Below are 111023 nucleotides of genomic sequence, written 5' to 3'. Positions count from 1 at the left end.
CTCTGCCCCAGTGAATCCATAGCCCCCTTGAGCTGTCAAAGCAACGTGTATTCCCAGCCTTCAGCTTGCCAGGGTTAGCTCTGTCTGGAGCTGCTCTAATGCACTCCTGGCCTGTGCTGCCCCAGCTGCATTGAATGTCACTTCAAAATCAAACTGACCCCATGACTACCCCTGAGCACATTTGCTGTCGCTGAGGGATAACATTTTGCTCATGTGCATGTTGTAAAGAGGTGTGAGCCTAGCTGGGGACAATCACAGCTGATTTCTCCACTCACACCTGGGTTTAGGGTCCTGTTCAAGCCCCAGCCTCTGTCTTGCTTTACCAGCTAGTTATGCAGAGGCTGCCCATGAAAATTTAACCCTAACCTCAACTATCCCCTGCACAAGCATCATCCAGCACCAGGTCCAGCACCGCAGGTGACCTGCAGGCCATTGCTGGGGTGGTTCCTGCAGTCAAGCAAGTGTCTGCAGCATGGTGTGGTTTCATTGCAGGAGGTGTGTTGGAGGGGAGGAAACATCCTTCTGGGAGCATTGGCTTTGCATTTCCTTGTTTTCTAGGTTAGGGCTTTTAGCAGCAGCTGTTTGCATGTGGCACCGTGGATTTATGTGTTGAGTTCTCTTACAGACAGCAGCAAAGTGACAATTTCTTTTGTAAGTCTGTGCAATGAGGGGCTCAGCCACAGAGCCTGGTCCCTGCTGGGTCCTCTAAGAAGGGAGGAAAAACCCACGCTTTTTAATTTAAAAACTAATCTACTGATGTACAGTGATGTCCTGCAGCATGTTTTTTTGGGAGACCTTTCACACCCAACCCTGCCGAACCACAGGGAGAGCCCCCCCCCAACCCACCCATGGAGCTCGGCACAACAGAACTTGAGCAAAGAAAGGGCTATCTCCGGTCTTCGGTGGTGCTGTGCTTCACCATAACCCCATCCCAGTGTAAGGCTGCGTAGGAATAACTCCCAGGAGTAGCACTGCCTGTATGCTGAGAAGACTTGAAGCGAGCCTGCCCTGACGAAGACCAGGAATATTTGCTTCCTGACCTAAGCCAAAACCAGCGTAACCTCGCAGAGCTTTCTCACTGGTTGGGATTGTTTTCTTTTACTTTCTACACAGTTTAAGTCACGAGATGCGGAGCCTGCAGCAAGCGGAGGGAGACACAGTGGGTGGAAGCCAGAAGCAGCAGAGGGATTTTGTCAGACCCCCAAGGAGGAAACTGCGGCGTCTTCCAGAGCAGCAAAAACAGCCGCTGCAAGTGGGAGAGCTGCTGCCTCCATCACACTGGGGCAAGAACGGTGGGCCCATCACATCGCTGCCAGACTGATGGTCCATAACCTGTGGTTTATTCTGTAGGCAAGATCATGGTGTCACTGTTGGGCAAGAGAGAAGCATCCTCCTTGCATCACTACTCCTCAGAGCTGCATCTGGTGGCAGCATCCTTACCTCCCAGCATCTTGTGGCTCCTAAGTCCCTTTAAGATCCTCATAAACATCACACCCAGGCAGCCTCTCCCCTCCCAGAGCACTGCAGAGAAGCAGCATGGAGCCCCGATGGTATTTTCTGCCTCCAGGAGCTTGCAAGGATGGACAAAAAGTGGGACAAATAAAGCACTTGTTGCTGCCAGCTCATTCAGGTGAGCCAGCCCACCACCAAACAGTGATGGCTCTGCAGTGGTTTTGGCTGAGGATTTCTTCTTTGGGTGATTCTCCACTTCCATGTGGAGATGCTCAGCTTTAACTGTGCGACCTGAGACTGCAGCAGCTGAAGTGGTGCAGGACCAGGGTCACACTCTGGTTTGGACCATGCCTATCCAAGTCTTACGGCAATGTATTTTTGCACCAGCACTCATGACCCTCAGGCATCTACCTCTGCAGTCCAACCAAGGTCTGCATCAGAGACCCTGTCCTTGCCATACCATATGCACTGAGATGCCCTAGTTAGAAGAGCAGAGGTGATGCTGTGACTATCCAGCCTGCACCCACCAGCCTTTCCCACACTGGTTCCCATTTGGGGTGAAAAACCTGACAACAAGGTCAAATCCACATTGATGAAAAGCACCTGAAAGAGACTAAAAAGTTATTCTTATGCCTAAGACTCCATCATCTCCTGTGGTCATTTGAACATGCACTTCACTTGCAGTGTTGTGACCTACATAGTTTGCATGGGGTAACTCAGCAGCAGTGCCCACCTAAAACCAACTGCACTGCCACCAGCATGCGGTAGGGCTCAGAAAGCAGCTTGCAAGGGAGGCCTCCAAGCCAGGAGCCCCAGCCAGGTCAGCTGGAAAACAGCATCTTCACCTCTAGAGCAGCTTCCAGATCTCCTCCGTGCTACTTCACACACAGGGACAAGCAGCATGCACAGGACTATAACTGTCCCCAGCCACCTTGCAACAATGCCCTATGCAAACAGCTCTAATAGTGCTGTAAATGATGGAAACTGCAGTGCCTTGCCAAGAGAAAGGAGTAAAAGCAATGAGGTGCTCACAACCATCAAGCAATGCCTAGCTAAGGGGTTACTTAAGTACTTGAGATAGAAACAGGTTGTAATCAGCTGAGAGACCAAGGTGGGACTTGAAATAACAATCACCTGCACACAGACATGTGTTTTCACACAGTTTCTTAGCTTGACGTTATCCAAGGGCTCTTTCTCACTCTTGAGCAAGCAGGTTACCAGCTCAGGAGGCCAGAGAGCCAGGATCAGGCTCCAGCTGCTCAGATGCTATTACAGGAGGTAACGAGGGATGTCCCTCTGCAGCTGGGCTCCTACATCCTGCATCTGCTGCCTATCTGTTTTGTGATCCCAGGACTCATTCACACACCTGTAGAGAGGTGAGGAATTCCATTTTGGGGATCATGGTGGTTGTTGCATGGTGGGTCTCTGCTGCCCTCAAGCCCATTGCAGGCTGGGCCAGCTTTGCATGAGGTGCTGGATTGTTTTGCTCTTTCTTGCTGTTTATCTGGGACAATAACTGAGCCTTGGCGCTTGTCCCAGGGCAGAGCGGACTCTCCCATGCCACTTCCAACATACCTGAGGTATGGGGAGGGAGAATTTTCTCTGCTCACCACTAGCTCCAACTCCCCCTCCTATCTTTGCCTGGGAGGCCCCATGTCTCTGGACTATGCCAGCTGCTCTCCTCCATCCTGCTCCAGAGATCCCCCTGTGTACTTCTCAACTGCTCCTGCCTCATGCCCTTAGCATTTCTGATTAATTACTCCAGGCTGGGATTTGTAACATCAGCTGGAAAGAGGCCACTAAGCCATGGGATGTGGAGAAACCCTGATTTCCAAGCAAGCAGCACAGACCACCTAACCCTGACACAGTGGCTGGCACTGCCACAGGAAGTGTTGGCCATGGGCAAGCTGGGTGCTGGTGTCAGAAAAGACTCTTTGCAGGACCTTAAATGAGTTCTCAGAGACCTTTCTGGCCACAGGCAGGAGAAGGCTTTAGGGAGGAGATGCTGCTTTTGGTATAGAGTGCCATCTAAACATCTGAAGACTTGTTACAGCATCACACAGCAATGGTGGGAAGAGACCTCTGGAGTCTCCCATCCAACAGCCTGCAGGACTGTCACCAGCACTGGATCAGGTTGGTCCTGCCTGGAAAACCCCCAAGGATGGAGCAACCCCACCTCTCCAAGTGTCCATCCTAAGGCTGCACCATCCTGCAGGGAGAAGTCGTCCCTAACATTCAACCCTCCTGAGCCACCATATTTGATGGTTGTCCCACATTATATCATCTGCAACTGTCAAGGAAAATGTAGCACCACCATCTTTGTAACTACCCCTCTAGGAGCTGTAAGCTGCTAGTAGACCCCCTTTCAACCTCCCTTTGGCCAAACTAACCCAGCCCAGCTCCTTGCCAAGCCCTCACTGAGTCCTTCTGTGGTTCCCCTACCTCCCAGTCTCCATCTCTGCCCGATGCAGAGCCTATATGGCCATTCCTCCTGGCCCCACAACCTTCTGTGGCCCATCTGTCCCTAGACAGCAGGCACGGCACTTGGCCAAGGCCAGGCTGAAGAGCAGCTCCCAATCCCTCCCATGCTTTGGACCAAATGCCATGTGGCTACATTGATCCTAAGCACCACAGAGGTTCAGGTGGTGAAGAGCTGCTCACATCAAACCATTCAGATTCCTGCTGGTCTCAGTCCTTTTGCTGTATTTAACTGTGGTAGCTGCAGGACACATCGCTCCTGCTGGGAGAAGGGAATGGGCAGCCTTGGAGCATGTGCACACAAAGTGCAGTTACAGGCAATGTTGTCATAAGAGACATGAAAACTCCAAAGCAATAGGAGAACGTTTGAAGGTTGGAGAGCAGTGGATCACCCCATGTAATGCCCAGAGCAACCCCTGATGCATCTACTCTGTACCCCAAGCTGATTAGTGAGGCATGACCAGCCCCTTCCGCTCTGAACCTGTGACATCCCCAGGAGGGATTTAACTAGCAGGGAGACAATGAAAATAGTGGCAGGAAAATCAGTGCTGGGGACTGCTGTTACCTGGGTACCAAATGACAGGATGCAAATAGCCCCATCCTGGGGGCTGTGCAGGAGTTTGGCTGATCTGGTGGGTGCTGGGCAGAAATGAAGAGTGGGGGAATGGCTCATCCAACATCACATGCCTGGAATAGCTGCTTTGAGGATGGCGGTGAGTGCTTTCAAACTTTAATTCCTTTCCATACGTCATCACTCGTCTTCTCCAGCTCTGCCTTCCCTCAAGAGGACAAGCTGAAGCTAACTGAGAGAGACAAGGGCTCGGAGGTGTGCGCAGTGTTTGCTCAGACGCATCACACAGCTGAAGAGCGGCTTTTATGGGCATCTCAGAGCAGCTCCTGGCAGCACCGCTGAGCCGAGCGCTGAGGACGCTCCCTGCGTCCTGTGATGTGAACCCACCGAGCGGGCTTCACACCAAAAAGGGGCGAGGAGAGCACGTGTTTGACAAGTTCAAATGAAAAGATGCCACCAAACAGAAGAGCCTGCTCGGAGCCTGGAGCAGAACAATGAACCCAAATGCTTCCCCCTGATGGGTTGCAGATGCAGCATGCCAGGAATCTCCTGGTGGGGAAAGCACTGCTGCACAGAGGGCTTTTGCTGTTTGTTCACCTAGGAAATAGAGACAGGCCTTTAGCCTGCCCCAAAACTTTTCGTTTTTTTTTGCCTTGAAGGTGAAATATGGAGAAAAAAAAAACCAAAACCCAAAAGGCAGAACTTCTCCTTGCTTGTGCAGTGCTTAAACAATGTGCTGTTATCTCTTCACTTCTATAATTAATGTGTCATTTCCATTTTGCAGGCATGCTAATTATGGGGAAAGAAAGCAATGGGAATCCCTTATACAGGCTTTTGTTAGAGGCCCCAGAGCCAACCCAAGCCCATGCACTGGGTGTTTGCAAGCCTGGCTCCAGCACTCATCCTCCACTGAACTGCTGCCCAAGAGGTATTGGTAGCTGGAGGCAGAAACCTGGCTTTGCCGAATGTAGGACAAGGGCTGTCTCAGTGCCGGAGCCGTGCAACGGGGCAGACCTTGCAGCACCATTTGAGCACCAGGGCTTTCCCTCCATGTCCCTCCCCTGTAGCTCAGAGTGATGAGCTCATCCACAGAGGAGCTGGTTGCTACCCAGGTTGCTGTAGTCCCATGCCGACCATAGCAGAGGGACTTCTGCAGATGGCTCTGTCACAGAATCATAGAATCCTAGCTTGGTTTGGGTTGAAGGGACCTTAAAGCTCCTCCAGCTCCAACCCCTGCCATGGGCAGGGACACCTTCCACTAGAGCACCTTGCTCCAAGCCCCTGTGTCCAACCTGGCCTTGAACACTCCCAGGGATGGGGCAGCCACAGCTTCTCTGGGCACCCTGTGCCAGCGCCTCAGCACCCTCCCAGGGAAGAGCTTCTGCCTTATAGCTAACCTGAACTTCCCCTATTTCAGTTTGAACCCATCACCCCTTGTCCTATTGCTACAGTCCCTGACGAAGAGTCCCTCTCCAGCATCCTTGTAGCCCCCTTCAGACATTTACTCCTCACTTGAGCATCACTGGAGCTGTCCCACAGGAAGAGGGACAGGCTCTCAGCTCCACAGGGAAAGGCTCCCCCATCCCCACTATCATAGCTCTGCTCAGCGCCTGGCACTTGGCACCAACAAGGTGGCACCAATGGTCTCCAGGTCTGTCCCAGGGCACGGAAAATGCATGGCACTTGTGGCGAGGTGGCACCAGGCCAGATCCTGCCTCTCCCACCCTCTGCAGTTGGCTGGCTGAGGTTCTGACAGGGTGCACAGTGAGACCACTGGCTTCAGTACCCATGTGGGTGGCTGGAGCAGCAGGGACAGAACGTGGCTTGACCCAGGCCATTGAGAGAGGATCAGTGTCATTGGCGTCCTGAGCCCTTGTGTGTTGGCCTGGGCCGGGCACCTCTGGGTATCAGGAAACCCAGGTTGCTCAAGCTAGGATCCCTCAGCCAAGTGCTATGAAGTGGAAGAGCCATCCCGCTCAGCAGACCCACCTCTGACCATCAACATGGCCTCTCCAGACCAGGATCTCTTTATCCTCTGCTAAATTATCTTCATACCAAATTAACAGTCATTATGGATCACATGGAGGGCAGAAATGGTCCCAGACAAACATTGCCATTAAGCATCTAGACAATCAAAAAGGGCCACCTTGAGGGAGGAGGTGTGCAGCTTCAAACTCTGCTGCATGATACATTCGGTGGTCATCATGGCAAGTGTTACCCAAACTCCCCCAAGAGAAAAGGTGTCCCGTTTTCACGCATGTTGTTCATGTCCAGCCCTTCTACGCACTGGAGACCTTGTCAAATAAAACAAAAGGACTTGTGGAGGAATCCTTGGCAACATGACCAACATACACATGACCTTCCGACTTGGAAAACAGATGGCCAAAACCCCAAGTGAGCAATACCAGCGCACGCAGCATGGCTCAGCTCCCCTGCTGCCAGTGACAGGCCGTGCTGCACTGCACTTCCCAAAGCCTGGCGCAGCAAGCCAGCGAGTGCAGGGTCAGCGTCACTCCAGCCTGGATGTGGCACAATCTCTGGCAGCCACTAGCCTGGAAAAGCCCTTTGTCTGCTCATGGATCATGTCCTTCCAGAGGACACCCCCTGCTCCTATAGGTTCCCCTTGGGCAGCCCACTCTGCACCTCCACCCTGGGGTGACGTGTCTCTGGGTGCCTTCAAGGGTAGGCAGTAAGTCTCCATGCAACCTTCCTCCTCCTCCCTGCTGTTCTGCAGGTGCCTATAAAGCCAAAGGAGGGCAGCCTGGGCCACCTCCATTGTCACACCCTGAGTGTACTGCTCAGCATGGGGAAGGTCGCAGCCTACCAAGCATGGCATGAAGGTGAGCTCCTGCTTGGTCCAGCCTCCCATCTCCCCTAGTCAAGGAGAACTCATGCCCTCCTCCTGGTGATAATGCTTGCTGGCCAAGGGTGCAGCCTGCTCTGTAAAAGCTGTGCTGATGGCACTTTGAGGGCTGCTCCTTGGTCATGTGAATAATGAGAGGGATTAGCAAGTCAAGGGAGAATGAGAGTTAAATGAAGCATTGCCTTGCAAGACACTGCTCCGTCCATCCTGCTTTGGGCAGAGAAGGGAAGCAGAGAGCAGCACAGGCCTCCTGCTCTCCTGGAGCTGGGTGTATGAAAGCCAGTGCACCACAGCAGCACCCTTTCTGGTGCCATCCCCACACAGGGGATGCTCACAGCAGCTCAGCCAGGCAAAGCCAAGGAATCTGCATGACCTGCAGGGTTTTTGAGGGCTCCTTGGTTTGGTCAGAGCCCACGGTATGCCAACAGGCACAGTTAGTGACCTGTCCCCATCCCCAGGGCACCCCAAGTCTCACCCTTTAGAGTTTCAAGAGTTGGCAGCAAACTAAAGCAATATATCTTCCCAATTCTCAGTCCCAGAAATGCCAGACTTGTTTAAACTGGACTGTTTAGATGAATTTGTGTATGTTGGTATGTTGGACACCCAGCAGGAAAGACTACAGCTCATGACTGAAGTTTGACAAAGACGTAAAACCACAGAAAACAAAGAGTTTTATCATGGGAAGCACTGGTCCCTGGGACGAGCTATAATTACTTCTATTCTGCTTCGACCACAGCTCATAAACCCCAAAGACCAACAGCCACAAAGGCCAGCTTTCAGGAGCTGGCCTGTTTTCCGTGGCTTCAGTTGACGGGATGGGAGGGGAGATGCTGTGGTGTAAAGCGCCCATGTCCCCACGACTGACACACTGGGCTCACACCTGCAGTCCAGGCATTTCCCCCCGATCACAAATTCCTGCGAAGTACCCATTGCATCACTGACCATCGCCAGAGCAAGCTTCCAAGGAAAATTTCCTTTTCAGGCAGGGAATACGGCCTGGAGAGCTGCAGCCTCAGTGAGGAATGACAAGCAAGGGGCTGTGATAGAAACTGTTTTGCAACCTGAAGGATCTTACCCCAAACAGCCCAGGCAGTGCCTCCCACCCCATAATCTCATTAGTCTCCTTGGGAACACCCGCCCCACAAGAGCCCCTCTTTGCCCTCTTATCGCTCCCTATGCACCCCAATCCCCTCCAGGCACTGAGACAAGCTCCCTGTGAGGCTCAGGGGTCTGGCGAGCCCCCGTGTGCGCACGCTGCCAGGCCCGTCCTGGGAATGCCTGATTTATAGCCCTGTGCCTCGTTCTGTTTACGCCAGGCGAGTTATTTAAAAGGAGCAGAGCGAGAGGAGCCCGGGTTTTGTTTAAAAGTCCAGCGAGGAGATTTGCCTTAAATAGGCAAGAGCTGAGATTGGAGGGAGGCCGCCTGCAGCCCGGACCTCCGGGGCGGGAGCGGAGCTGGCACCAGCGCAGGAGCTGGATGCAGGAGAGGTGGCTCCTGCTTAACCCAGGGAGCTGAATCACTCTGCAGCATCGCTCCAGCCCTGGCTTTGCGTGGCCCGTGGCACCAGAGACACGCTTCACCTCCATGACATGAAACACATGAAACGGCAGTCGCGGGAGGAACGGCACTGGCCCTCCCAAGCTCGCCCTGAACACTAATGGTGGTGCTCCAAAAAGCCGTTCCATGGCCAGCATTGGTGCCGCCACCCAAAAGGAAGCCGTCTGCAGACTGGCACAGCCCCAGCTATGAGCCCTCTGAGCATCCCCCCTCCACTCCTCGAGGCCTCTTTCTTAGGGGCAAGGCTAAACGTGAGGCTGCTGGAACAGCCTCCCACGGGGGGACAGCCCCAACTTGGTTTGCTTGGTGCTGAGCACAGATCTGATTGCTCTCTATAAATACATCCGGGGTCAACAGCAGGGACAAGGAAGAGCTATTTAAACTCAAGGGGGATGCTGGCAAAAACAAAAGGCTATATATAAACTTTCCATGAGCAACGCCAGGCTGGAGGGAAGGTTTCAACTCCTGGAGCAGGGAGGTGGAGAAAGAACCCCCCAAGGAGTGGGATGAAGCAGTGGAATGGGGATTTCTCTGCATCTCTGGGGTGGGAAACCCCAAATTCCATCCATCCCCCATGCCCAAGACCAGCAAAGTCAGCAGAGGAGCCAGCAACCAGCCTTGGAACCACAGCAGGAGCTCCCCAGCCCTCTTCAGGCAGGACAGCAAGGGGCAAGAAGCTCTTCAGATATTTTTCCACTTTCGTGACTTATTTGGTCAAAATTGCTGATGAATTAATCAGAATAATGAGTAACTCGGGTGCCTCAAAGCACCCGGCAGCAGCGGTCAAACGCTGAAACAGCAGAGCTGTTGTGCAAAACCTGGCACCCTCTGCTAATCCCTGCATCGCTGCTAATGCCTGTGCCCAGTAATCCCTGTTCCTCCTGCTCATCCCTGCACCCCTGCTCTAAATGCTGCATCATTAGCACATGCATTACCTGCTAATCCCTAATCCCTGCAACCTCACTGATCCCTGTGACTTCCGTGTGTTCATCCCTGCACCCTGCCTCTCCACTAAGAACTCTAGGGAGCCCTGATGTCTGCAGAGCTGCTCCCACCCGTTCCCAGTGTCTCCATTGGGTCCATCTGATCCTTGAATGCCAACAGTCGCTTGTGGGAATGGCATAGGCAAGATATACCGTGTCTGGGAGGTGTTACAGAGACAGCGAGGAGAAAAGGAGGAAAAGGGGCTGCATGTGGGGCAGGCTGGTGTCACAGTGCCACTGAGCAAGCAGGCTTGTGGGACACCAACCTGCCTTTTTTTGCAGCTTATCTCTGAGACATCTGAGCCCAGGGACATCGCCAGCTCCAGCAGAACAGAAGCACGATTCATGGGGTGGGGGATGAAATATTCAGAGAGGTTTAGAGCAGTTCAGGGTCTCGCACAGAGCATTCTGATGAGTATTTCAGGGGATAGGCACCCACAGAAGGGCTGGGAGACACTGGTGGTGGAGCACCAAACAGGCACCCTGCAACCACAGCAGCCACAGGTGGGCTGGCAGGGAGTGACTGGGATCAACTGAGAGCTTCAGGACACACCAGCAGGTATGCTTGGCACAGCCAAGCTCTGGGACAGCTTGCAAACAGCCAGCTGAGGCAGTGAGCAAGGACACCTCTCCTTGAGGTGTCTGCTGCCTTCCCACTTCACTCCCAGTGATGGGACAGCAGTGAGGGCTTGTTCCCATACACGTGTCCACCCATCCATTAGCTGTTCAACACCAACAAACACTGAGACAGACCCCATCTTACCAGCTCCTCCCAGCTCATCCCCTCCAAGCAGCATGGTCACTGTGTTCCTACACTGTCACCCCACGTTTTGGGCTCACTGCAGGGGGAAGGTGACAGTATTCAGTACAGAGGATGTGCATGCCCATCATGGGAGCCCCCTCTCTCCTGGCACACCCCACAGCGATCTGGTCCCTTCTAGGCTGTAAGAGGAGGAAGCCAACCAGAGAGGCAGTGAGGTATGGGCTCCAGCACGAGGCCCTGTAAATCACAGTAAATTAAAACAGAGCTGCCCACGTCTACCAGACTCCCAAATCCCCTAAGACACAGCCCTGATAGCAGCCCCACCGGCGCTGGGGTTGCAACAGCCATGGGAGTGCGTGGAGTCACGTCCTGGGTGAAAAGTTCAGGTCTGAGCTGGGGGAGCCTCTGGGGCAGAGTAAAGGCTGCGGCGTATGTGATGCAACATGCAGGATGTGCTGGCACCCCGCTGGCCCCAGTCATGGAGCTGCAAGCCACCAATAGACAAGTGCCCTCTTTGCTCCCAGCAAAGCCAGCACAGGGCAGGACCTGCAGTGTGCTGGGACAGGGCTTTAACTCCTGCTACATGTCCCAGCTGTGGCAGTGGCAGGTCGGGAGCTGGTGGAGCAGGGACGTGGGCAGCTGATGGGGAGGTTTGGGGTAGCAGGAGGGAGGCAGCACGGTGCCGACGGTGCCACTGCGACAGAGCCGCACTGGGGCCGCATTCCCCAGGGACAGATAAAAGCTACCGTAAAAGGGGAGACCTGTCACCAGGGCTGGCCTGGCTTGTCTCAGCACCGCGGGGAGGGCGGCGGAGCACTCAGCGAGCGGGTGCCACCACAGCTCCTGTGGCTCAGAGCCACCTTATCGCAGCGTGCCACGGCTCCTGTCACTCACTGAGCCATGCCGGGAAGGCACTGACCCACCGGGCACCCCCGAGCTGCTGCGGCCCCAGCCCCTCTGTGATGGCAGCCTGCAGCCACACGCCTGGGTGAACCGTCATACCCCATCGGGCTCCACCGGCTACTGAGCCCTGACTCCGCAGTTCCCTTTGGAGGGAAGCTGGGATGGCTCGTGGGGGAACCCAGAGGTTCCAGGGGTACAGCCCATGCCTGGCTCCTTCCTTCACCCTTGTGCACCCAAGGGAGCAGGGATCTGATGCAAAGGGAAGGCAGGAGAGAGCAGCACCCTCCAAAAGAGCCTGGAAGGCGATGCTGGGCACTGTCAGCACAGAGCAGGGGCCCAGCAGGAGCTGCAGGGGGGCCACCGACTGCAACAGCTTCTGCTTACGATGGGCAAAACGCTCGAGATCTATAAGCAGGAAGAGGCTCTTCTGGAGGGAATGGCAAAATAATGTCTTTGCACAGCTCGACTCCCCCACCATGCCTTCTCCTGACGGTCTCACAGCTTTCACAGGGGGAAGGTTCCCTTCCTCCTCACCCCTCCACAAGCAGCAACGCTCCTCCCACAGCCAATTAGTGAGCCGGGGTCGGGGGCCAAGGGGCTTCCTGAGTTCACAGCACTCATCATGGAACCACTGCCAAGCGGAGCCAGCATTGAGCAGCACACACGGGTCAGCCCCCCATGGCCATCCTGGGGACAACCGAGTCGTGTCCCGCCCCAAGGTCTCTGACTTTCCCCTCCATCACCAATTGCCACGCTCCCCCCTCGCTGCCCGGCTCCCTGCTTCATCCCTGCCTCACCCTGACAGCCTCCAGCTGCCACCGGGCCCCACGCATCCCTGCGCTGAGGCTTCACCCCGCCACGGCCAGGTTTGCAGGGCTGAAGGAGGAGCACGAATCTGCCCGCAGCCACACCAGCCGGGGCAGCCCCACTTGGTGCCAGCCCCACAGCAGCCACCTCTTCCCCGCAAGCACGGTGGCCGCTATCAAATATTCATGGCGCTGCTGGGTAAATAAGCATTATGAATTTATGACCTGCTGAATTAAACAGGCTCCATCTCAGGCCGCGGCCGTTCAGCGAGGTGGAAGGAACACAGCGTTGCTGGCACATGCAGCAGCAAAAGTGCCGGCATTGCCCCAGAGGCCGACTGCATTCAAACCCAAACCATGTCCAGGCTTTGGGAAAACCCTGAGCACAGAGGAGCTGGCCTCAGGGCTCCTTCACCTCTTGCAGATCCTTCGCTGCCCTCTTCATTTCAGCTCTGCCCAGGGCAGCTGGCAGCGCAGGCTTCCTCCTCTGCGGAGCTGCAGTACCTTGGAGCAGAAAGGAGTGAGTGAATTCAGGCTCGGGTTCACCGCTTTAAGCAATCTTTAGTCCAGCGCTGCAGCTCTGTGACTGACCAGGTTCATGAACGACACAGAAAGTGTTTGCCCGCACAGGCAAGAGGCACAAAATGATCCCGTTTGGCACAGAGAGGCCATCAGAAAGTCACCCGCGAAAGCCCTGGGCAGCAATGCAGAAGGATGCACGGAATGAGCAATGCCCAGCTCTGTTGGAAGAGGCTGGTTTTCCATAGCCAATCCAACACGCTGGGTGCAAGCAGAGGGCAGCATGGCTTGACATCCAAACCCAGCCTCCTCCTGAGGAGATGACCAAGTGTCCTTGTGAACATCTTTGCAGGAAGGGAGATGTAGGGATGGGATGGTGAGGAAAAGAGATGGGATAAGCACTGCAGCAGCAGGTGAGCCATCACCTGACCTGGGCCAGTGGTGTAAATGCTGAAGGAAAAGCCAGGAGATGATGGAGTTTCCAGGATCATCACGACAGGGAGTGCAGGGAAATATATAAAGAGCAGCCTGAAAGGCTCCCTGAGCATCATTCAGGGCTGCTCCTGTGTAAGGATGTAGTCAAGAGGGGGAAACATGCTCAGCAGATGGAACCCCCACCCCGTCATTAATGCAGCACATGTTCTCCTCATTGCTCCCTCACAGTACCAGGCTGGGGCATATCCTCCAAGGAGCAGCACTGCCAGGCCCTGGCCCAACACCATCAAGCCACCATCCTGAAATTGCAAAGCATCTTGTGTTTGGGCGATCTGCTTCCCAAATCAGCCTCAACACGTCTGCTCTGAGCTCCTTTTCCTCGAATGACAACTGAGCCACCAAGGAGCATCACCGATGGGGTCTGGCTAGCTGGGGCTGTGTGAGTCAGTTCTACCCTTCCCACCCTATCTTCTTGCCCCTGTTGGGTGTTCACGGCTTTGCCACTGAACAACTGGAGCCACCCATGCTCCTGGCATGCTTGGCTCATCACACAGCAGCCAGAGCCAGCCACGCTCTTCCGCTGCCACTAAATTCACCCCTGAAGCCATATTCCTCAGTGTGGCCCGTTCCCATCACTAGGGATGCTTCACTCCCACCCCTGCCACTGTCCCCCCATGTCCTCTGCCAGGACAGGTTGCTCCCACATGGTTGCAGGTTCCGGGAGAGGCCACATTCACACTCATGGCAGCATGGCCATACCCTAAGGATGCTCCAGGCTGGTCACCCCCAGCCTCTCAGCACTGGGGAAGAGCCTGCAGGCTTTAGCCTGGCCCCAGCGGGGACCTTGCTGTAGCCACCATGAGCCGAAGCCATGCACCGCAGCAGCAGCAGCTCCTCTGCCCAGCTGGGCTGGGTGCTGCAGGGCACGTAACAAGAGGCTGACAATGGGTTTGGGGGGGCTGCACCCTGCTCGCTCCAAGAAGGTGATTTGGGGACTGCCTGGGTGGGAGAAGCAGCTGAGATGGGCAGAGGTGAGGGAAGGGATGGAGGGCAAGCTGGGGGGAAATCCCCATCTCTGCAGCCAGTGAACACCAGCCAGGGCAGACCCATGACCTTGGTTTTTGCTGCTTTCCAATTCTATTTTCCACAGGCCCTTTCTGGAGAGATTGTAAGTGTGGCAGGAGGGGAAACCAAACATGGGATAAGCCCTCCCCACAGTTTGCCCTGCAGGGTCCTGGCATCACCCCACACTCCCCTTGTCTTGGGACTGCAGCGGTTTTGAGGTGCCAAGGAGGAGGCTGCAGTGACCATGACAAACCTCACGGCATGAGTCTATGTGCCAGACATAGGTGTGATGCTGTGGGCTTAATCCACATCACTCCCTCCCCACCAATGACAGATGCGAGCAGCCAGATGATGAGCAGATCCCAGCTCCATTGCTGGATCCAGACCCACAAAAGCCCAGGGAGCTTGAACACTTAATTTACTGTGCTTCTGAGGCCACATAAAATGCTTATTCCTGTGTGGCTGTGCTATTTAAAACCAAGATCTTGCTGACCCTGTGTTCATCCAGAGGACGTAGTCCCGAGAGTGTGAAATCCCAACCAGCACAGCGTTAACAGGATGCAGTGCTCTGAGTTCCTCCTCTTGGAAAGCACAACTCGCGCTCAGGAGGAAATCGCTTGTTGTGAAAGAGTGACCCCAACCGTCGCGCTGGAAGGAAACCTCTGCTGCAGCTCAGCCAGCGTAAAACCACTGCGGGGAGGCACGGGAGAGGAGCATAAGTTACGGGGTGCTGCAGGTGACATGGCTCCATGTTCCTCTCCAGCAAGAGCTGGCTGTTAAAACATTTAACAGCATATTCAAGACCCAAAATGTCACGTGTTAGCTGATGGGATTTAAATGCATCCCTCTCTCCACTGCCAGCAGCACTGAGACAGACCACTGCTCCTGGTGTCACCTTCCTGGGAGCAGGAGCCCTCCTGGTCCCACCTATGATCATGGGAAGATCATGCTATATGGTGTGAAGCCCATAAAATGGAGCAAAATGCTGGTGGGAATGTAGGGGACAGAGGACCAAGGGAGGCACAAAAGACCAGGTAATGTATGGGGTGACAAGCGACAGTGATGGGAGCTGCCTGAAGCTGGAGCACAAAGGGAGCAGAGTGGCTTTAGGCTGATGATGAGGGTTTGGTCCCGGGGACCCCCCCACCCAGCACCATTCCCCTCCAGCAGGGGGTTAGCCCCCTCAGCATCAATCTCGCTCCAGCACAGCCCAATTTGGACATCCTCAGTGACCAACACGAGCTAGGGCAACACAAGGCAGACTGGGAGTGCTGCAGGATAACAAACCTGGGAATCCACCCCACGCCTGCTGGGCACAATCCCATATGCAGGACACCCAGCTCATGTTGGAGCTGGCCAGGGCCTAGACGTGATAGAGCTGGATGGTGCAGGAGCACACCCCTGTCCTGTGGCTGCGCCTGCCCATGGCTTCTGGCCACAACCACTGTTTTTTCACTGACACCAGTAGAAACTCCTACAGAAAAACTCCTGGTCTGTATTCTGCCTTTGCTGCTCCCTTCAGCTTCTAAGCAATCCCACACTCCAGTCCTGAGTGAACCACCTTCCCTGCACGCATCCAGCTCCACAGCAGGACAAGTGTGAGCTGGAAACGCATTGAGAAAACAGCCACGAAATGTTGGCTGAGCTGAATATCCGCTAAAAACAACCCCACAGGGCCATGGGGTGAAGTGGGCCCAACAAGGCTATGCCTGGGGACAAGGATGGGGCTCTTCTGTGCCCATGTTCCCAGGGCTCTTTCAGTAGGATATGGCCCCAGCAAGTCCTGGAAGAGATTTGGGGTATGAGGCCAGGTTGGACAAAGCCTTGGGTGAGATGGTTTAGTGTGAGGTGTCCCTGCCCATGGCGGGGGGGGTGGAATTAGATGATCTTAAGGTCCTTTCCAACCCTAACTATTCTATGAGGAACTCCAGAACACATCATTTTTCGATCAACTGAAAGCAGAACTTTGCAAATAGTTTTAAAAATGCTTAGAAAAAAAAACAAATGCTGCCAGAGCCAAAAGTGGCACTTTGATATTTGCCAAGCACTCAGGTTTTAATGTTCAGAAGAGGCTCCTCACTTAACAAAAAGGAGGAAAATATTAAAAGGCACATGAGACATTTCAGCTGGTCCACAACCTGCCTCTATGCTTCATGCAGCAGCCAGACACGGGTACAGCTAGTGGGAGTGACACTGAGAAGGAAACAGGGTGAAGAGGAGCGCTGGGGACCCCACTTTAGAGAGGGACACACGGGGTGTGACCATGGGAACTCATGCACAGGATGCATCCGCGCACAGTGCCAGCCCCATGCATCCCATGTCATTCCATGCTCCCTCGCCCATTGCAGTGCATGCAGCGCGCTGGGGCGCTGCTCCTGCTGTCGGCTTTAGGCTGGCTCCCACGACCTGCTGCACTTCCTGCGGCCGCTGCACGGCTGCGGGACATGGAGGCGGAAGCCCTGCAATCCAGCTGGAAGGAGAGGCCCAGCCCCAGCCCCAGCCCCAGCCGCAGCCTGGGAACAGCCCCCATGCAGCATCCCCCTGGCCACGACAGCCGGCGTGGGATCCGCTCACGGCCAGCACCTGGCCTGTGGATGCCCCGAGAGAGCAGGTCTCAGAAAATCAGTCCTTGGGCGATTCCTCGTGGATGTCTACAGCAGGGCTGAGCCTAAGCAGGGCCCTTGTAAGATGTTTTGCACATTGCCCAGGGCTGGCTCCAGCCCAAACCCACTTCCTCTGTCTCCAGCACAGCCGGCTGAAGGGGGCACTGCGGGAGGCGGATGTCAGTGGTGCTGGTCCTGCACTGCTTCCCAGCCTTCCCTTCAGGGATGTGCTGGAGGAGGCAGGGAGCAAGGCTCAGCCTCTGCATGCTGAGCACCAGAGCTGCTGGTGGCATCTGTCATGGGTATGTTGCATACTACCCATCACACACAAGACAAAGCAGAGCTACCAAAAAAACTCAAATCCGAAGGATCCAAGCACCAGTTTCCCTTGGAGAGGCTCATGAGTCCCCTCCACAGGACAGCATGCTCTCCTACCAGCTAATGTACTCTGCAGTAAGGCTTCTAATGGGTGTAGTACCTAAAGCTACAGGTGAGCTCCAGCATCATCTGTACACTCAGCTTTTGGTACTGGATTTGGGAATGCAGGTAGCTCATGAAGCTTTATATCAGTGTTTCAAAGGCCTGCTCATGAACCCCTTACTCAGCTATTTGATGGGCATTTTCCCAAGTTTCTTGCAAAACACTGGGACCTTTCCTGAGCTTGGGCTCACTTGGTGGCTGGACCTGGAGCCCCAAGGAAGGCAGGCTGCCCCTGCACACAAGGACACCAGTGTGACAGACCAGGCATGCTCTTGGTTTGGGTCTCTGGAAAAAAAGGGGTCTCTCTAAATATTTCTAGCTTTGTGTGTGTTCTTGATGAAAAAAGCATTTGTTTCTCAGGGACTCCTCTTGGGGGCCAATGCAGCAGGATGAATCCAGCTGGAGTTACCTGCAACACAAAGGTGTTTCTGTCCCAGAGCTGGGCAGAGCCCAGGGACGCCCTTTTCCTGTCTCCCCTTGTTTCTTTCCTCTTTCCATTCTTTGTGCAAAGCTGTGTTCAAATAACACTTCCCTGGAACAAGAAGAACTGCAAGGTAATGAAAAGGTTTGCCATCCGGACGTGTTCTGAGCTGGCAAACTCTCACTCCTTATAACAAAGCTGGGAAACAGTGCACAGCACAGGGGTTCACTGCAGTGAACCTGCCAGTGGCAGCGCTCACAGAGACAGGGCAGGCACAGTCAGGGAGCAGGGAACATCACTTCAGGCACCCCGGAATGCTTGGGGGTGCTCTGTGAACAAAGGAAATACACTGGAGATCCTCCTCTCCCACCGTGTGGGTGCACAAAACCTTCCCAAGCTGTGTTCCCTGCTCCCCCGCACATGCACACCCCACATGGCTTGCTATGGATGTGTGGCAATGACCCCCAGGAAGGTTTGCAGGCTTCTTTGCAAGGTAAGATCTCTTCATCAGGGACTGTAGTGATAAGGCAAGGGGTGATGGGTTCAAACTGAAACAGGGGAAGTTCAGGTTAGATATAAGGGAGAAGCTCTTCCCTGTGAGGGCGCTGAGGCGCTGGCACAGGGTGCCCAGAGAAGCTGTGGCTGCCCCATCGCTGGCAGTGTTCAAGGCCAGGTTGGACACAGGGGCTTGGAGCAAGATGCTCTAGTGGAAGGTGTCTCTGTCCGTGGCAGGGGGTTGGAGCTGGGTGACTTTCAGGTCCTTTCCAATCCTAACCCATGATTCTATAAAAACTGAAGTACTCATCATCTATCTTAAAGGGAAATTTTGTATGAAAAACTCAGGTTTTACTTTCTTTCTACCAGTTTGTTGCCAGAATTTTAAGCTTTGAAGTCCTTTATGAAAATAGTGCAAGTCTTGGTTGTAAAGGAGCTCATGGCATTTTTCTCATCCTTATCACAAACTGCCCTCCATCCACTAAGTTAAACTTTCAACTCCTCCAGAATCCAAGATGTTTATCCCCCTCTGTGTGCCCAAACCGTGACTTCTGGGATTGATTCAAATAAAGAATGTCATTTTATGAGAATAAATTAAATCACACCTAAAAACCCCAGAATACACTAGGGAAAGACATATTTGCTGGGTTTGAAACAACCAACAGAAAGGAAAGGATTGCAAGTTTCTATCATATGAAGCAATTCAATTATCCATGTTGTGAATAAATAACTGGCCTGCATCATTTGGGAAAACATCCATTGGACCGTGGAGCACAAACTTCCAGGAGACAAGCACCTATGTAGATACACATTCATAATAAAACTATCCAGAGAACAGTTTCGACAGTATTTGGAAGATAGAATAGGAGCTCATCTCCAGAAAATCAGCACCTTGAGGGTTAGCAGCACCCTGGTTTGTGGTTACCACGCTGCAGCTGGAGAGAGCAGCCAGAAGCTATGCTTCAGCTCTCAGGCCGTGAGCAAGGCAGGCAGCTTTGCTGTGGAAAACATTCCTTCCACCAGCTCTTCGCCTCCATTCACAAACCATCTGCGAGCCTCAGCAGGAGCCCCCAGCAATTCCACTGAGCCTGCACATTCCTGCGGGGCCATGAAAACATGAGTGTTATGACTCCAACGGTACAGGAACAGAAATGCACCGAGCAGAAGCCTCACACGCAGGGAGCCACAAGAAAGAAGAATTGTGGTGGCAGGGCCAGCCATGGAGGCAGAACTGACAAGTTAGTTAAGGGGTTTGACATGATCCACACACCCAACCCAACTGCTCCTGATGCAAATGACCCAGAGGCTTTCCCAGCTCTGTCCTAAACCGGATGCCATATGCTACCCCTGCCCTTGTCAGGCCTTCCTCTCCAAGGTTTGCACACTGAAGGATCCTAAACAACTATGACATTTAAAAGCTTTGGTTTGGGGTTTCACAGGGAGCACATCTCCAAGCCTAGTGCACGTTTGCACACATGACACAGAAAGAAAGGAACAACATTACTTTTTTCCAGAAAATGGGACAGAGGTGGGATTGGGTTCAAGAAATATGGATACCAGACCTCAGCTGAAGCCTCTGAGTGATCCAGTACTTTAAAACAGGCCTGGACACATTATTCTGGGGGTGTAGAATTGAGAGAAACAAAATTATTAGAGCAAATGGAGAAGGTGTTTTGCCTGGACAGGTCCTCAAGATTCTCAGCTCTGTTTGCAGCAGCTTCACCGCCAGCTCAAGTATCAGCGAACAGGCGCTCCACAGCCGTGACAGAATCCTGCGCTCCCCTGTGGGAATGGGCATGCCAAGGCCTTCAGCACAGCATCCCCGAGACCTGTCCCCAAACGCCAGCACATGGGCCCCATGGAAGGATGGGACCAAAACCCAGGTGTCAGACCCATGGGATCCACTCCTAAGCTCAGTCTGCTTAAATCTGTGCTGCTAACGTGATGGGAGAGTGTGGGCTATGTGCTGCCTGTGTCACCTCACCACCACACAGCCTCTGCTTAGGGAATTTGGTGACAGTGCTTTAAGGAATTCAGGCCTGCAGGGACTCCAGATGTCCCTTCCAAGATTTCTTAGTTTGCAGTGCAGCCATAGGATAAGAAAAATGATACAAAACAAGCTCCCCCAAGACACAGTTCTGAATTCTTGTCATGTGAGATTTCTAAGAAGCCTCGCTCAGATACTGAGAAATGCTATGAGAAGAAGCAAGACTTTAATTTTTAGGTTGTCCTTGCAATGTGCAGTCACCTTGTGGTCTTAACAAATGAAACTCCAAGATGCCCTTAGGACTTTTGGCTGGACTAGCACTAGCTCCCACCACCATCGAGCCTGTTCACGCCGACACCCCCATGAATCCTTTTCCACAACCTCATTTCCAGTCATGGGGACCTATCCTGAACCACCAAAACCACACAGCAAGAATAGCTTCCAGGGAAGTCATGCTGCACAGAGGCAGGATAGAGGCCCAATTTTGGCTAAATTCAGGCAGATCCATTAGAAACACCTCCAGCTCCATTCATCCCATCTTCTCACAGCATCTACAAGGAGCCAAGACAAGACACCTTTAAAGTACCTGTCTTTCTCCAGGGGCAAGAGGCATACATGCAGATGATTCAAGAGAGGTGAAACTAAGCCATGCCTGTAGTTAATGAACAAGGGAGCAGAGATGTGCCAGAAAGGATGAGCTCATTGCAAAATTAATTGAAAGAGCTTTTACAAAAATCAATGCAAAGATCTAGCTGGATTCAGACATGCAAGCTGCCAGCAGCAAGATACCTTCTTACTGCCTGTGTGCTTTCCTGCATACTCCTTTTTACTGATTTGTCCTTGATTTTTTCCCCTTTTTGTCTCCTTCTGCCACCCACCAGAACCTGCACTGGGAGACTTTGGCAATATCCTGGAGCACGACCTACTCCTACAGCTAAGGAAAAGAGCTCTGGACACAGGGATGGTGCTGAGAAGAAGCTAAAGGCTGGTTTCCTTCAGAGGAAACAGGCAGGGAAGCACAGGAATGTTTCTTTGGGCCAGAAAAAGGTGACCTTTCAAGCTAACCTCTGCTGGGGGAGCGCTGCTCCCGCAGCTCTGCCGTGCTGCCAGCTCCTGCCTGACAGGAGCTTGGGCCAGGAGCCGCATGCCTGGACCTCGCACCTACATGTTCCCATCCTTGCTGTAGGCTTTGTGCTTCCTGACATGCTTTTTCCATCATACCCCATTCCCAGGTTCTGTTATGCCAGGAGATCACATGAGGAGGGACCAACTGCCTCTCTTCCAGTGTTTGCTGGCAAAACTCCTGCCTGCCTCTCCAGGGCAATCCATCCCGACACTCTGTGCTTGGAGGGACAGCAGGTTTGACAGGGACTCACTCTGCAGTAGTATCTCAGCCCACGACCATCCCATCATCACATCAGAGTGTCTGCAAAGGTGCTGGCTCTAGCCCACAGCATCCTGTCGGAGCACAGGCCTCAGCAATGACACAAAAGCCCACAACAGACTCATCTCATGGTGGACCACCATGTCCCATCACTAGCTCTCACCCCCTGACACCATCCAGCTCTTCACCCCACCCAAATCTGTGCTGCACATGAACACCTCCACTTGGTGCCGATGCACATCCCACTGGTACGAACAGGGACAACACATCTTCAGAGAGCAGCAGAGGGAAGTCATACCTTGTCACAATTTCTACATTCTTTCTTCTGCACACACTGTGGCCCAAGGCCTTGGACATGCCAGTTATGGCCCAAGCTTGATGCTCAACATGCTCTGAAGCAAGCTGTTCTCTGACCTGCTTTTCTCTCATCACTAATTCACACCTAGCAGATTTCCAACTCAGCTCATGCATGAACTCTCCACTGGCACCACTTAATGGCTAAATAACAAATTCTGACAAAGCTCATTAAAAAAAAAGAAAGCGGTTGATGTCAGCAATGTGCCTTAAACTTGACCCCCAGCTCTGACTAGGAATCATCTCATCCCATTGGAAATACAAAGGAACAGCAGAAAACTCTATCAGCACAGCTTGGAAGGAAATGCTTCTTTTTGTTACAGATGTGAAGTGGACAGAAGACTCGGGTTAATGACACTAACCAACGTGACAGTTTGAACAACTAAAATCCACCTGTGCGATGGACACTCACAGAAACCCTCAAGACACGATTCCAGCCTCACGGCTGTACAGATGGGCTGGCTTTATGGAATTTATCCACAGTTCACCTAGAAACACAGGTGAAAAAATCCCGGCAATGCTCCTGGTACTCCTATGGCTGTAACACAATATAGGCATGTCAGCACAGGATGAAGATATGAAAACAAAATTCCCTGGCAGTGTTAATTTTAATTTTTCCCCTAGCAAAACAAGATCCCCATGTTAAAAAAAAAAAAGGAAAAAGAGAATTCACGGAACAGGGGATGAAAAGGCTGCTGACAAAAACATCATTCCATTCCCAGATATGCCCTGGAAAGTTCTGAATGACACATTTCTGAAGATGTTTTTAAATAACCACAGGGTATCAATTATACCTACAGCTCCCAATCCTTTTCTCTCTTTATTCTGAAACCTCTGTTTGGAAGAGTTTTCCATTAGGCAGCCCCCTTCCAAGGCAGCATCTAGGCAGTGCTGCTGGAGGAACCGAAGAACTGTGTCCGAGGCTCTGGCTGGACGTGGCATCCACCACACACCCCGGCACTGGCCGTGCTTCACCGTGACGGGGAGGGCACAGCCGAAGGACCGACATGTGGTACTCGCTGGGGGAACAGGCACAGGGGAAGGGCTGCAGCTGCCACTTCCCTGGTACAGCCTCCTCTGCAACAGTGTTGGTTTCCGTATCTGAGTGGCTGCATCACCACGAGGTCAGTGGGAGTGCCTGTGGCTGCATTGCCATGGGGCCGGCCGAGCGGGTGAACTCGCTTCTGGCCCTTTCTCACACAAAGGCAAAGACAGCGCAGCCAGGACTGCAGCCAAGGAAGAGCACGGAGCAAATGTTCGAGAGACAGCCCATCCCATGGGGACCCTGCTTACCTCCATGGCCCCGAACATCTGGGCAGTGTCTCTGCTGTCAACCCTGTGAGCAAGAAGGCTGTGACTGAGTGGCTGTCCTCCTGTTGTCTTGGCCTTGCCTGTCTCCACCTAGTGTCTTCCGTCCCGTGTCAGGCAGTTCCAAGAAGCTGTGGCTATCCCTGCTCAGCCCCAGCCCACCAGTGCTCACCCGCTCTGGGAGCAGATGTACTCTGGTTCTCCATTTCCCAGCTGTGGAAAATTGCTTCTCTCAGTATCTGTCCTGATGGAAAGTATTGTTCAAGAGCTATGTAATCCACAGTTAATCACAATAATCAATGAGAATAATTAAGGAGATACCCAATGAATGTTTGCAAGCCTCTAAAATAGAAAAGGTTGCAGATGTCATCTGTTCCATGTCTAGAATTTGGGATAATCAATCTCAAAACCCACCCTGACAAACAGCAAGAACTCACTACAAGAGAGACACTGAGGTGCTGGAGTGGGTCCAGAGGAGGGCAACGGAGCCGGTGAAGGGCCTGCAGCTCCCCAGCACTGCCAAGGCCTCAAGCTGGTGCAGCTTGATGCCGTTTCCTCTTGCCCTGTCACTTGTTAACTGGGAGAAGAGACTGACTCTTCTGAGCCTTCTCCAGAATGAACCCCCCAGGTCCCTCAGCCCTTCCCCATCACCCCTGTGCTCCAGGCCCTGCACCAGCTCCGCTGCCCTTCTCTGGCCCTGCTCCAGCACCTCAAGGTCTCTCTTGTAGTGAGGGTCCAGCGCTAAGCACAGGATTCGAGGTGCGGCCTCACCAGTGCCCAGTGCAGGGATGATCACCTCCCTGGCCCTGCAGAAACCCCTCCCGTGCAGCTGAGCAGGACACGGTGCAGGGCCTTGCCAAGGAGCCGCAGCCAGCCCAGAATATCCCAGTGCAGCTCCTTGTGCAGGAACAGCCTCACATGGCCAAGAAAGGCAAAAAAAAGCACCCGCTGGATTCCGCTGGCAGCAGCACCCCAACAGCTGGTGACACTGTGACCTGGTTGTCATGCCCAGCCCCCAAAACGCAGCGCAACTGCACTTGCCATTGCCAAGACCACGGTTATGGCAGTAATGGTGATCCCATTTCCCTCCTCCACACAGGAGACACCGAGGCACAGGGCAAGCAAGCGATTTGATGGGGTTCAGTAATGAGACAGGGGGTATCAGTGACAGTCTCTTGGCTTTGAGGTCCTTGGTCACCAGGACGTGTCCCAGAGCACCCACCACCCTTCCCAGCAGGGGCATTCAGGCAGAGACACCCAAACCAGCAGCAAAGCCTTCAAGAGCGGTGAGCAGCAGCCCTTTTGTGCGTTGCAAACTCTCCTCGGCACAGATGGGGACACAGAGTGACACGAAATAAAAAAAGAAATAAAGCCTTCCCGTGGGTATACTAAAATAATAACACGAATGTTCCAGCTTCCCGAACAACAATCGTCTGCGAAGCCAGCACTGTGGGAAAGTCTCAGCTTGCTTTTCCTGGGTCTTATAAATAGAATGATGGCTGCAAACAGGGCTTGAAACGCAGAGGAAGGGGGAAAAGGCCATTTCAGAGGCTGTGTTTGAACTCGGGCTCTGGCCAGCATCCAGCTTTCTGCAAACAGCTGGTCGCTTCCTGCCGAGCGAGGGCCGGTGCTGCAGCGCTGGGAACCAGGAAGCTCAGGCCAAGGGCTGCATGTTGGATCCCAGAGCGTGCGGGGCATCGCAGGCATCTGACCCCATGTGAAGCTCAGCACCCACCGAGCTCTGTGGGACCAAGCCCGACAGGCCCCCCACTTGGGGGGCTGCTGCCACCTTTTCTTTTGAGGTACATTGCTAATCACAAGCCCTGCAGAGCCCTGCCACAGGCAGGTCAACATCGTTATCCACGTATTCACTCCTCTCTTCCCTGCTCTAGGTCCTGCTCACCCACGTGAGGAGCCTGCAGCTCCCCAGGCCACCTTTTAAGCACTAGCACCACATTTTAAGCAGCATATGGAACAGGCTATTCAAAGAAGTGGTGAACGCTCCATCCCTGGCAGGGTTCAAGGCCAGGCTGGACAGACCCTTGGGTGACGTGGACTAGGGTAAGGCATCCCTGCCCATGGCAGGGGGTTGGACGGGATAACCTTAAGGTCCTTTCCAACCCAAACCATTCTGTGATTCTACGATCATAGCCAGCAGCTTGTTGTGCAGTGCCACCACCAGGGCCCAGCATCCATTCCTTGTTGTTACTCCCTGACCTATTCCCCCACCAGTTCCAATAGCCAAAACACTTCCAGGAAGCCTCCAGTCAGAGGCCCGGGCCTCTTCCACTGTGACAACCAGTGCAGACACGCGTAAGCTTCCCACCACAGTGCTGTCACTTCCCATACCCCCCTGCACCCCGGGCTGCAGGCTGCCTGCTCCTGCCCTTGCATAGAATCACAGCCAGGTTTGGGTTGGAAGGGACCTTAAAGCTCCTCCAGCTCCAACCCCTGCCACGGGCAGGGACCCCTTCCACTCGAGCAGCTTGCTCCAAGCCCCTGTGTCCAACCTGGCCTTGAACACTGCCAGGGATGGGGCAGCCACAGCTTCTCTGGGCACCCTGTGCCAGCGCCTCAGCACCCTCACAGGGAAGAGCTTCTGCCTCAGAGCTCAGCTCAGTCTCCCCTCGGGCAGGTTCAAGCCATTCCCCTGGGCCTGTCCCTGCGCGCGCAAGGCGCGGTGACGTCACACCGCGGAGCAGGTTTGGAGCGCACTGCGCCTGCGGGACGGGTGGGCGTGGCGCCGCGCGCGCCTTTGTTTGGGGCGGTCCCTTCCCGGCCTGCCCGGGCGGAGCGCGAGGGGGGCGGGGCTGAGCGCGGGCCCGCGGGGTCAGACGGAGCGCGGCGGAGAGCGAGGGAGGCGGCGGCGGCGGCAGACCGAGCCGAGCGGGCCCGCACGCACCCGCACGCACCCGCACGCACCCGCACGCACCCGCACGCACCCGCACGCACCCGCACGCACCCGCACGCACCCGCACGCACCCGCACGCACCCAGCGACCCACGGAGCCCAGCGGAGCCGAGGATGATAAACACCCAGGACAGGTGCGGGGCGTCCCCCTCCCTGCCGCGGCCTCCGCGCCCCTCGGAGCGGGTGGGCCCGGGGCGGGCGGGCGGGCGCTGAGGCGGCGGGAGGGGAGCGGGCTCTCCGCGCCTCCCCGGGTGAGCCCTTCGCTGCTCCGGGAGGGCAGAGCCCCGCGCGGTGTTCGGGCCCCCCGGGGCTGGGTCTTGCTCGAGGGGGCCACCCCGGCAGGGAGTCGCTGAGCTCCCTTCTGCTGATGAGCCGTTAACGCCGGGCAGGGCTCGTGCCCTCCCTCCCGCAGTCACAGCATCGCAGGATAGTCCGGGTGGAAAGGACCTTAAAGCTCCTCCAGCTCCAACCCCTGCCACGGGCAGGGACCCCTTCCACTAGAGCAGCTTGCTCCAAGCCCGTGTCCAGCCTGGCCTTGAGCACTGCCAGGGATGGGGCATTTCCAGGAAAAGGTGCTTCTTCCTGGCACATCGGCTATCACCGACCATGAACTCGCCCCATTTCTGGGTATTTCTGGTGACCAGATAGTCTTGTGTGTCTGCTCCTTGTTTAGAGTCCCAAAAGTAATTTCCTGACCCTCTGCTATAGCGTGTAGATAAGCACTTGGAGGATGTGTGTAAACAGCGTTGTTTCTTGGCTGCTGCATGTAGGGTAGATACCTGAGCTGTGCTGTGTTCATCAGGCAGTTATTTGCAAGTTGCTCCTCAAATCCGGTTCCTTAATAAGTGATTTGCAGTGGCTTGTAGCATAAGATCTTATTATTGCGGGCAAAGTGCAACAGCATCTTCAGAGCCTGTTTTGAGAAGGGGTAAAAAACCCAAGCAAAACCAGCTTTGCTTCTGTAATGTCAGGTGAGCTGTGTGGATCATCCTGTCTGATCCAAGTGTTCGCTGCAAGGAAAACCCCCCAAACCCAGGGAAATGTTCAGGTTTTGGGCCCCATGCTGCTGGCTGTTGTGGACTGACAGCAGTGCTGGCCTGGGGCTTGGGTTGCTGAGGAGGAGCCGTGATGGGGTTCAAAAGTTGACAAGTTGTCCTTTGCGCTTCCCAGGGACAGGGCACGGGGTTGGGATTGCTGGAAGCTTAGCGAGTTAAAATTATACACACTGGCTGGAAACCTGTGTGTGCTTCCAGCTCCTGTTTCAGGCTGGACTCGGTCACTGAGAAGCTTTTGCTTGGGAGTTCCTTTGGGGAAAGGCCCTTGGGGATCCAGATGCATTTTCATAGAATCATAGAATGGTTTGGGTTGGAAAGGACCTTAAGATCATCCAGTTCAACCCCCCTGCCATGGGCAGGGACACCTCACACTAAACCATGGCACCCAAAAAACTGATTTTGATCTAAACCAAGCTGCTGGAAAGCAGCTTCTCAGAAGAAGGGCTGAAGGGGAGCACAGTGCTGATTGTTAAGTGTCACATGCCCTGGGGAGCAGAGTAGCGGTGGGCTGCGCGCGCATGGATGCATGAGGGGATTGGACTTTGCTGGATGCTTGCGTGAACTTCTTCCCAGGGTGTTTCTGGGAGAAGCAAAACCTCTCTTCATGTGTGCCACACACTCAGCCTCCAGTGTTGCCTGGTGGTGCCGTCCTGCATGTGCTGCTCTCGGGACCCTGCCTGGCTGCTGGAGCCAACTTTTGGGGCAGGACAGTGGTGATGAGGTGAAGCCCCAGTGCCGCAGGCAGAGCTCTGTGGCTGAAGGGGTCTTGTGTTTGACTTCTGCATGTGCCAGAGGAAGCAAAAGTGGGAAGTGTCTGGGACTGCTTTGCATGGAAACTACAGCCTCTCTCTCTTTTTTTTTTCTTCTTATTTTGTTTTTTTTCCCACAACTACACTTCATTATCCAGCTTCTTGATGCCTTGGCCGCAAGTCGGAGGGAGCTATCAATAGCACATTGTTGACTGGGGGGTGAGGGAGGAGGGAAGGGAATAACAAAGCTGCCAACAGCTTTCTGGGGGTGGGGAACGGCACAGCAAAGTGCTTTGTCATGCCTCTCAACATCCACTACTACTGAATACACACTGGTCCATTGATAGCCCTGGTCATGCCTGTGGAGGGACTGTATTAACACAAAATGCCACTGAGCATGTGTGCGAAGGGGTTTGCCCTGAGACATCTACCCTGCAACTGCTTTGTATCTCTTCCTAGATTATTTAAACAGCCTTTTCTCCAACATGTGCCTGCTGTGGTCCATGGGCGCGCTGCTGAAGAGCCCAGTCTAGCGAACCTGGAGGAGGAGATATATGGAGGAAGAATATTTGTGTTTCCTGTAGAAAGAGTATTTTGGTGTGAGGTGGCAAGCCAAGATCTTAGCAAATGCTGCCTGTGTCGTAACTGTGTTTGTGAGTTATTTTTTGGCATTCAGAAATGCCAAGTTTCAGTAGTCTGTCTGCAGTCTGGTATGGGTTCTAGCAGCACTGTGTAGGCAGTGCAGGTTATTCTGACAGTGCAGCTCGGTGCTTGTCTTTGGATACTTAAGCCCATCTCCCTTGTGGAGAGGGATTAGAGTGGAAAAACACTGCCTTGGGAACAGCTCAAATGAGAAGTTTTAGGACAGTCCTAAATTGTCAATACATCTACGGAGCCTGCCCATCATAGCCTTGTTCCTTGCTCCCTGTGCTTATTGAAGACCCTCACGCTCCCCTTTATTTTGGCGGTGTTTATATAGCTTTGTGCTGACATATTTCATAATGGGAATGCTGGGGAACAACTGGTTCCTCTGGGTTGCTTTTGCAGGCTTTGTTAGAGGAATACCAGTGCTGTGCCTTGCCTCAGCGAAGAGCTTTTGTGGTACTGATAAAGGAAGCAATGCTCCAGAAGTAAAGTAATTTGCTTTCATGAACTTCCTAAAATCTAGAGCAGATATTAAAGCCTGTGCTCAAAGTGATGCCGAAAGATCACGTTTAGGACATCCAAAGAAAGTTACAAACTGCAGGGGAAACTTGTTTTCTTGTTTGTAAAAGTAAACCTGTGGGGTGAACTCGTAATGGTTAGAGTTGTAGTGAAGGGTGCTGGTATGATATTTCATTTGCATGTGAAAATGTCAACTCGGATGTTGTAGAGCCTTCAGAAAATATCTGAAGAATCAGCCCTTTCACTGCTCCTGGTTTTGAAAATGTGAAACTTAAACCTCCGTCTGGGTCCTGTTGATCTATTTGTAGATATTTGTCTATAGAAAATGTGTGCTCATCTGGTCATGCGTTTCCAGCCATCTGCTGCTGGCAGCCTTCCAGGGGTCCCTATTAGCATGAGGTTGCTCAGCACTCTCTGGGTTCTTGGCTGCAAACCCCTCCACATCTGACAAACGGCCGCTGGTTCTGACGCAACTGGGGCAGGGATGTTTTTAAAATGGGTGTCCGGGCACTAGAGCCACAGTAGCTGCCTCTGATGTGCTGTGGAGGGGCAGGGGTACAAGTAGGTTGGGGTAGTGAGGAGCTGTAGCGCCTGAATCGTTGTCCCTGCTAACGTAACCTGGTGTTCTCTCTCTCTCTTTTTTTTTTTTGCAGTAGTATTTTACCTTTGAGTAACTGTCCCCAGCTGCAGTGCTGCAGGCACATTGTTCCAGGGCCTCTGTGGTGCTCCTGATGCCCCTCACCCACTGTCGAAGATCCCCGGTGGGCGAGGGGGTAGCAGGGATCCTTCTCTTTCAGCTCTGATATATAAGGTGAGAAAGATCTGACATCCAAATAATGACCTGTACCCGTGTGGCAACTGTGTTTGGTTCCTCTTGCAGACTGATGGGAATAAATGCAAATAACTCCTAGGTGATAAGTGGGAGAGCAGTTCATTTTTCAGCAGCCCTGTTGGCAGATCGCTGAGCTGCATGCAGTGCTCTCCTGCTTAAATATCACCTGCCTACTAAGAAACAAGAGACCTTTTCTCAATGGCATGCAGTAAATAACTCCCTAGTCCTTTTCCCAGAGGCTTGTTTCAGCTATTCTGTGTGGAGCCACGTTAATCAAAACATCAAACAACTTCTTGAATGTCTTGCAAAAAGAGGAAGCGGGAAGCAGAAAGGTGAAATGCAGAGAGAGAATGGTTGATAAGCTCCTTCCTGTGCCCTGGTCCGGAAGGTAAAGCTGCACAGAGTAACTCCTGACTTCGCAGAAGGGTGAGGCGATAGGAACGTTTCTAGAACACAGCCGCAGGACACGGTCAAAATGTGCCTAGAACACAGGCGTAGGACGAGGGAAGATTGGGAAGGCTTTGTATGTGCAGGCTTCCTTAGGATATATGTAGCTTGGGTTTTGGCCCTCTTCATGCCTCAGGACCTTTCCCTTTGAATAAGGAGACTGGGCTCTTGGTTGCTGTAGAATAATTGGCACTCGTGAAAATTTGTGTTGTGTTATGGTGGTGCACATCTGGCTGCCTTCTGGCCAGGGGCTGCTTTTCCACATGCTGGGGAGTAAAGTGCTATCCATGAGGTAGCCTAAACTTATGCTCAGCTTGCAAATTTAGCTGTTCAGATAGGAGTGTCATCATAGGTGTTAAGACTTGATTTTTAATTACTCTGTGGGAGGCACATAGACTTCATGTGATAAAAAGATAAAGGCCCTTTTGGGTCACAGCTACCAAAGTCTCCTCTTGAAATTATGAGCATCACAGACCTCACATCTGCTTTCAGAGGAGTTTTATTTCATGCAGCCTTGGTGGATTTTTATCACATGCCTCACCTACTTACCTTGTGAATAAATGTCAATCTCTGTGGTCTCCTAATAATATCAGCTTAACGCTGTTGAGTTGAATTGTCACAGATGTTAGAGGGGTATGAAATCCAAAGAAGCAGCAGAGCACAAGGGGCTTCCTGTCAGGTAAAGATGACGCATAAATAGCTTCAAGAGGGCTTGGAACAAATGATGAATTCCCTCTGGGTGGAAGGGGACGAGAAATAGGTGACCCTGCAGCCTCAACTCTTGCAGGCCTGCTTTGCCAAGCCTGGCACACACAGCGGGCAAGGTCCAAAGGCAGAAACAGTGTGGAGGAAAGAATCACGGTTTGGAGACTTTGAAGTGTTTGATTTTAGCATGGCCTTGAATTTGCACAGAAGCTTTTGGTGCTGGCCTGTGGGCAGGATTTGCTGCCTGTGAGGATGTCATCTAGGTAGCTGCATCCCAGAAATATGGATGTCATTCTTCCTGGGTTTATTGCTGTCAAAACCTAGCAGAATCTGTCAGAAAATCATCCCCTTCTGTAGCTTTGCTCATCCCAGACCAGAGTGGGCTGTATTGCCCGATGATTTAAAGTCAGACCTCGGGGGTTATCAGGCCTCTCCCTGCTCCCCTCAGTCATCAGCTCAGTTGAGGGGTGCTGTAGTTACAGCAGGCTGAACTTTGCAGCCAGCAAGCTTCAGCATGACATAGAAAGGTACCTGGACCCAAAAAGCTTAAGTCCTTTTTCCAGTGGTGTCAGCTGGTGTAGCTCAGGGAATGACCTTTCTGAACAAGCCTGCCTCCTTCAGAGCACACAGCACAGCACTCATGTACAACGGTGCTGTAAGTTCAGCAGCCAGGGCTCCCAATAGTTGTTGTTATTTTTGTGTAAGAGACGTAACACTCAGCCCTTGGTCAGGGAAGCTTTACCTGAGCTGGGAATGCTGCACAGCCGGGACGGGCTTATGTGAAAGGACGTGCAGAGGCTTGCAGGCTTGGCAGGAGGCTGCAGGTGAAGTACATGCCAGCAGGAGGCTGCTTACGCTGGTCTTCCAGTCGCTTGGCTATGGCAGATCAATAACATCCTTTCTTCTTGCACTGCCAACACGTAGGGGCCTCCCCCCATCCCTCTTGGAGCATCTGAGGAGCGTAGCTGGGTTGGAAAATATTGTGCTCAATGAGTTGTAAGCAAGTGGAAGCTGGTCTTTGTGGCTTTACCTCACTGAGCTGGAGCTGAGGGCCAGCAGGGCGGTGGTTTAGGTGCTGGGTATAGAGGAGAGTCTGGTGGGATTTTTTTTTTGCCCGCAATAAGGTGGGGGGGGGATTTTGCAGGGGTGAACTAAAAACTGAACATTTGTTGTGTAAAGCAGATTTTGCTTTGAGCAGCTTCCAAAGAATTCTGGGCTGCTGCTTCGCAGGAACAGCTTCTCTCCCCAGCATCTCTAGGCATTTCAGTGCCTAGAAATAAAATATCAGCTGCCCCAGACAGGATGTGTAAACGTAATTCCCACTGAACCAGGGGAACTGGTTCTGTTAATCTCTGTGGTTGTGCTGCCTTTTCATGGGCTGTTGCATTAGGAGGCTCTTAAGTGGAAAAACCCCTCTAGGTTTGGAGTGCAGGGCATAACTTCTGGTGACAGAAGGGCTGAGCCAGGAGGCTCGGTAAGCTTTTCCCCTCCTATTGCAGGCTGCTGCCAGTCTTTCCACACAAATGCATGCGTGTGCCTCCCCCTCCAATGTGTCAATCCCAGCCTGCTTTTCTCAACTTCCTCACCCTGTTTTTGTTTTCATGAAGTGTAAGAAAAGAAGCATCTGTGAGCTTTTCTGGAGAGAAGGATCTTTTCTGAAACAGAGACATTTTCTGCTTGGTAACAACAACTGTAAAAGGCTCCTATGAAGTCACTGCTGAAGGATGTGCGTATAATCCCCTTGTTTTGGGTTTTAAACACACGTCTGTAATGCAGAGCTCCCTCTGGGCTCAGATCTGCAGGTGCTGCTGGCTCAGCTGCAGTCTGACTTCATTTGAGAGCTGTCGGTAGGTTTCTCGGTGTGCTTGGCTTAAAACTAGTAAAACCTGGCAGTAGATGCAGCCATGAAAACTTCTTTCAAACTCGATGAATAAACTTATTTCCTACAGGATATTTATTCTGTTGAAGTGTAAACTTGTTTTTCAGCTAAGCTTTGTGGGCTTTAAACAAACGGCAGCTTCCTCTGCTCTGGTTACCGAAGCCAGGCAGTTCCTCATCTACATGCTTTTGATGGCAGCTTTAACACACTTGATGGCTTCTTCTTTGTCACAATAGTCAAACTAAGAAGGATCTATTTTAATACACATGGTAATAGGAATTAAAGCACTGGGACATGGGCTTGAGGAGCCTGGAAAAGTTCTTGGTGGTGTTTTGCTGAACCACTTGCTGGTCTTTCAGCAATGCTCACGCTGTCAGAGATTAAAACACCCATGAGACAACATCCACTTGGAAAGTGGCGACACTGAGGAATCCTTTCACACTCTGCCCATCTTTTAAATGCTGCTTCACTGCAGATCCAAACTGGCCTGAGGTTTCTCTGCTGTACTGACTCTGTGCGTGGTTTGGTCAGAGATGAGTGTATTAAAACTCATCTGGTGAGGTGCTGCCTCTGCAGTAGTGTCACTTGTGTCATGGTCAGTCCAGCTGGTCACCAGCAGATCAGAGCTCACAAGGAGCTGCTGAATTAATAACCCTGTTACAGTCAAATGCCTGAAGACTGGACCTAATGCCCTGATGGGCTGAACAACCTCGGTCCCACCTGTTGGTGCTGTTGAGGAGAGAGGGACATGTGGCCTTCCCAGGTACTCCTGTTACTCAGGAACGGATATCTGCTTTTGCAATATCTGCTTTACTTCTGCCCTTCAAAGCTGTGCAGGTGACTTTGTAAGTGTAAGTGACTTGAGAGGCATGAGCCTGTAACCGAGCAGATGGGAAGGGTTCAGCTTCCACTGCAGTTGACAATGTTAACTCAGGAACCTAATGAATTCCTTCATCGTTTCACTTGGGCTCTTGGCAGTGAAATGTGGAAGTCGTTTACTGGGTAAGGCAACTGCCTGCAGAAATTGTCAGGAGAAGGAATGGAGTTTTAACCACAAAATTGTTTTCTAGGAACTGCTGGGCTGAATCTGAGGTGCTCTGCATGCTTGGCATGCTCCTTAGAGCAGTATTGGAGAGGGACATGTACATTTGTGGTCTCTGGAAGAGACCTTCTTACAATCTTCAAGTCTCTGTAGCTTCTCTCTGTTTTGGGATCCTCTCAGTGCTGTGTATTTTCTTCCCTTATACCAGGAGACAAACCATTTGCTATTCCAGTTGGTTGTAAAATGTGGGAAAGCAATTTGTGGTCATTCCTTAAACAAAAAGGCCATGTTGAGGATTGGGGAGACAATGAAACTGGTGAGACTGCGGCAGCAGATGCTCTTCCAGCTTGTGGTTCAAGTTGTGTTCTTTGAAGGGTAGTTCATGAACCGCCCTTCAAAGATGTGGCTGCAACCTGCAGTGAGGATGGACTGTCATTAGCCAGAAATCTAATGTAATGTAAATATGCAAAATTACATTCCCTTGAGCAGGAAGACACGACTAGAAAATCACACTGAGGTCTCAGTACTTATTGTGGTGTGTATCTGAGCCAGCAAAAGGGAAAGGGAAAAGTACAGTGTTCTTCTTAGTAAAGCTGTAACACCATTTATTTTGCATTTGCTCTCTCCAGTTACACTCCCCTGGCTGTTTAATATGTAGGGCTTTACTGTTTTTTTTTTTGTTCTTTATTTCTGTATTAGGTTAAAATGGAAGCAAGGTATTACAGGTTGTCCAGAGCAATACCTCTTACCCACTTAAACACTTGTTTAGAGCTCTGAGACTTGGACATAAGCTTACATCAGACTGTGCATACCCTCATGAGCTATGGTGAGTCTCACGGTATGATTTTAGTGATAAAACTGTGGACACACACCAGTCTGTATGGGCTCGTCCCTTGTCAGGAGGGTGCTCCCATTGAGAACAGTCCCTCTGTTTGCTCTTCAAGTGTGATCACTCACTTTTTTTGTCTACAATTTCATGGATAGTTTTCTTTAAAGCCTGTTTCATGAGCTCTCCTCCTCCCCTGCCCAGGACGAGAAGATCACTGTTAACCAAGATGTCCCAGTGCACGAAGGGAAGCCTCATATTGTCCACTTCCAGTACAAGGTCACAGAGGTGAAGACCTCCTCCTGGGACGCAGTGCTCTCTAATCAGAGCCTCTTTGTGGAAATCCCTGATGGATTATTAGCTGATGGGAGCAAAGAAGGGTAAGTTCAGGATCCCAGAGCTGCGTCTGAGGCTCCCAGGCAGCAGGACTGTGCTTACGTGCATGATGCTGTGCATGCAGGGAGAATGGGCTCTATGTACAGCAGCTCTGTTCCAGGTTTGTGTATGTGTGTCCTTACTCCCTTGTCTTCAGAGAGCTGCCCTCCTGTTAGTCCTCCATACATTTGTTTTTCTCTCCAGTGATATTTCAGATGGGTTACTGGTTTTTGAGCCTCTATGCTAATGAGAAATAGTAAATGAACAGTGATTCTCTGCGTACTTGGGCATGGAAAATCTACAAGGTTTTTCCTGAATTTTGGGGGATTTATTTTATTGCTTTTCTGCTGGCCACTTGGAACGCTTGTTGCCAGCTTATTTTGGCAGCTATTTCCTCTCTTTCAGGGGAAAAAAAAACCGAACCCAAAACTCCATTTTACTGATGCTCCCCTTCAGTAGGTGGATCTTTCCTGGAGTCCTGCCACACAGGCGCTGGGCTCTGCCAGAGCCTCTGATTTTTCTCTGTTGGCAGAACACAGCAGTGTTTTGTCCAGACAGCTCTGCTCTGGGAAGTTTGTGTAAACGCAGCTTCCAGAGCAGCTCCTTCCTGCCAAGTGCTTTGCCAGAGATCTCCACTGGCGGGAAGCGCTGTAGCGTGGATGTGGCTTTACTGGATTCCTCTGCAGAGCTCTCTGAAGTCCTCCTAAATCTCCAAATAGGCTTCAGCTGTAAATGACACGAGCTAATTAAGAAGACGCCGCTCGCTGGGCACCTTCCGCAAGTGACGGTGGTTTTGCTGTTTCACACTCGTCGCATTTTACTCAGCCTAGATAAATGTTTGTGTCATTTCTTCATCCTGTAACGCTTGGAGCTGTCCAAGGGCCCATTCTTTTGCGAGTGGGTTCTTCTGCGAGGGTATTTAGACACCTGTGTCGTTATGACTTAGCGCTCAATTTTGCCAGACCATTTTTAGCTAGGTAAAACAGCCTGGCAGAGGCTGTAACAGTTCATTACCACATGAACAAACGCAAATTGAAGCTTCCTCGCTGCACCCCAGGCTTGCTGACTGCTCTTCAACTAGATGTCAACTGAAGCCCTGTTTGTCACTGCTCTAGCAGCCTGCATCCTAGCTGGTTCAAGGCCAGCAGTGACAGCGATGGTTCTGCCGTGCTGATTGCTAGGGCTTGGAGAGGGGTTCGAGCAGTGCTGCTTCCATCAGGAGGTGGCAGAAGTACTTTAGCTGGAAAGAGGGAAGCGTGGATTCAGGGAGAACCAGGTGTGCCATGCAGCTGATGTGCCCAAGAGACCGCTTTGTCTGCACATGTGCTCCTTCAGTGGTGGTTTTCTTTGCTCTTCTGCCTGGCAGGAGCTCATTTTTTGATGTTTTTTTTTATCCCTTCCCATAAAGCATAAACGTCACAGACCCCCCTGTGCATGTTGCCAGCGGAGGGGCTGTAGCCTGCCTCAGATCTGCTGCGATGTTCAGCTCCCCACTACGAAGGCTTCTGTACAAAACCACTGAGTGGTGGGGACCGGCATTTGTGTGCACTGGCGCTGGCCAAGGACAGCAGGTTGGGTGACTTGGTGTGAGGACAGCTCTGGGTTCTGCAGGGGTGGACAGCAAAGCAGGAAGCCCATTGTTTCAGCACCCATTGTTCGCTGGAAGGGGGCTGTAAACAAGTGATCTTGCTGCCTTGAAAACATCCAAACAGTTGATAATGCTCAGAGGCTTCCTCAGGACAGGACTTCCTATGGCTGATGTTCTTTTGTCTTCCTCCTCCTTGGCAGGTTATCAGCACTGTTGGAGTTTGCTGAAGAAAAAATGAAAGTGAACTATGTCTTTATTTGCTTCAGAAAAAGCAGAGAAGATAGAGGTGAGAATCCCCCCCACTGTCGGGTTTGATCCCTAGATCCACTGCTGAAGCTGTGGTAATCCCAGGGCAGGGCTCTGTGGGATGCTGCCTATTGCAGGAATTGCCATATGCATAATTGTCATGGTGTTCTTACAAATCAGAAATGGTTTCTTGTGGAGGAAATCAGCCCTTTCTTGAGACTAAAGGGGAGGGAGTATTTTTGGTTTCTCCAGCAGATATGCTTTGCTGTCCTGTCATTAAATTACTGCTAGTACTGTCATGCTGAAAACTGCTCCTGAATTACTTGGAGTATTTTCTTGTCCAGAAATTGGTTAATCTGTCTCCTTTGGTAAGGAGTGAGGGTCTCTTTTTGGACCAGGTTTTCGTGATTGGAAGGAGAAATGGGAGAAGTTGTTAAACGGGATAAAAAATATTTATTTCCATAAGTGGTTTATGGAAAACATAGAATCATGGTGAGGTCCCAGGGAGGGACCTCAAGGAAGGGACCTCAAGGATCATCTGGGCCAACCTTTCTGGGCAAAGCATGACCTAGACTGGATGTCCCAGCACCCTGTCCAGCCCAGTCTTAAAATGTGTCCAGTGCTGGAGTCACCTCTTCCTTGGGGAGTTTATTCCAACAGTTGGTTGTTCTCATTGGGAAGAATTTTCCTCTAGTGTCCAGTTGGAATCTCCCTGGGAGGAACTTGTGCCCATCACCCTTCATCTTTTCCATGTGACTCCTTGTGAAAAGGGAGCCTCCGTCTTCTTCATAGCCACCCTTAAATACTGGACTGGTATTTAATGAACACTTAGAGCTTGCTGCCCTGAGGTTTATCTCCTTTTAAAAGATCTCCCAGCACTTTTTTCCCTTCCTAGATTTAAAGGTAATCCTGACCCTGGCTCTAGATGCTTATGGCTTAAGGGGGCTGCATTAGGAGCTAAAGATAGCTGTGTTGGATGAGTGATTAGCTGAGTTGGATGAGCACGGAAGTTTGAGGAGATTTGTGGTGAGGTACCAAGCTATGGATGTGTCACTTTAAATCTTACCAGATGCAGGCTGATAACCAAGTAATTGCCATGGCAGGAGTAATTCAAACCTGCATTCTAATTTTCCTCTGCTGCTTCACAAGCTGCACTGTCTTCTGAAGCCTGTTCGTGGAGCTGAGCTGAGCTGTGCTGAGCCCAGGAACACATCAGGCCATGTTGTGATGCCAAGACTGATTTTCAGATTAATCTCCTGCTGTAATGTCACAGTGCCATGGGTGGCATTGGTGACCTCCACGGTGCCTGCTCACAGGAGCTGTCTGATAATGGGGTTTGGTTTTAAAAACAGGCTCTGTGTTGCTCTTGGACCTGGCCTGTTAGACTGGCATGCTCCAGATCCTGGGCCCTCGTCTGTGCAGTTGAAATGAGGTGCTGTCTTGAACGCAGGTATCTGGGAGCTCCCCTGGAGTTCAGTGTCTCGGAGCTGACCATCAGAGGGTGCCGCAGGGACTCGGTGCTGCACCGGGGTAACTTCCACGGGTCACAGGGAAGTGATGCTTTAGCACACGTGAGGACGCATCCCGTCATTGTGTAACTGCGACCGGGGTGTGGGGTCTTCTGGACTGACCCTGCGCTCGGTTTCTGTGCATAACCCATGGTGGCTTTCCTGGGGGACCGCACCGAGCTGGGCTGGGCTGTCTGGAGTTCTACTGAGCTCTGGGTCCCCACAGAGCAAATGTCTACCGAGACCCCGAGTTTGCTGCTGTCTGACCCACTTTTAGGGCTCAAGGGGTGCAGGACCCACCTAAGTATAGAGTAAGGGCTGTGACATGCTGCAACCACCATGTGCAAGAAAGTGGGTCTGTGGCTGCTGCAGGTAGATAACTAAACCATTGCTGTTCTCAGAGGGGATGGAGGAGCCATTGCAGGGTACACATGGACAAACCTGCTCTGCTGCATAATTAAAATCCCCTTTCCACTTAGGAGCAGCTGTGATGAATGCAGGAGGAGACCCAGCCTCCTATTCGAGGGGCTGTCACGTTAAAATAGCTTCTTTCTTTGCAGGAAGCTCCGGATGCCCTTTCAGAAGGTGCTGACATTTGTGGCTTTTAGGGTGACAGGTAAAGAGGATTATTCCTGGTAGTAACAGATTTCCTTCTCTTTGGTAGCTCCTCTCCTGAAAACATTCAGCTTCTTGGGCTTTGAAATCGTGAGGCCTGGTCACCCTTCTGTCCCGTCGCGGCCAGACGTGATGTTCATGGTGTACCCCCTGGATCAGAACTCTTCCTCTGATGAAGAATAGCTGCAGCGGGGAACTCCAGTGTGACCTGGAAGTGCTGTTGAGGGGAGAGAGGGTTCAATCTCCTTTCTTGATGAAAGGGAAAAAAAGCTTCTGTTGGACTGAAACTGCATTTTTCATTGTTAGATTGGCCTGTGTATCCTCAGAGTTGACTATCTCATTGAAATGTGTTGCCTAGAGAACTATATATACACACATGTAATCACCAAATAGTAAATGGAAGATGTTTATGAACTGGCATAGGAACTCCTTACGTGCAGCTGTGTGGTGTGTTAGCCCCGGGGCGCCTGGTTCCCCGGGCCGGGTGTGGGGAGCACAGCGGTAGGTGCAGCACCGACTCCTTGACTTCTCTAATCTGTGTTGGTCCTTCCCCGGTCACCCGATGTGTGCTCATCTGACAGACCACATTGTGACTTTTCACTCCAGACTCTTAAGCAGGAGGCATGTTCTGGGTGTCAGGCAGGTGGAGGAGACGTGCTCATGCCTAACCTTTAACACTACATTAAACCCCCCCGTGGGTCTCCGCTTTGGGGTACCAATGCTGTTTTAACTGGTCTAACCTTTTCTTTCTCCCCAGCCTCCCTCCCCCCCCCCCCCCCATCCCTTTTAAACTTCTTGCTCTTCCAGCTTTTGTTTTAAGCAGTCTTAGCTCTGTTCAATGTTACCACTGCACTATCACAGTGTTCAATAAAGGGGCATTCCGATGAACTTCACACAGCTGGGGCTGCTTATTTGAAAGGAACAGAACTGCTGGTGGGCCCACAGTGCTGCGGTGGCCTCACAGGGTCAGGCGAGGGTTTGGAGCAACACCTCTGCTCAGGGGCAACTTTTCTTCCCTGCCTGCAGTGTGATGGGCCAAAGAGCTCAAGCCTTTACCCTCTGCCCAGGGACGGGTGTGGACCAGGCCCGTTGCCATCACCTCTATTCTCCCTCCTCACCTTTCCAAAGAGATGGTCTCAAGACTTGAGATGGAACTGGTGGCTGAACCCAAACCAAAGGGTGTTGTGCTTGGGGACTGGTGTGAACAGCAGCTCTGCTGGCTGCAGTGGGATGTGCTCCCTGTCCAGGGCCTCTCCAGGGATGGAGAGATGGGGTCTGGTGCTGGCATGTGCTTGTGTTTCAACCTTGCCCCTTAGCTGGAGAGTGAGGTTGTGCTCTTGTGCCACAGATGGGATGGGGGTGGCTTTCTTGGGCAGGCCATGCAGGAAGGGTGTGCTTCTGCACTGTGCCCCGTGGTGAGCTCTGCCTGGCCTGGCTGCTTGTGTGTGTGTGGAACTGTCCCGTGTGCTGTGTTGTGCTCTTGCCCTTCTGAGGGGAGAGGGGGGTGTCAAAAGCTGAAGCCGAGCCATTCCATAAAGGCCATGTCAGTGCATTCTGTCTGGGGGAGAGAGGTGGGGCTGGGATGTGAGTTTGTGTGAATAAATCATCTTAAAGTCTGTGTCTCTCTTCCCCTCCTTCCATTCCAAAGAAAGCAAAGGGCTTGTGGCTCTAATCCCTCCTCAGTGGGGCATTAAATCTGGTGTAAAATGAGAGGCTGTACTGCTGAGAACACCTCAGCCCCAGCTGTCCTTGCTGCAGGGAATGTATGGGGACAAATGAGACCTTGCCCCTGTTCCCCACCTGAAACAGTGGTGCCTGGTTCTGCCTTTCGAAGGGCCAAGTCTCATCCCTTCCTTTTCCCTGGGCCTCCCTGGGTGTTCCTGTGAGCTCTAGGGCCCTGCTCCTGCCCTCTGCTGCTCTGGTACAATGTACTGGTCAAGTGCAATGTGCTCATCATGGCAGCTTGGAGTGAGGAGGAGCTCCTGCACTCACTGATACCGTGCAGGTATGGAGCCACGTGCCAGTCATTGTCCTGGCCTGGCTCACACACGTGTGGGCAGATAAAGAGGTTTCCCATCAGCATCTTCAGCAGCTCCCTGCTGAGGCTCCAAAAGGCACTTCTGGTTTCTCTGGGTGCTGGCTCTTGCCTCGAGGTTGGGGGAGCCAAGCCAAGAAGGAGCTCTGTGGGGAGGCCGGGGGTGGCTGTCCCTTGCTGGTGCCCAGAGCTTCAAGCTTGGGGCAGTTCTGATCCACACAGAGCTCGGTTGCAGTTTCCCTGTGTGAGGCCATGGATGCTGGTGGCACAGCACTGGGTACAAGGAAGAGAGTGGGTGCTGGGGGGCAGAACCTGCTGCCCCACTCGGCCACGGTGGCTGCAGACCCATGAGTTCAGCATCAGGAGCAGCAACTGTTTCAGCCCTTGCAGCTGCACCAGAGACAAGGACACCATCCCATAACCCCACCCCAAACAAAAATCACTGGCTGCAGCTGTGGGGACAAAGGACCAGAACTGGGGCAAGCAGGAAGAAAAAGCCACCCTCACAGGTTTGTGATTGTCTCTTAAAAAGATTTATTCTCTCTCCTTGCCCAAATGTACAAAGGCAAGAAGAGTACAGTTTGTATATATATATATTTATATATATATATATAAAAAAACAAGGAACTTGGTAATAATGTACACTTTACAGAAGGGCAGAATCAGGAAGACTGAAATGAAACCCAACACAGCAACGCCAATGGCAACGAGCTATAAACACCAACAGTTTGACGCCCTGGCTGGCCGCCCGCGGGGTTCTGGGGAGAGGGGACCCCCCCAGCAGGGGCTGGGCTGCACCCCCAGGCACGGACTGACCAGGAGAACCCAGAGAAAGCCAAACCTCAAACCTATTCTGCATAAACCGCTGCTTCATTTAACACCTAAAGGGAGACGTAACTGGGACCCAATTGGAAAGGTGGGGAGCCCCCCCCCGGGCCCCCTTCAACTGCCAGCAGGGGCTGTGGCACACCCAGCACCCCCTGTCCTGCTCAGGCACCCATGCCCATGTTGCTGCCGGCTCCGCTGGAGCAGCCGAGGTGGGAGCGGCTGGCAGGGTGCTCCTCTGCAGATGGGGTGTGGGGCTCCCCCAGCACCCCCAACCCGGCCCGGTGGCTGCACCAGGATCTGGAACGGGCGCGGGGGTTCGAGCCACTGCCCTGTCCCCAGGAGCCGGCGGGGCCACGCAGCCCTGTCTCCTTGCACAGACACACAAGTGTGGAACTACAGTGCGTCCAACAAGGAGAGCCGGCTGGGGCCACTGCGCTGTCGGCCACCCCCAAGCAGGGCCGAGACCAGTGAGTGCCTCCTTTCCAACTGGGTAACGGGATGGGGGAGAACTGGGGAAAGAAAACAAAACCCAAAACAACAGCTTTCAAACAATTGCTTTTTACAGTATGTACAGAGCCCGGCGGGCAGAGCATCCCGGTACAGCAGCCCCAAGGGGCCGGGTGCGACACGGACACACACACACACACAACCGAGACCCATGGGCCCCCCGTGTCCCCCGGCCGGGCAGCGGGGAGCGCGCTGCGGCAGCCCGGCTGTGCGGGGCCGAGGTAGAGCATCGGCCCGGGGAGAGCCGCTCTGGGGCTGGAAGCAGAGGACCAGAAAGCCCCTGTCCTTGGGCACTGGGGAGCAGCCAGGAGCAGAACCAGCTTCCTCCAGGGCCTGGAGCCCCTGCACGAGGCTGGGGGAGGCCTGGCAGGGCCCAAGTGCCTCTGGCAGAGCCTAAGTGTGCTTGCTCCTTGCTGGGCTCTGCCTGCGGGCTGGGAAGCGCCTCAGACACACAAGGTGGGTGTGAAGAGGAGCCACAGCCTTGTGCCCCCCCTCGATGCACTGCCCTGGGGCTTAGGGAGCACTTCCTGGGGCTGGGGGCAAAGGCTGGGGGGTGCAGACACAGCTTGGAAATCAAGTTAAAAACCTCAGGCATGAGCTGCCAGCAGGTCTGGGCCGTGCAAGGCACAGGGAGGAACCCTGCAGCCGCCAGCCCTGCAGAGCCCCACTCACCCTAGGCAGGGGCTGCTTCATGGGGACCGGGCACAGCCCCAGATCCCCTGACCCATACAGGCACGGAGCAGCTGGTGCTGTGGGTGCGAGGATCAACAGTGCGACGGGGAGAGGCTGCGCCCCACGTGCAGCACGTCCCCGTGCCCCACAGCAGCCTCGGGCCACGCTGACACCTGCCCTAGCCCCACAACACCCACCTTGGCTCCACATGAGCCAGCTCTTCCTTTCCTGAGACCTCCCGGCAGGCTTGGCCCCACATGCCAGCCCCAGTGAGGAGCATGGAGCAGGCAGTGACCCCGCCAGGCCCTGGTCCCGTGGTGCTCAGCCCCATCAGAGACATGGTGGGGTCCCAAATCCATCGAGAAACCTCAGTGCTTCCGTTTCCTCTTCATATGCACCAGGCAGGCGAGTCCCCTCCAGCGCCAGTGCCCAGTAGAATAAATATTTCTGCAGGTACCAGCTCATCCGCTCACCAAAGAGGAGGGTGCAGAGGGGGAGTCAGTGTGTGTCCAATGGGGTGTGGGAGGGGAGAAGACAGAGTCTGCCTCAGATCACGGCAGGAACGTCAAGCAGAACAATTAACACCATTCAACTGATGTCTAAAGGAGTCTCCAGCGCTTCCCCATGTGAGCCAGTCACATGTCTCGTACAGCCCAGGCGTCCCAGCGCATCACGTCCTGCCACAACCCAAGCTCAAGTCAGCTCCCACAAGCCCAGGGGGGACGGGCAAACCCCAAACCCTCTGCCCAGGGCAGCCCCTGCGCACCCAGCCCCATCCTGCCGGTGCTGCAGGAGCAGAGCCTTACCGTTCTCACCTCCGGGGAGGCGGGTACAGGGAGGGAGCGGAGCCTTGCTGGCTGGCAACGATGGCTGTGGAGGAGAGACCTGCGGAGGAGAACCTGAGTCAGGATCCAGCAGCGCAGGACGGGCACCCGGCCACGCCAAGGGCGCTGGACCGGGGCAAAGCAAAGCTCAGCACAGGGGCTCACGCTGCCCAAAGGTGGCTCCAGTTCCTCCCCAGCCCTCCGCGCGGTGCAGGGAGAGGCTCTCACCTGTTGCATAGGGCAGGTTGTACTGCGCCGGCAGCAGCGAGTACCCGAGGTGGTGGTGGTGGTGGTGCGTTGAGAGCAGGCGCTGCGATGGCGACGTGCGTGGCCGGTCCGTGCTCCTCTCCCCACCACCGCCTGCCCCGACACTGCTGCAGCTCCCGCCGCCCCCCACCACCCCGCAGCCGCCACGGTCCCGCTCCTGAGACGTCTTCTCGCTTATCTGGAGAGGAGAAAGCAGACGCTTGTTGAGGGCCTCTGCCCGTGACCCCGGGGCGCAGGGAAGCACTGGACCCATGCCGGGTGCTCAAGGCTGCCCCATAGGGTGATATTCCCCCCACCTTCAAGTAAAGGCTCCCCACAATGCTGCTGGGAGATGACAGGATGGCTGGTGACAAGCCCAAAAGCAGTGGGGAGGATGAAGGTCTGTTTGAGGGCAGCTCTTTCCGCACCATGTCAAAGCTCTGCCTTCCAGCTAAGCCCAAGAGGAGCTCGTGCCCCTGCAGTGCCATGGGATGGATACAGCTCCTGCACCCCCCCACCAGCTCCACTGCTGAGGACAAGTGTCACCTGGGTGCTGCAGGACCTGGAAGAGCCCTGGTGCTTCCCTGGACTGTCCATCCCAGAGGGGTTGTGCTGTGGGATTATTCCACAGTCCCAGGTCTCCTACAGCAGCAGGGATGGCAAAACCCCACAGCAGGCAATGCTGCTTCAGGCTGCTTATCCAGGAAGCACTCGAAGCTCATTAACAGAGATGGGCAAAGCCAGCACCTTCCTGAACCTCACCGTGGGTGATTTGCTCTTGTAGTGGCTGGCATGCTGCTGCAGGATGTCCAGGGCCTTGGACTCTGAGCTGGATTTACAACTCACGCTGGGGCTGGCTCGGGACTTGTCGCTGTCGTCGCTGCCAGATGCCTTGCTCCCGTACGGGGAGAAGGAATAGCTGGAGGGTAGGTATGATCCTAGGGGGAGGAAAGAGCAGTCAGGGCACGAGAAGTCTTTGGGAGGCACACTGGGAGCATGTGGCTCTGCACGTATGCCACCATGTGCCAGAGGATGTCCCACAGCTGTCCCCTGCTCTGGCAGCACAGGGACAGCCTGGGAAGGGACGTCCCTGAGATGTTCCCAGCTCCCTACCTGGGTAATTCTGCATCATGACGGTGGGCATGGCCCGGTAGCTGGGGTGGTTGGGGTCATACGACTGGCTATAGGAGTAGCCGTGCATGTAGGGGATGTAGGACTGATGCTGCGTGAGGGGTGAAGAAACAGGGACATGGACGCTGGGCCTGGGGTCCTTCCCCACCATGCGAGCCTCCTCGGTGGGGGTCAGCTTGCAGTCGGAGCTGGTGCTCTCCTTCCCATCCTCCTTGGAAGCATCTTTGCTTCGATTTCTTTCTTCCTTCAACTTTCGGTCCCTTTCCTCTTTCCACCGCTCATCCTCCGTCTTGATGTCCGAGTACTTTGCTGGGTACACATAGGTCCACATCCGAGGCTCAGCTTCCTGCAAGAACCAGTCAAGCATCAGGGCAGCTGAATCCCCCAGCCCTGCCGGTCCCAAACCCAGGCTGGATGTGGGGGAGAACAGCAAACCTCACTCCCCTTCCCTGAGCTCTCCTTGACCCAGTCATGGCCTCCCAGACCCATCCTTTTGCTGGCTCCATGGAGTCCCATCACATGCAGAGGACAACACATGTTCTCTGAGGTGATGGCCCCAGCAACCCCCTGCAGTGAAGCCACAATGAGAGGCTTCTTCCAGTAAGAAGCCCACTGCCGGGCTGACAGCACCATTACCTGTCTGTACCAGAGCACAGGGTCCACCTCCGCCTGCCGGCCACACTCAGAGCCAGACTTTGTCTCAGCAGCCTCCTTCCCGAGGTGGCTGCTCTCACTCAGCTTCACCTTCAGCCCCTCGGCAACCTGGCTGCTGGGCAGCTTGGATGAGTCCTCCAGCTTGGGGATGATGACGGATTTGGCCATGTCAGGACCTCCCTGCTCCTTGGCCTTGCTCAGACCTGACTTGACGAGGTCGGTGAGGCTTGGGGCTTTGGTCAGCGTCGGGGGCATGGGCGGCTTTTGTTTCCACTCCTCTTTGAGCACTGCCTCCCTCTCCTTCAGGCCCAGCTCTGCCTTCTTCTCCAGCCCTCGCTGCTGCTGCTCCAGGCTCTGCCGCTGCTTCTGCTGCTCCTCGTACTGCTGGCGGTAGGCAGGGTTGGTGCTCAGCAGGTGAGCGTGGTAGCCCTGCTCGTTGTAGCCATAGGGGGGCACATAGGCATACTGGTTGTAGTAGAGGGATTGCATGTACATGTTGGGACGCTGCTGGATGACCGAGGGCTGCTGGCTGGAGCTGCTGAGCTCTGCCTTCTTCTCTTCACAACCTTCACTCTTCACCTTCACCTCCAGGCTCTCCTGCTCCTCATCCTTCTTTAGCTTCAAGGCCTGTGTCTCAGCTGTGGCCTGGCTGCTGGGGTTCAAGGGCCCTGGGCTTGCCTGGGGGTAGCCAGGGGAATAGTAGGTTTCAAAGCCTTGGTAATAGGGAGATTCTTTGCTCTGTGGTTGTGGGGGGAAAAGAGCTTTTTTGGCGCCTTCCTTGACCAGCTGCTCAGGATCCTTCGCCTTCACGCTCTCCAGCTTGCCCTCCCCATCCTCCCCAGCATCCGAGATGTCTGAGTAGGCTGGGCTGTTGGTTTTCACCGAGCTGGCCTCTGCTCCGTTCTGGGTGACAACGTGCAGGGGGGTCATGGGCTGGGCTGGGTTGGTGTTCTCCAGCCTGCTGGCACCACCAATGGAGGGGCTTGGGGCATTGTCGGTGAAGCTGTAGATTTTATCAGCCTCGGCCTTGATGCTGGCAAGCCGGCTCTGGTGGGGATCGGAGGAACCATTCAGCAGCCCCTCGCCTTTCATTCCCAGGTCACTGGATTCCCCCCGGAAAGGGCTCTTGCCTTCCTCCACTCTGCAGGCTTTGCCTGGAGTCAAAGGGTTTTCTACCTCCTTGGGCTCCTTCTTCTTCTTCTCCTTCTTCTTCTTCTCCTTGGAAGGGGTGAGGGCAGGGTTGACTGCAAAGGGCTCTCCCATGACTGTGGGCTTGGGCTGGATGGGTTTAAGCTGTGGGCTGTTGGGCATGGTCTGGACCACAGTGGTGGCAAGGGCTGTGGAGGAACCAGGGCTGGCTGTGGTCAGGGTGGCTGTCTGGAAAGTGTAAATTGGCTGGGGGGGGATGGCTGGTGCAATGGGTCTGGCAGACTTCAAGCTTTTGGAAGGGATCTTCTCTGCCTTAGCACCAGATGCCTTCTTCGACTTGTCCTTATCAACACATCGTTTCTCCAGAGAGTCAAAGTCGTCGTTACTCGTCTCATCAGCCACCGAGGGACCATCCTCAGAACCATCATTGGACAGAGCACCTGGGTCAGTATCTCCTTCCCCACCCAGCTTCTTCTTGCAGGCCACCTTGGCGCTGAACTTGCTGGATGGGGAGGGACTGTGGGGCTCCATCAAGCGCACCTTGGGGGTGGCCGAGCGAGCTGGTGAAAGCGAGCCCTTCTGCGAGATGGTAGCACCGTTGCAGCTCCCCATGTCTGCGTGCAGGGACTGCTCCTCGCCATACTCGCTGTCCACATCTGCCTCCAGCTTGCTGTCATCGTCCGTGTGTGCGTGGGCCTGATGGTACTTCAGCCCATTGATGTGCTTGTACTTCTTGTTACAGTTGGGGTGGGGACAGTCAATGAGGATGGGAGAAGGGCAGTTTCGGTCGAGCACAGCCGGCTCCACCTTGACCGCAGCAGGTGGCATGGCTGCCGAGCCCATTGAGTTTGTGCGGATGCGTTTGCTGCCCTTGGAGTCCTCCGAGCTGGAGTTCAGCTCCATGTCGGAGAGGGGTTTGCTCTTCCGCTTGGTGACGGAGGAGGGACTGGCCTTCACGTCCTCGGCCGTGCCTCCGGGCGGCGTGCGGTGGTCTGAGGAGTTCTGGCTGCCCCGGCGCCCTTTGCTGTTGGCTCCCGCCCGGGTCTTGCTGCTGTTGCTGGTCCCTTTGCTGTCCGAGGCCGCGGCCGTCTCGTTCACAGGCGTGTTGCTGTTGGGGCGCATGCGCTTGCCCCGGCCCCGGCCGTTGCGCATCTCCAGGTCACTGGTGGGGGAGTCACAGAACCTATGGGAGAAGGACAAGAAGGTTTTAATGGAGACACAGCGGTGCTGGGTTACACTGTCCCCACTGCGTGGTGGTGAGCCCCTTCCTCCCCTCTCTATCAATCCAGCAGGCTCACCCCTGCACTGGCTAGGAAAAAAGAACCGGAGGGGCCCATTGCCAAACCCTCAACCTTCTCCAAGTCTCCAGGACAAGGCATCCTGTGACCACAGGGAACAAACAGCCGTGGGAGCAGCCCAGCTGGGCAAGGAGGAGATGCAGCCCCCAAAGGCAGCCCCACGAGCACAGGGCAGAGCAGACTGGATGCGGGTGGCTGCGGCTGTCCCCTGCACCTGGGTGACGGGGACTGCTTACCGTGGAGGTGCCCAGTCGTGCTGCGTGCAGTCCAGCAGCGTCCCCACGTATGTCTTGTTCCTCCAGGTGACGTTGACCACCAGCATACCTGTAAGGTGAGGGGACAGGGTCAGGCAGGGCCAGGCGTGACCCCATGGTGTCCTGCCCTTCCCTGGACATCAAGGGTAAAGCGGGATCTACTGTTTGAGACAGGCAGGAGGAAGAACTCAGCTCTAGGGCTCGAGGAAGGTGAACAAGGGGTCTTGGGCTCCATGGTGAGACCCCAGGCTCTAGGCTGGAGGGGCACCAAGATGGGCACTGCAGGCCCTCTCTCAGCACGGCTCTCCCCAAAGCCTGCCCAACCTCTCTTTCTTGAGCCACTCAGTGCTCTTCCCTGTTTTCATGGGGATGCTAAAACAACTGACCCCCAAAGGGCTGCAGGATTTGGAGGGGTGTGTGTGTGTGTGAAGATCCACATTGCTCCACATGCACTCAAGTAGGGTAGGGAAGGCAATCTCTGGGGAGTCAGGGCTGGGTACCCCCCGAGAGAAATGCAGACCGCCCCAGCAAGGCTGTGCACCCCAACACGGAGCAGCAGACCCCCCAGTATTGCTCTGACCGGCCATGCGCAGCCATGAACCTCATGGTCTTCCGGAAAAGGCTGTTACTGCCACTAGATGGCAAGCTGATACCAGCATCCCCATGCAGTGACTACCACGGGAAGGAAAACAGAAAGCTGGGGCAACAACCCTCCCACTTTGCTTTGGTCCCGCACGCACACACACTCCCCAAACCCCCTGACATCCCCCCCGAGGATACTCATCAGCCCTATATCTCTGCCTGGAGAACCATCCATCAGGCCACATCTCCTCCCATCATGCAGCAGAGGAACTGCACATTTTGAAAACCTGGTGGCTTCAGCTTTTTCACGGCCATTTAAGAGAAGCAGCCTGGCTCACACCTGCACTGAGGACACAGACCCCTGGCGTCGATTCTTGGAGGTGGAGAATGATCCGCAGCATCATCCATGATCCGCAGCATCACTCAGCTTTGTGGATATTTCCTCCTGCCATGGACCACTCTGACTACTGCAGAACTGATCTGACCAGGAGCAGAGTCCGTTGTGCTGAGCACATTTATCTGAGCAACGTAACACTCAGGAGACAGGAAATTCGTTTGCAAGGGTTGATGAGTGCACCAAGATGCACAGCCGAGCAGCCTGGAAGATGGACGGAGCGGAGGGAGCCTGGAGCAGCTGTGCCTGGAGCACCTTTATAGATCTCAGCCCGTGCTCCCTGCTGTGCTGTGCCAGCAGGCAGCTGCAGGCTTCGCGCGGATAATATACAGAGATGAGGTCCAACATGTGGGGCTCCTTCAGAAAGAGAAACGAAATGCAGGTTTTCTCATTCTTCTTCTGGTAAATGCTGGGTGCTCCAGTGGGAGCAGGTCACGGGAAGACAGTGTCAGCACATGGGCTCTAGCCAGCTCATGCTGGTGAGGAGAGGCTGGGTCCTGCATTTGGAAGAAGGTGCTGGGGACCTGCCTTAACAAGGACATGCCCAGGAAGTGACGCTGGAGATGACTTTCCCTGAGGCAGAACGAACTGCTGGGAGCCCACAGTACCACACAGGGAAAGATTCATGAGAAAGAAGGGATGATGACCCTAGGCATCCCAAGGAGTGCAACAGGAAGATGGTCTTCTACCTCCATTCCTCCTAATGAGGCTTTTCTGGGCAGGCAGAAACTTGTCCCCTTTTTCTTTAAAACCCAGGGAAGGAAGGTGCTGGCTACATCCTGCGCCCCAACCCAAACCCACCGTCCCTGTTGCAGGACGCTCCCAGGAGGTGCAGAAGGAGTAAGCAGCTGCTGAGGTACCAGCAGCCTTAATTCAGACCACATCCAGTTCCCTCTGCTCTCCCTGCTGCACAGCCAGCACCAGTTCAATCCTTCTTTGACGCCGACGACCCCACGTGTGCTGCTGGAAGTTAACTGCACAACAAGCCACTGGAGCCTCTCATGCATCCTGCAGCCAGTGTGTGAGATCAGAAAGGATGTGCTGGCATTTTCTTTTTCCCCACCACCACAATCACAGGAGCCAGATGAAAGATGAAGGGGTGAAGTGAGCCAGCACATAGAGTCCCTCCCTCCCCTGCTGGAGCATCAACCCTCCAGCACACACCAGCCTATATTTAACTCGCTGCAACCAATCATACCAAATCCCCTCCTAATCCTCCAACAATAACCCAGGACAATTTAAACCCCGGGGATAGATCCTAAGCAGCTTTTTCCACCCGCGTGTCCCCCTCCTGCGGCAGGATGATGAGCAGCATGGGCAGGGCAAGGGCGGGCAGCCAGGAGGCAATGCCCTTGCATCCCCCAGCCTCGAGATGCTCATGCACAAAGAGCCAGCGGCGATGCTCTTGCAGAGGAATCCCACTTAGATAACTCTGGTCCTATCTGGTTTCACAGCAAGGTGACACCCTTGAAGCTCCTAAGCAATTGACAGCACCCAAATCTGGGTGCAAACACTCAGCATCCTGTGCACTGAGCATTCACATCACCGCAGTTATACTCTGGCAGGAAAAATTAACAGTGGGTGGACGGTGCCAGGCTGCTGTCTAGGAGGCAACATATGAGATAATCCTGTAAAAACAGAAAATGAGATGAAAGGAACAGGAGGGAGGCAAAAAAGTACCACCTGGTCCTCGTAGGGTCCCCGCATTGGGGGAGCTCAGGCTTGGTAGGTGCACCCAGCTGGTGGGGACACAGGATGGACAAGAACAATGCTGCATGAAGCCCTCCATCCCAACACAGCCCTAAATCACACCAGACTAAGCCCTTCCAATGGATAGTCCCTGCTGGGGCACAGTTCTCTCACGTTAAGACGCATGTGGTAGCGTCTGCTTGCAGACCAGGGTCATGGGCACCAGGAGCTATGATATCAGGGGAAAATGTGTCCCAGATCCCCCCAGTCAAGTTTCCCCTCTTTGCAAAGATGTAGCCCCAAAGCCTAACCAAGAACATCTCCAAACCCTGAGGAGAAACCACAGTGCCAAGCACCAACATTGAGCGGGGATGTTCTCAGACCCATGCAGGGCCACTTCACCCCATGGCTCAACACCCCAGGCACAATCCTACTGAGCCACCTCCAGCAAGGCCAGGTCCTCAAGCACCCCAGGGATTGCTAGAGCAGTTGGAGGAGTGTATCCAGCAGCCTTGTGGGGAACAAGGAGATGTTGCTTCTGCAGTTAGAGAGGACAGTCCACTAGCCTTCCACTAGTTCTGGGGTGCAGAGGATCTCTGCAAGGCAATGGGACGATGACTGGTGGCATTCCCCACTCGAAGGAGAGGTTATTGAAGAGATATGGATTCGATGGATGGATTGTTTGGAGAATGAGGAATTGGCTGGCTGATCGCATCCAGAGGGTAGTAGTCATGTGCCCAAACTCCACAGCACATGTCCACCTTTGGTAACAGTGTTGATGTGACTATGACTGAGGTCCTGCCATCATCCTGCAAGAGAACGGCACATCCCACTGCAACCCACACAAGCCAGCACCCATGTGGGACTAGGGACTGCAGCTCCCTCTTTGTGGCCCGAAGCACCATAGAATCACAGAATCAACCCGGCTGGAAAACACTTTAAAGATCATTAAGTCCAACAGTTGTCCAGCACTGCCCAGGCCACCCCTAACCCATGGCACTGAGGCCCCATCTCCACGCTGTGTGAACACTTGCAGGGACGGTGACTGCAGCCCTGCCCTGGGCAGCCTGTTCCAATGCCTGAGCACCCTCTGGGGCAGGAATTGTTCCTCAGCTCCATCCAAACCCCCCCTGGCGCAGCTTGAGGCCGTTTCCTCTTGTCCCATCCCTTGTTCCTTGGGAGCAGAGCCCAGCCCCTCCTGGCTCCATCCTTCTGTCAAGCAGTTGGAGGGAGCCATCAGGTCCCCCCTGAGCCTTCTCTTCTCCATCTGAACCCCCCAGGTCCCTCAGCCCTTCCCCATCACACTTGTGCTCCAGGCCCTGCACCAGCTCCGTCACCCTTCTCTGGCCCTGCTCCAGCACCTCAATGTCTCTCCTGTAGTGAGGGGCCCAGAACTGAACACAGGATTCAAGGTGCAGCCTCACCAGTGCCCAGCACAGGGGCACAATCCCTGCCCTGGCCCTGCTGCCACACTGGTGCTGATACAGGCCAGGAGGCTGGGGGCTTCCTGCCTGCCTGGGCACAAGCTGCTCATGGTCAGCTCAGTCAATTCGCACCCCAGGATACCTACAGGATTTTGGGAACCCTTGTGCCTCTCAAGGCTTAGCGGGGGGGCAGAGCATAGCCACAGCACCGAGCCCCACGAGCACCCCAGACGCCCATCCTCGCGCTCCTGGAGAAGGGAGGCCGAGGAATCAAACTCTATTTAGCTCCCGGGAAAGCACGACAGAGCAGCTTGCAGCTCGAGAGCCTCCTTGTAAACAAGTCCTTTAATCCACGGCTCAGCAGCTAAGGCAGGAGCCCCAGCTGGTATTACCTGGGGCAGCTACAGAGATGGAAGCGAGCAATAGTCCTGTCTGGAGCAGAATATTGCTCACCTATTGATAAAACAGCCTCTGTCCAAAGCTGACAGATGCTTCAGGAGCGATAAGCGGTGCATTAGCCCTCCTCCTGCTCCCCACACTGTCAAGCCAGTAGCTATTAGACACGAAGCGGTGGCGCCGGGGGAGCGCTGGGGAATGACACATAATAAAACTGTGCTGCTCTACACCAACAGACCCGCAGCACTGTGCTCGGGGGCTCGCAGCCTCCTACCCGCTGCTGAACCAGGAGGAGGGTGTAAGGCAGGAGCCCGAAACACCAGCAACCCCCACGGCGCCAGAGACACTGAGCGATGCTGGAGGATGCTCCCACCAGTGCGAGGTGCTGGATGATGTGAAGATGAGAGTGGTCACAGCCACGCTGGCATGGCTTTAGGAGGCTTTGCATCAGTTCAGCCACTCTGGAGGGGATTTACAACCCCTCATTAATTTGGGAAAGGCCATTAAAACAAATGAGAAATCCATATTCCCACTCCTCACCCTTGCTGCATCAGCCTTAAAAACTCACCTCCTGTTTCTGGGTTCAAGCACACACAGCTAAGAAGACTGGAACATGCTGCAGGAGACAGTTTGAAGCCCCTAAACCTACCCATAAGCAGTGCAATCTTAGCACGTTCAGCTTTTACAACATCCCCAGGGGCAAAGAGCAAACAGAGGCGCAACTGAAGGCTGTGGGTAATGGCCAGGCAGCATGTTCAACCTGCAAGGCTATCAAATTTGGGGTCAAGCTTCCTCATGGTTATGGTAAAACCTTCCAGTCTTTGCTCTTAGCTTCTAATCCTTCCCTATCCTCTCCCAGTCTACTGCATCTCTCCTGCTCCAAACAAAGACATGTCCATGCTGGCACCTGCAGACCTCAAGGCTGCTCCACCAGACCCACAAGAGATGTTTACAGAAGGGCAATCCAAACACCTTGAGTGCACAAAGCTCACCATGGCTGACCCACTGCCCCAGCTCCAGCACGGAGCTGGAGGAAGAGATACAGAGTTGCTGCTGTTTTCCTGGTGGTGCTGCACCATGATCCTTGCTGCTGGAAGGTTTTGTGCATCAGATGACAGCCTGTTTCAGTTGCACAAAGCACCAGTGTGGTGCTGGGACCTGCTCCATTCACCACAAGCAGAGGTGAGGAGATGATGTGCTCTGAGCTAGATGATCAGCTCCACTGAGGAGGATGGAGGAGACCTGGCAGCTAATGGGGCAGCAAAGAGCAATCCTTTTGCATGTCATTAGACCAGTCCATAGCTCCTGCAGAATGAAATCACACCCAACAGAAGGAGGGGAACTGCTGAGACAGCTGCTCCTCACCAAAGGTGTTTCCATAACACATCCCTACACAAGATGGGCTTGGCAAAGGGACAGTGTCACCAGCACAGCTGCCAGACAGCATGTATGACCGGTGTCACCACCAGCAAGAACACACCTCAGCCCAACACCAGCCTGGAGCAGTGGCGGAGACACACCAAAAGCCCAGAGATACTTGGTGGTGGGAGCCCACCAGGACGCCTTTGGTGGCAATCACAATCTTGCAGCATGTTTCTAGTGAGGGGAGAGGACAAAGCTGGTGTTCAAGGCAGGAGGGACATCATGGGGCTCCTCAGAGCTTCATGTTCCTATCTCAGATGGGTCAGCTTCAGCTTGCCCTCCCGAGGTTGCTCCAACCTGCTTAAAGGCTCCTAAAGCCACAGCTTTGGCAGCCTTTCTCCCAAGGGCAGAAAAGAACTACATTGCCTTCCTCTCCCCAACCCCTTCCAGAGGCCTTCAAGGCAGGAAGACACCTCCAACAAACCATGGGCTTCTTCGGGGCACACAACCTGGTGAATAGCAACTGCCTCAGACCAAATAACCTTTTGCCAGCATACTCCAGTGGATTCAGGGATGCCACCCCTGAGGAGAAAGCAGTTGAGTCAGTAAGCTCCTTTCTACCACTGGAAAGGATGCTTGGTGTAAGCCAAGAGCTGCTCCTGATGCTCTGGGTTCTTCTGAGCAGTCCAGCAAGGCTGCAGCATCACAAGCAGCACAGTGAGAGATGGATCTCCTGGAAATCTTTGGGATAGTCTCCAGGCACACTGCTGGGCTCACACGTGCTGAAGGAACCTCATTTGGCTTCACAGACAAGCCCTTGGTGTAGCTATCTCCTCCTGTATCCTTTGGGAGATGCTTGCTGCATCTCTGTGTATTTCACAAGCTCCAGCCTTGGACAGGCAGGTCCAGCATCAACTTGGCATCGCCCTTTACCCCCACCATTAAAACCAGAAAGGCAGGAGAGAGATGACAAGCAGGAAAACAGGATGGTTTCACCCTGACTTTTCACTCAAGGACAAGAAATGCCACTACAACAAAAGCCAATGCTCACAGTGGACCAGAAGTGACAAAAGGCAGCACGAGGGTTTGTCTCCTGAAGGCCGGCCATGAAAGTCATTGTTCCCAAAGGTGGCAACCAAGCAGCAGCCGTCAGAGAAGGACCTTTGCATGAATTACAGCAGACTAAGAATAGGCAGGCTGCGGGAAAGGGCAGGGAGCCTCCTGGGTGCGCTCCGGAACGGCGTCTGTGGGATCGAGGGGTAATGCCGATGGACAAGCACATGGGCCACAGAGCTTCCCTGTGCGGTGAGATGCAGCAGAAAAGAGAGGAGAAACCAGAACAGCTCCCATGTAATTGCCTCTCAACCAGGAACTGGCAGTGGGTGCAGAGGATGTTTCTGTGTTCTCTGCCTCAGGGATGCTGTGCTCATCCCTCCTTGCACAGCCATGTGGGCTCCTCTGCCCACCACGAGCCTCTTGCAGAATCGTAGAATAGTTTGGGTTGGAAAAGTAAGGTCATCCAGCTCCAACCCCCTGCCATGGGCAGGGACACCTCACACTAGACCACGTCACCCAAGGCTCTGTCTAACCTGACCTTGAACACTGCCAGGGATGGAGCCCTCACACACCTTTGAATGCAGCCCCAGAAGCAGGGGGTGCCGATGCCCTAGTACTCAGCCCAGATGTGCCCCAGTTTCCCTAGCTGAAGGTACTGCATCCTGTAAAGCCATAAGGCTCTGCAGACACAGAACAAGCACTGCCTGTGCGCTGGCAGCTCAGCAGACCTCCTGCAGGTTTCCTCTAAGCTTATCTCCCCCGGAGACACTCCAGCCCTGGGGTGTGCAGAGCCAGGCTCCTGAACACTCCTGCTGCTGCTTCCTTGTCCCCACCAGCAAGCAGAGCCCAAAGATGAGGATCCTTGGGCCCAATTTTACAATGTGTGGCATCCTTCTGCCTTGGAGCAGCAGAGAAAACCCAACACTTAACAGCTCTTGGCTGCCTCATTCCAGACAAGTGTTTCCATTCAGAATGGACAGTGAAGCAGAGGGCAAAGGAATGTGGAAGTCCCCATTTCCAACCTAGCACATCCCAACCTGCTCCAGCATGATCCATCCACTTCCTTCTTCCCAGATAGCTCAGGTCATGATGCTTTTCCTAATGGGAATGACTTCAGTGCTCACCACCCTTACATCAAGGGCCATCACAGCACTTGGCCCTCCACCAACCATCATTTCAAAACCAATTTCCCAGTGGGGAGAAAAGAAAGGCAAACTGGGCCCATCCCCAGCTTCCCAGAGCACGTGACAAGAAGGGAATCCCTATGGTAGCAGCTCCTGGGAATGCAGGTTTCAGTTCAGCTCCCATCAGAGATAACAAAGACAGTTCCAGTGAGGAGCAGCCAGTGAGTAAAGGCCAACAACAGCTTCATTCTCTGCACACCACAGTGATGGAAGAGTAGGAGCAGATGCCCAAGAGGAGCTCTTGGATACCCAACTGAGATGAACTTCCACACCACTGCTCTTTCTCACCTTTGTGCTTCTGGGCTCTCATTCTGCTTCCAGCCCCAGCTGAAGTCAGACACAAATATGAGGAGCTTCCCCTAAGCCTCTAGAAGCAGAAACCTCCAGCATCTCAACAAGACTGGAGGGAAGGCCAGGTTCCAGCACTCGCCGTGGTCCACTGAGCCACCTATTCATCCCTGCATTACTTGGCAGAGCCCCAACAGCAACAAAAACCCATCAAAGACCCTGAGAAAGCAAAGCAAGCTGTGCACAGATGAGACGAGCTCCAGCGGAAAACAAGATTGGATTGGCTTGGCATGAGAGGCGAGAGCCTGATCTCCCACCGAGTCCATTTGAGAGCTCCGCTGGGGTGTTTTAAGCCAGCGGGAGATTGCTGCTGCCTCCCAGGGTTTGAGCAGGTTTGTGACAGACCTGTGGGTTGCCAAGCAGAACCAAAGTCAACTCCAATGAGCTCCCGTGCAGGCTGGCACTGCCCCTCTGCTGGCACCTCCAGAACAAGTCAGCTCTCGTACGAATGCAAAGAAATGGCAGCTTACTTCTTTCGCCCAAAGTCTGGGCAACGGGGCATCGCAATGCATTGGTCTGACACAAGTTTTGGCCCATTACTCCCTTTGCTGGACAGATTAAGGGCTGCTCCCATGCAGCTCCTCTGTCCTGGCCACCCAGACAGTGAGGGGAAAGCCCAGGCCGTGCCAACAAGCAACAGAGCAGGGACACAGGAAGGGAGGGATTGCCATAACTCCATAATGATATCGTAGGAGAGCAAAAAGCTCTCCGGTGACACTTACCATCTTCTGTCTCTTGCCAGACGATGCCCTCCAGGTTGACGCTGGTCCCAGGCTCGCAGGGGCCCAGGCACTCAGGCTCAGTGGCCAGGGCCACGTCGCAGGTGTTCACTCCCACCGAGCGCGTGCGTACCATGATCTGCTCGCAAGGCGACGAGATGTCATTGTTGACAACGGGGACAAGGAGGTGCAAGGGCAGCACTGCAGGCGTGGAGACCGGAGACTCCATCTGTGGGGAAGGAGAAACATGCCGGTCACCGCTGGGAATGTGGGAAGGAGAACAAGTATCAACAGGGACCCACATTCCTGGAGAACCTCAAGCCCAGGCTGCCACCTTCCCAATGCCTGTGCCAGCAGGCAGTTCAAGTCCCACACCCCATCACAGGACAAGGATCTCGCAGGTTTCTCCCATCCTGGCATGCCCATACACACGTAACCCTAAAGAGTAGGCACTTTGTAGTCACACAGATCACACCCAAAAGGCTCTCCGCAGGAGATATCTGCTTTCCTGCTTCAAAGAGTTTGTGCCAAGTTCCTTCCCCAACGACTTTTGCCAGAGTAATCATCCCCAGCGAGGATGCCTCTGGCTACTGCTCAGATGTTAATGCAGTCAGTGACTTTGGACCTGATAGCTCATTAGAAAAAAAAAACAACTGGCAGGACAGGACCAACAAGGAGCAGCCTCCCTCCAGCATCCATCAAAACCAACATCGTCCCCCTCCCAACCCCAACCTGGGACCACCTGAAGATGCAGATGTTCAGATCACATCCCTCTTCTCTGCTAAGTGTCCAATTCAGAGCCTGATCCGGCAGACAGCGAAGGCCAGCGCGCCAGTCATCGAGCCCTCCTTGTGCATGGAAATCACATCTCATGGCCAGAGCTGGGCTTGGAAAGCCAACAAGCCAAACTGCCAAGTGAAACCATGGCCAAGTCACCCTGCTGCTGACAAGCCAAAGTCCTTGGCCACGCTGCCATGCTAGCAGATTGCAGCAGTGTTGGGAGAAGGATGGCTGATGGGCTGATTTTGCTGCTGGCCAAGGGAAAGGTAGGGTGGAGACCTTCCTGTCCTTCAGGGTTCATCAGCCAAGCCAGCTGCAGGCAGTCATCCCCTCGCCATGGCTCATGAGGATGTGCAGCAGTTCTGGGGCTAGCTGCTCTTCCTCTGCTCAGACCTCCTCTATGGTTTATGATCTTGTTAAGACACCAAGGAACCTCAGAAGAAAAGGAGACTGAGGAAACTAACCAAATCATCAGCAGGGGAAGATCCCTCTAGAGCATCCGGCACTACAGCAAGAGATGTCCTCCTAAGTCCCTGCTGAGGAGAGATGATTATAACCCTGGAGAGGCCAAGCTTGCTGGTCACCAAGGGTGGACACAGACACCAGTCCACAACCACATCCAACTTTGCTGCTGCCTCTCCTTGGCCAACGATGCTGACAGCCACCAAACAGTCAGACTCCCATCCTGAACTGGCATCCTGCTCCTGATAAGCTGCCAAAATCATCTGCTCCCTCTCTAGCTCACCTGCCTCCATCCTTCAGCAAGATGATAAGCTCCAGTGACGTTCTTTTGAAGGGGCTAAAGCAAACAAATTGCTCATCAATGCCACCTTCTGCAAACCAAAAGCAAGGCTCCAGCAATGAAATAGCTGAAGAGGAAGCAGCAGGGCTGCCCGGTGCTGGTGGGAGCATACAGAGCCCGGGCAGCGATGGGGAGCTCCCTGTCACCGCAGGAGCAGCAGCTCCGAGGACCTGCGGGTTTGAAGCCATTCAGCTTCCTCCCACTTTGCGACAGAAAGCCCAGTGCAGCACAGGAGTGTTTAATTACAGTTCCAGCTCTGCTAATTATCGCCTGGTCACATTCCTAATCTGCATTATGCCATGGTGCATAATAAGCAGCTCGCTGAGATCTCGCTAATAAGCGAGGCGGCGTGAGAGGATTTCATATTTCACTCTGCACTGGAACAAACAGAGCCTCGTTCAGCAGCCATGGGGACACCAGGTAGCTCCTGCTCCCTTGCCTGAAGCTCAAGAGCAATATAAAAGGGCCCAGGGTGGCTCTCCAAGGTAAGGGCAGAACAGAGCTGCCTCACAGGGACACATCTGAAAAGAGCCGAAAGCCACACTGGAGGAAGAGACAAATGCATCAATCCCTGAATTCATCCCTCCCTGCATGTGTCTTATCTCCCAGTGCCACGGCTTTTCATCCTCCTGCTTTATCGAGCAAGGTCAGGAGATTGACCCACTGGTGGCTGCAGGAGGGCTGGGGGGAGCTGAGGCAGCCTGGGCCTCACCATGAGCCGGCACCCAGCTCCCTCTGCCAGGCCAGCAGCCAAGGGAGGTGCTGGCACTGGGCAGCATTCATCCCCCCGAGCAGCAGCCCTCGCATCTCCTCCAGCTAGCAAGGCTGGGCTGTGATCTCCAGCTTCCAGAGCAAGCCCTGCACCCTCCTGGCTTTCAGCTCCAACGCACACCAGCCCCCGAGCAAAGCACTTAACGCCGCTGGGCCCTAAATCCCCTCTGCAAAAGGAGAATGTCTTTCTCTTCCCTTGCCAGGTAGGCTCTAAGATGACATGCTGGCGAGTGCAAACGCGGCTGCTACGTGCTTGCTGCTGGAGAGAACTTGGTTTGCCTCCAGCAACCCCTCTGCAAGAGTTACATGGGGTGAAGCTTCCCCGTACTGGCGCTGGCCGTCCGCATCCGCCTGCCGCTGCCTCCCCTAATGAAAGCCCTTTGTGTTCCTTGTGGAGCCTTCCCCATCACGAGGAACGTGCTTTCACCACCGCCGAAGACAGAAGTGGAACGGAGCCAAGCCCAGGCAGCGGCGGCAGCCAGCACAAGCGCTACTCGATGGGGGAAAAGCAAATCCACCAGCAGCCGGGTGATGCCAGTCCAGGGGGATTACACTCTGGGTGGGTGATTGAAACCTACCCCTCGACATAGCCCGCGCTCCAAGGTGGGACAGGGTCCCATGGGAAGGGAAGCACAGCAGCCAGTGCCAGCGTGGAGAGATGCACACAAAGCAGCTCCTGCCATCTTAGAGCAGTGCCAGAGCAGCTTCGTTAGCATCAGTCACCATTAAGGGACTCCACAGCAGCAATTAGCTAACAGGAGAAAGAGAAGAGGGCACAGCAAAAATAAAACCACCATATTTATATTGATGCCAACCCCCAAACCACCCAGAGCACCCACTCCCGTTTATTTGCTTTGCTCCCAATAATCAAAGTCAACCAGGCAAGAAAAATGCATTTTTGAGCAATAAAAGCCAACAGGGATGCCAAAAACCCAGAGAAGAACAAGCAGCACAGATATCTGTGGTGCATCTGCAAGGACAGAGAGAGTGTGAACAATGCCATGGTGTAGGGCACCCACAGAACTACACCCTGCTTGTCAGCAAGGACCTTGCAGTGGTCAGCATTGAGATCACTGATGCATCTGAGATAGTGCTTGGCTTCCAGTGTATGTCCACATCAACAAGCTACACAGCACAGTGGCCCATTCTTCTTATTTAGAAGGGTCCTTCAAGTCCTGCAGATGGAGACAGACAACAAAAGCAAGGGGGAGCCTCAGTACTGGTCACAGGAGTCACTGTGCCAGGAGTCAAAACATGGATCAAAACTGTTCCATCACACTGCACTGGGTACTAAGAAAGAGAAAAATAACTGTTACAGCTGAACCCAGGACTTGCATTGCTCAAGGCTGCAGCCAAAACCTCCCACACTACTGCATGGCTCAGCCCAACGTTTGGCAGCTTTGATGTCCTGGGAGCTCTTGTCCTGCTCCATTACCACATCCCCAACAGCTTTGCTTTTTCAGAGCAGGACCTGGGAACATGAACTTCCAGCTCCTTGAAGAAAGATAATTGGCGAGCAGATCCATCCAGTGATGAACATCTTTGGTGGGCATCTTCAAACCTCAGAACTGCAGCACTCAAGGTGCTCTCCCCCATCACGAGTGACCTCAGTGAGGATTTCGAAGAGGAACCAGAATCTTCTCCAGCCTGACCCCCAAAGCCCAATATGCAGAGGCTGAAGACACACCAGTGCCCACCACGCCAGCGGTTCAATCTCTAATCTACCTGTAAACATTACTCAGTACTCTCCAACAGACTCACCCAGAGCTCCCAGTCACATCCCCCAGGAACAACATCCCAATATGCTGGAGGCACACAACCCCAGCAAGTGTGGAGGAGGCTCCAGTATGTAACCATGAACCCTGACTGATTGCTGCCTTGATTTTTCTGGACCACAGCAAGAAAACAGTCAATGAGAGCTTCCAACAAAACCCCATGTGCAGGGCAACGATGGCAGCACAAGCAGGATGCAAAACATGGAGCAAGGAGCATGGTCTGGGGCAGCAATTCTGACACTGTTGCCCGTTGCTCTCCCCTCTCCCTCACCAGAGGCTGAGGTTGCTGACATCAAGATGTAAACCCAAAAATGTGTTTCAGAACAAAGGTTCCTTTCCCTGGAAAGACGCCAGCTTAAATAAACAGCCAATTACTTCTACAGACCATGGACACGTGGGGAGGACCCTGCTGGGGAAGTTTGCCCTGGCCACACGTAAGCAGGCCACAAGAACCAAAACCTGAACAAGGACTTCTGCAAGAAGCTCACATCCCACTGCTGAAAACAGACCCGGTCATGCTTAATGAGTGTATCAGGGTATAAGCTACAACCTCCCACCATGCCAGTGATGAGGAACTGATCCAAACACCCAGGTGATCCAAGCAGTTGTACCAACCCTGGCCACACTGCTGCGTAAATGCAAGTATCACCCAGCATGACCTCCAACAAGCCACTTCTTCTCCCCAGCAGAGAAGGGAATAAAATCCCTGCGTGAACACAACCAGGCTTATCTCAGTGCTTGCAGTGTTTCAAGATCAAGAGGAGGCAGACGCCACAGAGGCACAGTCTTGCATATTACTGCATCTTCAATAAAGCCAGGAATAGTATCCAAGACAGACGTGTTGGCACCAAGTCACCTGCTCCAACCACTTACAAGACTATCGGATCTTCTCCAAGAAGGTAAAAATACTCTGAAAGGTCTCCCCAGTAGGAGAAAGGTAGCGAAGAGCAGTGACAGAAGGAGACAGTTGACACAAGTGAGAAACATGGAAAAAGGGAATCCAGGCTGGGACCTCTGTGCACTGGTCCAGACCAATGCTCGCCTCCTTTATGGAATTAAAACATGAAGCAGCTGGGCTGGTGACGAAAAGGGGAAAGATCCAATGCAGAGATGCACTAGAGATGTGTCTGACTCAAGGGAGGGCAGAGATGGTTGGAAGCATAGGGCCTGACCACAGATGGCTGCAAGCATCCTTCGTGTTGACCAAAACAGCCTTTGGCCCCTTCTTCTTTGGTCCCATACAGGGTCTGCTTCTGGCCACCAGAGTCATCCTCACCTCCAGCAGTGCTGCCTGAGCAGGAAAGCTCCAATGACAGCAAGCAACTACCCACTGGGAACCCAGTGTCTCACATTCAGCCCCCGATACTGTGCCCATGCTACTGTCAACAAGGCCAGCATCGCACCAAGCATGGCTTCTGCATCCAGCTGACACCAGCCATGCGTCCCTCAAGCCAGGATGCTGAGCGGAATAACCACCATGGGGCAAAGTCTTACATTTATTCCTTTTCTTTCCTCCAAACCCAACAAGATAACCACACACCTCTACCCAAGCAGAAACAGGAGACACAGCAGATGCATTTCCTGAGGACCTTCTCAACCACCAGTGCAGCCCTCCCTTCATGGATACTCACGTCACCTTCTTGCTTTCTTGGCTGGAGGCCATGATCTCTTCCCCAGGAACTGGCTCCCCAGCACAGTCCCAGCACTGCACCCAATCTTGCAGAAGACAGCTCTTCAAGTCCCTGAGCCCCCCAGCTCACGATGGATTCATCAGCTGCCATTTCCGGGCCACTCCAAAGCAACCACTGCTCCCACTAAAAGACCTTCACACACACAGATCAGAAGCAAGAGGACCAACACCACAACGACAGCGAGGCAGAAGCATTTTCTGCTTTGGACCACATGAAATTCCTGCCTAAATCCGAGCAGCACTCAAACAGCCACCGTTAATACCAGCACTCCTTGACCAGCACATTAGAGCAGCCAAAGGAGGAACATGAAAGGTTTCACGAGCACCTCGGAGCATCAATCTGCCAGAAGGAGGATATAAATCCAAGAGGCCTTTCACGAACCACTTGCTGTGTGTGATGCAGCTCCAGCCACTGTTAAAAGCCCGCTGATAACCACTGGCTACATAAAACCAGGACACAGAGGTTGCAAACAGCCAAGCCAGAGACAGCCCTAAACCAGCAATCTGCTGAGACGTGAGGGAAATCACATGAAAAAGCAGCATCTTTGTGGCAGGCCGCTTTAACCCTGCCAACTCCCCGGTGGACAATGAGACCTATAGGGTCTGTCTCACCCTACACTGGGATCCTGAGCACCAGGGCCACAGGTTCATCTGGTAATGACCACCCAAGCAGCTCTAGGGATGAGGAACATATGACAGAGCTTGTCACCAACATTAGGCAAATCAACAGGTCTGTCCTGTGCTTAGTGTGGGTAATCCTATAACTCCCAGGAGGCTATATAGCAAGCAGTTAATCTCTGGTTTTAGGGAGAAGGATATTAGGCTTGAACTGAAGTTCCTACTGCAAGCATTACCACGCCATGCCAGGTATGAGCCCTAGACAGCAGGTTTCACTGCAGTTAGAAGTCCCCATGCAAACACCCAGGTCCAGATTCTTCCTAGAGGATACCCAGCTCCTGTAACACGTAGTGCCATGGTTTAATGGTGCACTTGGGGTAAAGGCTGGACTTGATGACCTTAAAGGTCACAGCTCCTCCTGCCTGGCTCAACTATTTCATTTTTTCACCTGATTTTTCTCCACCTCTCTCTTGCAAGTCTAAACCTCCACCAGCCAGACGCTGGGGCTGCCGGGCCCGCAGCAATAGCAGCAGGGCATGGCCACATGAGCACACACACCTACATGCAGCCTCAGAGCACTCACAATTAAACCATGTCATTAATCAATCATGTCCATCCAGGCACAGCGTTCTGCACAAAGTTCTTATCGTTGGAAAGCTGCATTACAGAAGTCAACCAGAGAAGAGACAGCTCAGGATTTACTAACAATCTCAGTATAAAACTGGACTCCAGCAGAAGGGAGAAGATGGATTCAAGACTTGCAGCAGAAATGAGCTGGGCTCACACTACCTCAGCTAGGACGGGTTGCTCTGCTGCTGGGCACACAGGGACCACCTTTCTCCTCATCCATCCCAGTATCCAGAGCAACTGCCCTGTTAGCACCCACTCCCAGGTGAGAAGGGACAAAGCCCAGCCCAGAACCCACTGCAACCACTCATCTGTTGCTGCCGAGACAAAGTACACATGATGGGCAACACAACCAACAGGCACAGATGCAGTTTTATTACACCACTAAGAAACCAACTTTTACACCTGGTAAAGCGTAAGAGATGATGTGAAAAAAGGCTCTTGTGTTTTCACAGAAGGACCTAGAAAGGACCTTCTAGGTGAAAGATGGGCTTGACTTGCAGCTGTTTACATCAGCCAAGCTGTAAATGTGGCATGGGGACAGCTGTACCTTCCACAACAGCCAGAACTACAGCATCGTTTGCATATCCCAATATCCGAGGGCTGCAAATGGATCCAAGAGCATCAGTCACACTTGGAGTCATTATGCAAGAAAAGCCGTGGGGATACAGAGTTACAGACATGCATAAATCAGTTAAGCATTACTCCATGGTGGCCCTTCCAATGATCCAGAAGGGGATTGTCTCCGTGATGACATCTTAGCATCCCAGACCCTAAAGCTCATCCAGTCCCAACTCCCTGCCACAGGCAGGGACCCCTTCCACTAGAGCAGCTTGCTCCAAGACCCTGTGTCCAACCTGGCCTTGAACACTGCCAGGGATGGGGCAGCCACAGCTTCTCTGGGCACCCTGTGCCAGCGCCTCAGCACCCTCATCATAAAAAATCTATTTCAAAGCTAAATCCACCCTCTCCATCTTTGTCTGTGCAATGTGACCTGGGGTTCCTCTCAACACTGAGATGGCACTGAGGTCCAAAGCAGTGTCACCAAGCTGGATTGGCTACACTTGTCCTATTCCCCATAGCTACCGGGAATCCAGGTGCTAGTGGAGTGAGACCAGCTTGCAAAGAAGACCCTGAGGCAGAGCCAGGAGCAAAAAACAACACTTTGCCCACCAAACCCTCCTTGCCTCTCCCAACCCAGAGTCACCTGGGACACAGTATGGGAGAAGAGGGAATTTCCTATTTTTTTCCTGATGGCTCTTCTCAGGAGAGCAGCAGCTGCACTGAGCTCTGGACATCTCATTACTTGAAAGGACACAGGCAAATTGGAGGAAGTTCAGAGAAGAGAAACAAAAATAACAAGGCTGAAGGGACTGGCTTGGAAGAGGAGATTAAAGAGCTAAATATGGACAACTTGGTTCAGCGACAGCTACATGGGGACATCGTTGTAATCTACAAACACGGGGGGGTGAAAACATCAAAAGGAGAGAGAGGAATTATGCAGGGTGTTGCAGAGGGTGACAGCAGGAGGAATAAGCTGAATTAAGGATAGGAACATTTAAGAAAGATGTTGGCCACAGCTTCCTGGACTGAAATTGTTCCTAAGCACATCAATATTTTCCAAGTGGGAAAATCCTTCATCCCTTCCACTGCCCTCCTCCTTCCCACATCCTTCCGTCAGTACCACAAGGCACCCACATCACTCCCCATGGCACCCCCTCAGCACCCAAGTGCTGCTGACACCCCAGTTCCCCCCCATGCTGGGCCCCAAATCACTAACCACCACATTCATGGTGCTCCCAAGACACAGCAGCAATCCTCGTCCTCTCCCTGAGAGCCGACATCCAGCAGTCTGGGGCTTGCCCAAGTTCAGACGAGGCACCAGTAAATCTCAGGATGGCCGTATTCTGGCAGAGTTATTTTCTCTTGATGTTCTTCCACACTTCAACCGTGGTAAAGAGCATTGCTTGTGATGTGAGAACAGCTTCAGCACAGAAGCCTGCAGATAAGAAAAAATCCTTCTCTCATCGCATCAGTCTACCTACAAATGGCAGTTGGAGCTGGATCTTTTTCTAAGCAGCTCTTCTGCACAAGAAACCCAATAGCCTGAGGCTACAAACAACATTTGGTCCTTGTGGATTCATCTCCAAGGCATGAGAAGCCAAGCTGTGTGCTCAGTGCTTGTACCTGTAACACTTGCTTGGGGAGGAGGTGGGAGGGAAGGAGATGACACAAGGTTCCTGCAAAGTGGGGTGCATCTCCTGAGCTACCTACACAGGTCCTGGAGATGTAGCACTGAGGGAGCATCACTATGAGGCACCAGGGGACGCTCACCTTGGTGGCATGCTGAGAAGCATCACCTCTCATTCCCCTGTCCAGACCACAAGGCACAGGCAGCTACAATCTAGGGGAAAAGCAGCACCCCTTCCTGAGGCACTGTGTTTGGAGACCTGTCAGCACACCACACATACACTACACGAGCTGGAGTGGTTTACACACGTTGTAGCCGGGGATCCAGGGCTCCTGGAGAGGCTCTATTCCAGGGTGACACAAACGTATTTCAGATGCGATAAGCAGCAAAGTCTAAGAGGAGTTTCAGATCTATTTATCCCTCAGGCAAGAGGAGACATCTTCCTTCTCTCTATGTAATATTAAAGACCTATTTTAGCATGATTTTCACAATCCCAGCCCCTGCAGGCTGCACGTTTAGGAAGCTGCCCGCTTGGCTCTCATCTCCTCCTCTTGTAGGTTTTGCTCAAGTTGCCAAGAGAGATCTTGCTGGTTTCCAGACACACACCCAGCTCTGTCCAGTGCCTCACAGGGAGATTACAGGAGGGGAGCAAGCAAGAAATAAGCCAAATCACATGATCTGGGTGGGTGAGCAAGAGGAGGGTGTCACCACGAGTGTCCCACGCAGTATGGCTGGAGAGCAGGGACGAGCACGGCGCTGCCCTTTGGGGGCTGGCATCCAGATGTTCCCAGCGCCACGTGTCTCCTTGCACACAGGATGGAAACCTCCTCATGCTAAGACGAGGCATGACAAATATCTCCACTTTTTGCGCTGGGTCCCAGAACTGCATCTCCCCTCACTCCCCAGATCCCAGGATTCCACCAAACATGTTTCAAACATGATGTTTTTGAAGCAGCACAAGCCAATACTCCTGTTCTGGCTGACGCACGTTGTGTTCTCGCCAGTCCCTCAAGCAACGGCTGACATTCGTGTCCATCAGCTCCCACTAGGAACACGCAGGCATCAGCACCTGCAGGACACAGCTATTGCAACAGAAGAGTCTCCAAGCCAATTCCTGAGGTTTCGTAGTGCCTGAAATCAAGCTGCTGTCTCTCCAACCCCCAGGCAGAACAATGACAGTCGCACACACCAACCCAAGGCAGCTCAGCACGTGCTCACATTGACATGAAATGTCTGCTGGTGAGCTGCAAAAGGAGGAGGTATGAGCTTTGCCTGTGAGCCCATGGGCTCCCATCACCTACCATCACTGGATTTTAATCCCAGCCTTGGAGGTGAAAAGCAGCTTTCCTTTCTTTGCTTCAAATGTTTCTCGGTGCCTCTGGCCTGAACCAATAGGATTCACAAGGAGGAAGGTGAGCTGAGAAAGGCTCTGCCTGGGAGCGTGGGCTTCACCATGCTGGGAGAACATCCGACCCCACGCTGGGCCTTGTCAGTGAACCCTCCTGCAGTACGAGTCTGGCCTGCACCCACCAGATCAATAACGCAGCTTTGCTCAGAGTTGCAGCATTCAACACAGCCCATTTTTAACACCCCGAGCACGAGGGTGTCAAGTGAGGCACCTTCACTGCCACTGACCTCCCCATGCAGCACGAGTCAAGCCCCGGGCACTCCTCCTGGGTCCAGTTTCTCCTGTGCTGCCTTTGCCATAAACACACCCTTGCGTCAAGCGCGGCGCCTTGCAGACCCCACGCTGCTGGACACAGCAGGGATGTGATGCCTCAAGGTCTCACCCAGCAGGTTTTGTGCTGACAGCCGCTGGCTGCAGAGGAGCGATCGATGGCAGGAAGCTGAGCAGCCCGGGGGAAAGGAGATGAGCTAGAGCCAAGCCAGCCCATAACTCATCACCTGCAGGCTAACCAACAGCCGAGAGCTGCAGCCAGGCTGGGGGCTTCCAGCACATCTAAGGGAGCAGGGCTTTGCAATTCACATGACAGGATGATGCTGCCCGCAGCCATGCTCCTCCTTGAGAGCATTCCATAGAAAACCAGCTTCAAATGCTGCTTCATCAGCTCCTCCAGACCATAGAGAGGGCAAGAGCTTGTATCTGAAACCCAAGTAAGTCCCCAGCAAAGGGGAACGCTGACACCAGCCATGGCCGAAGCTTTCTTTTAGCCCAATTAAGCTCCAGAAAGGTTTTTAGCCTCTAACCTTAGTTTCTCAGCCTGCACACAGGGATACCCACGGGTCACCGAATTCCAGCTAATGAGAAACCGCTCCCTCTGCCACCGAACAAAGCACAACGCTTGTTTTGAAACGAGACACAAAACAGTCACCACTGAAAAGCCACCATCCGATGCCAGCAGCCGCTGTGCCTCCTTCCCCCAGCAGCACCTTTTGCACACACGTGTGCAGAAACCAGCTGCCGAGGCTGGCAGGCACACAGGTCACGTTCAGCCAGGGTCATGTTTAACCGACGTGCTGGATTTTCAGCTGGCATCCCTGAAACAAGGCAAAGATGCTGCTAGAGCCAGACCCACCAGGCCCAGATCTTCACCGCTTCTATTCCCTGCCCTCTTGAAATGCCATTGGTTCCTCACACTGACAGCCAGCTAAAGCAGAGTAATCCTATGTCGTGAGAAAGAGCAGAATAACAACAAATAAGGGTATTTTAGCACCTGGGACACCATGCTCAGGGCACCTTGCCATGTATCAGGCCTCGCTGGCCACTGCGGCCCTGGCTTGGATACCCATCATTAAAAACCAGTCGTTCTCCTGGACTGAAAGGGGTCATAGTGCTCCCATCCAAAACAGGCAGCCTGCAGAGGAGAATGCGAGTCCTGCCTGGCAAGACACAATGGAGTTGTAATCCAGATCCTGAAGGGGCTTTATGCCCATCAAGAGGGGCATAGAGGAGCCGTTGGCAGGAACACGAAGCGCTGATGCTGCACCCTGAGCACCCCGGCTAGCCTGGGAAAGCAGCCACGGGTTCAGCAAGGGAAGCCCACTGCAGCTGCCAAGCACCCCAGTGCCTGCACAGAGCAATTCTATGGCAAAAGAAGTCAAGAGGGAGCAAGCACTGGGGTTAATCACCTGTGGCTGTGTTTTCACCTCCTCCATCCTCCCCTCCTGCCTTGATGAGAGCTGGGAAGGGATCAGGGAGCTCCTCCGCTGCTCCCCCAGGCTTTCCACACCAACCAGTTGGCTTGGAGGGACAATTAAAAAGTCATCTTGCTCAAGAGATGCTGAGGGTTCACAGCTGGACCCCACCGAGGGCTCAGAGATGGCCTGGAGGCCAGGTGGGCATCACATGCTGTTCAAGTCATCCTTCTGGTTGCTCCATAAAAAGGATGTACTTATGCAGGGGCCCCACTACCCCACACTTCCATGCTCCTCGGGAGGCCGGTCCCACAGTGCTTCTGGTCTTGGAGTCTTAATTGGGATTTTTTGGTTTTTTCCAAGTCCAGGTTCTCAGGGAGTTAAAAAAAAAAAACCAAAATACAACATCAAGGCACATGGGACAAGACAAAACACCAGAGCCCCTCGAGGAACATCCCTGTCACATGTCTGTCCTGGAGCAGTGTCATGACCCAACAGCACCCCCTGAGAGAGGATTCCCCATTACCAACAGGATGGCCTTCCAGAGCCTACGCTGGAAGCTACAGAACTACCACAATGGCTGGAGCCTTAGATACCTCTATCTCAGCCTGAAGCAGCAGAAATGCACTTCTGACTGTAATAAACCCATCTGACCTTTAATCACACTAATCACTCTCTTGAAATCATGGGAGTGGTGTGTCTGTACGAACTCATCTACTCTTACGTTCTACCTGCTGGAAAGGAATGACAGCTTTTTACTAACAATATTCACATGAGACATTATTTGGACTGAGGGAGAAGGTCCCAAATGTGCCAAGTAACAGCTCCAGGCTGCCAGGGCCTGCTGATGGGCTGCTTGTGTGCTGCCAGCTGGACTGTCCCAGGCTGGGACACAGCCAGGGAGCAGCAGGGCTGTGCACACCCGTAGGACACCCCGGGAGCAGGCAGGAAGGTGAACACAAAGGCAAAAGGCGGATGGATGGACAGAGGGATGGATGGCTGGCTGCTTGTGGCAACCCCTGTGCTCAGAGCAGTGCGAGCAGCAAAAGCCCTTCCTACTCCACCACTCTGGGTGAACATCTGCACCCGATGGTGGCTTTCATCGAGCGGAGGCAGAAAGTGCCTGGCATCCTTCAAACATCACCAATAGAAGACATGTCCCCTGAACATCATCACACACCTCATGCAGGGACAACTAAGGAGCTCCAGCACAACATGCCCCAGTAGCACAATCCAAGGACATTATCCCTGGGCAACCCAACCCACTCCCACCAAGAAAGCAGAGGCACAGGGCAAAAAAGGAGTCAGGAAGCAAAGAAGAGCAGTGTGGAGAAGCCATGCAGCCCCAGAGCTGATTTTATGAGGGCCCCTGCTCGAGGGATCAAACGTGCCCAGCAGCAGAGGCTGCCAGGAGAGGAGAAGGACAGAGCGGGTATGTCAAACCCCAGAGATGCTTCTTGGCCATGAAGAATAAAGACAAAATGCTGACATTTGAAGGGCACTGCCTCAGAGAAGACAGTTGATGGCTGCAGGGATGAAAGCCTTAGCAAAGCTGCATGGGGACTAGGAAAGGACATGGGGCTAGGAAGGATTCAACAGGATTAAAGACATAAAACTTGGTAGAAAGCCAAGAAATTACTCCCTTCACATGGGGGAAACACCACCACAGACACGATGGAGAAGGGGATCTGAAGAACGAGAGACACAAACAAGATACAAGAATCCAAAGCAACACACCAAAGGGCAGTGCTAGAGGAGCGGAGCCAACTTCCAGAAGGAGCAATCAAAGAGACCAGAAGACATACAAGGCTTGAGAGCCAGAGAGGAGGGCACCAGCTGGAGTCATACCTTGGGCAGAGCTATGTAAGTGGGAAGAGATGTGGGATGCAGACTCGTAGCAGAGAAAAGCCTTTCTCCATTATATCAGCTCATCCCTTCCCACCCACAGCAGCGCAAATGTCTCCGTGGCCTCTCTTGCCTCTATACCAGCAGCCCCTGCAGCTGCTGGCCTCTGAGATTTCTAAGCCCAGGCCCTGTTCCTTTGGCTGAGCATCTCCCATGGTCCATGGCTGCCACTCTGCTTCCCTCGAAAGCCAAGGGACCGTTACCTATCAGTCATTCAGTTTTAGCTGCCACACAAATGATCCCCAGCCCTGCAAGATGTGTTACCCATCATTCATCACCACCTCAGCCTGGCAGCTCCGGCCCTTAAGACATCAGCAGCAAGAATCCATCCAGGTTCTGCTCTGTTCACATCCCCAGGAGCAGTGAGAGCCAAACAGCACCTTCCCAGGCCAGCAGAGACAACCCTGCCCAGCCCTGCCCCAGCCACTTCCCCTCTCATGGAGAACCCAGCCCCGAGCTCCCTCCTCAAGCCAGCAGCTCTCCCCTCCCCGCACACAGGCCCAGGAGAGAGCAAGCACACTGGCTGCAGACACATCTTGGTCTAATTGCATCAGCAACCACTAAGCAATTAACAGCAGAGAAGAGGAGGGAGAGCATGGCACTGGGAGAAAGGGATGCAGCAAGCAAAGGGAAGTAATTTACTCTTTTCCCTAAGGAGAGGGGCACTATTTACATCCACAGCTGCAGTCACCTCACCTGCTGCATCCTGCTTCTGGAGATCTCTTGCACTATATCCACACCACTAACATGGATTCCTTTGTGTTTTGGGAAAAGCCCAAATTCCTTTTCCTGAACTCATCTCTCAGCTCCAAATGGAGGTCTCTGAGCCTTCCTCATGCCTCCCATAGGCTCCCCAAGAGCCACGAGCCATCGCAAAACCCCAGGTCAGGCAACCACTATGGGCAGGCAGGGATGAGATGGAGCCTCCCACCACTGTACTGGGGCTCTGGTCTGCAAAGGCACCATAGCTCCCATTCAAGCACAGCCCAGTGCCACCAACCACAGCCAGCAGGAGAGCAAGGCTCATCCCCAGCAGACATTGTCCTTCAGTGCCTCTGTGGCTCAACCCCCGAGATCACAGCTCCCCACACACAGCCTGGAAAGCAGATGTGCTGGGATGCCAGGAAAGCAGCAAAACAAGTGCCAGGATCCATGACCAGCTTCAGGGCACCCTGAGCCATCAGAATCAAATACTTAAGGAGAAACCTGAATGCAGCAGTACCGGCAGCTGGAACAAAACTCCTCAAAGAAAGGGAAACCAAGCAGGAGCTGCTGGTTTGATTCCCAGGTGGAATTCCATGAAAGGATGGCAGACAAATCATAGAAGCATAGTTAGGGTTGGAAAGGACCTTAAGATCATCAAGTTCCAACCCCCCTGCAATGGGCAGGGACACCTCACACTAAACCATGTCACCCAAAAATGAGGAAAAGCATCCATGGGAATTGTCCACCAAACAGTTTGCATGCTTCTCACGTAACTAACCCTCCTCTTCATGAGGCCTGGCAGCCCGGCCCGTGGCACTGCTGCTCCCAGATGGCATGGGCAGAGCTCCTGCCGCAGGAATACGGCACTACGGGAAGTTCCTGCTCTGTTCAGTGAGCATGGGCACTGCCAGTGCTCACAGAGCTCAGGGCCTGGCCGTGCCCCACCAGGCAGGTCCTGCTGCACTTCAGTGACAGAAAATGGCTTTTGGCCCATTAACAAACCAGTGCAGAGCTGTGGACTCACTCCACTCCTGCTCCTTATACTTTACAGGGCAGCCTGAGACACCCCACAACTCAGCACTGGTAACGCACCAAGCCAAGCAAAACCCTTGGCCAGACCCAATCCCTCCTCCTGCTTCTTAGCAAACCTGCTGATGGCTCCAAACCCATCCAACGAACCGGGCTCTGAATTCCCTCACACTTGGAGGAGAGGCACAAGCCTTTCCATGCCAGAAAGCGCCTGCTCGGGTGGGGAGGTGGCAGGAAAGGCTCAGATGGCAGCAGAGGCTTCTCTCTGAGTACAGCCGTGGGAACTTGGCTTCCCCAAAGGAGATACCACTGCATTCTACTGCATTGATTTCACTGTTTCTAGAAAAAGGATGAGGCACAGACCCCATCTGCAGGATGCAGTTGCTCCTGGGACAGTTTGCGACCAATCACAGCAGACGAGTGAAGACTCTGTGCAGTTTCATCCCCACAAGCTCGAAACCTGATGCACCCCAATGCTGAGCACCAGGCAACTACTCAAACCCCAAGCTTTGCTACAGCAAAACCATCCTTCACTCACCTATCCTTGGCCTTTAAAGATTTAGGCTGTTGGCTGGGGTTGGGCAGCAGTCCTGGTGTCCATAGGAAGAATCACAGAACCACAGAGTGGTCTGAGTTGGAAAGGACCTTAAAGCTCCTCCAGCTCCAACCCCTGCCACGGGCAGGGACACCTTCCACTAGAGCAGCTTGCTCCAAGCCCCTGTGTCCAACCTGGCCTTGAGCACTGCCAGGGATGGGGCAGCCACAGCTTCTCTGGGCACCCTGTGCCAGTGCCTCAGCACCCTCCCAGGGAAGAGCTTCTGCCTAAGAGCTCAGCTCAGTCTCCCCTCTGGCAGGTTAAAGCCATTCCCCTTGGCCTGTCCCTACAAGTCCTTATGAAGAGCACCTTTAGGCACTAGAAGCTGCTCTAAGGTCTTCCCAGAGAGGTCTGGTCTCTCCAAAGTGCAGCAGAGGTGACATCCCCTCCCTCAACCTGCTGCTCACACTCTGGGGGTGCAGCCCAGCCTGTGCCTCCAGTTTATCTGAGTTACTTTCTGTGCTCATCCCTCAAGAAACCATGTTAAAAAAAGCAGAGGGGCCTGGAGGGGAAGCTCTACCTGCTCTGCCGCCCCATCACAGTGATCACAAGCAGCACGCTCGCCCACTGTGGGGAGCAAGCAGTAGCTTCACAGTAGATACTGAAGTTGCCAAGAAGCAGGAGGGAGGCGCAAGGCACCGGCATCAGCAGGCAGTGATTTATAAAGCCGACGTGCTTTTCCAGGTCACACATGGATAGGAGCCTCACCTCCTCAGCAGGCAGGGAGCCAGGCCCATTAGCTGTCATATGCTGCAAGCCATGGTGCCAGCAGCCAGGCCCAGATCACCCAGCTTGTTTGTCAAATAAATAAGTAAAGCCATGCAGATGCAGGCAATCGGCTCTTGTTCAAGCCCCTGCTTGCGGGTGGAAGGTGAGCCAGCACATCAGATGCGCGAAAGCATGTAATGCCTGGAGGCTGCTCCTCCCAGGAGCTCCTGGAAAGAGGGACGGCAACGGGCAGGCAGGAGCATCACTCATGGGAGCAGCTCTGCCGCTGCCCGATGCCTGCCATGGGTGTTCTCCCACCTCCACACATCCCAAATTCAGCCCCAGGGCTTTTGTGGTGTTACAGCCTTCGGAGGCAGAGCTGACTGCTCCGTGAATCCCCCAGAGAGCTGAGCGTTCCCTTCTGCAGGCGAGGAGCAAGCAACAGAACAGCCTGTGCAAGGAGAGGGTGCTCCCAGGCCCGCTCTCACAAGCCACGTGGCTTCCGCAATCAGCCCGCTCTAACGACCACACTGTCATGTTGGTTGGTTGGGGGTTTTAAATTAATTTTAACAAATTAATTTCTCGTAATTTTGAATTTAATAAGGTATTTCCTCCAAATCCCATTTCCTCTGCAGACCAGAGGGATAAGCTGAGAACCACCTGCACCCGAGTCAGGCAAGTGCGGCCAGGCTGAACCACAGCAGCTTGAAGGACACAAGCTCTGGAGCTGCCGGCTGCCAAGACCGTATTAACCTTTTTTCCTTCCTTCTGTTTTACCAAGTAATCCCCAGATGCAGTCACTCTGCAGCAAGATGCCATTTGATATTCCTCATGGAGTCCTGGAGCCTTTCTTTCTCCTGGGATCACGAGCGGGAAAAGGTTTGCAATGCTTGCTTGATAACCCTGGAGAGAAAGTGTAATGGAAATTCCATCATTTCCGAAACATATTTCATCCAGAGTTTTGAGGGAGAAACCAAATTACAGGGAGACTCAAGACATGCAGGTTGAGACTTTGAGAAGTGCTCACCAATTCTCCTGTCCCATTCAGTTGTGGCAGATTCCCAAGGACACCAATTTTCCAAGGAGAAGATGTACAAAGGTCCTCCAAAAGAAGATGTGCAACAGCTGAAGCATAGAAGCTAAACACTGATGAAAATATATCCCAAACAACACAACCCTGTGTTTTGAAGGAATGAACAAACCTCGAAGAGCCAAACTGCCAAGGCACCATCATCATCAGCGAGGGTAACATAAAGATTTGAGAGGCTGGGTGCAGAGAGGTGAGCACACCTACAGAAAAAGCTTTATTCTAGTCTTTTTAGGCCATTTTGGCTCCACCAGCTGCATGTCCAGCCCAAAAAGACCAAAAAAGAGGCCAGCACATGCTGCCCCATGGGAGAGGAGGACTCTCAGGTGCTGGAGAGGGTCCAGAGAAAGGCAACGGAGCTGGTGCAGGGCCTGGATGATGGGGAATGGCTGAGGGACCTGGGGGGTTCAGAAGGCTCAGGGGGGACCTGATCACTGCCTACAACTGCCTGACAGGAGGATGGAGCTAGGAGGGGCTGGGCTCTGCTCCCAAGGAACAAGGGATGGGACAAGAGGAACCGGCCTCAAGCTGCACCAGGGCAGGTTTAGATGGAGCTGAGGAACAATTCCTGCCCCAGAGGGTGCTCAGGCATTGGAACAGGCTGCCCAGGGCAGGGCTGCAGTCACCGTCCCTGCAAGTGTTCACACACCGTGGATTCGAGGCCTCAGTGCCATGGGTTAGGGGTGGCCTTGGCAGTGCTGGGGAACGGTGGGACTGGATGAGCTTATAGGGCTTTTCCAACCTGGTTGATTCCATGATTCAGAGTGGCAAGACTTCAGTCACGTTGAATTTGAGCAACAAATCTTCACCTGCTACTTCCAACGCCATGCCACACGGGAACAAACCTGAAGATTTTTACACCTAGGATACCTCACTGCAGGCCACGCATGAGCAAGCCACCCATTGCTCCACAGCAGTGGTAGGGGAGCCTCCAGGGCTGGCCAAAGACGGGACCAGGAACTGATGACCAGGGAACACAAACCCTTGGGTTTGCGAGCCAGGCTCCGTCCCAGCCAAGCTTGCGTGCTAGAAGTTTACAAGGGGGGTTGTTTGCTGACAGCTTAAAGGATTTAAGGGAAGGATTAACCATGGGCTTTGCTGATGAGGGAACGGGTGGCAAACTCTGAGCAATCCCATGAGCATGGGGAGAAGATGGAAGAGGACAGGGAAAGGGGGAGGATGAGTCTACGATGGCAAAAACAACAGGGACAGTTTGCTTTGTGCAGCGAATTCAACCAGCGCTGCTCTTCCCAGCATTAACAACCTTGGTTTGCTGCCCACTAAATCCGGGACAGCCAGCTCTGGAGTGCTACCTCCAGCACATGGATCATTCGGGGAGCCAAAGGTGCCCATGTGCAGTAACAAGTGAGAACATTCCAGACCTCAGTCATAAGTAAAGGTGCACAACAGAGCGTGGAAGGCCTGCAGAAGGACATGGTGGTGGGAGTCCTGGCTGGAAGGTGGGGTGGGAGGGAAATCCTGCTACAGAGCAGCAGGCAGCAAGGAACCACACATCGGCAGCACCAGCCGATCCAGGGTTTGTTGCCTAAATACTCCACAAAGTGTTTACAGCCAAATCAGGCTTATATCCAGGTGGACATAACAGATAAAAGCAGGAAGCAGATCTGCTCCAGATCAGCAGAGGAACACACAAGTGGAGGGGGTCGCTCCACCAAGCACAGGGAACATACTTAGACAGATCAATGGACTTGTCTGGCAAGCTGGGGCCAGCAACAAGGGCATGCTCCCGCTGGGAGCAGCTAAACCACCCTCTCAACCCACTCCAGCTGCTCAGCAAACAGGCACGGTCCCCTTAAGAGGAAGAGCAATCAGCCCAGCTTTAGCTGGAAGAGGGTTGGGATATCGCTGAGCTCCAAGCCATGCTCTGAACCTTATCTGCTGCTTTAATACCTATCAGTGTTGATACAGATTAAAGGATTAGTCAGGATTACTGAAGGCCCCCCCTCGCTAGGGGCTGTGAGGATGGGCATGGGTGCGGTGCAGCTCCGGCATTCCCCTTGTGCCCACAGCCCTTTGCACTGGGAGAGAAGGAGCCTCCCAAAAGTATGGCAAGGAGGCGCCATGAGCCTTGGAACGTCAACCCATCTGCATGGGAGCCAGACTGGGCTCTCCAGGAGGAGAACGAAGCCTCACCTGCCAGAATCCCAGCAGGAGACAGGTCTGACCCTGCGGCTGCCTATCAAAAAAGGCCATATTCCACAAGTCTTTAAGGACCAACACCATCACCAGAAGAAACGATCCCATCACACTCCATTCAAGGCTGCCCATTCCTACCCTGGCCCAAAGCAGTCTTTTACCAACACAGCATTTGCACAGCGCTGGGAAACCGCCTGTTAAAAACCTGCTTTTGATGTTGCTCGGCACAGCTTTTAATAGGATCATTTCCCTGACCCAGTTCCCCACATGGTTGCAAAAACCCTCTGGCATCGGTGTGGGAAGAGGTGGCCAGGAGAAGGCAGAACACCTCCTGTGTACAGGGAAACTCTGGTGACCACACAAATAGGCAGGAAGATTCCCATGGCCAAGCATACACTGAACACAGACTTTTTGTGGGGAATCTCTCCTCTGAGATCTCCCATCTTCCAAGAGATCATAACCAAGTATCTGTGGTATCCAGAGAGCCGTCTCCCGAAACCTGGCCAGGCTGAAAGTGGTTCAGGACAACAAGCAACACTGGAGATCCAAAAGCAGAACAATACCCCAGCACTGCCCCCATTCCCATGCATCCTGCTCCCTCCAGGTAGGAGCCATCGAGTAGGAAGAGTGTGGCTGTGCTCTTCCCCTGGGCAGCAGGGAGTGCAGCAGAACCTCACATCTCAGCCAGACAATTCAGGACAACCTGACTCTAGGACAAAGGCACAAGAAAATACACACTCTCCTTCTGGGTCAGTTTAGCTAGGGTCAGCACAGCCCCAGTTCACCAAATGCCATCAGATGAAGCTTTGCTTGCCCAGAGCACTGGTCGCGATTCTTCACACGTGGCTTAGGAGGGAGCAACATCCTGAGGTGCAGGCGGGCTTCAGCATGTGCCCACATCCCAACACTGACGCTTTCATGTGCTAGTTGGCTTTGCTGGAGATCCTGCCAGTACAGAACCACCGGGGCATGTGAAAGAGTCACACAATGGTTGAGGTCGGCAGGGACCTCTGAGGTCATCTGGTCCAACCCCCTGCTCAAGCGGGGCCACCCACAGCAGGCTGTCCTGCTCCAGAGAGTGCTTTACATACCCGGCCTGCCTCCATCACCAATGACTCCCAATCCAACACCTCCACAGCAAATCTGTGTGCTACGCATTGTCTCAGGCATGGGAGGCTCTCAAACCACCACTCATCCAAAGGGCTTTGGAAGTCAGATACTGCTGAGACTGAAGGTAGAACCAAACCTGGCTCCTCCACTTCCCTTGCTTCCCCCACAAGGACAACAGGAGAGAATGGCAGCAGCACTGAAGCAGTCAGCACTCACATCCACGTGCCAGCATCCCACATTCTTTGTGATTCAAGGATGACCCTTCAGATCAAGCTGCAAGCCCAAGGCAGCTGCCTCCCACGAAAAACAGCTCTTCTGCAAAGTGAAGCCCAGGCAGCTCTGCTCCAACAGCCAGCTTCCGCCCACCAAAATGCCACCAGGCTGCAAACGGCCCCAGCCACATTCTGCTCCCAAAAAACATACACAGGTAAAAGACTCCTCCCCACGCAGAGAGGGTCTGCTGAGAGAGGACCAAAGCCTTCATCAAACATCACGTATCAGTCCAAAATACACACTTCTCCATAAGAAACAAGATCCAGAACCATGGAATAGTTTGCGTTGGAAAGGACCTTAAGATCATCCAGTTCCAAGCCCCTACACCACAGGCAAGGACACCTCACACTAGACCCTGTTGCCCAAGGCTCTGTCCAACCTGGCCTTGAACACTGCCAGGGAGGGGGCATTTACCACTTCTTTAGGCAGCCTCTGCCAGGGCCTCACCACCCAGATGAAGAGTTGGACACTCAAATATCTTTCCAAGCCTAACAAGTAGCCCTGTGCTGAGCTGTCCATCTCAGTCCAGTAAAAGCCAGCAGCATTTGTCCCTGGAAGGCATGAGCTTCAGGAGCTGCCCCTGGCACTGGGGCACCCGCCTGCCAACAGCAATCACCGTGACACTGGAGCAGTGTCACAGCCCAGCACCAGGATGGGCCCATGAAGCCCCCCAGATTCCTGGCTCAGATGGAGGAGGCTGCTTTCAGCCTCGCTGGGTTACAACACAAGCCAGGCTGCCCATCCTGCCCCATCACCCCAGGCAGCGTGGCTCCTGCTCAGCACAGGTGCCTTTGAGGAGCTCCGTGGGCAGTGCCACCAAGCCTGATGGTGCTTCCACAGTTCTTGTTCCTGGAGCCAAGAGAAGCCCCTGAAAAGGAACATGCATCCCACCAATACGATCTTCTCCAACTTAGCATCAAATCTGTTTATGGAGTCAAGGCTATCAGCCATGACTTTAATCCTCTGCCCAGCATTGGTGGTGCCACGCTCTGTTTGCAACCACCTCCCACTCCTGCTCCCTCCAAAGCCGCTCGTTGTTTGAACTGAGCTCAAGCACGGGCATGCTCAAGGCCTGTCTTTGCATATTACTCAACAGGACACGACAGCCACTGATGTTCTCACCAGGAATGTCTCACCTACAAAACACGAACCCTAAGGCATGCGCTTATGGAGAGGTACTATCCATATTGACAGGATATGAAAGTCACCAGCCAAGAGGTTCAGAAGAAAGTCCTCGTACAAGCACACTTTTCTTAATAGCACCTTAAGAGTTGTCAGCATTCAGTTAATCATGAACTGACCCCATAAAACCAACCTAAGTCCTTTGGGAGAGGCACAGTACAGGACAGAGAAGAACTGGATCCCCTGCAAGCCAGGCGAGCATGTTAAGCTTCCTGCAGCAGATCTAACTCTGCCCCCTACAAAGCAGATGGCATCCAAAGCATTATTTTGTTTCAGGGCCACACAACTTTGGAGAACACATGCTGCATGTACCTACACATCTCGTCAAGGAAGAGGCGTAGCTCCCTCTCACTGCACAAGTTGTCAAACAAAGTCACAGCATACGGACATGGGATTTCAGCAAAAACACTGCCAGAAGGAGCATGACGAGGGGGCAGAGTTAAACTGCAGCACTCAGCTCTGCACTTTCCAGGTGCTGAGAACCAAACGCTCCAGAGCTGCACCACCCTCCTTTGCAGATGGCTCTTCATACAGTACATTAAAGACCATCCCTATCATGTTGTCACCACTGCACCCTCAACACCTAAAGCTGAGCCAGCTATCAGCCTTGTTACGTCAGCTTGTCACAGGATCAGATGCTAAAGGAGCAAAAGCAACTCATTGCAGGGGGTGAGGAAGATGGATGTGTGCAGCAGGTTCCAGCCTGTTCCCACCAATCCAACCACGTGCACACAGATCCTTCCTCTCACAGACTCGGTCACCTCGACCACAACTCCCTGCAACTTCCCTGACCGCCATGAGATCACCTCACACAGCACGTGGCAAACTCAAACACCTCACAGTCCTCTAACCCCCAGCAGGAGCAACCAACTGGAGCATGCTCCCTGTGCTCACCCACAAATTGCTGTACAAGGGGAAGTCCCAAAAGCAGTACATAGTCTCAAGCAAAGATTATTTTGGCAGCTTTATCCAAACGGTTCTCACTCCCTTAGCCTCTTCTTGAATGAAAGCACCTTTAGGAAAACAGTCCAGATGTTGGAGTATCAATAAACCAAAAAGCACTGGCACACCGCAGTCTTGAGGAGCCCGTCACAAATAAACACAACTTTGGGGGGTTCTGCTCAGCAGCGCCAGGCCCACACTCAGAAACCAAAACTCCACGCTCACCTCGCCGGGACTCCGGCAGTAAAAGCTGGTTTGGGTTATGCATCTGCAGGACAAGCACAGAAAGAACCACTCTTGCAGCTCTCCTTCCCCTAAATGGTCAAGCTACTCGTACCACTCCATGGGGTTTTAATCACATTTTCCAAAATAACCATTTACAGAAGGAGTTACAGCTGAGCCAAACCCCAAAAGGAGAAACTTGAGCTGAGAAGCTGTTACTGGAAACTCACCATCAGCTCTGAGTGAGGCTCTGGAGAGCTCAGATTAATCTCTCATCACAGCAACAGGTCTGTCCAAGCAAGGAGACACCCCTCACATATGCCTCAGTTTGAACCCAGACGTCACCCACAAGGGCTTTGAACCTCACAGCAGCATTTCTCACTCCCAACAGCATTCACCATCAGCAACTTAGCACCACAGAACCACAGAACAGTTTGGGTCGGATAGGACCTTCAAAGACTCTAGTCCAGCCCCCTGCCATGGGCAGAGATGTCTTTCACTAGACCACACTGCTCCGAGCCCCATCCAACCCAGTCTTGAACACTTCCTGTCATGGCGCATCCACAACTTCTCTAGGAAACGTCTTCCAGTTTCACCACCATCAGCATGAAAACATTTCTTCCTTATGGCCAATTTAAATCTCCCCTCTTTCAAACTGTTGCCCCTTGTTCTGTCACTGCAGCCTCTGGTAAAAGGTCTCCCTCCATCTGCCTTATGAACAGTCTTCATACATTGCAAGGATGCAATCTGTGGATTCCCAGAGCCTCCTCCAGGCTGACCCAGCCCAGCTCTCAGCCTGTCTCCAGAGCAGAGCTGCTCCAGCCCTAAGACCATTTTCACGGCTCTCTACCAGACCTGCTCCAACAGCTCCACATCCTTGCTGTGCTGGAGACCCCAGAGCTGGACGCAGGACTGCAGAGCAAAGAAGGAGCATCCCCTCCCTTGATCCACCTGCCACGGTTCTTTTGATGCAGCCCAGGCTGGCCAGGAGCTACTGGCTCCTGCCTGGGGTGATGGGAGCAGTGCCAGCTCATGTCCCATTCAATCACCCACCAGTACCCACAAAACCGGGTGAGAAAGCACACCGCTTCTCCACAGGGCTGCTCTCAATCCATTCACCCCCCCAGCCTGCACCAACAGCGGAGACTGTGCAGACCCAGGCGCAGGACGTTACACTTGGCTCTGTTGATTTTCACAAGGTTCACATGAGCCCACTCCTCCAGCCTGTCAAGTCAACTTCTTGAAGAAAACCACTCAATTCACACCACTGCCCCAGTGTGCACGGCCACCACTACTATAACTTCAGCAACCTTCTCCTCAGCCACACTGGCCATGGCCAGCAGGTCCGGGACAACTTTCATCAACTGCTCTGCCTCACCTCCAGCTGAGAGCAAGTCTTCAGCATGCTGAAGGCAGCCTATCTTCTCCCTCCTCTCACCCTGCCCGGGGCAGGCAGGAACACTGATAGGATACCACTAAACTGGCAAGAAGAAACCCAACCCTCCCAAGCCACGGCCCCATCTCTGCCCTTTCCATTCATTGCCGATCTCAGCGTGAAGCGCGCTTGTCAGAAGATTTCTTGGGTTTCCTTCAGTTCTTCTGCCAAGTTCTGATTAAAATCTTCCTAAGTACTTTTCTCTTTATTCGATTTATTGAGGAGTAAACCGGACCCAGAGCAGCACCGAGTGCCAGAGCTGATATCCACCCCGACAGCCACACCATTGACTCCCACAATGGCTCATTAGGATCAATGGGAAATTGAAAGCAATTCTCTTCCCTTATCAGACCATCAGCTCCCAGAGGAGACTGGGGTTTAATGGCCTTGCTCACTAGTGGGAGGCTGGAATCACTCATTAGCATGTGCTGCTGAGGCACCTCTCACCAGGCATTGCTTTAGTGCCATGTTTGAAGCAGGATGACCAGGGACGATGGCTCCCAAAAGCTCCCAACAATGGAGCAGTGGGTAAGGAGCAAAGCACAGCACCATAACACAGGTCTCCATGCCCAGAAACCATGGTCCCATCTACCAAAAGTGGTCCCCTGCCCCAACTTAATGTGCTTTGCCTCATGATGGTGGCTTCAAATGAGGAGCCAACCTCTCATCATGGGCTCCTTGTGCTACCAGCTTGGGTTCTGCACCAAATTGGATTCTCTGCTTGCCCAGAAAATCTGGCCGCTTCAGGGGTCTGGAGGATGAAGCTGCTGGTTTACTGCCCAGACACAACAGTCACCTGCAAGTCTGGTGGCTTTTGCTCCTGAGGACAAGGGCTGGAGACCATGGGGACACCATGAAGATGTGGTGCATCTTACCAGTCCTCCTAGCCAAGGGCAGCTGACGAGAGCTCCTTCCCTGTGGGAAAGCGGATGCGTTCGACCCCAGGGCTCAAGCACACTGAAAGCACAGGGTACGGAGGTGGCACAACGGGAACCCCAAAAGAGCCTCTTGCTGCTCACACAACAAGAAAAACCAGAACCGGAACTCCCGCTGCCCTCTCCAGTGTGTCTTCTGCCTTTGAAGGGCCCGCAGAGGGAGGAGCTCCTGCCAGGAGCCAAGGAGCACACAGCCTGGAAATCCCAACATTTCCACTTTTTAATGCCACGCACCTCCTCACGCCCTTGGGGGAATGGGTTAACACTGAACCTACTTAAAGGCCATGGGGGCAGGACACAAACTGGTCCAAGCTACCATTAGCTACCATTGTGTTACCTATCACAGGGAACACCAACAGCTCCTGCCTTCATGATCTGCAGGATGGAACAGAGAGGAACACAGGCTGTGAGCCCCTCAAAAGCAGGGCCTTTTCCTTGGATGTGGCTCCTCCACAAACAACCCCGGCAGCAATCCAGCAAAGCCATGGCATGTTCAATCACCTTTATGCTGGAGGGTGGTTTCATGTGCAGCCTCTGCTTTTCTCATGCAAAATCCACCCCCTGCAGAACACAGCCTGAGAGCTGAACCACTTGTTCCCCCTGCTACCAAGGGGCTTTAACTCTTCCTCAGGTCAGGGCAGCTAAGAAACACTCTGCTTGTGGCTGTAGGGTTCCTACCAAAAGGCTGGTTTCCTTCAAAGGGACATTCAAAGCTCAGCCCCTCCAGCTCCCTTTCCCCTGTACACAAAGCAGATTATTAATAGCCAGTGTGGAAGACCATAAAATACTAAAGAGTTCCTGTACCTTGAAATGTTAATGCTAAGCAAAAAAAAGGAAACCTTCCTGTTAGCAAACTGCTCAGCTCTGTGATATATATATATATACATGGCTGCTCTCCTCCCCTTCAACCACAGAACAGCAAACAGCACCTGAAACCCTGAAATGTCGCTCTCCTCACAAGGCACCTACAGATGCGCTGGTCTCCCAGTGCCCGGGCAGGAGAGGCCTCCCCAGCACACGCCAGCTCTGCCTGATAACTTAGTTACCACCTCAAAGAGCTGACTGGCGCCCGGCCATCCTCCCCTTACAGGATCCTTTCCAGCCTCCCAAAGTGATCTCTCCTGGCCCCAGAGCACCCACGGCCTGGCCCCTGCACTTCCAAGCCTCCCTTCCACACTCGGTTGCTGGGGCTCAGCACCAGCACTCGTGTCCTCCCTTTTCTCCCATGACTTTGCTCCCTCCTGCTTGCAAAAGGCCTTGCTTGCCTCCACCATGGTGGGTCAAGAGGACACGGTGCAGGGACCTGAGGCTGTGTGTCCTGCCAGGGAGGGTGGGTTGGGATCCTAAGCTGGCAGAGCAGCACCAGCTGGAAATACTCGCTTGGAGCTGGCAGAGTCACGTTAACCACGGCTCTCGGCATGCACCATGCTTGGCGTGGAACCACGAGGACAACACAGCCCCTTTGCTGCACTGGCTGGTGATGCGTCACCCAGGCACCAACACCAGCTCTAGCAGCACCCATTATTTCTGGGATGCCCTTCCCAGGGAACAAGCCCCTTTCGGACAACACATCCCACGCCTCTGCTGGGGAACCGCCGGGCAGGTCCTGCTTTGCCCTCTCCAGCCCGGTAGCGACAGGCTTGACCCCAGCAGCAAGCCCCAGCCCTGGGGTCCTCTTCGGCAGCCACCCGGCACACGGCTCGTGCCCCAACAGCCACGGCCACCTGCGAACCAGACAAGCGGGGCTGTTCCCAGCGCAGGAGGCAGCGTTACCTGCACTGCAGTGAGCGCAGGCAGGGACGGAGCGCTCGTTTGCGTAGCACCTGGGGAAGGAATATCACCACACTGCACAGGAATCTCTCACAGGGGAGCGAGTTCCGGGGATGGAGCTGCTTTCTGGCTTGGGAAAATAAACACACCACCACAACCACAGGACCTGTAGCTGTAATGGTGCCTTCTCCACCCAGAGCATCTCGGGTGCTCTCCCTGACAAAGCCCACGCTCATGCCTAACAGGGGAGCATCCCATCCGTGCAGGGATTGGTTTCCCCTTATCCAGGGGGGAAAGTGAAGCAGGGAGCCTCCATCCAGGAGGGGCAGCCATAGCAAAGAGTCCCAACAGGTCCTCTTGCTCCCTTAGCACCAGATGAAAGCTCTTTTGAGTTACATGGTGTCAAATCCCCTTGATGAGACTTTAAATGTGGCGACCTCCATGTCACAACCAGAATTCGAGTTCAGCCTGCAAAGCAGGTGAGCTCTCCACATCACTCACTGCAGCACGCTCCAAGAGACCCCACGAGAGCATGGGCCAGACAGCATCTTAAAATAAATCCAGACAACTCACCGAGGTTTAAACCAATTTCAGTGTCAAGCACAGGGGAAACATCAGCAGATACAAGCACGTGCCATTACCACACCATATAAAAGCTCTGTGGTCAGCGTCTTCCTGCAAAGGGATCTATCCTGTCTGCAGCGGGTGGGGATGGAGCTGGCACCGCTCAGCCAGCCAGGGGCAAGGCTGGGAGCATGGGATGAGGAGAGACGGATGGCACAGGCACCATGCAACCTCCTGGGCTGAGTGCTGCTGGCCAAGGTCACTGCAAGTCCCACGAGAGGCCAGGCAGAGCCCCTGACCCCTCACACCACAGCAAGGTCCCGGCAAAACCCCCATGTGCAGCCCTGGCAGCACCGGCACTGCTGTGATCCCAGCCCTGTCCCTGCGCCAGCTGTGACCTGAGCTCACCCCAGAAAACCCCGGCCACGTTTATTTACACCAGCTCCATCTCTGATCTAGTCCGTGGGCAGGAATGAGTAACAGGGACAGGAATATCTCCAGCAGATGTTGTCACCAAATACAACATAGCATCGGGCTGCTGGTGCCTTTAAATCATTTCAGAGCCCGGCGATTTCTTTCCAGCCCTGGGCTGCCCTCCCCAGCGCTCTGACTCCAGCTGCTGGCTCCACATCTACGATCTTGGGGTGACCCCAGATGAGTCCCGCCTCAAGCTCCAGGTGTTGATCACCACGAGGTAGGAACATCACAAAAAGTCACCCCAAAAAGTCCACTGCAGTGACCTTTTATCCTGCACAAGGGTGCTGCCTGCTATCAGCTCAGAATATTCAGGTGCCCTTTCACTCAACTCATCTCTGAGGTTGCCTGCACACAAGGATGCACAAGGAGGAAGGACTTCACAGCTCCAGCCCAAAGCATCCTCAGAAGCAGCGGCAGAGCAATGCAGCTCTGTGTTTGCATGGCAAACATCAGGAAAGCAGTGGCACAGAAGTTGCCAGGCCTGGAGAAAACAAGAAGGCGGCAGTGAATACCCTACAAGCCAGAACTCAAAAGCAGAGGAAGGGCAAAGCAGGCAACGCTTTGCTTCGCAGCCCTTCCCGAGGCCTCCCCACTGCTGGTGCAGGAGCAGCTTTGCTCATTAGCAGGTTATTCCTGGCGAACTCCCCCTGCATCAGCTCCCGGCAGGGCCGTGGGAGCAGGCGCCAAGTTTTGAAGCCTCGGGGTCACACAGCACTCCAGACACATGCATCTTCCTTTAAAGAAATCTCACTGTGCAGATAAATGGTGCTGGGTAACAGGGGTCATTAGGCTAATAAGCAGCCAGCGCCAGCCTGGGAGCAAAGCAACAAACACAAGAGTCTACCCGAGCCAGTCAGCCTCAAAATCTGACCCATCTCAAGCAGTTACCATCGCCATGGGAGGAGAAACCAGGTCCATGAGTCAGCAGCACCAATCACCCCCAGCCTTCCCATCACAATCTCTAACCAGAGCACTGGGGGGGGTGGATCTGCAGGTTGACTGCACCAAGGAACTGGTGCAAGAAGAAGGCATCCCCCCTCTGCCAGCCTCCTCGCTAGCGCTGTCATTCTGCTTCCATCTTCAGGAATGGGAGATGTTTTCTCCACTTCCTATCACTCTATCCTTGGTGCAGGCCCTGCTTCCCGCTCCAGCAGAGACCGGGCTGTGTTTCAGCACAATGATCTATTCAACAGGATACAGCAACACCGATGGGCATCAAAACTAACTCACTCCTTAACTAATCCTCCCCAGCACTGCCAGCCAGGAGAGCAAACAGCGAGAGAGGCAATTTTTCCTATATAAAAGCTTCCGAGGTGGGACCAGCTGAAGCTCTCGGCCTGCTACCTCTAATGGTTATAAAAAAAAGCCCACATATAAATAACCTCTCAGCAGGAGCCAAAACTCAAAGACTAACCCCATGGTTTTAAGTGAACGAGGCCAATTTCCTCCTTTGTAGCTCTTGACACATGTTGGCTGCATGCCCCCTTCTTGCCTTGTTCCTAGAGCAGAAGGCTCCGGGCGGAGGGTCCAGGGACGATAAGGAAACGAGTGGTGTAATTCCCATGGCCTCCCCACAGCCCTGTCAGCAGCTCTGGAGGCGGCTGATTCCAGCATGGCTGGAGAGAAGAACCCACAAGAGGAGCAGGCAAGAGCCGGCAGCTGCCTGCACCCCCACCACTTCCTTGGGCTGCCAAGGCTGCTCCGGCTGCCATTCTTCAGAGAGCTGAGCCCCGTGGAGCGAGGGGTGGGAAACTGCACTGGGATGGCAAGAAACTGGCTTCTGCCCAGGGCTGTCAGTATGAGCAGGTCCCTACCCAAAGCACTGGGCTTCCCACATGCCTTAAAAACCTGCAGAAAACAGTAGAGCTCTGAAGGATGCAGAGGGAGCTTTGGGGTGGCTGTAAAGCAAAAATTATTTTCACCAAAATGCCTCCATTGGGAGCTTTTCTGCCCACACTCTGACCCCAAGACAAGGAAACCCACCAGGCGCTGCACCTCACATCGAGGTCAAAATCACGAGCACGTCTTTGAAGCATGAGGTTGGGACCAGCCCACGACACCCCATCACAGCTTTGCACCAAATCACAGAGTCACAGAACGGTTTGGGTTGAAGGGACCTTAAAGCCCATCCAGCTCCAACCCCTGCCACGGGCAGGGACACCTTCCACTAGAGCAGCTTGCTGCAAGCCCCTGTGTCCAACCTGGCCTTGAACACTGCCAGGGATGGGGCAGCCACAGCTTCTCTGGGCACCCTGTGCCAGCGCCTCAGCACCCTCCCAGGGAAGAGCTTCTGCCTAAGAGCTCATCTCAGTCTCCCCTCGGGCAGGTTCAAGCCATTCCCCTTGGCCTGTCCCTGCAGGCTGTTTATTAAAGGTCCCACTCCAGCTTTCTTTTCAGCCCCCTTTAGGTATTGGAAGCCATCAAACAACTCCACTTCCCAAACCACCACCCTGAATACAGAGGAGCCCACTTCATCCTCACCTCACTGGGCATCTACACTCAGAGCAGCCTGGGTTTTGCCAAAGCCTTGCATCAAATGTCTTGACATGCGGAATGGGAAAAGCTGTTCTGCTGTGTTGGGTTTTTCTGCAAGCACGGAAGGTGCCCGGCATACAGAAGGCCTGAGCCCTCAGCACAGCATCTCCCTGCTCCCGCACCATTCCTCCGGGAGCTCAGTGGTCAAACCACAGTTGAACCAGTTTGTACTGAGCAAGACACGAAGAGCTGCTGGTAGAGGGTGAGATCAAGTCCTGAAAGGATGCATGGACAGCTCTGGGCAATGTAAAGCAGCTTGCACTGGTGCGACCATCAGCTAGTGAAGGAGAGGACAAGCACTGAGGGACAGCAAGAAGCTGGTGACGGCCAAGATACTGCGACAGAAGGTGCCAGAGCAGAGCTGGAGCCCTTTACACACACTAGCAGGGTGATGTAAAGCAGCAGCACAGGATGAGCAGCCACATCTCCAAAGCCACATTCCATGAGCTACCTCCACGTTCAGGTTGGCGCCAAGCCCAAGGTTGGAGACTGGTGGTCTCCGGGCTCCGCACAGCAGAGCATCACTCTGTCCAAGGTGAAAAGCTGGAAGCAAATACAATATCCAACATACAGAAATGTCTCCAAGAGAGTCTACAGCCATCTCCTGCTGGGCTTGCATCTAAGAGAGCTACTGCCTTCTAGCAAGATTGCACCTCTTCAAGGCAGAGTCATCCAAGCACCTCTTCACCTGAACCCTCACTGCTCCATCCACCACCAAGCCTCATCCCTTTCACCAAAAATGACTGAAAAAGAAGCAGCAGATGTGCTTTGATTCTAGGTAAAGAGTGATTGGGTGGGAGACACCCAGCACTGGGGTGTAATCCCATGTCCTGGTCAGGCTGGCACGGTCACAGCTATAGGAACAGCACGGACACCATGCAAGTTTGCCTCCATGGGTTTAAGGGAAGAATGTCAGCACAGATAACACCACAGCCACACTGCAAACAACTGGACAAGACAGCAGCAGCAGGAAGAGTCCAAGGATGTATTTTGGGGGACTATTTCTTTCTTAGCAGCTGCTACCAGCACCACCTCCAGCACCATGGTGTCCTCCCACAGCACCAGCAGTGTACTTTCACACTGGCTCTGGGGCCCAACCACTGCAGTGTTCCCCACCTTACACTGTCCCCTTCCCATCGGGCCACCCAGAGCAGGCATCTCTGCTCAGAGCACGTGCAGAGCATACCCACGCTGTGGCCTAGGGTAAAATTCAGGGCACAAAATGCACCGGTGGCTTTTGCCCCCTCTTTCGCAGAGGGCCAGGACCGAACCCAGCCTCCTTGCTGCCCAAACCCGCAGCGCACGTGACACAGGGAGGCTTTGAGGAGAGCCGAGCCTCAGCGGGCTCTGTTTGCCCTTCCCTTGTTTGCAGCAGTGTCGCATCTGGGCGCTCCTCGCAAGAGGAGAGAGGGGAAAAAAAGAGAAGAAAAAATCCCGCCTCCTCCTGCTGAACAACCTCTCCATCACAACAAAGCCCGAGCGGCAGCCAAGAGCTGGGAGCCCCTTTTGTCTAATGCTCACCATGCCCTGGGCAGGCCGGTGCTGCAGCGCGGGCGCAGGGCAGGGGGCCAGGCACAGCACAGGGCGAGAGGAGCCAGGGTCGGCTCAGCCCCACGGGAGCAGCTGTGGGGCAGGGGGGGGACAGGGGCTCCCCAGCCCGGCCGGCACTGCTCCCCCATACACGGCCATTTTGCTGAGCACAGCGGCTCACCCAGAGCAGGCATTCCCTGCGAACCAAACCTCAGCTCCAGGGTGCCCAAGGCCCCACAGCTTGCTGCTCAACACAGCAGGGACAGACCCAGTTGCTGGTCCACACGCTCCAGACATGCTGCATTAGCACAGGCTCATTTCCCTCCCTGCTGCAAAAAGTACTAAGCTCCCACTCCTGCCCTAAATGTCTTCTGGGGCTCCAGCAGCCTTGGCTGGTGCAAGGAGCTGCCCAGGTACCAAAGCACAGCCCAAGGCAAACCTGCGCTAGGTGCTCAGCACACCCCACAGAGCCTGGAAGGTCTCAACAGGGGTTACTGCCAACAGGCTTCATCAGGATAGGCCCCATCACTGGCAAAGTTAATGCTTGTGTCCCAACACAAGAGATAGCATCAGGCTCAAGGAGGGTACGTAACAAGCCAGGGCAAGCCGCAACAGGAGGCTGGATACGGCCAGATAAGCACCTAGAAAAGGGGTATTTGGGATATTCAGCTCCCAAGGCTTCAGCAACCAGAGGAGCTGTGCAGTTACACTGGCAAAACACATCCCGTCAATCCCATGGGCTGTGTCCATAGGCTCTATCACTGTCATGATGTCAGACACGTGTCACCTTGTCCTGTGTCAGACACAAGGAGCAAGGGTGATCTCGCCCACGGACACCACACCAGCTCGAGCAGCCGCTGACATGAAAGGGTGGCCAAAAATCCCAAAGCAAAGCTGCTTCCTATACCCAGAAGGACTGAGAGCTGCAAAATGTTACAGTGAGATATTTAAAGAGCACAAAAGCAGAAGGAGGGGCAAAGAGCGAGCTGACTGTGGCACCAAGGCACCTTGTTCAAGGAAAAATACTCACTGCTAAAGTGCTCTTTAATCCTCAAGGAAAAATAGTCTCAGCTAAAGTGCTCTTTAATCCAGCCAAGGAGATCCAACAAAACCTCCTGGCTGGAGGCTGACTGCTCAGAATGCACGTAGGTATAGGGAGGTCATCTACCCCGGGCTGAAGGCGGTGAAGAAAGAGACGTTCTCTCTTTCTTCATCCCCAGATGGAGACCAGCCTCCCTGCCTGAAACGGAAGTGGGAGCAGCACAGGGTTAAGCAGAGGACAAGCTGCTGGAGACCAAAGGTTGGGCTGAGTCACAATGTGGCTGTTCCTGTTTCGGCCTGAGCAAGTTTCTCTCTTCCCAGGCAGGGCTTGTCCCCAGGCCTCAAGGAACCAGCCGCCTCCGTCCCCCTCTACTGCTGCTGCCCTCCCACCACCAGCAGGTACCTGTGCTCTTCACTTGTCCTTCAGATTCCACACCGGGCATCTCTGCAGCTTCCAGGAAACAGGAAGAGCCCAACACCACTGCCCACCTCCACCTCATCAGCCATTAGCCCTTCCTCAGGCTCTTCCTCGAGAAATAAAACTGCTTTCCCACCTCTCACCATGCAGACACCTTTCTTCTCACCCTCAGCTTTCCCGAACTGAAGGAATCCATCTAGCTGACAAAAGAGAGCTGATGGCTCCTCCCGAGTGCAAATGTGACACCATTTCCTGCAATTCCAGACCTTAAATCACTTCTCAAAACACGGCTGTGTTTGTATCTATGTGGTTGTACCAGAACCTGGACAAGGCAGAACCATCCTTACAGGGTATCTGTACAAAGATGATACAACAGCATGGGTTGAAGGGACCTTAAAGCTCATCCAGTTCCAACCCCTGCCACGGGCAGGGACACCCTCCACTAGAGCAGCTTGCTCCAAGCGCCTGTGTCCAACCTGGCCTTGAACCCTGCCAGGGATGGGGCAGCCACAGCTTCTCTGGGCACCCTGTGCTAGCACTTCAGCACCCTCACAGGGAAGAACTTTGACCTGCTGGTCATGCAGCCCAGGATACAACCAGCTTTCTGGGCTGCGAGGGCGCAGCAACAGCTCATGTTGTTTATCACCCACCAGTACCCCATGGTCTTTCTCCACAGGGTTGCTCTTAATTTATTCACCCTCAACTCTGCACCAACAGTGGGGATTGTCCCAGCACAGGTGTGGGACCTTGCACTTGGCTCTACTGAACTTCATGAGGTTCACATGGGCCCACTCCTCCAGCCTGCCAAGGTCCATGATGTTTGGTCCCTCTCTTCATAATCCCCACCTCACTTTGGCAATTCTATCAGCAAAGGGCTTCTGCAGCTGCATCAAGGGAAAGAAATAAATCTTTAATACTAAAAGCACATGCAAAGCCATGCAGGGCACAACAAAAGGTCCAGCCAGTTCCCACAGTTTTCACAGTGGCCAGCAGCAGATGGCTATGAAGGAATGTAACAGCCAAACATGTTGAGATATTTCCCAAACCACTTCCCAAGCTCCAGCCCTCCTATGGCTTTCTCCAAAAGACACTGCCCTGTACACCCGACCATGCGCTCCTCCTCCACAAATCCACCCAGGTGCCCCAGAGCATCGGTGAACTTCCAGCATCCAGTTTCTGCAGCAGCATTCAAGCCCACCATGCAAAAGAGCACCTGCTCCTCTTCCTGGTTTCATTCACTCTGGTTCCACAGCCAGAAAGGACAAGGCTACAACACGTCACCTTCACACCACTCCTTAATCTTACAGGCTTCAGTCACCTGCTCCAGGAGCCTTCCCCTCGAGCAGAGGAAGCACTGACCTACTTAGCAACTCTTCTCCCATGGCTGACCATCCCCACCAGCCTTTTCTCCACGTATGCTCTTTTTGTGGATGTTAAAAATAGGCTCAGCAACTCTCCCAACCCCACTGAGCATTCCCCACACGACCCTTCCTGGTGCACAGCACTGGGATCCCCACGCCAAAGCAGAAACTCTCCCAGGGAGCCCCCAGCTGCAGACACAGCAAACCCACACCCCTGACACCCCCCGGTCACCCTCCCCACACCCCAGCACGTTCTGGCAGCACCAGGGCTCAGACACCCCAAACCCACACCCCACGCACAGCAAACGAGTGGCTTCACAGGCATGGACCAGCAACACCATGAGTGCAGCTGCTGCGGGGAGCTTCTGCTCCAAGCATGAAGAAAACTCCAAGCACTCAACATGTTCTCCCATCTGCCCACAGCAACCACCTCACTTGAGATCACTGAGAAACAAGCTCCCTCCGCTCCAGCAGCGGCATTCAGAGCTGGCTGCGCACCCCTCAGAGCCAAGCGCCGCTCAGACGGACACACGGCCGTTCACTGGAAAGGCTTTTTGTACCCCTGGTGACCTGGAAGAGCAGCTTCACCAGCTCAGCATCACTGCTGCATGTCAGCAAGGAGCGACATGTACAAACATCACCCACAGCAACCTGTCCTCCCGAGGCTGAACGTCACAAGTGGGACAAAGCCTAGAAACCAACAGCAGAACAAGAAACGAGGCGGTGACTCCTGTCAGCCCTTCACCTAGTGCTTGTCTACACGCCCACAGGAATCCCACATTTACTAACACGTTAAGGTCTCCTCTCTGCAAATGATGCAACCACAGAGAAATAAACTCCCCCAGGAGCTGCAGGGAGCTTTCACACAGGAGTTAAAGACACCAGGAAGCAGAGCATGGTGGCCAACAGACACGGCCCTGTCCCATCAGGAGCTGCAGCAGGCAGGTGACTAGGACATCACCTTCATATTAACCCAGGTTCCTCCCACAGGAGCTGAACAGGCTCGGACCTGCTTGGCACAGACACAGCACTGAAGAAACCAAATCCCCGAGGGTAGGGCAGGCTGGTGCCCTGACGCACGGTGGCTGCAGGCTGTTTGCTGGTGCAAAGCTTGACCAGTGCCCTCCCATCGCCACATCCAGACCACCAGCCAAACCATCTTCACACCAGAACCGGGAGGCACCAGCCATACGTCAGGGCTGGCCCCCAACAGCACAAGACACGTGTGGTCCTGCTGCAAGTTCCGCAGCAGCACGTCCCAGCACAGGAGTGACCATCAGAGTCAAGCAGCAGCGTCGTCTCCACCCACACCCCAACACCTCTCTTACCTTCTCCGACTTCACCTTTTTCAGCTGTCGGCACTCGCTTTCCCCATCCTCCAGCTCCGACTTAACTCCCAAGGGATTGAGTGCAGCTCCCGTGTCAATAGCTATACTCCCAAGCTGCTCGGCAGCAGCAGGCTCTGTCCCCTGGCCCCCATCATACTGTCCCACCCTCACTGCCAGGGCCAGGGGCTGCAGCACGCTGGGCTCCTTCTCCGATGCAGCCCCTGCACCTTCACTCCTTTCCTTCTTGCTTTTGGACGAGCCGCCCTCCTTCTCCTTCTTGGAGCCGGCCACGCTGCGAGATGCCTTGGCCGATTTCTCTGAGCCCTTTGGGGTGACGGCAGGCACCAAGCTGCCCGAGTTCGCACCATCCCCAGCGCGCCCTTGAGCCTCCTTCTTGCCACCAGCTCCCTCGCTGGGAGTGAATAAGGAAGTCCCTGGGGCTGGCTTGCCACTGTCCTTGCCAGTCTTGCTCCTTTTCGACTTGGATTTGCCTTCCTTGCCCTGCGGGCCCGGCACCGGGCTCACAAACTTGATGTTATCCGGCAGGGTCGCCACCGCGTTGGGTGCCGGGAGCCCCACCTCTTTGGAGCCCGACATTTCCAATTTCTGCTGATCCTTCTCCAAATCAGCGTCCAGGTCAATGATGAGATTCCCTACGCCAATGTCCCACTCATCCCCGCTGTCGTACGTCTCAACCGGGTTCGCATCAATTCCTTTCCCTCCGGAAGCTCCGCTGCTCAAGGACATCTTAGAGTTAACAGCCCCTCACAGTTCAAGGTTCTTCCCTGCCTCCACACCCTGGGGGTCACCTACGTCCTTGGGGGGCTTCCAGTGGTCTGGGTCTGCCCAGGTGACGGCATCGCTGCTGGAAAGGAGAACAAAGAGAACAGGGTTACACAAGAAATGCCCAGACAGACAGATCTGAAGGTCAGAAGAGCCACAAGTGCAGGCAGAAGCAGTCCTGGGCAGGGGGAAAGCCCCCAACCTCCCAAATCCCCATCACACAGCACGAGGCAACATCCTCCTGCTGCCCACACCCCCCGGGCTGGGGCTGCTCCTCAGCCATCCCTGCAGCAGCAGCAGCCATCTGGCACTGGTCCCTCGATCAATACCAGCCCTGGCAGGTCACAGCTCTCGGCTCCACAAGACATTACTCACACGTTTCCCTGCTCACCATTTCTCTCTGAATTATCGAGCGCTGCCCCTGGGAGGGAGGATTGATTCCTCTCCTGCTGATGCCACTCAGGGGGAGGGCTCCTGTCCAGACCAGAGCCACTTGCCAGGGAAGTCAAGTGCCTCAGTGGGAAATAAATCCCAAGTTTTCAAGCACCTGTGACACTTGGGACACATCGAGCATCCGCTGAAGGCCGAACCGCAGCAGGAAGTGCAGGCTTTCCATTCCACGGCTCCAAGCAGCACAACACTGCTCTGGTTTTGGGACATTAAACTACTGTCACCTTCAGCACGATGAGCCTGCTGGCTTCGAATGATGGGAGACAGAGACACAGCTGCACAAGTACTGGTCTTAACTGGGAAGAGGGGGATCAGCCCTACCTGCCTGCGCCATGGCAGACCCCAAAGAGCCCAAAAGTTCTACTCCCGACTTCCCCAAGGCAATAAGGGAGGAAAAAAAAACAGACACCCACACACAACCTGGAAACACCAGAGCCCTCACTGGGATTCACTCCTGGCAATTACACTGAGACACAATTAACACATGAAACAGCTTCTCCCCAGCAGCCACCCAGCCAGGTCCTTGGCCCCAGGTCCTTGGCCCCAGCCACCTGCTTTCCAGATCGCTTAAGAACTCCTTGAGCACCCATTTGGATGCAGCTCCTCTCCACCAGCACCATTCCACTTTTCCCCAACAAGCTCCAGGCCTGCCTGCTCCCAGTACTATTTATGAGCAACACTTCAAAAAACAGGCGACTTAAAAAGAAATGAGAAGGAAAAACAAGAAAAAAAAACTCCACATAGGCACAAATTTCTTCAAACCCAGCAGGCAGGAGCCTGGAAAGCAGCTTCACGGTGCGTTTCCAGAGATGCAAACACTGTAGAAATGCCAGGGATTCTTTCATCAGACAGGCTGCCACAGCCAGACCTTTTTCCATCTGCTCCCCACAGCATCCTCGGCTCCGTATAGCTAATAATCTGCTCTCTGACAGGTCATTACGGAGATTTTTAACCCCAGGAGCTAGGGGCTAGCATCAAGCTGGAAATGAAAAGCACTGACCTCTCATTTCAGTGGCAGAGAAAGTGCCGAATCAGGAGATCACTTTGCGCACCGGTATCACTAACAGCTTCCCAAAGCCACCCTGGAGGTTTCTATCGTCACCTCCTCCTGCCCCAGCACTTGCTCCCCAGCCCCAAGCCAGGGCATCCAACCCAACCTGCCCTCCAGAGCCTCCCTCCAAACCACAGATGGGGCCAGGAACCAGCAGTGACCATCTCATTGCCGCACGGCACAGACCTCTGTGGCTGGTGCACAGCCAGCTCCCTTTGTGTCATGGATCCACTCTGATTCCTTTGTCCAGGGGGGCAGAGCTGGGAACAAGGTGGATGAACCCAATTTTTATCTGCTAACAGCCCCTTCCTGGCCAAAAGCTGTGACACAGCATCCAGCTACAACCCTGCTGGACTGGGCTTGGGGACATGGCACTGGACCAACACATGGGATGAGGCTCAGGCTCCATCTCCAAGAGCTGTCCACCCAGGGCTGGAGCATGCCAAGGGCCACAGCCAGCTCAGAGCAGGGGGACAAACCGGCCTCACAGTCACAGCAGGATGACAGACAACCCACAGGGTTGTGTTGCAACAGGCACAGCACCTCCTTGACGCCAGTTTGGATGGCTCCCAGCTCACACAGGGAGCTCACCTTGCTGTACGTGTGCATATATACATGCACATATACGTAAGTAATATTTATATATACATGAAATAAGGAGAGCAGATGAGCGGGACTCGGGTCTGGAACTATGCAAAGAGCAGCAGCGTTTGCCAATTCCTACCACAACAAAAGGAAGAAGGAGCCCAGAAGGCCGCTGGGTCTCTGGTGATTAGAGAGCCAGGAACAATCAAAGGGCTCAAAAACAAGAAGAGAAAAAACATCCACCCTACAGACGAGGCGTTGAGGGAGCTCCGGCTCAGCTAATGCAGAGGGAAGGGAACCGCAAACAGGACAGACGAGAACACGCTGGATTTGCAAGTGGAGGAAAGGCACATCGAGCCAGAGTGGGGCAGGGAGCTCACGAGGTGCAGCTGCTGAGGGACCAGGGCAGGAACAGGCCCTTTCCAGCCTGGGCCTGAAGGTGGGACCTGATACACAATCGGGTGTGTGTGTGTGTGTGTGTGTGTGTGTCCCTGAACATCATCACATCATCCACTGCACAGGGCTCTACAGCACAAACCCCCCTCCCTCAAACTCCCATCCCGATTCCCCATTTCTCCAAAGAGCCACTCTTGCAGGCTCAATCTCTGCAGCCAGAGGAGTATTTTGGGTCCCTCATCCAAGCAAGACCCCCACAGGGGCCTGCCATGTCACTGTGATTTTGAGTGGATGAGGACCCCTGGCTACCACAGCCCCATGGCCCAGAGAAGGAGGTCTCTTTTCCACCACCTGGTTTGCCCAAGCTGGAAAAGTGCCGGGTGCCGTCCAGATCCTCCCCGTTCCCCTCCCAGGTGGGGGTAATACCACCACAAGTCACAGCATCTCAGAGAACAGACTGAGGAGATTGATTCAGCTCTAAACGCATCCTTCCCCTTACCTCCTGCCACGGCAGGATTGATCCCCGCGCTACATGAAAAGCATGTGCTCACTTGTTGGCCTGGAGACCTGCCAACAAAGCATTTTAAGAGCAGTCCTGGAGCGCAGATCCTACAAGGAGACAGCTTTCTGCTTGGGAATGCTGCACACACACAGCACCAGACATGAATAATTCAGCTCCATTAGGTGCCGAGACCTCTACAATCCGCATCTAGGGGCTGGGATGGAGCCAAGCATATTAAGAGACAAACCTGAAAGTTCACTTTGGAACTGCAAACACACCTAGAGAAAGCTATTCAAACAGAAGAGCTCACCTTCGAAAGGGAGCGAGGAAACCGCACGAGCCCGCGGCTCTTTGTGCTAAAGCATGTGCAGGATGCTGGGCACTGAACCCACCGAGCCCGCACCGCCCCAGCCTTTCCTGCCGGGTACTGCAGGCCAAGAAACCAAACTGGGGCAGGACTGAACGCCCAAGGGCAACGAGCTGCAGAAGAAAGCTCTTCTGGCAGCAAGCAGCCCACACGCAGGGAGCCTGTCTCATACCCATGTGCTCCAGCCTGCAGCGCTCCAGGATCAGCCTCTGGTGGCTTCCAGACATGACCGACTGCAATTTTCACCCTGATTAACTTTCAGGAATGCCCGCAAGAAGGAGCAGTGAAGACGATGGGGGGGGGGGGAGGAATCTCCAGGATGCAGCATTTCCTCTGGCGGGGCACAAGGCAGGGAGCAGAGGGTTTCAGTAAGATGCTCTGGAGCAACCGTGGAAGCAAACAGACCCTTCCGCTCCCTTCCCCGGGGAGGCAAAGGCCGCTGAGGCAGAGACCCATGGAAGAGCTGCTGGCCCCCACCACTTGCCGAGACCCCGAAGGGCTCCCCAGGAGCCGTGGCACGAGGGGCCGCAGCAGCGGGGCCCGTCCCCCAACCTGCTGCCTCCCCACGACATCCCTTTTTGTTTCCTTTCCCGACTAAAGCAGGCCGGGGCGGGGGGGCCGCGCTGCTGCTCCCGCTCCCCGCTCGGCTCCTACCGCCGCATTTATAATCCCCCAGCTGGGCTTGTTTGGGTTGGATTTTTGTTAAGTAACTCCCATGTCTTTTCTGCAGATTTCTTTTTAAGATGTTCCTCTCTTTCCCCGCCCCCTCTCTCCAGAGATGGGGGAGAGAAAAGAGAGATGTTGAACGCGAGCCAGCTGGCACGCACGGGAGGAGACGGAGAAATCTGCACAAAGGAGCTTCCTCACTCACTTGCTGCTTTCAGCTCAAGAAATGGCACAGGGGAGGAGGGTCTGCTCTACCCCATACATCAGTCAAGCCGTTAGCAGACAAAGGAGATTTACCATGACACCCTCCAGAACTGCCACCCAACGGGGGCAGGATCCCCCCACCGCCTCCCCCCGGCGGGAGGCCGAGCTGTTGCAAAACACGCAGAGGCACAGGGCTTCCAAACAAGCTGTTCCATGTGGAATCCAGCGAGATGTGAATGGAGGAGCCGCGCTCCCGCCTCCCGCTCGCACAAGATGCCGGGAGAGCTCCGGTGGCTCCCGGGGCCGAGCAGGACGGCGCCGGCACGCTGCCAGCGGGAGACGGCGGAGCCCAATTTGAATAAAATGGAGCCACCCTGCTTTTTTTAATATGGAGGTGCACCCCGCCAGGACTACAGCTTCCAGCATGCACCGCGGCGGAGCGCAGCCCGGCGCCACAAACTTGAGCCGGGACTCCCAAGTTTCCATAGGCTGAGCCTTGACACTGGGGATGAACCTGACACGGGGCAGCGCTCGAGCCGTGAGTCATTTGTTGGCATTCTTGAGAAAAGCCTGAAATATTTCAGTGCAGGCATTCCAAAAGCAGGACAGACGAGGTCACTGGAAGAGGCTGGAGAGGGACCAGCATGATCCAGCCTGAGCAGCAGGCCAGGGAGGTGATCCTGCCCCCCTAACTCTGCTCTCATGAGACCCTGCTTGCAGCAATGTGTGCAGTTCTGGTGTCAACATAAGAAGGCCATGGAGCTGTTGGAGCAAGTCCAGAGGAGGCCACGAGGATGATCAGGGACTGGAGCACCTCCTGTATGAAGGCAGGCTGAGAACATTGGGGCTGTTCAGCCTGGAGAAGAGAAGCTGCGTGGAGACCTCAGAGCAGCCTTCCAGTATCTGAAGGGGGCTATAAGGATGCTGGGGAGGGACTCTTCATTAGGGACTGTAGTGACAGGACAAGGGGAGATGGGCTCAAACTGAAACAGGGGAAGTTCAGGTTAGACATTAGGCAGAAGCTCTTCCCTGTGAGGGTGCTGAGGCGCTGGCACAGGGTGCCCAGAGAAGCTGTGGCTGCCCCATCCCTGGCAGTGTTCAAGGCCAGGTTGGACACAGGGGCTTGGAGCAAGCTGCTCTAGTGGAAGGTGTCCCTGCCCATGACAGGGGGTTAGAACTGGATATCTTAAGGTGCTTTCCAACCCAAACCATTCTATGATTCTATGGAGGAAGATGGGAGAGGTGCGCAAAATCCTTTTTCATGCAGGGGTGGCCAGGCAGTCAGTCACCCTACCTGGATTTACCAGATTTATCAGCCACTACAACCACTTGTTACCAAATACACACGCAAGCGTCAACCTCACATTCCTCATCAGTCAAAAGATGCAGCTCAGATCAAAACTCAATCTCACGTCTACCCCCATGTGCTCATGACCTTCAAACACAATCTTTACAGCAACACCCAGCAAGGCCGTGGCATGCAAAGTTCACCAAAACTGTAGATACAAGATGAGAGCAGATCTCAGCTCGGCTGTGTCTGAGGAACGTGCTTCAACAGATTAGCTAACACTCCGTGCTTGCTTCTTACTGACACTCCTTTCACCTCGATACCAAATAGGCATTGAGAAACTCATTCTACACCTGAAAACCCAACATACTTGAACACAGCTCGACAGCAAAGTTGTCCTCGCCAGAACCCCTTACTTCCCTCAACATCCAAACCCATCACTGACACACAAGGCTCACAAAAAGGAGGAAACATTTCAGCCCTTCCTTTATACCACAAAATGTGGAAAATTGGAACAAGTTCCTCTTTAATCCTCCCAACACTCTTGGAAGTGTCATCACCAAAGTCCCAGTTTCTCATTTGTTCATGCCTCAGGACCCCACAGCTCTTCAGATTTACAATGATTTGATTTTTGAAGCCTCTCAACCCTTGCATTTTTTTCAAGCTCCAACCTCTGTACTGAATAAAGCACGGCTCCGTTTTCTCTGCCAAAACACAAGTCCAGAGCTCCAGATTTCAAGAAAACTAATGGTGAGAGAAACATCACTCAAGGGCAGGGTCCTCAGCTCAAGCAGGAGGACCATCAACACCTACAGACCTACAGGAAGGCACCACACTTCATTCTGTTCCCAAGGACAGAAGGCAAATGTCACCTCAGCACATCTGCCTACTGGAGTTACTTTTCCAGTAGGAAGCTGAGCAAGCACCACCATTACACACAGGCGTGAACATACGTGTCAACACGACTCAAGTCACAGAATGTAGAGCAGACCAGGTTGGAAGGGACCCTGAAAGGTCACCTGGTCCAGCCTTTCGTGGGAAAGGGAGCCCTGGTGAGACCATCCACTGTCCTGCCCAGTCACATCTTGAGAACCTCCAGCACTCTGCCGTGCCCCTGAGGAGGCTGTTCCAGTGAATGGTTGTTCTCACTGCAAACATTTCTTTCTTACATTGAGATGAAACTGCTCTCAGTGCAACCTGTATCCTCTGCCCCCTGACTTCCCCCTGGGGCTCCTTGTGAAGAGAGAGCCTTCACCCCCTTCATAGCTGCCCTCTAAGTCCAGCAGCTCGCCTGCATGCACAGACCTCCTGCCAAGCACGGGACAGGTTTGCAGGAGTACCAAGCACAGCAAGGGTTGCTGAGTGTTGCTCCAGCTCTTCATTAGAGCTCTCACAGCACTGTCCTGTGCGAGGCATGACCCCTTCCCAGGTCTCTCTGCTGCAGAGATGAGCAGAGAGCAGCAAGGCTAAGGCTTGGCTGTGCCTGTGAACACTGGCTCATGCAAAACCGGGTAGAATTCTTCCAGCAAGCATGACCTCAGAGACTTCAAAATCTCTGACAGCTGAAAACAGCCAAGAGTTTTCTCAGCAACCCCAGCACTCAGATCTACATCCGTAAGCACAAACTGGTACCCAGCACTCTGAATGTTCAGCTGTGCTGGGAAAGAGGAACTGAAAACCCCCACATGCATGGGAGAAAAAGCATTCAGTGGGTAAAATAACAGAGCCAGCTTCCTTCCTGCAAGCCTCGCTCTCAGATCTATCCTGAATTAGGGAATCCCAACAGGGATTCACCCCTCACCATTGTGCCTGCACACTGGAACACACCACCATGTAATTGCCACGCCCAGACGTGCATGTGATGGTTTAACAGTAACACAGCCTCATCTTCACCCAAAACCTGCATCTCCGCTCGCCCCGTGACCCCCACCCGCCACCCTGCAGCACACAGCACCCAGTGGGTGCCACGGGAGCGAGGAGGCACCACCACAGGGTTTGGCTGCTGAAGGCTGACACACAGGCCGCTGGTGGCTGCATGGTGGCAAAGGCAGAAGCAACCCTGTATGCGATAACCTGCCACGATTCAAGCACTTCAGGCGAGTCCAAGCCAGACAAGCTGGTGCACTACGGCTCAGGGCAGGCGCTGCCGGCAGCACCAGACATGGCCCCAGTGCTCCCCTACCAACACAGAGCCCATTCCTGTTGAACCCAGCCAGCCATGCTGCTGCTGCTGCTGCCTGCTGCCAAAAATAACATTAAATACTCCAAATGGGACAGCTGAGGAAATCAGTTTGGCACCGAGCTCTGCATCACGATGCTTCCCACAGGGACAAACCCGGGGGTTGACGGTCCCTCGAGCAGAGCTGGCTTCCACCAGGGAAGTGGAGCAGCCGTGCGATTTAAAAACCACTCTGGTTACACACTTGCAGAAGTGAACTGATTTACGAGGGACTTAAGATACCTGAATTGGTGGCCTGTCCTCACACACAATCTAGAAGGGCGTACAGAATACGTAAAAATAACCAAAAAAGGCTTACAAATTCCAGATAAAGCCCCGTGCAGGCTGGAAGATTGCCAGCAGCCTGAGAGAGTCAGCAGTGGGAGGAAGCAGCAAGATGGATGTGACCAGGAAAGATCCCTGAAGCATCAGTCACGGAGACAGGAAGAAAGAAGAGCTGGCGAAGACCAACAACAACCAACAGGCATAAATAACTGCTGGAGTAAGTGCCGGAAACAAGGAGCTCGCCCTTTCCCCCTGTGCCCAGCACCATCAGCGGGGCTGCACAAAGGCACCCACACTCTTGGCAGCAGCCTCAGCTCCTGGCATTGGTGGGAGCAGGCATCCAGAGCAGGCACCTCTGGCCCAGCCATGCGTATGTACACTTCCCTTACAGGGCTTTAGAGGCGGAGAGGCTCCATCCCTCAGTCCTGCGGTAATCCCAGTCCAAAACTGAGGCTCTCCCAGTTGCAGCCACATGTGCTTCCAATGAGGATCACACTCCATGGAAGTACAGGAAAGGAAAAGCATCGGCTGCATCAGCAGATGCAGGGAGGCTCCGTGGTGAAGTCAATGTCTCGGTTCTGCCTTCTTCATCCAAAGGCAGAGTGATGCCCAGTTGAACAGCATCCTCCCAGCCACAGCCCTCCCTGAGCAGCAGAGGGGTACACAGCAGTGCAAGACAGAGGGGATGGACAGATGCTCACTTGCTCCCAAGGAAGGGAGAGCTGCTGGGCTTTGTTTTCTTTTAGAAGAGCACACAGGCAGCCTTGGCCACTTCCCAGGCTTCAGAAGAGGACAAGCATCTCTCCACGGCTCCAGAAATGAAGGATCCGCCACTTCACCTATTAATGCCTTTAATTCCCTTCATTCAATAACCAATTAGGGCACCTTGGCTACATGAGCGAAGGCCTGATTTGCAGCAGAATGAAGACTGTAGATGCTGCTGTAATCTCTCTTGCTGTCAAACCATCAGCCTGGGAACACTTGGGGGAAAACCCAACCAGGCTGCGAAGTAAAGGAGGAGAGGAGGCGTACACAGACAGGGACAAATGCAAGCAGAGCGAGTGCCATGCCAAGAAATCCCTTTTTTTATTTCCTGGGAGGGATAATAAATAGGTGTATTTCACAGATTAATAAAGCACATTTGCAGAGCTATGATATACATCAGAAAGTTGCTAATTCACGCTAATGACCCATTGCAAATTGCTGAATTTTGTGAATTAGCCAGCATGGAAAGGAATACAATAAACCCTGCAAGAACCATGCATCAAAGTTTACAGGGCTGCTTTTGGTGGTCGTAGCTCACTTTTAATTACTTGTGGCAATAGGTACAGGGAAAGGCACAGATTAGACATGAAACCCATAAAAAATACACAGGAAATCTTCAGGATAAGGGACTTCACCATGGCATCAGCTAGTAAGTCTCTGGGGAAGGAGCAGGGATTCTCCTGGAGATTACCAAGACTCTACCTCTTCAGTTGAGCTCAGGGTGGTTAACATTGGCTAAGTCATTACACACCTCATTTTCACTCCTTTAAGAACTGCAAAGCTGACTCCCGGAGCCACTCCTTCTCCTGCTGCAGAAGCACCTGAAGAACAAATTTGGCCTGGCAAATTCATCAAAAACACTCTCAAATTTATTAAAAACATTTACTGATGACATTTTGCTATCACAAAATCGGTGCAGCCACACAAAGAGATGAGACACCACACGGGAGGCAGCACTGTACACAGGTACCAATGTTCCAGCCCTCGGCAGAGTGGCCGAGGAGGCCACAAACAGCACAGAGGGAAAATGCAATGCCACAAAACCCTCCTGCATCCACAACGTGCTCGGGAAAGGAGCAGCGTAAAGGGACAACATTATCTTCCCTTTTCCTTTCTTTTTTCACACTATAAACACGGAAATGATTTGTAGAAGTTGAGCATTTAACGTTTAAATACAAAATATCAAGATTCTCCTGAAATCATCCTTATTCATGCACAAAAAAGGACTCGCAGCCTTTCATACCCTCTCTCCACACACCCCCCTCACACAACATCTGAGCTGACGCTCAAGCAGCTACGTCAGTAATTTTTGTGCATGTGAAGGACACTCAGCTGCAGCAAAAGCAAAGCAACCTCTTGGTTTCATCTCAAAACCTGATTTTTCACCAAAACCCAGCAGGAAAATAGGTACTTCCTTTGAGAAATTATATAATTCAAAAAACACAAATTACAGAAGCAACTAGAGCCACAGAGCAAGTTTCCCAGACAGGCAGCCATTCCCTCATTTCTTTACTGTAGGATTGTCGGAGTAAAACCTTACTCCTTCCTCTGAAACACATCACACCACAAGGCACTGATCCTCCAGGAGCAGCAGGAAAAAGCATTTTCAATGTAATTGTGTGGCAAAAGAAGCCACATCCCAGTGGCATTTTTCCCTTCCCTAAAAGCAAGCAGCACCCCGTCCCTTTCTGAGCCAACCCGCCGCAAGCAGCCCAGCTGCTGTGGGGTGGCCAAAGCCCCAGCTCTGTAGCTATATGTGGCCACCAATGAGCTCCCAGGGCAGCCACGAGCTCTGAGACGGCTCACCTACGCACCCTTGATCTTACAGAGCCCTTCACACCCACATGAGCTCCTCAACATACCCCCGACACCCCAAAACGCAGCTGAAGCCAGGCACTCCCATGCAATGGCATCATCCTCCCTCCGGCCTCTACCACCACAGCACAAGCATCCAAATGATGACCTTCCTCAACAAGTGGCCAAAGTCCACTCTGCCCATACCCAGAGCCCAACACACCTGAGCTGTGCCCAGGAGCAGAAGAGACATCATGGGAGAGCTGTGGACAGCCCAGGCCACCTCCAGGTGCTTCGGGGACTTTGGTGCTTCTCAAAACATCTCTCCACCAACCACAGTCAGCTGCCAAGAAATACAGGGCAGGTTTGGGAACAGACCTGTGACTCTCACGGCCAGCCTAGAGGCTGGGAAACATGGGTCCATACCCTGCAGCAAGCCTGCAAAGATCAACACAGATCTCCTTCTGAACTTGGTGGGAAACTACCCCAACTCCTGCAGACTACCCAAGGCCGACCTGCTTGCTGTGCTGCCTGTGTACAAGTGACCGAGCACAGTTAAACTGTCACCAGCCCCTGGCAAGGTCACCTGCAGCTTCACCTCCTTTCTGTGGGGAGCCAGCATGTGACGTCAGGTCCTTGGCCCCGGCTGGGGAAACAGCCAGAAGCACCAGTGTCAGCACTCAAAGGGCATAGCTGCACTCGCCCACCGCCACACATCCCCAGAGCAGCATACCTGGGACCAGAAATACCATCTTATTTACATAGTACTCCAGATAAAGGGGACAAAGAGGCTTATTGCATTACATCTGGGGCTGGTATTGCATCAGCGCCCACAGGCCCTAATCCGAATGGGAGCCCTGCCACACAGGGTGCAGCAGGATGGCAGCGAGGCGCATCCCTGCTTCCGGCCCACCCAAGGTCAAGAGCAACACATAGAGCCCAGCTCCCTCCACAAACAAGCAGGGAAAGATCCCATTTTTAGCCAGCACACACACAGGAGATACCAAGTAAACCACAGTGTCAGGCATGACATACAGTTCTGGTCCCCAACCACCTTTCCATCGTGGCTGAGCCCCAGGAATACGATCCACAGGTCTCCAGCCTCCGCTATGGCATGGACACGGCTCATGGACATCAACTTTGTCTCAGGGGAAGTGCTAGAAAAATGAGGCAGCTTCTGGGTTTCTTTTAATTGATGCAATTCAAATTAAAAAGATACTGTAAATATAATCTGGAGGCAAATTTGGATTCTCAATTCAAACATGGCCCAGTTCTCAAAGAGAGTAAACCAGACGAAGCCAACTCTGGTCCTTCCTTCTTGTTCATCCATAATAAAGACACACAAGCTGTTAGGGGGCTCCAAGACAGCGGGAGAACCCCTCACCCGCCTGTACACTTTGCGGGCCCTTTCCTCCTGAAAAAGGCATGTTTTCAGCTGGCCTAACGATTTAGAAGGAAGCAGTTCTGGAGGTGGCAGAAGCAGATGCTGTGCCTGTGTTGTCCTGCGAGTCGGGTGCAGCGAGCACGAGAGGACTTTGCAACCTTGCAACTGCAGGGGAGGAGATGATTTGCAGCTGGCACATGGTCCGTGGCATGGGGCTGCAGATGGATGAACGCCCCTTACTCACAGCAGCCCCCCCCCCCCAACAAAAATAACATCGTTTTGGGGGCACACAGAGGGCAACCTGGGCGATAACACCCGTACTGAGTCCCCTCCGCACACACACATGTACGCAGCAGCCCCTCCAGCTGACGAGCAGCCTAATGGCGACTCACACACACAACACACAGACCCTCCACTGGAAACCGAGCCCAAGCACCCGGCTTGGAGAAAGAAGAGAAAAGCAGCCCCGTGTACCGGCCATACTCAATTACAGATCATTACAACTTGCCTGATAATTCATTTCCTCTGGTGGCTCAAACTGGCTCGCAGCCCCTGTCCTGAACACAAGGCCAATTTAGGTGAAACATTAAATCCTTGTCCTTTTGCACCACTGAGACAGCCGCGCTCCCGGCGCTGTGCACATCGCCCTTCCTCAGCAAGCTCTACCCCATGGGAGAGAAGAAACCCTTGCTGGCTGAACGAGGGCACAAAAAGGCAAAGATTTTCATTTCGAGACTGAGTCGGCTTCGCAATAATAAATTATAAATTATTTCTGGTCAAGAGCTAATCAATAAAATACGCTGAGTGGATTTTTCGAGTGCCGTGCATGTGCGGTCGCGTACTGCCAACAAAGGGCTAGAAATGTGCAGCATAATCCGATGCTGGAGTCATTGCACAAAACGTGGAAATTGGTTTCCTGAGGATGTCCAGGCAAGGAAGGCAGCGAGCCCCCGTCATGCCGGAGCCCGAAAGCCTGCCCCGATGCCAGCATCCTCAATTCTTCTGGAGTGGGGGGAAAAAAAGGGCCTGTGAGCTCTTCAGTGCGTGCCACACGAACGTGTGTGTCTCACACCTCCCCTGAGGGCAAGGCCCTTCCCAGAAAGGGGGAAAAAGGAAAGGAAAAATAAAAGAAGAGGGCTGCTGGGAGATGGAGGACAGCCAAGTCTCACAGACCAGACCTGAACCTGTGACCTTCCCCGTGTACACAACGGGCGGGAGAGCCCCGGGCAGGAGCAGCGTCCTCGCCTCGCCTCTCCTCTCCTTTCACCCGCAGCCTTTATGGGACGCCTCGGCCACGTTGTCACTGCCGGTGTCACCCCGGGACCGGCCCCACGGCCCGGCCCTCAGGGGGCTCCAAGGGCGGCCGCGCGGGGACACCGTCGCAAAGGGGCCCCAATGGGCCCTCTCCAAAGAGGGGCTGGGGCCGGAGCAGCTCTGCCCCACTTAAATGCCTCTGGGGAAATGTAATCCTCCCTGATCTGTGCCCAGCACACCCCGCGAGGGGCTGCGTTCCCCACGCTGGCACCCCAGGTCCCCCAAGTCCCCTGCACAGCGACAGGGGGTCACAAGGGGGAGAACCCCCCATTCCCCACCCCAGCCCCGACTCCCACCTCAAAACCTGCCGCGGCGGTGACTCCACACACGGGGACCCCCCCCTCACCCACCGCAGCTTCGAGGGCTCCGCGAAGCCCCCCAAACGGTGGGACCCGCGGGGACCAGCCCGACCCCCCCCGCAGCTGGGAGCACCCGCACACAGTGATCCCGCATCACACCGCCCGGCGGGGGGGACACGGCCCAGCCGGCCCGTGGTGCCCCGGCACCCTGCGTCCCTGGGGGGGACCCGACCGCACCGGCCCCGACACCCGGGGGGCGCGGGGGTGTCTGTGCCCGACGGCCCCGGAGCTGGACGGGCCGCACAGCCCCGTCCGGCGGCCACGGAAGGACGGCCCCGGCCGCGGGGGGGGGGGGGGGGGGCACACCGGGCGGGGGAAAGCGGACGAGGGGGGGGCGGGTCCCGGCACCAACGGCCGCGGGGAAGGCCCCAACGGTCACCGGGAGGGGGGAACCCGGGCCGCAACTGCTGCGGGGGGCGGCGACCCCGGCACAACGGTCACGGGGAGGGGGGGGGCGGGCCGGGCCCAACGGCCGCGGGGGATCCTGAACCGACACCTCCCACACACACACCCGGCCGGGGCGCCTCGGGGCCGGGCCGGGCCCGCACTCACCCGGCTCCGCTCCCGTCCCGGGCGGCCCTAAGTGTCCTCCATGAGGCCGCCTGGCCGCTCCTCCGCTCCGCCGGCACTAAGGGCCGGCCGCCGCGGCCGCCATGCCACCCGCGCCTGTGGGCCGCGCCGCGCCGCGCAGGCCGCGCCGGGGTCCGCCTGCCGGGCGGGGCGGCAGGGGTGGCAGGGGCGGGCGCTCGGCTCCGCTCGTAACCGCTCGGCTCTGCTCGGCTCCGCCCGCCCGGCTTCGCTCGGCTCGGCCCGGCTCCGTTCGGCTCTGCTC

The 111023-nt window shown here is 53.9% G+C and overlaps 2 protein-coding genes across 5 annotated transcripts; one reads left to right on the top strand and one right to left on the bottom strand.

The window, feature by feature from the left end:
- Nucleotides 1-26452: 26452 nt before the first annotated feature.
- On the top strand, nt 26453-40262 carry OAZ2 (ornithine decarboxylase antizyme 2). Its single transcript, XM_062625747.1, is given in 6 exon segments — nt 26453-26472; nt 29960-30035; nt 30037-30117; nt 35242-35417; nt 37201-37286; nt 39419-40262. Coding segments are annotated over 6 exon segments (573 nt in total). The 3' UTR covers nt 39553-40262.
- A 2512-nt stretch (nt 40263-42774) lies between these two features.
- Nucleotides 42775-110927, bottom strand: ZNF609 (zinc finger protein 609). 4 transcript variants are annotated; one of them, XM_062625748.1, is made up of 10 exons: nt 110744-110926; nt 95781-96645; nt 58125-58350; nt 48950-49037; nt 46249-48598; nt 45595-45958; nt 45244-45419; nt 44464-44680; nt 44227-44296; nt 42775-44088 (listed from the first exon to the last, which is right to left on the bottom strand). In XM_062625748.1, exons 2-10 carry the CDS (start codon nt 96525-96527, stop codon nt 44082-44084), a joined length of 4245 nt encoding a protein of 1414 aa, XP_062481732.1. In that variant the 5' UTR covers nt 96528-96645; nt 110744-110926; the 3' UTR covers nt 42775-44081. The 4 variants fall into 4 exon arrangements, with proteins under 4 accessions (XP_062481732.1, XP_062481733.1, XP_062481734.1 ...); XM_062625749.1 differs by having other exon boundaries at nt 95781-96642; XM_062625750.1 differs by having other exon boundaries at nt 44218-44296; nt 110744-110925.
- Between the last annotated feature and the right edge of the window lie 96 nt (nt 110928-111023).

The sequence above is a fragment of the Pezoporus occidentalis genome, unplaced genomic scaffold (genome assembly GCF_034315485.1).
Source record: "Pezoporus occidentalis ecotype Australia unplaced genomic scaffold, CSIRO_AGI_Poc_V1 ctg282, whole genome shotgun sequence".
NCBI classification, from domain to species: Eukaryota; Metazoa; Chordata; class Aves; order Psittaciformes; family Psittacidae; genus Pezoporus; species Pezoporus occidentalis.
The sequence above is the reverse complement of the archived record's forward strand: the minus strand, read 5'-3'. Positions and strand labels throughout refer to the sequence as shown.

Coding starts and splice junctions, on each gene's coding strand:
- ZNF609 (XM_062625748.1), bottom strand. CDS start 96,527: ATGTCCTTGAGCAGCGGAGCTTCCGGAGGGAAAGGAATTGATGCGAAC. Junction 45,959..46,248: donor CTGTGCTCTGGTACAGACAG/GTAATGGTGCTG, acceptor TGGTTCTTGCAG/GAAGCTGAGCCTCGGATGTG. Junction 45,420..45,594: donor CATGATGCAGAATTACCCAG/GTAGGGAGCTGG, acceptor TCCTCCCCCTAG/GATCATACCTACCCTCCAGC.